Source organism: Mytilus galloprovincialis, chromosome 13 (assembly GCF_965363235.1).
Source record: "Mytilus galloprovincialis chromosome 13, xbMytGall1.hap1.1, whole genome shotgun sequence".
NCBI lineage: Eukaryota > Metazoa > Mollusca > Bivalvia > Mytilida > Mytilidae > Mytilus > Mytilus galloprovincialis.
The window spans coordinates 29,998,966-30,143,144 of NC_134850.1; the positions used below are offsets into that span (position 1 = coordinate 29,998,966).

At 31.8% G+C, this 144,179-nt stretch overlaps 6 protein-coding genes across 8 annotated transcripts in view; 3 read left to right on the forward strand and 3 right to left on the reverse strand.

Moving 5' to 3' along the window:
- Positions 1 to 8,085: 8,085 nt before the first annotated feature.
- On the forward strand, positions 8,086 to 20,370 carry LOC143056399 (carbohydrate sulfotransferase 1-like). Of its 2 annotated transcripts, none has more exons than XM_076229488.1 (5): positions 8,086 to 8,113; positions 8,492 to 8,673; positions 13,858 to 13,998; positions 15,123 to 15,297; positions 18,315 to 20,370. In XM_076229488.1, exons 2-5 carry the CDS (start codon positions 8,523 to 8,525, stop codon positions 19,177 to 19,179), a joined length of 1,332 nt encoding a protein of 443 aa, XP_076085603.1. In that variant the 5' UTR covers positions 8,086 to 8,113; positions 8,492 to 8,522; the 3' UTR covers positions 19,180 to 20,370. The 2 variants fall into 2 exon arrangements, with proteins under 2 accessions (XP_076085603.1, XP_076085602.1); XM_076229487.1 differs by lacking the exon at positions 8,086 to 8,113 and adding an exon at positions 8,122 to 8,404.
- Positions 20,371 to 24,952: 4,582 nt separating this feature from the next.
- LOC143057824 (uncharacterized) lies at positions 24,953 to 35,113 on the reverse strand. Its single transcript, XM_076231243.1, has 6 exons — positions 34,864 to 35,113; positions 29,970 to 30,035; positions 29,149 to 29,234; positions 27,902 to 28,019; positions 27,378 to 27,436; positions 24,953 to 26,638 (listed from the first exon to the last, which is right to left on the reverse strand). The coding sequence occupies exons 1-6, from the start codon at positions 35,074 to 35,076 to the stop codon at positions 26,533 to 26,535; spliced, it is 648 nt and encodes a 215-aa protein (XP_076087358.1). The 5' UTR covers positions 35,077 to 35,113; the 3' UTR covers positions 24,953 to 26,532.
- A 3,486-nt stretch (positions 35,114 to 38,599) lies between these two features.
- LOC143057302 (pleckstrin homology domain-containing family M member 2-like) lies at positions 38,600 to 61,798 on the forward strand. The gene is made up of 16 exons (XM_076230599.1): positions 38,600 to 38,735; positions 40,112 to 40,221; positions 40,581 to 40,690; positions 41,454 to 41,578; positions 43,698 to 43,760; positions 45,034 to 45,165; positions 45,986 to 47,091; positions 48,086 to 48,155; positions 49,166 to 49,321; positions 49,894 to 49,982; positions 51,300 to 51,426; positions 52,069 to 52,277; positions 54,083 to 54,317; positions 55,404 to 55,577; positions 60,075 to 60,194; positions 61,357 to 61,798. Exons 1-16 carry the CDS (start codon positions 38,664 to 38,666, stop codon positions 61,456 to 61,458), a joined length of 3,000 nt encoding a protein of 999 aa, XP_076086714.1. The 5' UTR covers positions 38,600 to 38,663; the 3' UTR covers positions 61,459 to 61,798.
- An 8,029-nt stretch (positions 61,799 to 69,827) lies between these two features.
- On the reverse strand, positions 69,828 to 79,229 carry LOC143057190 (proteasome subunit beta type-6-like). Its single transcript, XM_076230447.1, has 6 exons — positions 79,102 to 79,229; positions 77,822 to 77,889; positions 75,718 to 75,849; positions 75,054 to 75,183; positions 73,934 to 74,078; positions 69,828 to 70,033 (listed from the first exon to the last, which is right to left on the reverse strand). The coding sequence occupies exons 1-6, from the start codon at positions 79,186 to 79,188 to the stop codon at positions 69,903 to 69,905; spliced, it is 693 nt and encodes a 230-aa protein (XP_076086562.1). The 5' UTR covers positions 79,189 to 79,229; the 3' UTR covers positions 69,828 to 69,902.
- A 9,492-nt stretch (positions 79,230 to 88,721) lies between these two features.
- LOC143057192 (uncharacterized) lies at positions 88,722 to 120,535 on the reverse strand. 2 transcript variants are annotated; one of them, XM_076230448.1, is made up of 19 exons: positions 120,415 to 120,535; positions 115,916 to 115,991; positions 115,312 to 115,368; positions 114,160 to 114,286; positions 111,399 to 111,488; positions 110,462 to 110,649; positions 109,548 to 109,596; positions 107,741 to 107,861; positions 106,661 to 106,755; positions 104,993 to 105,170; positions 103,897 to 104,023; positions 101,532 to 102,193; positions 99,304 to 99,451; positions 98,644 to 98,739; positions 97,261 to 97,347; positions 91,978 to 92,117; positions 91,460 to 91,519; positions 89,560 to 89,722; positions 88,722 to 89,132 (listed from the first exon to the last, which is right to left on the reverse strand). In XM_076230448.1, exons 2-19 carry the CDS (start codon positions 115,956 to 115,958, stop codon positions 88,843 to 88,845), a joined length of 2,721 nt encoding a protein of 906 aa, XP_076086563.1. In that variant the 5' UTR covers positions 115,959 to 115,991; positions 120,415 to 120,535; the 3' UTR covers positions 88,722 to 88,842. The 2 variants fall into 2 exon arrangements, with proteins under 2 accessions (XP_076086563.1, XP_076086564.1); XM_076230449.1 differs by having other exon boundaries at positions 120,388 to 120,530.
- Positions 120,536 to 135,352: 14,817 nt separating this feature from the next.
- The window catches only part of LOC143057075 (forkhead box protein J3-like), a 17,792-nt gene continuing 8,965 nt past the window's right edge, over positions 135,353 to 144,179 (forward strand). The window contains exons 1-4 of the mRNA XM_076230308.1: positions 135,353 to 135,741; positions 140,112 to 140,186; positions 142,071 to 142,157; positions 143,198 to 143,305. Coding sequence (XP_076086423.1) covers positions 135,376 to 135,741; positions 140,112 to 140,186; positions 142,071 to 142,157; positions 143,198 to 143,305 — 636 coding nt within the window. The 5' untranslated portion in view covers positions 135,353 to 135,375. The remainder of the gene's footprint in view (positions 135,742 to 140,111; positions 140,187 to 142,070; positions 142,158 to 143,197; positions 143,306 to 144,179) is intronic.

The following is a 144,179-nucleotide window of genomic DNA, read 5'->3' on the forward strand; positions in this document are numbered from 1 at the left end:
TCTCTTTAAAAATGCAGATATCTGTATTCTCTAAGATGACCTTTGTTTGTCTGTTTGTCTTTTTCATTTGTAGACATGGCGTTGTCAGTTTATTTTCGATTCATGAGTTTGACTATGCCTCTGGTATCTTTCGTCCCTCTTTTATAGAAGACAGGAATTTTGAACGTCACCTCTTTTTGCAGGTTTAGTTTACTGTGTTCCTAAAGACGACTTTTATATAAGACATATGCATTTTGAACGTCATCGTTCTAAAAAGGTGCAGTTTTCTGTATTCCCTTAGAAGACATGTTCTTCTCATTAAAACAATATAATTTCGTCGTTACCTACCGTAGGCAGGAAAACTTGCATGACATACGATGTTAAACAAAACTTACTTATATATTTTTATGAGCTGATTCTCTCAGATATGAAAATTTGTTTTGGTTTTGTAGTATGAATGTGTGCATTTAGAAAAGAATTGTATAAACTAAGTTTAGTATGGGGATATAAAATTCAGTTTGTGAAAGTATACCTACAACTTTGCCGCCCACTGCCCAGAACATCTGGTAAAAATTGTTCTTTTTAATGTTGACAATTTGCGCAGGTGTATTGATTAGGGAGTCTATGGTTTTCTGTGAATTTTATAACTGACACAATTGAGAAGTTTTCTATTCTGTCCAACTGTCATCCGATAAAAATAATAAATAGTTTCTTGCCACTTTTGTCTGACCTACCCTTTGTTAATGTCTGTGTCATTTTGGTCTGTTGTGGATAGTTGTCTCATTGGCAATCATACCACATCTTCTTTTTTATACCTTTAGCTTTTCTACATTTCAATTCATTAAATATATAGTTATCAAGCATGAGCAAAAACTATACCATTTAATAAGCTATAATCATGATAATAGGACCCGGCATAAAAATTTGAAAAACGATTCAGAAAAGAAAAACAACGGCCTGAATTACACTACAAATATGACCGAAAAACAAATATGAGTGACAACAAAAAAACGACAATCACTTGCTTACAGATTCCCGGCTCGGTATAAAATAAAGAATGTGGAGGTGTTTAACCAGTTTGTAAATGCTTTTAATTCTTAACAAAACCTCAAACCGTTAGTTCTTGCGGCTTGTATTGAATTCGATAGTGGTGCTCAATTCTTTTAAATATCTATGTATCTATGTTTTAATAAAAGAGGTGTATGATTTTATGAGTGCAACCGTACTCATAACCAACCAAAAATAAATAAATGACACATAAAGTTTATATATGGTCAGAAAGAGTAGGAATATTTACATATTATGCCTATATTGACCTATAAATAGTCCCTTTTCCCTGGCCTCAGTACACCCTTCATGACGAAGTATTTGTACATCAAGCACAGCCTTAGAGACGCCCAATTTTGGCAAGGTTTTACTGCCGGTCGGAACAAGATTAAGATGACCACCGTCAACCTTTTAATTGAGAACCTTGAGAACTAGTAAATCGGCTTGATATAGACAACATACAACGAATAGATACTGTTGATTCATTATTTTTCGTTGAAAAACCAATGTTCGTGGATTTAGTGGGTACAGGTGAACTACGAATTTAAATGTTCTATGAATTACAAATTTTCCGTAGACTTGTATGCAGACGTTTATGACAGTTGTTATCCATTCGTTTGATGTGTTTGCAATTTTGATTTTGCCATTTGATTGGGGGACTTTCCTTTTTGAATTTTCCTTGGAGTTCAGTATTTTTGTGATATTACTTTTTATAGCAAAACCACGACACTAAATATCCACGAAAGTGTTAATTTTCCTTAATCCACGAAAATTGGTACCCACGAAAATAAATGAATCCACAATAATCTTTATTGGTTCGATAGTTTATCAAATTATATGTGTACAAGCTCCAGTGAGAAATCCCTATGAAAAGTAAGATAATAAAAATACCGAACTCCAAGAAAAATTTAGATCGGAAAGTCTGTTAATTAATAAATGGCAAATTCAAAAGCTGAAACACAACACACTATGAAATATCTAGTGAGAGGACATCTTCAATACGACGGAACGTGAGGTTAAAAGGAAAAGCTCGCTTATTTTCATTGTTATTGTAAAACGTCTAACTCTAATGAATGAAAAAAAGTCGACAAGAAGAGTAACACATTTGGTTCTCATAGAAATGACAATTGTTTGTTGAAATTTAAGTCTTCGAAACGGAATAATATATATGTCAATAAAACAAATTAAGAATCTTTTAAACAGATTGAAGTTTTTTTGTTTCTGAAGAAAGATACTAGTACCTACGTTCGACATTCGTTTTAATGGAACAAAGTTTGACTAATTCTTTCAATATGTCTTCAAGTTAGAATGGGGTAAACGAACTCATTACAATAAAAGGTAGAAAAATCAAAATGCAATAGTTAAGAATCAGTGAAATAGAGTTATCTCTCATTGTGCTATTTTGACAATCTTACCTATTATGTCTGTTTTGTTCACGCATTGTTGTAAATATACTGGAATGTGTTGCGGCTGTCATACAAGTGAGAGGTTAAGCGCTATACAACCAGGTTCAATCCACCATTTTCAACATTTGAAAATGCCTGTAACAAGTCAGGAATATGACAGCTGTTATCAATTCGTTTGATAAATTAATAAATTATTGGAAAATTTACGTATGATTCCATCATAACAAATGATTGATCTTTTGCCGGTGGAATGAACAGTAAATATGTAAGCCTCATGTCGACGTCTGATCTCTTATCAATCACCGTTCCTAAAATCAACGTACAATGTCAATTTACAATCTTAAATCAGTGCCTACCATTCTTACTCTCTATTTGACGTCCAATGTGGCGTTGTCCATCCGATAATGTGAGTACTAGTGTAAATTTTAGTGTTGGTGCTTCCACGACACAACACTAATGAGATTACTGGTTTCAGCTCTTGCGTCATAGCCAAGCCAAGGGTCACAAGAAGATTGGATTATACAGGTAGGTTAATTTAAATCAACGCCTTTACTGTGTTGGATTTGCCCAGAGTCAAAAGATTGCAGCGTCAAAGATAAACATTCGGTTGCCGCTAAGTTAATAGAAATATATCTTATAATAATGTAGGTTATATTAAGAATGTTATTCGGAGAAATTACACTGCACCTGGAAAAATGAGGGTATTTTTGGTCATAAAGGTACTAACGTTTCACTTTAATCACGCGGGTATTTTGTGCTGCAGCCATGTTTCAGAGTTAAAATTTATTTCTTTTTAATAGTACGCAATTTCGCATGTTGATCTGGATAATCCGGTTGCAGTTTTAAATTATAAAGAAATAAAATGTATGATAATAATAAATATTTTAGACATTAGATACATTATGTTTTGTACATTTTACCAATAAAGTTTTGATTTTCTGTCGATTCATAAGTAAGCAAAATACTTCATAGTTTCATAATTGTGCAGCGTGTCCACATTTGTATCAAATTTGATTTGTCAAAGAGGATGAGTGCTCTTAAATATCGTACCATTCTGGTATGTATGTCATGTGCAAACAAAAAACATACATTATACTTGGCATGTAATTTAAAGGGACACAACTCTACTCTTACGGGTGCCACATGTGGAGCAGGATCTGCTTACCCTTCCGGAGCACCTGAGATTACCCCTAGTTTTTGGTGGGGTTCGTGTTGCTTATTCTTTAGTTTTTTATGTTGTGTCATGTGTACTATTGTTTGTCTGTTTGTATTTTTCATTTTTAGTCTTGTCGTTGTCAGTTTATTTTCGATTTATGAGTTTGACTGTCCCTCTGGTATCTTTCGTCCCTCTTTTATGATTGTTTTATGTGAAGTTTAAAGTTTAAGTATGTTATTTTTTAATAATGTGAATTTGATACTAAAATTTGGACATGGTCCTATTCGTGATTAAATTTTACAAACAGTTTTTAATTTTCGTTCGTTTTTACCACTGACTTTGTTTTATATCACACCAATGTAGGTTATTAAATTTTTGATTTTCAACTCAGACAATATTCGGCGACCAATTGAAACATTCTTTGGTAAAATGATTGGCAATACATCGATGGCTGGTGGTCCAGATTTTTCACGTGATATCATCTATGCTTCAGTTTTTTGTGTTTTTGGTTGGGTTTGTGTTGCTTAGTCTTTAGTTTCTTATGTTGTGTCTTATGTACTATGATTTGTCTGTTTGTCTTTTTATTTTTTTAGCCATGGCATTGTCAGTTTTTTTGTCGATCTATGAGTTTGACTGTCCCTATGGTATCTTTCGCCCCTCTCTTATAAAGATGAAAATTATTAACTTGTTTTCACACATTGTATGCAGATATGAAACAAAATGTATACAAATAAAATAAAGAGATGTGGTATTATTGCCAATGAGACAGCTATCCCCAAAAGAACACAGGACGTAGATATTAGAAACCATTAGTCACCGTACGCCGTTCAATCATGAGCAATATCCATGCCACAAAGGAATTTCTTAAAGGGCCCCACATGACACAATTTCAAAATATTTCAAACTAGGAAACCAACGGCCTGATTTATATACAGAAACGAAAACCAAATATGATATACTAAAACAAACGACAATAACTGGATTACAGGATCCCTGGTTTGGAACAGGCACAAAGAAAAGGTTGCGGTCTATTATCTGGAACAATAATGTAACATTATTTATAAATATCGTAAATTAACCTGTTTTATTTGTTTGTTAACATTTCCATTATCCAATCGAATGTGTACCTTCAGAACAATTGATAAAAAAATCAGATGTACTCCATTACATGTTTTTTGTGTAAAGGTTTTCATCTTCCCGGAAAGATTTAGTTGTTTTAATTTACCAAGGTACTGGATACGACATTCTAAGGAAGCAAAAACTGTATAAACTGTAAATACTTGAAGAGCTTCATACGCAGAAGAGACATAAAAAGTAAAGCAGATCACACTTAATGTCAATACTACATGAGGGAGTTTGAATCCTAGTTTCATATTGGCTTATTTTAACAAAGGAGAATATTTGAAAGGCATATTATAAATCTGATAACAACTGACACCGACGAATAATCAGTAGAATGATTTATGATTGCGATGACGTAAACATTGTGCGGTGCGTTACATTTGCGCGACAGAACCCATAAAACGTGTGCGAAATTAACTTGTTCACTAAGTTTGCATAGATTAACATAATTTCCTATCAAAAGAATAAGGAGGAATTTGTTGGAGATGAATTTCAAAAAAATTTGCAACTGATCGTAAATGTAAAGTTTGAGGCAAAACAATTAGCCCAATCGTGAAAGTGATAAACGCAAATGACAAATGCAGCAAATTCAAAATTTTTCGAGCAAAAGTAATACTTCTCATTATTCAATTTCGAGTGAACGTAGGTCACACGTACTATAAATTTGAACATTCCGACATTTCTTTTAAATAAATTTTGAGAAGTAGATTAGAAAACGGTATCTATTATTAAGAAAAGAAACATCTTGCATAAAATTGATTTTTCCCCTTAGGATTATGAAATTGTTTATTAAAACGTATTTATTTTTAATATGAAAATAGCAAATTATTTAAAATAAACGACATCTGTCTGTCTTCAAAAGAGGAGTTTTTATAAGTTATCCCATAACCTAATTAAATATAAATTTGTTTCCTTGTTTGTGCATACTGTAAACAATATTATAAATCATGTCACTTACGAATCACGAACTATTGAGCAGTTGATGATATAGAAGTCTATCAGAAAACGTGCAGTGTTATCGAACCTGTGCTTGTTAGCGACAGTAGCGCTTTATGAATTGTCATGCGTTCGAAGTGATTTCCCTCAGTTTTAGTTTGTAATCCGGATTTGTTGTATTTTTTCTCAATCGATTAATGAATTTCGAACAGCGGTATACTACTGTTCTCTTTATTTATTAAGTTTCATCCTAGAAATTGATAGTTTTTTTTATTAAAAGACAGAAATGAGTACCGAAATACACAGTTATAGTATGATTCGGAAAGAAGTGATCATTTGCACATGAAAAGATAACTGAAAAAAAGTATACCAATTTGTAAACGAATATGAAAATAACACATATAAATAAAGGGCGTCCGAGGCATGTTCCTAATTGACTCTATAAAGAATGACCGGGTCCAAATTTGTATGAGGGAGTCAAGAATAACTGAAAAATATATACGTAGTTAACAATTTGTTAACGAATATGAAATAAACTCATCATAGATACCAGGATTGAAATTAACTCATCAGTGACGCTAAAATAAAAAAATGTAAAAAAAAGCCAAATAAAGTCCGAAGTTGAAGAGCATTGAGGAACAAAAAAAATCCTAAAAGTTTTGCCAAATACAGCTCAGGTAATCTATTCCTGAGGTAAAAAAAGAAATCCTTAATATTCCATAAATGCAAAGTTTTGAATACAGTTTTGAAAATGACACTTATAAATAAAGGGCGTCTGAGGCATTTTCCTGCTTAACTTCATCAGGAAAGCTCAAATCCAAACCTTTTACAAACCTAGAATGTTTGAAACTGTATCCGTGAGAAGCATTATTTATAATAGAGATCTATAAAGAGTAGCCGAGTGCACATTTGAATGTCGAGAGAGTCAAGAATATTTGAACAATGTAGTAAAACGATTAATGACAACGATGACGTTATCATAACGTAATCATTGGGAGAACGACCCCATGTACTTTTTTTTAATGAAAAATCTAACACTTAGTAAAAAAAAAAGTTTAAGAAGTAGAAGAGAAAATGGTGTCTATCATTAAGACAAGAAACATCTTACTTAAAATCGACTTTTTGGTGAATCTTTCGTAAAACGATTAATGACTCCGATGACGTAACCATGACGTAATCATTGGGGAAACGGCCCCGTGTACTTTTATAATGATGAAAATTCCAACATTTCAAAAAAAGTTTTTAAAAATAGAAAAGAAAATGGCCTCTATTATTAAGACAAGAAACAACTTGCTTAAATTCGCCTTTTCTATAAATCTTTATTAAAACGTTTTACGATGACGTTATCATTGGGAAAATGGCCCCATGCACTTTTATAATGAAAAATCTCACATTTCTTCCAAAAAAAAAATTAAGAATAAGAAGAGAAAATGGCGTCTATTATTAAAGAAAAGAAACATCTTGGGTAAAATCGACTTTTTCATTCGCATAATGAAATAATATACTTATTATATGAACATGTATTTACTATCATGGCACATTCATAAAAATATGAAAATCGCAAATTATTTCAAAGGTACGACATCTTGCTTTTTCATTAATAATGCTTTTTTAACGAGCCAATTTCCTTATGAAACCTGCGATTTGAAAATATTGAAATTTGAAATAAATGGTTTTATGACGATTGGTAAATTACTCAAATATGCTAGTTTTCTCGAGCGAACGATATAAATGATATTATGAGGTAAAATAACTATTTTCGTTGTTCATTTCGTAAGCAATGTCCAATAAAAAAAACTCGGTACACACTTAATATACATCTTTTTGTATTGTTCGAACAATAGTATCTCACATATCAGGTGGAGAACAAGGAGGATCTTATATTATATAATTTCTTAAGAAGTCTAAGTACGTATTATTATCAAAGACAAAATGTTTTTCGACATAAAAAAAATCCTGGTCTAGACAATAATGCTTAATTTATGTCTATAAGTTTGTTATTTTTTAATTTCACTTGTTTACTCGTGATAAATAGAAATATTACCCAAAAAAATAGAAAAGTTAGAATTTTTTTAAGAAAAAGTTTCAATATTAAAAACGATAAAAAAAAATTAAATGGAGTCTCAATTTAAGTTCATAAGTAATATAGTCTATATAATCGTGTTTTTGCTTAAAATGTACTTCGTGTATAGTAACAAAATGAATACTCTTATGCCGAAACAGAAAAAAATATAACTTCCATCTGTCATTTGCATTTAAGGTTCATGTTTTTTAGAAATAAAAAGTTATGTTGGTAGAACTCGACGAGCTGATATTGATAATTTTAGAACAGATTGATAAGCTTTTACAAAACCAGAAAAACAAGCCACGCCTCTTTCATTTTGATTTTTCTGATCTTATCTTTAATCATCAAATGTTAAAGTTATCTGTTATGTATAAGTTAAAGATAGCAACGTGTCACAGAAGTGTACGTAAACATACTTTCGATCATTAGTACATTTTAAAATTTCAATGAAAATGTGATTCTGACACTGATTGATTTTGTTTAGAAATATACAAGAATATAACTTGGAATACAACAGTCTTATTAGTTTTTATGTAACAAGTAATTTCTATTACATCATATAATAGAGACAACAGCAGTTCTCGATGTCCAAATCTCGAGAAATGATTGAGAGTTTACATATCGAGACATACAAACAAAAACAGAGGAAATTGCATTAACATCAAAAGCACCGAGACAATGCAAATCAACACGGTAAGTACCTATTAGTATGTACATCAGTATGAACTTTCTTACGTTCAAAAAAATAAATGAAAATTTTAAAAATATTATTTTTTCCAGGTGAATTGATATTGAATTATTTACTACTGTAATGGAAAATGAAACAGAAATGAATGTTCAAAATCAAGTTACGACGGGACGACATTGTACTTCATATAACATGATGAGGAATCTCATTACTAGATTGTTTAGGTTAAAAGTGGTGCCAATAATGTTTTTTGTTGGTATTATAGTTTTCGGAGGTAAGTGTAGATTTTTTCAATAGATCCAATTTTTATAATGACTTCGTTAAATAAAGGCAACAGTAGTATACCGCTGTTCAAAACTCATAAATCCATGGACAAAAAACAAAATCGGGGTAACAAACTAAAACCGAGGGAAACGCATTAAATATAAGAGGAGAACGACGACACAACACTAAAATGTAACACAGAAACTGACCAAGCATCAGACAAAATCCCACGAGAATAACAAATATAACATCAAAACCAAATACATGAATTTGGGATAGACAAGTACCGTGACACGTCTTATCGCAATGGGAAATTACACTCAAAAATAAGAGAAAACAAACGACGCAACGTTAAAATGTAACACACACAGAAACGAACAATAATATAACAATGGCCAAATTCCTGACTCGTTAACCCAGGAGGAATAGCAACATTTTCAATGATTGAAATAACAGTCTACCCGGTCATTGTTAACATCGTGTGAGTAACTATTGCAGTCAATGTGAGCCTTTTATCAGTTATGGTAAATAATTACTTAAGACGTGTACATCAATAATTATATTTCCTAGTTTCCGATTATGCATAGTTGTATACAATATTTTCGTTTGTCATATTGATGCTTTATTTGTTTAACCATTTAAACTTTTAATTTTCTTAGTGTTCACTATTTCTTTTCTATGCATTTTCCATGGTAACCTCTCATACCAAAACTGTTACAATTCAGTTTATATGTTCACTATTAACTTATGCTACGATGAAATACTTACAACGGTGTTACGGAGATATGGGCTATATGTTTATGAGACAGCAACTTAACGAAAAATATCTATATGTGTACGATTATTCGAACTCTTGCCCTTGTTAATATTGTTTACTTATATTTTGGTATTGGTCAAAGTCATAAGCTTTTCGGAGTGTTTATGACATTTTACGCTAACTCTGTTGGAGGTGTACTGACTAAGAACATGATTATCTATTAGTTGTAATTGATTTTGCACTATCTCTCCGTACTCTTCATGTGTCCTTAATTCTTACATTAAGTTGTTGTAAAATTTTCCCGTTTATCAAATATATTGAATGGATTTTCTATGAGGTCTTTCTATGTGAAGGGTAATAATCTCGATTTCATCAAGTATGCATGATGCCTAAAGAACATATAGCTTGTTTTCTAGTAGTCAATATCATCCAATATTTGAACACCATTTTTTATTAGAATAATTTCAACACGTACAGAGTATGAAAAATAAAGATATCTTTTCCCCATTGCTAACATTCTTTTATTTCCTCACGTGGCGATTTTTTTAAATACTACAAGGTCTCCTTCTCGTGTATTCTATGCATTCTATAGATTTCAATTTTGTCTTATCGATTAGATGTCAAAAACTTAATATAAAAATTGTAAGTTTTTTCTTCGCTGATTGTAAAGTATCAACAGATGTAGAGGCCTTGATTGTATTCATAATAATTGTGAATGAAAAGTTTGGATGGCGATAACGAGCCATCCACTTAACTTACACAAACAACTATGGACATATGTTCTTAAGTCAGGAATCGGATGTTCAGCAGTTGTTTTTTTTTTTTTATCTATTGTATATTATAGCTTGCTGCTCGTTGTGAGCCATTGCTCCGTATTAATTAATTAAACGTTGAAGACCGTACTTTGGCTTTTGGCTTTATAACTATTTTGATCTGAGCGTCACTGATGAGTCTTATGTATCAAAAGTACCAAGATTATAATTCAATACACCAGGCGCGTAAGACTACATAAGACTCATCAGTGACGCTCAGATAAAAAAAATATAAAACCAAACAAGTACAAAGTTGAATGTCTTTGATAACGTTTGGTTTTGTTAGTCTTTGTGGACCTCCCTTTTCAATTTACCTTGGAGTTAGGGTTTATTTGTTATACGTTTTTCTTATGATATTAAAGGAATGACTAATATTTTTTCTGTCTATGAAGAAATAACATAAAAAATGTGGTGCACACTGAATAACGCGCGTAGCGGGTTATTTAACAGTGTGCACCACATTTTTTATGTTATTTCGAATAGACAGAAAAAATATTACAGTCATTTCTTATAATTTAATTCTAAATTCCATTTTAAACCGTAGAAAACCACGAAAAAACGTTGATGACGTCACGGTCACATGACTAAATTATGTCTATGGTCTGATAACAAAATAACGTCAGCCAATCAGAAGACGCGTTACATCCAAAATTAAATTATATCCTTATATATCAAAGTTTTAGGTCTGAAATGACTTGCAAAATATCTGCACATCAACCAAAATTCAAATGAAATGAATGTACGACCTTCGAAAATGAGAAAAAGTTATACCATATATTCGACTATAAAAGGTACCGACATAAAAAATATGAAACAATATTTTTGAAAAAAAATAGCGGCGTATTTATAACACAACATTTTACGAAAAACAAATATAAAAAATATGAAACAACAACTCAACTTCTTGATTCATGACTTAAAACAGGTGTATAAAGAATGTGGTGTAACAGTTTGTCTTACATAGGAGAGCCCAACATAATATAAGAAATAATTATAAAAGTCAGACAAAAAGGGCTTACCTCATCCGATTGATCCAAGACAGAAAACATGCCAACTTTTACAATTTAGGTCTACAATTTTTATCAAAAATGTTGTCATAGGTTGAATTTAATATAACAGATTAGAGTTATAAAAACTAATAAACTTTCATTTAGTTTGAATGTATCGTTAAATTGTCCTTAAAACTATTTGTTATATATATCTCCAAATCTTATGTGTTACTGATCTCTTTTGTATTATTAATTACCATAGTAAAACAATGAACATTAAGGATTTTTTTTTTAATTTCTTGTATGAAATAATCATTCATTCATATTTTGAATATACATGTATACCATTATCATTGTGTCTCATTCTCGTGTATATCATCCAGTATATGATGAAAATAGTGAATGATAATGTAAGTAAATAGTTATCAAAAGTATCAGGATTATAATTTAGTACGCCAAATTGCATGAAATAAATTAAAAAACAGAAAGCACCATTTGAAGTCTTATACACTACCTTACAAAACAATATATTTCATAAGTACTGATATTTTAACTAAATCTGATTTATTAAAGGGGAGGTAAAAGATACCAATGGAAAATTCAAACTTATAAATTGGAAATAAACTGACAACACCATTGCTAAAAATGATCAAAAGATCAACAGACAAACAGAAAAAAAAATTGTACAAAACACGATAGAAAACTAGACTGAAAGGAACTCCGCCAAAACTGGGTTGATATCATACGCTTCAGAAGGGCTAGTTGATCCTTCTCCACATTTGGCCCTCGTCGTGTTGCTTTTGCAAGTACAAACCCAGTGACAACTCTAATTCGGAAGACGTAAAATTATAGTGATCACTATCAAATCCCACTGTAGTTAAGCGGTGCTGTTTGTTTTTTCTAGTCTGTTTCTTTCTTTGGGGGAAGGTGTGACACTGTAAACTAAATGCGATTTGTTTTATTACTGAATACTGTGTATTTATTACTTTGATACTCTGATAAATGGATACGTTATTATCCCGATCCATGATATGATCCTGATCTGCTTACCCTTCTGGAGCCCCTGCGACCATCCCCAGTTTTTGTTTGGGTTCGTGTTGCTTAGTCTTTAGTTTTCTATGTTGTGTCTTGATTACTATTATCTGTCTGTTTGTCTTTTTCTTTTTTTAGACATGACGTCATTTTATTTTCGATCTATGAGTTTGACCGTCCCTTTGGTATATTTCGCCCCTACTTTACGAATATCACATACATGTTACTCTATATACCTTAATATAATAACACAGCGACACATACTTCCTTAAAGCATATTATTATTCTCTGTATATTGAATTGAATCCTTGATGCACTTGTTTAAAAAAATGAAATTTAAAATAGATATAAAAAGTGAAGACGATTATTTATTCCTAGCATGAAGGCTTTGCAAAAGTCATAGGTGATTGTTTTTGTATTTACAAATAAGATTACATATTCTGTATTTGATATCCTGGTCCAGAATAGAGACTTATGCAGCATATTTATATTAAATTAATGTATATAAAAACATGGCCAGGAATATGTTAATTTGTTTTTTTTAAACATCATTTTTAGAACAACAACATTTTGTGGAATTAAGTGTTTTTATATATAATGTTTATCTATTCTTTTGATTTTATATTAACTACGACATGATTTTGAATATCTTATAATGGTAACATTTTGGAAATACATAACAAAGTATAACAGGATATCACCAACAATACTAAAAGGCGTCTGTATAGGGTTAACAGAAAACAGAAAAATGCAAAAAAAAGTATAGAATCAAGATTAATAAAAATAAAGAATAGACAAAAAAGGACAAAGTAGACTTAGAGATCAATAGACAACTTTCGAGTTCGATTCATTTCCGTCAAAAACTTTAGTTTTAGTGAACATCATTCGTGCATTTAGAGGCATCGTCATTTCCGTTCCAATGTTGAGCTAGTGGTTGGAAAACCATGATGCTATAGTGCACGAATCATTCGGCAAATTCAATTCTCATAATTGATAGTCACCATTTCTTATAATAAAGTGCCTACAAGGCAAACATTGTTTCTAGTTTATCCTGCACAGTGAGGACCACCAAGACGCTTGATGAACGTTAATAGTGCAGGGATACAGGCGATCCCAAATATCTGGATAAATGGCGTCACAAAGGCGCGCATAATCGACGAGGTTTTTTTCCAGTAAAGGACAAACTCGACTGTGGTCTATAGGATTATATATTACAAATTTGAGAGAAAAATGGTCTATAAAATTAAAGAATAAAAGAAACGATGGACCACCATACTTCATACTGGGATCCAGTATTCAACTTGTAATCAAATTTATCTTAAATCTTATATAAAAAAAAGAAGATGTGGTATGATTGCCAATGAGACAACTCTCCACAAGAGACTAAAATGACACAGAAATTAACAATTATAGGTCACCATACGGCCTTCCACAATGAGCAAAGCCCATACCGAATAGTCAGCTATAAAAGGCCCCGAAATGACAATGTAAAACAATTCAAACGAGATAACTAACGGCCTTATTTATTTAACAAATTGTATCATTCATTAAACGTATATTGCATTAGTATAGACGATTGATGTTGTTTTCTTTATTGTTTGCAGGAACCTTACTTCATGAATATAAAAAGACATTTCAAGTAGTTCATGATTATTTAAATTCAAAAATGGTTTGTGGAATTGTGACCAAAGTGAACAATAATACAAATATGCCTTTCATGACTCATCAACACCTTCAAAATAAAGGTTTGTTTGTTGTCTTTACTGGTTTTTTTTTTCTTTCTTTTTGTTTGTTTGTCTTAATTGTATTTATTTTATTTATTTTATTTTATTTTTAATTTTTTTGGGGGGTGGGGGTGAATTTAAGGTGTTTTAAGATATACAAGTGTTGTTTAATAATTAGGTGTTTTTTTAATTTAATTACTGTTCTAGACATATAGACTGATAGACAGAAGCCGGATATAAGTATATATCAACACACACACGCATACACATAAACATACACAGATTTGAGGTCAACAACTGTGCCGGACAGACATATATACAAGTACAATCATCCAATACACCAAATTAAGTTGAACTATTAAATATTATCTTCAACAAGGACCAACCGCGACAAATTTACATTCATCAATGAACTGAAACAATAAGGTCATGGTCAGAGTAACCCTGTGATGTGGACTTGTTAACCTTACGATCATAGACGTAATAATCATATACATATATCAGACATAGGTGACCTTTCTCTTACAGTATTGAGAAACGGACATAACATAACTTTAAAATTGACAAATGACCAATTAAAATGAAGTAAAAATTTTATTATCTATGTTCACATTGTCATCATTTCATACACCAAATAATATATTGAACTCCTGCACCATACAACCCGAGAAACCGACATAGCCACCCAAAATAATCATCGTTGACCAATACACCATACAGAAAAGTGAAGGTTAGATGAACCCTGTTAGGCGGTCAAATGCACTTTAACAAACATATTCATCACCAAATAAATATAATGTACACATTGTTTATGAGAAACGGACTTAACCACGTTTATGCACGAACACTTGATGTTTATAACTTCTCCTTCAAATGAGGTCATGTGAACCATGTGTCGCGTACATGCAGACCATGCAACGATTATATATTAAATAATATTAATCTTTTACTAGAAAGTCGGTTGATGAAAATATATTTTTTAAGCATTCGCGGAAACTGCAAAACATAATGCATCTATAAAGGTTAGACGTAGTCTACAGACATTTTACCTTTGCTATATAAAACTTTTTTCTGTCTGCATGGTCTGTGTCTGTTTCATTTTTGATTTTTTGTTGATTTTTATTGCTAATTTGTTTTTTGTATAGATGGAGTAAAGAACAAAATCATAATTGCATCGTATATGCGCAGTGGATCAACTTTTACATCAGAATTAATTCAACAAGGAAAGAATGTTTTCTTCGTTTTTGAACCTTTTCATGGTATATACCATCAGCAGTATAGAAGAAAAGATAGTGTATGTACGAGAGATGGAGGATGCAGGTGAATATCATTGAATATGTCTTCTTGTAATAATCCGGAACTTTTTTTTTAGAAATGGAAGAATCCGTTCATCTTATCCAATGTATCGTAAAATGTCATCTTCTTTTAGCATACTTGACATATTCTTTAAATCAACATGTAGATGTTGGTTCACGTACCTAGAGTAAAGCATTGTTGTGGTTTAACGTACCATAAATAAACTCATCTTAAATACAAGGATTAAATTTTGTATTTACGCCAGACGCGCTTTTCTTCTACAACAGACTCATCAGGGACGTTCAAATAAAAAAAAGTTAAAATAGCCAAATAAAGTACGAAGTTGAAGTGCATTAAGGACCAAAATTCTTAAAAGTTTAGCCAAATACAGCTTAGGTATTCTTTTCCTGAGGTAGAAAAGCCTTAGTATTTCAAAAATTCAAAAGTTTTGAAAACAGTTAATAAATAAGTCCATATCAATGATAATTCATGTCAGCGCAAAAGTGCTGACTACTGGGTTGGTGATACCCTCGGGGAAATCAAAACTCCAACAGAAGTGGTATCGACCCCGTAGTTGTATATAAACTCATCAGAAGCAACGAGAAACGAATAGTTCCCAATTTCTGTTACAACATATAGTTTTTGTTCGTGTACTCTAGACGATCTTGTTACAACTTATACAAATACGTAGCTTCCTTTTCTCTTTGAACACATTTTGCGATACTATAACCAGTCACTTCTGACGTCACTACTGGAATTTGCTGCATCATCAACCCCTAATTTTCCGACCAGACTTAATTTACTTACTTAAACGGTATTAGTTTTATTATTCCATATGTGCATTTGGACATGAAATCATCCAGAATGGTTACCGAGGAAAAATATTTTGCACAAAGTAAAATAACAAAACAAAAAACAAATTTTAAGGAAAATTCAAAATAGAAAGTTTCTGCAAACAATTTTGGTTTGACAATTTATCGAATTCCTGATCTGAAAAGACGATCTATACCAATTTTTAGTATTATTTTCCAGTATTTCAAAAATATAGCAGATAGAGAGAAATTTTAAATGGAAAATAATACTCTCAATATAAGATATACAGATAAGTTGGTATTGTTGCAATCGTTGGTAAACTTTTATATTAGTGAATGCATTAAACGACGATTCTTTTTCACTTTTTGTCTTTTGTTTGGGGCAAAATTATAGAAGATAAAGAGAAACAGAACAGAAATAAAATCAGCAATACAAGTTCAACAAAAAAGCGAGTTAAGTCATGACATATGTTCTAGTATTAAATGTTGGAGAGTGTCCGTAATGTGAGATGCTCATTGACCTAGGTGAGCGACACATGCTGAGGTTGGGTTTCTGGATATACCAACCAAATGATTCAACACGAAAACTGTTCTTCTTGTTGTTTATCGTGTTTATGACCCATACAAAAATATAAATCAAAGTACAAAAGACATATTCAAGACGGACAATCAAATTCACGGGCATTGGTAATAAACATGATTTATATTGAGCTCTTCCACCATTGGAAAAATAAAGCATTATAAAAATCTTCATGCTGAGCGCCCCAATCGAAAAGTATTTGTATGTCACGTATTCTGAAACATTCGTAGAAGACGATACAATTGAAATTGCTTGGAGTAAAAAACGTGACAGGAGTAATAAAGGGAATAAAATTTTGCCGTGATACAACTTAATCATAAACTGAGACTTTTAAATTTGAATTTAAAAAAAAAACCGACTCGTTCGATTGAAACGGATGTATAAACATATGTTGTATATCTGTAATATACCTTCCATTGTATTCAAAATAAGATATTTATTATTATTTTTTTCAATTACTTTTAATGTATATGTCCAGCTTAAGGTTTTATCCTTTCCTCTTTTTACTGGTTATTGGCTTAGTGTAAAATATTACTTTGCTTGAATGCTATTTTATTTAAGTTTTTAATTTGTAAGAGCAAAAAGAAATGGTGCAACAAAAATAAATAGCCTAAAAACACCTACACAATATTCATGCAAATTTATAAACAATGTGCAAAATAAAATTACGGACCATACATGTGAAATGTATCTAAAACACGCGTTAAACATGGAAATAAAAGAAAAAAAAGAAACCAAAGGCACAAAAAATCAAACACGAAGAGAGCTAGCAAAAAAAGTTACAATATTTCAAGTGGATTAGGGTCTGTATTTGATACTATGTGTTAGTACTTGCCAAAAATGACAATGCAACACACACAGAAACGAACTATAAGATAACAACTGCCATTTGTCAGACTTGGTACACGACATTTTAAGATAAAATGGTGGGTTAAACCTGGTTTTGTGGCTAGCCAAATCTCGCGCTTTTATGGCAATGTTAAATAGAACACTAAAACGATAAAACTACATGACATGACTCCAGTACAAAAAAATGCAATAACATTATAGACAGTGAAAAACATAAATAAACATTACAATAGGACATTTCGACATACTAATAGTTATGAAAGGAAGCAGGCTTATAATTTTATACACTATACGTGCGTTTCGTCTACATAAGACTCACCAGAGACGCTCAGATCAAAATAGTAAAGAAAGCCAAACAAGTACAAAGTTGAAAAGAACTGATGACCCAAATTTACAAAAAGGTTGTGCCAAATACGGCTAAGGTTAAAAAAAATCTATGTTCTAGCATGTTTTTTATGTCTTATTGTTTTTATGCCCCACCTACGATAGTAGAGGGGCATTATGTTTTCTGGTCTGTGCCTCCGTCCGTCTGTGCCTCCGTTCGTCCGTTCGTCCGTTCGCTTCAGGTTAAAGTTTTTGGTCAAGGTAGTTTTTGAAGAAGTTGACGTCTAATCAACTTGAAACTTAGTATACATGTTCCCTATGATATGATCTTTCTAATTTTAATTCCAAATTAAAGTTTTGACCCCAATTTCACGGTCCACTGAAAATAGAAAATGATAGTGCGAGTGGGGCATCCGTGTACTTGGGACACATTCTTGTTCTTTAGGGTCATAATTCTGGTATTTTCATCATTTCAGATACACATTAGATAAACTTGAAAGCCGAAATACAACTTTTGAAATATTCAAAAATATTTTTAGCTGCAAAATGTCACTTCTTCCAGCAGATGTTCTTGCCTCGTTTTGGAAATTTGAAAGCCTCACTGGAAGGTCAAGGTTAAACAAATGTTACAAACCCAAAAGCTCAAATAATTCAAGAGATTTGGTAAAGAAACGAAAATGTATTCGTTATTTGGAAGATATCTGCAATAGATCAAACACCATTCTGATCAAAACCATTCGGATGTCGTTGAATATTTTAATTGATATTTTAAGTGGAATTCCTCATCTCAAAATTGTACATCTAGTACGAGATCCAAGGGCGATTTTAAATTCGCGAGATGTTTACTTTTTTGAGAAAAATGCCCCTGTCGATATTACAAGTATTAAAACCTCAGCATACGCATTGTGTGACAGAATGTATAAAGATGTCATTACTAATAATGACAATAATCAAACAAAACAAGGTGCGTTTGTTTTGAAATATGAATGTCTTGCCACGGATCCAATGACAGTGACAAAAATGCTATACAATTACTTGAATCTAGTTTATACAGATAGTGTTACAACTTGGCTGCAAAGACATACACAAGGAAATAAAACCGAGGAAGGGATAGTTGGTGCGCAAAAGGGAAATTCTTTAAGCATATCAACAAAGTGGATAACTAGATTTTCACAAAATGTGTCTAAACTAATTGACAAGGAATGTAAAATTTTATACAAAAGTCTTGGATTTTCTGACTTGCAATCAATGTTGCAGCAATTTCGGAAAAACAAATACAAATTGTATGAAGACATGTGTCATGAATATCGTATACAACTGAATCAAATTCGGTTAATATAATTCATATATAGATATAGGAAGATGTGGTGTGAGTGCCAATGAGACAACTCTACATTCAAATAACAATTTATAAAAATAAACCGTTATAGGTCAATGTACGGCCTTCAACGCAGAGCATTGGCTCACACCGAACAAAAAGCTATAAAGGGCCCCAAAATTACTAGTGTAAAACCATTCAAACGGGAAAACCAACGGTCTAATCTATATAAAAAACGAGACTGACGAGAAACACGTATAAATTAAATAAACAAACGATAACTACTGTACATCAGATTATATTTATAGTGTTGTAACTGAAAATTAAATTATTCATTTATTTTGAATGAGAAAAAGTATAAAATATTTATATTCATATTGAATAAACATAAAATTGTATTTTAACATGTTATATATGTTCTACTTAATGTACAATGTTGACAAATATCATAATTTAATAAATATATTTATAAGTCTTAAAATTGTGAATCGATATTTGAATAAAAGATAAAAAAAAGATATACGATAGAAGAAGATAAAATGAAATGTTTCGGCACAACAAATGGAATTCACAAGTGTTAGTCCTTTTCGAAATTTGATAAAACAATTCTACGTATAAATAAAGGCAACAGAGGTTTACTGCTGTTCAATAGTCATAAATCGATAAGGCGAAAACAAATCCGGATCGCCAACTATCGGAGAAAACTACGGAACAACAGAAATACTGTACTGCAAGCATAATATACGCCATCTTATATAGAAACGGACTATTTGATAATAAATGCCATATTCCGGACTTGGTACAGGACATTTTAAAAAAAAACATTATAAATTGAACCTGGTTGTATGGCTAGCCAAACATCCCGCTTATATGGCAGTGTTAACAATATTGTCCGAATGAGAACATTACGTGATAGTAACACAGTACAAATAAACGGAAGAACACTTAGGACAGAGAAATACACAAATAAATAATATAAAACAACATGTAAACAAAAGGTTGGTTGACAATGGACACTTCCCATGCATTTACGACAGTCAGTACACCAGTCACACGGATGTATCAGCGCCACAAAAAGTGACATATTTTTTGTGACGTTTATATTATCACATGTAATTTTTCTATAGTTAGAAATATTGGTTTTATTATAGACAAGTACAAGAATAATAGAAGTGACTGGGCTCGTTATTGTGTTATTTTATTAATTTTGTAAACAGGACAAGAATATTAAAATTGAAATGTGTTCATAATGGCATTATTATTTATATTTCACTCGAACTAATTCGTGGTCAGCATCTGTAGCAAGTTGCCACATCTCGGCCGAGAGTAGCGGATTCACTACGGGATTGCCGATTGTATCCGTAGAAATTCTTTCTAAGCACAACAGTCCATCCCCCCTAATGGTAAAATACTTGCTCTTTTGCAATTTTAAAATGCTGTTATAAGTATTTATTTATTTAACGGACTAGGAAATTCAGCTTGTATTCATACAGATGGAAAATTGCGAACAAATGAACCTTAGTTTACTTTTTCGCAACAGCTGATACTGACAATGACGACTGTCCCAATCACTGCATGTACACTGCAGGGCTTACCACAAACAAATGCAATGCTATATCAACTTCTTGTGAAGGAATGAGGTTCATATAATGATCGATAAATTTGGTAGACGAAACGCACGTTTCAACTACAGGTTTTCAACTACAGGTTTTCAACTTCTTACTTGTATTGCAAGTTGTCAACTACTTACACTTATTGCAAGATTCAAACTACTATAACACGTATTTCAGGTTTTCAACTACTTACACTTATTGCAAGATTCCAACTACTACAACACGTATTCCAGGTTATTAACTGATTACACGTATTGTAGGATCTCAACACAGAGGTCTTCACATCTATACATCTTTATTTTCCGTATATATATATAATTCCACTTGCCATAAATATACTGAAAATGTTACTGTGCTTATCTGAAGTATTTTTTTTTATCTTTATAAAAACAAGTGGACTCAAATAAATTGTTTGGATTTTGTCATTTCTTGACCTTTTATACCTATTCAGTACGCTTCATATACAGGACATATGCGTTTTAACAATACTTCCTCCTATTTTATCAGGGGTTTTCCGTGCTGAAATCAACACTACATTAGTTATATAGTCACCATTACGAATAAGTTAACCGATATGATGTGTCTGTGTCAAACTCATTCCTACTGACATGTTTTCCCAATATTGCTGCTGTGTAAATTTACCGATTGTTTGTTATTCCCGATCTTGACATCTCGACAGAGTGTGGATTCGAATGGTAATGAAGTATGTATAATAAATATTTTACCTTGTCGACACACCCGGTAACGCCCTTTGCGAGGTTTATTAGATTCCTTCATATTTTACATTTTATCTAGAATTTAAACATCGGTTAATTATTGGATTCTTAATTTTCTCAATGACAAATGTTTATTGTTCTGACATATCTTCTCGCTGTTATTTTTTGTCCATAAATATACTGAAAATGTTACTGTGCTTATATGAAGGATTTTTTTTTTTTTTTTTTTTTTATCTTTTTAAAAACAAATGGACTCAAATAAATTGTTTGGATTTTGTCATTTCTTGGCCTTTTATACCTATTCAGTACGCTTCATATACAGGACATATGCGTTTTAACAATACTTCTCCTATTTTATCAGGGGTTTTCCGTGCTGAAATCGACACTACATTAGTTATATAGTCACCATCACGAATAAGTTAACCGATATGATGTGTCTGTGTCAAACTCATTCCTACTGACATTTCCTACTGACATGTTTTCCCAATATTCTCAAAAGTCTGCTGCTGTGTAAATTTACCGATTGTTTGTTATTCCCGATCTTGACATTTTGACAGAGTGTGGCTTCGAATGGTAATGAAGAATGTATAATAAACCTTTTACCTTGTCCACGCACCTGGTAACGACCTTTGCGAGGTTTATAAGATTCCTTCATATTTTACATTTATCTAGAATTTAAACATCGGTTAATTATTGGTTTCTTAATTTTCTCAATGAAAAATGTTTATTGTTCTGACATGTCTTCTCGCTGTTATTTTTTTTTTATATAGTGATTAAAACAATGTTTACTGATGTCCACAACTTTTTGACGTTTGTACCTTTTGATTCTGATTATTTTTCTATGGGACTTGTCATACAATTGATAAGTTTAGTTAGCTATAAAACAAGGTTTAATCCACCGTTTTTTTTATATATGGAAATGCATATACCAAGTCAAGAATACGACAGTAACTGTTATTTTCTGTTCGTTTGATGGGTTTGGGCTTTTCATATTGCAATTTGTTAAGGGACGTTCTGTTTTGAATGTTTCTCGGAGTATTTTACTATTTACTCAAGTCTAAAGATAGATTAAACAAATTCCCACTACCCCCTACAGAATCCTCTAGTTTAATCCATGAAGTACCAGTGAAAACAAATTCCCACTACCCCCTACAGAATCCTCTAGTTTAATCCATGTAGTACCAGTGAAAACAAAGTCCCACTACCCCTACAGAATCCTCTAGTTTAATCCATGTAGTACCAGTGAAAACAAATTCCCACTACCCCTACAGAATCCTCTAGTTTAATCCATGTAGTACTAGTGAAAACAAATTCCCACTACCCCCTACAGAATCCTCTAGTTTAATCCATGTAGTACCAGTGAAAACAAAGTCCCTCTACCCCTACAGAATCCTCTAGTTTAATCCATGTAGTACCAGTGAAAACAAAGTCCCACTACCCCTACAGAATCCTCTAGTTTAAATATGTAGTACCAGTGAAAACCAATTCCCACTACCCCCTACAGAATCCTTTAGTTTAATCCATGTAGTACCAGTGAAAACAAATTCCCACTACCCCCTACAGAATCCTCTAGTTTAATCCATGTAGTACCAGTGAAAACAAATTCCCACTACCCCCTACAGAATCCTCTAGTTTAATCCATGTAGTACCAGTGAAAACATGGTCCCACTACCCCCTACAGAATCCTTTAGTTTAATCCATGAAGTACCAGTGAAAACAAAGTCCCACTACCCCCTACAGAATCCTAGTTTAATCCACGTAGCACCAGTGAAAACAAATTCCCACTAACCCCTACAGAATCCTCTAGTTTAATCCATGTAGTACCAGTGAAAACAAATTCCCACTACCCCTACAGAATCCTCTAGTTTAATCCATGTAGTACCAGTGAAAACAAAGTCCCACTACCCCTACAGAATCCTCTAGTTTAATCCATGTAGTACCAGTGAAAACAAATTCCCACTACCCCTACAGAATTCTCTAGTTTAATCCATGAAGTACCAGTGAAAACAAATTCCCACTACCCCTACAGAATCCTCTAGTTTAATCCATGTAGTACCAGTGAAAACAAAGTCCCACTACAGAATCCTTTAGTTTAATCCATGTAGTACCAGTGAAAACAAATTCCCACTCCCCCCTACAGAATCCTCTAGTTTAATCCATGTAGTACCAGTGAAAACAAATTCCCACTAACCCCTACAGAATCCTCTAGTTTAATCCATGTAGTACCAGTGAAAACAAAGTCCCACTACCCCTACAGAATCCACTAGTTTAATCCATGTAGTACCAGTAAAAACAAAGTCCCACTACCCCTACAGAATCCTCTAGTTTAATCCATGTAGTACCAGTGAAAACAAAGTCCCACTACCCCCTACAGAATCCTCTAGTTTAATCCATGTAGTACCAGTGAAAACAAATTCCCACTAACCCCCACAGAATCCTCTGGTTTAATCCATGTAGTACCAGTGAAAACAAAGTCCCACTACCCCCTACAGAATCCTCTAGTTTAATCCATGTAGTACCAGTGAAAACAAATTCCCACTTACCCCTACAGAATCCTCTAGTTTAATCCATGTAGTACCAGTGAAAACAAATTCCCACTAACCCCTACAGAATCCTCTAGTTTAATCCATGTAGTACCAGTGAAAACAAATTCCCACTACCCCTACAGAATCCTCTAGTTTAATCCATGTAGTACCAGTAAAAATAAAGTCCCACTACCCCTACAGAATCCTCCAGTTTAATCCATGTAGAACCAGTGACAACAAATTCCCACTACCCCCTACAGAATCCTCTAGTTAAATCCATGTAGTACCAGTGAAAAACAAATTCCCACTACCCCCTATTTTTCTGTTCATATTTTTATTACATTTAGTTTTAACTAGCCATTTATGAAAATCTTATAAAATCCTTGTTATTTTTTTAGTGTTTGAAAGAAAACTGTGCCAATGTTAAATGTATGAACATCTATGAATGTCAATACTATAAAAGTGATGAATCACACAAAATGAGAGAACATAAATTAAAAAAAACAGTGCCACAAAAGTATAAAGGAAATTAAGACAACTTTTGGTGTATGACCTTCACCTTAAATGTTCGTCAAGTTTGTGAGACTTTGTGATGTCATTTACCAGGGAATCGCCTGTATCCCTGCTCTATTAAAGTTCATCAAGTGCCTATGTGATTGTTATTATGCAGGATAAACTAGAAATAACATTTGTTCAGTAAACACTTACTCACAATTCCCTAATGAAAGCAGTGCTGAATCTCAATTATATGATTTAATTTGTGGAATAATTCGTGCATTATAGCATTATTTTTTTTCCAAACAATCGCTCAACAAAGGAAAGGAAAAGAAGACGCCCCAAACACATGAATCTTGTTCACTAAAACCAAATTGAGACGAAAATACAACGACCTTAAAGGTTGTCTTGTTTTCATACACATTTGCAGTTCATGTACAACAAATCTCATAGTTGACCACTTTTATTAACAGTAAAATATATCACAATATTGAATATGTCACATGTAAATAACAATAAAATGTAGACAGCTAGTGTAAACTAATGGGACTGTGTATTACACTGATGCATCAAAAGATGTTCTGAGGTTAGTGGAAACCATCAAAGTTCTGATGGAAGATATTTTTTGGACAATCAAAATTGGAAAATAAAGTGTCTACTTTAGTTTTTCTTATTGAGGCCACCATTTAAATTCTTTTTTGATGATGTATACCCATTCCTTGTATATCTAGGTAGGAAGGTAGGTAGAGTTTATATTCTTTTTAGACCAACAATATAATTATTATTTTTCACAAGAAAACAACGTTTTATCAGGAAAAAATCTTTAAAAAAAAACCATTTGAAATGATTAATGCTATAAAATTTTATGGTAGACTCTTCTTAGGTGGGTAGGTAGACAACATCAAATAATTAAAATTCAATTTTTGGCCTGATCCTCATAAAAAAAAAAGGCTTCAATAACAGAAATCCATGTAACATTATAACAAAATACTTATGAAAATACTTTATATACATAAAAATAACTTTATATGCATGACAAATTATTTTCCCCGAATAACTATTTAAGGTGGTTTCCAACACTTTCTCTAAAATTAATTTGGCTCATTTAATTTTCATAAAATTTTGACAAAGTATTTACTTTGACCCTTTAACAAAAATATAAAAATTTTGAAAATTTTGAACCAACCATTTTATCAGAAAAATTACACTGGTTATATAGCAGTTTGACAAACACCAATTTTGATCACTGAGAAGTTTAATATTCCCTTTACAACACAACGTAACTAAAACTTTTATAAGACTTTACAGAGTTATCTCCCTGTAGTGTTAGCTACCACCTTAATGTACTTACAATTGTAAAATGATATTGAACATGTGAAAATGAATGATCTCGGGGGATAAAAACACTTAAAACTCTTAAATTAATGAAATGATTAAAGCTGGTAAAACTTTAAAATGAATGAATAATTCTCCACTCCTTCATCAAATCTGCACTTCCATGTCTGATAGCTCATCTTGCACCTAATATATATATAATAAATCTATATTCTTTTAAACTTAAAAAATATACATAAATGCCTTTAAAGACCAAAAAAAAAATAATATTCTATTCTCATTGTCTATTTTTTCTCTTTTACAGCACATTTATTACTTAACAAATCAGAATTCCACTGATTCAGAATAGTTTTCAACAATTTATGAGGAAGAAAAATCCATTTTCAAATTAGTGTATCCAATATCATCACAAGTTATGTCCCTTGGATTCTGAATATAATCTTGCATCCCACATAAAAAGAACATTTCAACATTCTTTTTCTCCATTAATACATAATTTCACCTAACAACAAATTTCAAACTCCCCCACTAAGAAATCTTCTAAAAATTTGTTTATGAATTTTTGAAAAGGGTACTGGTATGCAAGACATAATAAATCCATTTTCAAATGATTATAACCAATATTATCACAAGTTATGTCCCTTTGTTCCTGATTATGAAATCTTTCCTATAACTAAAACTACACATTTCTGCTATACCGGCAGTGTTTTAGAAGCTGTCTTTGATGCTACTGAATAAAATATTTTTGAGAAAAATTTCAATCCTGTCTGTCCACCAGGTATGTAGCTTACAATGTACCTGGAAAAAATCAGTAAACAAAATAAATGCAATGGCAGATATCCAAAACAAAGGGTTTAGATTTTGTACAAATGTAAACAAAAGGGAGCTTACATGTTACGTCAATATACATACACAATTCACTTAAGTTTCATGAAAACTGCTCAAAGCACTTTTGAGTTATTGTATGAAAACTGGAAAATCCCCCTTTCCAATGAATAAAACCCTATAAACTAGTGTTGTTTTTGTCTTCTTAATTGCAAAGACAATATTTGAACTTCTCTGGCCTATTGCAGTAAAATAATGTGTTTTTATGCCCCACCTACAATAGTAGAGGGGCATTATGTTTTCTGGTCTGTGCCTCCGTTCGTGCGTCCGTTCAGATTTAAGTTTTTGGTCAAGGTGGTTTTTGATGAAGTTGAAGTCACATTAACTTGAAACTTAGCACACATGTTCCCTATGATATGATCTTTCTAATTTTAATTTCAAATTAAAGTTTTGACCCCAATTTCACGGTCCACTAAACATGGAAAATTATAGTGTGAGTGGGGCATCCTTGTACTATGGACACATTCTGTTTTTTATGTCTTCCTTATTGCTTAATTCCTAATTCTCCTTGCCTAATGCTTGTAAAAACTATGCGAGCGAGAGAAAAAAGACTCTTCAAATATTTTTAAACATTTTGTATTGAAAAAAACATAAGGATACAAGTATAAAAATAAAAATAAAGAAATTTTGCGTTGAAATAATATTTACTTACCAAACTAATGCTAAAATCTGTATAACAGCAAATATTACTGTAAACACTGTACTTCTTAACTACAATCACAAATTATAAACCAAGTTAACATAAGTGTAGAACAATGTAGAATTCACAATGCTATTTATATTTTTAAAGATGGTTCATATCCAACATTCTCTTTCTCTTAAAACCACACAATCTGATCTAGATACTGATCAATTGCTTCTCTAATTTTTGTACTATTTTCACATTTCCTTAGTGGTGTGAGATAAATATTTTCATCATTAGTGAAAAATCTATTCGCAGCAAATGATTGGTCAAAATCTAATCATGAGGTTAGATTTTCTTCCATTTTTTTCAAATTTCTTATTGTGACGTCCTGAAAAAGGCAAACACTATTTATCAATTTTGATCATTGAGAAGCTTAATATTTCCTTAACATTAAAATGTGATTATCAATTTCTGCAGATTTTTACAGAGTTATCTCCCTGTAGTGTTTTGTACCACCTTAACCTGCAACAAATTCTTTAATCTACACTTACCCAAAGTGAAAAATATAATGTTGCTAACATGGATCCAAAATATGCTGTTGTAAATGGTAGTCTCTCAACAGAGAATAAATGTTTAAAGTGATTCATTGGTCCCCATAACAATGAGAAACTGAAAAATAGCATATATAATATAGATTTGTTTACAAATTGTACAATAACATATATTAATATAATTAATCTCTAAAAAAATATGGACTGTGACTTTTTTTAATTGTGTCTTACCATGCTTACTGTGCGTTTTGTTGTGTGTTTGTTTTTTTCTACATTGGGTAGAGGAATAGGGGAGGGTGGAGATCTCAAAAAACATGTCAAACCCTGCCAAATTGTTATGCCTGTCCCAAGTCAGGAGCCTCTGGTCTTTGTTAGTTTTGTATGATATTAAATTTTAGTTTCTTGTGTATATTTTGGAGTTCAGTATATATGACGTCCATTCTCACTGAACTAGTATACATTTTTGTTAAGGGGCCAGCTGAAGTAAGCCTCTGGGTGAGGGAGGTTCTCACTGTATTGAAGACCCATTGGTGGCCTGTGGATGTTATTTGGTCTTTGGTCAGGTTGTTGTCTCTTTGACACATTTCCCATTTCCATTCTCAATTTTAATTTTTATACAATGCATATAAAAAAAGGCTTAAGTATTAAAATGTAAGGTTCTTAATGTCAGAAATACATAATAGGAAAATAATTGCAGTCATAATTTTCTGATTTATGGCAGATTTCTCCCATGAGTGTTGCTGAACACACTTTTGGAATTCTTAAATATAGGCTTAATATCTCAAAATGGTTGATGATGATCAGAGAAGCTAAGCACATATATACTTATTCATATAAATAGTCATGTGATCTGTATATATTCTGATTGTGTTCCAAACCCTATCGTGCAGTTTTTACTGAGTTTTGATTCACATTGAAGATGATGCATGCACGTATGGCAGAATATGTTTACCCTGTCAACACAACCAGTCTAGCCCCTTTTGTATCTTTTAAATATATTTATGAAAATTGAAAATCAGTGTACTACTATTGCCTACATGTATATTTTAAAACTATTTTGTATAAGACATGTAAGATTAAAAACACTTGTGACATGTATAACAAACGAATTAGGTCCACTTGCACTTATGATTCCTCATAGACATTTTTAGAAGTTTTAACACAAGTTTTATGATAATTTGATATGTAAACTTCTAAGTAAGGTATACACAGAACTTTCAAAGTACACATATACATGTAATATATACCTGGATATAATAAATAAACTGCCTAATGTGTATAGAACTGCAAACTTCCTGGCTTTCAGTATCAGTAAAGGAATGTACAAACTTGCCTGGAAAAAGATAAAAGTCATGCATGGCTGCTCTTGTAGGTTTATAATCATACATTTAAATTCTGATACTGTGTATTCATTTATTTTTGAGGATACAAATGTTCATGGATCAAAGAACAAGTGTATTTAGTATGTTAAGTGGATAATAGCTTAATGTAGTCTATAGCAAATGTGTACTTCATTAAGCATTTGTCAAATGTTTGTGGCCAACATGATATATATATCCTAGAAATCCATTAAAATTGGTACCCTAAAAAAATAATGAAAACACCAGATATTACACAACATGAGTTATCTGTCCTTGTTTCAGTCTAAAAAAAAATCTGTTAATATAAATGCCTAGAAACAAGAAAGTTTTTTTTTCAAATTTGTAATGGATGACATCATCTATGAGGCCTTGTGGAGAACAATAGGTAGAACTACACTACTGATTGTGTTGTGCTTTAAAATTCTTTCAGGAAAATATATAAAAGTAAAAGTTTAATAATTTCATCCTTTGATGTTTTAAACTTAAAGACAGGATTAAAATACATCGTACCTTAAATATATCTTGTTTGTTGTATTTTTTTATTCTGAGAAGCATTAATATTTATGCAAGTTATGTACTTTGATATGCAGCTGATATTGATTTGCATTGGACTTAATTATTGCAATACATACTAACACATCCTGTAGCCCAAGCCAATCTTGAATACATACATCTAAAAAGGCTTTGCTTCACTGCATAAAACTTACCAATGAAAAACAGAATGTTCCCATCAATAAACATAGTATAAATCCCAGGATTCTTTGTTTCTTTGTCTGAAATGAAAAAATAATCATACACTTGTTACAGAAAATATATTCTAATATCACTAGGCCAATAGTAATACATGTGTTTCTGCAAATGTGCTGAACAAAAATATGGTAGGCAGGTAAGCAATATCAATTTATTTTACAAAATATGTTTAGCTGGTTACCACAAGAGAATCAGTCTGCCTTTAACAGTGCAGCTTTGCTTGTTCCAAAATGGCATAAAAAGTGTTAGGGAAGACACTTTATAAATGAGGGTAGGTACATGTATGTACGTAGGGTTACATTTTTAGTAGAAGCACATTAATGTTGTATTTTGCTTTTCATAAGTAATATAAGTAGCAGAAGAGAAGTCAACTGAAATAGTAACTATTGTTTTAGGCTGGGTGAAGGTTGGCGCCTATTAACATGATTAGAATATTAAAACCTGCTGTATTTGTTTGCACCTGTCCTAAGTCAGTAACCTGATGATCAGTTGATGTGGTTTATAAGTGTTTCTATAGTTTTATATGCCATTCCTTTTAGATACATGTATGTTTGTTTTAGGATCTCATAACATGGGCTTTCATATTTTATTGTTAAAGTTAATATATGTGTATGAATATGTTGTAAAGCGCCTAGGGTAATTTTTTATATTATTTAATGCGCTGTTATAAATATCCTAGTCATGCTAGTGTTATTGGTTCTCGATAGTGTTAAAAAATTTTGCTCCGTAGGGCCAGTTCTTTATATAAATGTGGTCAAAGCTGATTTGGTTAATCTAGTAGATAGTTTTATTCATTTTCTATTATCCTCCTGATTTTCTCTTGCGTAAATAAAGAAAAATCAAAACATCTGTTGTTGTGCTCAATTTTGACATTGTGTGCAATACGTCATCAGTTCTCGATGGTTGTGAAAAGTATAGTATGGTAAGCATGTTTCATATTAATAGAAAATTTAAAATTACGCAAATTGAAGAAAAGTTTCAATTAACCATGTTAACTATCATTTGTCTCTAGAAAACATATTTTTTTATGAATTTTAGCCTTAGCGATCAATTTATGCATCTTAAACTGATATCCGAGGAATTATCAATCAAGGGCAAAACTATGCATTGAATATTAATTTTAGATGATTTTAAATTGAACCAATTCTTATATATATGTTATAAGATGTTGTCACAGCTGTTATTAATATTTTACTGTCACAGTAACAATTTTTAAGTGCATTACTTTTCCCGTAATTGAATTGAATTAAATTTTATAGTTGACAAGATATGGCCCAAGCTGCATTAATATTCCATAGATTTTTTTCCATAGCAACGTCACAACACATCTTACAATTTTGTATTACATATGTGGACTTAATTAACCTTCTTTTCGAGCTAAGTTTTGTTTACATATGAAAACGTGCTATTTATGAACGGAGGAGATGAAGTAGGGTTGTTTTGGGAATAAGAAAAAGTAGGTTAAAATCAGAAAATATTATTTTTACTGTGGTAAAATGTCTGAAAACTTGAAATGTTGAAATTAATACTTGCTTGAAGCGTGTTTTTATTCTGTCCTTGAAAAACTTACAAATAGAAAACATGCGGGATTTCGCTAACTACTTTTATTTTAACCACAGGCATTGATATCGAGAACTGATTACTATCGTGAACAGATGACTACACGATACTGTATAATAATAATAATTGTAATTCTTGTTTCACGTTTTTTATTTTCTTGTAGATTAGACATACAGCATGATAACCCATGAGACGAAGATACTAAACAGGCATTGCTCATTGTTGAAGGCTGTACTGCGCCTTATAGCTGTCAATTTGTGTCATTTGGTTGGACTCTCTTTTGAGAGTTGTCTCATTGGCAATCATACCACATCTACTTGTTTTACATCAATAAAGACTATAGGCCCTTAGGGAATTAGAGGTATCCAGTCCTTCCGTCCTCAGGTCAATCCGACCCAAAGTTGATCCGGCCCAAAGTCGATCCATCCCAAGTCTATCTGGCCCCATGTCGATCTGACCCCATTATAAAATAAGGAATAAACTATCATACTATAAAGACTTTTAATCAGTATAAATGGAATTTATAAAAAGTATTGATGATGGATGACAACAGGAAGGTGAAGTATGAATATATTGGAGTACCAGTAAGATGTCGATACGAAAATAATTGTGATGATCTGTGATTGTGTCTGTTTGTATAGCAGCTTCAGCATAATTAATATTAAGTTATTTTCCAATATGATAACTTTGAATGTCATGGCGATTATTTTAAATTTAAATCACACTTAGAAGAGATAAACTATATATTTACAGTCCAATGAAACCTATAAAATTTAAGTCATCATATTGACTTGTTTATTCAACTCATAGGTGTATAATTGGTTTGTTCATTCAACAATTGTCTAATGATTGTGGACTTAGGTAATGCCACTCATAGGCTTGTGGATCGTCTTGTATTTCTTATTACACAGGACTAAAGACTTGTTAAGATCACAGTCAATTGAACAAAAATGCTAATTTAACTGCTGACTAATGTTGGTGTCTGTTGATCAACTTGAAATATGGTCCGGATCGTCATTTGGACGGATCGACGAGGGGCAGAATCGACATGAAAGCGGGATTAGAGTATGAAGATGTTTAAGCATAATGATGCAGGGATCTCCATGGATGAAATTTGAACCATGGAGGAACTTTCACCAAATGTTACAAACCGTGTCTACGCTGTACAGTGTAGCACGATCGGAAGTATTTTATCCCTCCATACAAGGAATGGTGAACATGCTAATTCATTGCTTATTTAAATTATATTTATTTGAATTTTCATTATAGAATTAGAAGTATCAATATGTTCATTTATTGCCGTTTTTAACCATTCAAATGCCAAGTCTTCATGGTTCCCCCTTAGTCCAGAATGACCAAAAGCTGTCATGAAGGTCCCCATGTAGATTTCTTGTATTTTTGGTAATTGTTATGGGGGTTAAAAATCATATGATGTGGAGCTTATTTTTCATGGACACTGTCAAATTCAAAATCCATTACCGGTATGGCTGATTTGCAGCAACAACAAAACGATTCGTACGGGTTATGTAAAAGGTTAAAGAGATTTGTAAAGCAAATGAAAAGGTTTTTAATGACTTTATCTGACAAATTGATGCTGTGCAACATGCATCTTTCGAGTCTGAATAGAAACCGGAAACGCGGATGTATCAATTTGATTGTAATATACGAAATGAATTCGGAATTACGATACGATATTTCTTTACAGGAAATATTTATAAGTTTTTACTTTTAAACTTTTAAAGTAATTTTAAATTATCGTTACAGCAGTACTCGAGTTATTTGCAATGAAATAATATTTACTGTTTTGCATCTTATTTTGTACTTCTTAAAAAAGGGGAATGCTGATTGCGTAAGTCAAAATAAAGCATGTGTTCGACTTGTTAAACTGTTTTCTTTGTAACTGGATTATTAATTTATTTATTTAATCTAAATTATCATAATCATTTGCTGAAACTTAGTTGATTAATTCGACAAATGGATCGTCTATCCTCAGATAGTATTCTCCTGTCAGGTTTGTTGATCTACATGTACAAGTGATTAGCGATCCTAATCCATATATATCCCTCAGGCGTTAGAACTGTGTTGGATTATAACATAAAAAGCCTAAGGGGTATGCAATTACATGCATTTGATTATAATTGATTAAAAAAATGGCGTCGAGCTACAAAAAAAGATGAAGTTTTGAACGATGGCGGAAGACAATTTAACGATGGCGTAAGACAATTTAACGATGGGCGAGTCATTTGACGATGGCGCAAGACATTTAAACGATGGAGGGGCGCCATCGTTAAACTTCTTCTTCTTCTTCTGATATACAGTTACAGCTTCATTATTATTGAAGATTACGAACTGTTGCATGCGCGGAGTATATGATTAAAAAATATGAACAAAAATTTATCTTTAACTTAGTAGAATACTTGGTGATATTTACATGAAAGAAAACAACAAGTGATTAAAAAATATGTACATTGTTATTTATAGAATTAAATTATGTTGTGGAGAACAGTTGGTGTCAACTGATCTCTGTAAATTTCAATGGTTTGACTTGCTACCACAACTTGTGGCAACATGTTCCATTGAATGATTGTTTGCGGAAAGAATGACCATTTGTAGCTGTCTTTAGAGGTGGATATTTGCCGAAATGTTTGAGTATGTAATTTTCTTGTTCTAGTATCTGATGGTATGAGGACTAGTGATGGGATTGCAATGAGTCCATGGATGACCTTGTAGAACATGATAAGTCTGGTTTTGAGGCGGCGCTCACTGAGTGAGGGCCATTGTAGTTCGTTTAACATGGATGTAACGCTACTGGTGTTGTGGTAATTGTTACATACATATCGGGCCGCACGCCTCTGTACCATTTCTAGCTTATTTTTATAATCTGCTGTGTGTGGATCCCATAGACTACAGGCATATTCGAGTTTTGGTCTCACTATTGATTGGTAAGCACGGGATTTGATACTGGAGTTAGAAATTTTTAAGTTTCGCCTAAGAAAGCCAAGAGATTTATTTGCATTTGATACAATGTTGTTGTAGTGAATGTTCCATTTTAAGTTAGACTGTAGGGTTACGCTAAGATATTTTGCAGATGTTACTAGTTCTAAAGTATGGTTATGAAGGATGTAATCGTGTTTAAACAGGCCATGGAGATCCCTGATGATGTCAGATCTATGTAAATGTGTAACTGGTTGTTGGACCATTGATTGTTAAAACATTGTAGTTTTTTGAAACACTCCCTGTGACATTCTCTTTTCAGAATATTCATTAATTAAAATGACTAGTACAACTTACAAGACTTGGTAAATACGGATCTTTTTGTGCTTGAGAAAACCACCCATTTGCCACGTCATTAGTATCATTTGGTGAGATTTTTTCTGACTTATTAAACAAGTTTAGTCTTCCTAGACTAAATCCTGTGCTGTTTGAGTCATCTGATACTGAGATATTTGTATCTTTGTTACTTCTCGAGAGGTAATTTTGCAGATCCTTTCCTAAGCCTGTCATTTTTTTTTTCTAATTGATAAGTCCAGAGAGACTCTGGGTAGATAGCTTCGAAAGGAAAAAAGATTACACTAAAATATGTCTAGAAAAACCCCGGAACAGCACCGGTTTGTGATATTCAGAGTGTCATATTAAAAAAAATATATAGAATGATATAAACTTTTATATCCTCACATGCCTTATCAGCATTTTTTTATATAGACATTTAAATTTGACCTGTGACATATTTTTCTCATCTCTCAAAATAAGCAGATATTGGTTTTTTTTTCCTCAAAATCTATCATATAACTAATATCTATTTTTTTAAACTGTGTTTTGTTTTTGTTTTTGTTTTGTTTTGTTTTGTTTTGTTTTGTTTTGGTTTGTTTTTTTTTGGGGGGGGGGGGTGTGTTGTGTTGTGTTGTGTTGTGTGACTATTATTCAGACGTTTTATATATATATATATATATATATATATATATATATATATATATATATATATATATATATATATATATATATATATATATATATATATATAAACAAAGTCACAGACTAAAATAATAGTGCCCGGATACTTGTCTCCATTTTGTTTGTTTTATTTTTCAGGGAACCATGAGACTACAATACAGATTGTGTAATAGTTGTATTAGTAAATATGGTGTAGTTAAGTAATCTTTTGTTTCTCATAATTTTTAATTGTTTCCATAATGTTTTGTCTTTCTGTTGCCGTTTAAAGCTTATTATATGGAATGGCTTTTGCTCATTGTTGAGCAAAAGCCATTCCATATAATAAGCTTATTATTTAAATCATGGCCGCCTCTGATTTTGCTGTCTTGTTAACATCTACATTTGAAATTCGGTTGAAATAAAAGAAATAACATAAATAGTTCTCTATACACATTATGGATATCAATATTGTCGAATGAAATAAATTGACATTTGATGGAGGGAGCGTAGCTATATATGCTCTAATTTCTTATTCACCTGAACAAAGCTCATTTGATTCAAGAAAAAAAATTAATAACAATGTTTAAATAAGGCAGTGGCTATTTTGTTGGCACAAGTTACGCGGAAGCCTATTAGGCCAGTTAAAATCGATTGTGTTTACAGATATGCAATTCAAACCTGATGTTCAGTGGTTGTCGTTTGTTAATGTGCATGTTCATATTAAGTGTTTCTCGTTTCTCGATTTTCATATAAATTAGACCTTGGGTTTACCTGTTTGAATGATTTTTTACACTAGGTAATTGTTTGGGACCCTTTGTAGCTTGCTGTTCGGTGTGAGCCAATGTTCTGTGTTGAAAGCCGTATTTTGACCAATAAAGGTTTACTTTTACAAATTGTGACTTGGATGGAGACGGATGTCTCATTGGCACTCATGCACATCTTCTTATATCTATATAGTTTTGAAAACGGGGAATATTGTGGATCTCATGTGGCCGGCACCCATCTAATTCTCTCCCAGAATGTGGGGATACGACTCTTGGTATTCACTGTACTCGAACTTATCTAATATCCTCTGTACTTGTTCCAATCTAATTAAAATATTGATCTCTGATTACGTTATACTACAAATGAGTCTAACGTAATCAGAGATCAATATTTTAATTAGACTTTGTGGTTGTCGTTTGTTTGCTGTGTTACTTTGTTTATTATTTTGTACATAATTTAGGTTGTTAGTTTTCTCGTTTGAATTTGTTTTACACTAGTTTTCATTTCGGGGCCTTTTATATCCAACTACGCTGTATTGGATACGCTCATTGTTGAAGGCTGTACGATTGTGTTTATCTATTTGAATATTGGAGTTGAAGCGGTGGCAAATCCTCGGGTTTTACCATATATAAGTACACAAACTTAAAACTCAATTTAATTTTTGTTAAATCATTAAAATTAAATTTGAGATTGTTTTTTCAAATCTCCTTATCATATTAGACATGTGTTATAAAAATCTTTGTGATATCTTTTACCGTTTGGTTTAAAATTGGAATTAAAAATTGTATTTTCCCATAGAGTTTGAGGTAAAATCCCGAGAATTTCACCTCCTACAAATTAAAAGTGCCAGGATGTTCGAAAATATGTATAGTTATTAATTTCTGAGTCATTTTGGTCTCTTTCGGAGAGTTGTCTCGTTTTCAATCATACAATATCTCCTTTTTTATAAATAATATACGGAAACTAAAACTTGAAATAAACAAAACCTCCATAGGCATAATAAAATAAAACACAGTGGCGGATCCAGAACTTTTCCCAGGGGGGGGCGCACTGACTGATCTAAGGGGGGCCCGCTCCAGTCTAGCTTCAATGATTTCCTATATAATCAACCAGCCCCCCCCCCCCCCCCCTGGATCCGCCTATGAAACAAAACAAAAAACGAAGTTGATCAAACAACGAAAATAGGTTTCTATTATACAGTAAATCATACAGCTATTCAAGTAGTGTACTTAAACATCTCATGAATACAATAAAAAGAAAGCTTGTGACAGAGAAAATTTATGCCGTTTACAAAACTCGAAATCGACTTATTTCATCTCAGACAAGCAATACCGATTAGTACCTTCAATATAACATAAGTTTGTACATCAATTTCGTTTCCTAAAATACTCTTCAATTTTTTTCTTCTCTATTTTAGATAGCCAGTATATGGAATACTTAACCAAACATGGTAGTCTGTTCTGTAGCACAGACGTGCATGCTTTCACATATAAAGCACAATCCATTATGTAATTTATGCTTTCATGGGTGAAAAGATCTGCTTGGTGTATTTAGTATGCATACAAAATCGCGAGAAAAGAGAATGCAGAGACATATGTCTCTGGAAAATGATATAGATAGATATATAAAAAAAAAACTAATAGAAGTTCAAAAGGCATAAAACACACAGGCACTTGTATCAGACTTTAAAGGGACATAACTGATGAAAGGTAATCAAAGTGCTTATAAGCATCGAAGGGTAAATGCATAAAGATTGTTTTTTATGGAACAGTGTAGTTGATTTAATTACAATTATGGACAAAGGAAGATAACTCCAATTTAAAAAAAATACGTTCAACAATTCCATCATTACAGATCATTAGATTCCTGCATTTTTTTCATTTATAAAGGGACATAGCTCTGACACCGTAAAATAAAGCGAGGTAACCAAAACAACATTTGGTTGAGTAAGAGAACGGAAACTACAAGTTCTGCATTTTTTTTTCTTCAATTTAACGTCAAAGCATGAAAATACATTGCACCTTCCGAGTTGTTTATGACGGGCCCGGAACTTTAAATGTTCTTTTAGTAATATCAATTTATAATAATATAGCCGAAACCCAGCTGTCAAAGATACTTTTAGGTAAATAATTTTGCATAGATAACCCAAAAAAAATTGTTTGAACGAAACATTAATCAATTGAAAAATAATGCCTCAAATTACTATTATCTCACATAGTAAACATATTTGTCGCATTATTTAAAAAAAATTTTAAAATAATAAACTGGATTTTGGGTGAATAGTTATACCATTATTGACTGGTTTATTTACATTTTATTCCTACTATTTTTGCCTTCACCAATGTTATCGTAACAGATAGTCAGCTGAGAAACTCAAACATGAAAGGGAAATTACGATGTCAATAACAGTCAATCGTTCTAGCTTTAAAGACAGAATTGTTGAAAATGTAGCGAAGGCTATAAAAGCGGTTAGAGAAATACACTTTAAATAGATATATCATATTTGTATCATTTGCTCCAAGAAGGCCAAAATTATAGACAACTTTCATATTTTCTGTATTTCCCTATGCATATATGGCCCTTACAAATTTTATCTTGGTTGCATTTTCTTGATGACAATGTTTATGTTATTACATCACAGAACAAGTTGGTTGATCAATTATGTTATCTTGCCATTTTGACCTTGCAGGGTTCTCATTAAGCAGGTTGGGAACAAACCCTCTATATGGTGATTATACCTGTATAGAAGGATAATCCTTCTATAGAGGGGTATTTTTGTTTAGACTGGAATTAAATCAAAATAGGGCAGAATGGCATTTTCTACTTATTATGGCAGTAACCTGCAACAGTTGATGCACCAATTTGTGTACTTAATTTAATATACACATGCCCAGTTTGCTGCTTATCTGACTAAATATACAATCTATTGTTCACCATGATTGAAAGCTGTGATGATCAGGTAAATTCTACTCACTTATGCCTCACTGAACAGAATTTCTATTGTTAGATTTAACATGCAATTTAAAGGTCAACTATTCCTTTTGTTGTTGATCAGGTGTTCAAATAGGTATACAATAGATTGCAAGTTTTGTCACTTTAGCAGAAAACTGGTCATCCCAATTTTTAGTAAAGTGCATATCTTGATGCATATAATGCTAGAGATTATAGCCAATATAACTAGAAAATGCCATTCTGCCCTAATTTGCTTTAAATCTAGTGTAAACAAAAATACCCCTCTACAGAGGGATAATTTTATCCCTCTAAAGAAGGATTATCCCTCTATACAGGTATAATCACCATCCAGGGGGTTTGTTCCCAACCTGTTAAGCTGTACATGTTTCCTAGGCACAACATTTTCAGTCTGGATGTGCTATTTGGTATAAATCCATGTGACAGCATGATATGCCTGAGACCTGTCATCATCCAAATTAGCTCTCGTCTACATCACAAAAAAGGAACTCTGCTTACTTGATTTGGGGGGGGTGGGGGGGGGGGGTGTACCTGTAAAGTGTGAACTGAAATAGAAACAGACTTTTGTTTCATTCTGTTTCTATTTCATTTCCCACTTTACAGGTATGCTTTCTTGGTAAAGATAAATCCCAAGAGTGAAAAAATAAAAATATGAAATAAATGTGACTTTTGCTAGTGGTACGAAACCAGACAATATGGAAATCTGTTTCAACAAGATTTGCCAATCGAACATCTGTCTTTCTGTCAAATTTTAACTTGTTAAGTTATATCATTATAAAAAGTGAAAGGTATAATAAAGCCTCATTTATGGCCTCTTGAATTTGAAAACTTTTATTTGTCATAATTTCTTTAATCACATATGTAAATTTTTCAGATTCAAGAGATTCAGATTTACCATACATCAGATGAACCAGTGGTACTAACAAGCGATGACAGACCAGCAAGAAAACTGCTAGAACATCTTGATCATGTTTTCTTACATGGGTAATATAATTTTGATTTAATGTACATGTTCATCCATTTTTCATCTGAAGCAACACAAACATGACAAATGGTATTTTTAATATTAAAGGGATGATTGGAAAAATAATTTCATAATGTCAAATGAAGGTTTTGTCATAAGTTGCTAATCTACTCTACATGGCCATATGCCATACTTCAGCAGGGTAGTTCCAGTAACACCTGCCTAGTGTACCAATTTTAAAACACTAAACTCTTTAAGACAAATTCAAGATATAGTTATATTATTAGAAACACTGACAAAAATTCTTGGACAAGAACGTAAATTGATGAGATTAACCTAGTTTTGTGAGTTTTAAACCATTTTCTTTTTCTTTTTTTAGGTTAAGACACATCACAAATGGATATTTGAAAATTGTATCAGAATTTAGTACTAAAAGTACAGTGAAAGATATTAAAAGATTGACCAATGTATCCACGGATTTAGGAAGAGGTAGATATAATATAAACAGTATTTAGTTACCATAGTTATTGAAATTTTATTGGAAATGTTTCCAACTACATGTATTGCAGTTCATTCAAAATTCTGACCAACATGACCAAATAGCACTTTACTTCTTCAAATCAAATCTTTCAACTGGTCAGAAATGTTAGTTTAGTTTAAACATATTTATTTATAGTGGATTGGGAAACAAGTTTTGCAACTTATATTAATCACTTTGCGGGTGCGAGTGCTGCCTTGTAGCGACATTAGCCTACTCTTTTTCGAAATCTACGAGGGTGTCTTTAACGTGCAAGAGATATGGCTCTCTCTCAACACGGGTCAACCATTTATTGTTCCCTTCCAACGGACTATCATCGTTTCCTCAAGACCATACTCGCAGATGGTGTCAAGGGAGAGCTGAAAATTGAGTTCCTGAAATTTTCATCCCAAACGGGAATTGAAATGTTAACCAACTTGCTGAAGAAAAGTCACAGTCACATCATTAATGTGTGAAGTGATAATTTATCAGGGAAAGAATCCCACTGAATTTGAGTTTTACATTTCAGAGGTCAAGGTTGCTTTTTCCTGAAACAGTTTTCCTAAAGTTGGTTTTGGCTGTATCTCACTATAAATTAATCATAAACTGAAAGGACATGTTTACTTGTCCCTCCAATAATAAAGGTATTTTGAATTCTTAAAATAAAAATATTTTATCTTCATAATCTTTCAATAAATTTGCAGTTTGGCAATGCAGCTTTGTCTTATATTGCAGGTAGAGCATGGCTGTCCATAGCATTGAATGAAGGTCTCATGGAAAGCTATTTCAGATGCTTTGAAGGGAATATAAAACTGGTAAAGAGATCCTATGTAAGAGATGCCTTAGTTTTAGATCAACAGGTAAGGCAAATTGTATGGGGGCATTATAATATATAATCATGGAGAAATATACAATTTAAAAGAATTTGAAGGAAATAACAATATTTTCCAAATATAAATGCATTTAAAAAGTAAAATAACAAAAGAAACAAACTTTGAGGAAAATTCCAAATCGAAAATCTGTAAGCAAATGGCAAACATCAAAAGCAAACATCAAACAAATGGATAATATATAATTATGGGTCGTAGAAAAGGTGAATATCCAAAATTGTCAATACAAGAAGGTTATTTTACTTTGGGCTGAGCCCTCATTGAATTAACCTACTTGTGTTGATAATTTTGGATATTCCCCTTTTCTACGAGCCATAATAACAACTGTTAAACCCTATTCTGGCTGGTAAGATAACATTTTAGTTACCTACATCTGTTTTATGATTCCCCACCAAATCTTCTTTGAATATCATTTATTGCTTTTTTACGAAATTTTCCTTTGTTCTTACTGACTTATAATTTCCAATCTCAGCACAGTAGAGTGATATGAAAAGTTATCGCTAGAAACTAAGGGCACAAGTGCCGTAACATCGTCATAGGTAAAATAGAGATAAACAGATTATCATTGGTCATCTCAACTTGATAGCTTTTCTCACTTAAGCCATTCTCAAGCGAGAAAATAAATCTGGTTGAGATGATTAAAGATAGCTATAAATATTATGCCTGCATTTATTTATGTACTCATAAGAGAACAGATTCTACCTTTTTACCCTACAGATAAGATTACCTTTATAACTTCAACTATCTTCAGTTAAAAACATTTTTCATAAGAATTTTTTGTTAGAATCGATAATGTGTAATTATAGATGATTATTGATCATCTCAACCAAATTGATTTTCTTGCTTGAGCCAGTACTGTGAACGTGAGAAAAGCAATCTAGTTGAGATAACCAGTGATAATCTGTTTATTGCTATTTTACCTATGATGACGTTGTTAGTTTCATTGACAACAGGCATGTGCACCCTTAGTTTCTAGCGATGATAGTTCATTTCACTCTGCTGTGCTGAGAAAGGAAATTATCAGTCAGTAAGATCAAAGCAATAATTATTTTCTGTGTTACTGATGACAGCTGTTCATAAAATGATGAAAAAAAAACTTTTTCATTTGAAATTTAAAGAAAAAGTTCATTCTTAGCAAATATTACTGATACTTACCTTTTAAAAAAGTGACAGTCATCTTCTCATCAACTCATCATGCTCATTGTATAAAATGTTTCAGGCCAAAACATTGAAGAAAAACAATCAAATAATGAAATTATAAAGTTTTTCATCACATCTTATTTTGGTTTACCAGTTAGTTTTCTGCTTTCCTTAGCGTGAAGTTGTATTTAAAGAGGAACTAGCTACGAGATATATAAAAAATCTTAAGTATGATTTTTTTTTTTGTTCAATCATTAATGAAAGTGAAATAATAACTTGCTTTTATCAGCTAAAATGGTTCAATTTTGTCAAATAAAGCCAATAAACATTGATAAGGAATTATTCACTTGGAAGTGAAAAACTCGACCTCATTAAATCCGTATTCATGTGAACTCCAATTTAAACCCATATAAAGAGATAGAATATGCATGCATTGCCTGTGTATGGTTATTTAAAGGAAAAGAATGTCAACATTGAAAGTGAAACATAGGTAATAATTTGATTGACTAATTCGATCCACAAAAAATCTTTCTTATAAAGGTAAAAACGACGATAAACATAAATTTATAATTTATAAAACAAAATTTAACAGACCTATAAAAATGTAATTGCACGAGCTGCTTAATCTATTTATATCTCTGTTTATGTTTACATAGCTTATATATGGTCATAGAAGGTCAACACGAAAGTTAATTAGATGGCGTCTTGGCTAAAATTCTTAAAACGAAGCTACATCTTGTTGAGACCATGTCCTGTAAATTGTTTATTTTATACTTTTGATAGTTTGGAAAAATATTTTACATTGTTATGAACAATACATTAGAATTTGAGACAAATTGTGAGCATGAATTTGGCAGCTAGTGTCCCTTTAACAGGAATAATGCTAATTTGGTAGCTAGTGCCCCTTTAACAGGAATAATGCTAACTATTTAAATTTTTTATATTTCAGAGACTAAATGTACTGATAACACTTATATCTGGTATTGAATTGGTTGTCTTCCAGTTAGATTATGTAAGTTAATAACTGATTTTTGATATAAATTCTATGTTTAGTTGTTTAAGGAATGACTAATATTTTTTCTGTCTATGAAGAAATAGCATAAAAAATCTAGTACACATTGTACCCATGTTATTTCATAGTATGCATCATATTCTTTATGTAATTTCAAATAGACAGAAAGAACATTACTGTTATTCCTTATAATTTAATTCTAAGCTCCATTTTAAGCGATCATAAAAATCTGTTGATGACATCACAGTCACACCACAAAACTATGTCTATTAGCTGATAGACAAAACACTGTCAGCCAATCAGAAGACCTGTAACATCCAAAATGAAATGATTTTAAAAAATTCCATTTTTTTGAGTCTTTTTCACTTTAGGGGTAATTGTACATTCATTTATGTTTAGGGTTAGTTAAGGGTTAGTGTTAGGAGAAACGGGGTAAAATTTCATCTTGTATACACTTTTTTTGTAGAAACACTAACTCTTGACTAAATAATAGTTTTTTTGTGTATGGAATCTTTGATAGTAATTAGATTATATTCTATAAGATTTATCTGGGTCAAATCAATAAAAAATTTAATAAAGATTGAAAGTGCAACTATGAAAAATATATTTACAATCCAACTTACCCTTTCACATCATTATTCCAAACTTTCAAAACCACATCTAAATTAATAATCCAAATTCCCGCAACACTTAAAAAAATATAGCATCCAAACACGAGGATTAGAAAAGTTGTGCGAGGTCACTGACCGCAACTCGTTTCTGATTAGGTAATAAAAGAATCCCCAAATTCATTCCAAATGAATGATCAGTTTCCGTAATAAAATATTGTGTAGATATTTTTTATTAATTATATATTTTTTGTGAAGTAACAAAGACTATGTGTAACAACTATAATAATAGTTTGTAGTTTAATGTATTCAGATAATTAAACAAATGTATTTTTTTTAGGTAATTTTACTGAATATTCTCCCTGTGTATTCAGTGGTAATTAAACAGGGAAACTTGTTGAAATGCTGTACACAAAGTTTAATTGTTAAACAGCAATATGTGCAATAAAGAATCAATTAGAGTGTTAAAAAAAATAATTCTATAAGATGATAAAATTTGAAATCATATTCAAGTACAATCAGAAATAAATAAAACCACAAAAAAAGAGGAGAAAATGAACTAAAAACACAAAATATTTATACCACATTTTCTTTTTTATATAAAAACACAAAATATTTAGAAAGTCTTATTGCCTTATTGTACATGGTATATAATTATTCTTTAGGATGTGCCATATCTTGACCTCGGAACAGCTCCACCTCAGAGCAGAAGTAGGGCAGAGTCAGAGGAGTCAGAAAGTGACAGGCTATCACTTTGCAGTATGGACAGTGTTGCTTCAAATGTCAGTAAAAATATGGTAGGTATTTTATATAAAAGATGTAATCAACTATAGGCAATAGTTCTGCATTCAACAATGAGCAAAACCCTTATCATTTAGTCAGCTATTAAAAGCTTTGACATCAAAATGTAAAATAATTCAAACGAAAAAATGACCTATATATATATAGAGATAATTTATGAAAAAAAAATGAAAAAAAAAGTAGGATAACACTCTGACTTACAAATTCCTGACATGATTCAGATTCATGTAGAATGTGGCAGGGGTTAACATATTTGTAAAAGCTCAAGAAGTTATAGTTCGTCTACGATATCCGGCTGTGTATAGTACACAGTTATGTATATTACACACACCCTTTTCATCCCCCCCACAAATCTTGAAAAAAATAGTTATAAAAGAATTGAAAAAGTTTAGTTCACTATAAAAATTCTTTGGTAAGGACCTATTATTCCATGTATTCAATCTCCATTTAAGTCTTTTATGAGATGAAAAAAGCATATAGAAAATTGTTCAATAAAATTATTTTTTGTAATATTTTTTGTTAAATCAAATATTTGATGTATAGAATCATAGAAAGATAAAGACACTAATTTGATGAATCAAATGACCTTTGATGTATTTTATTGGTAAGGTTGTCAATGTTAAATTTTATGATTAGGTCTGCATTTCAGTTAGTTTTTAGTACCAACTTAGAAGAACTTTATTTGAATCTAAAATAACTGTAATATGGAAGTTTGCAGGCTAGAGGGGAGGGATACATTTATTTTTTTTCAAATTTACCAGCAAGTCACTGTTATTTTGTTACAAATGTATGACTCTAATAAATTTTATTTATTAGATTATATCTCGAAACAGTCCTGTTATGGTTGATGATGATAATAGAAGTCATAGCACACAGATGAATGGTTATCTAGGACAGATTGATGAAAATATTGAGACCAAGTTTGATAGATTGGACAGTGTAATAACAGAAGATATTGAACCTGAAGACACCAGTATAGAGGTCATACATGTAAAACGAGGTAGTGGTAAGGCAAAAAAACCAAAAGGTAAAAAGAACAAGAAGGAACCAGTAATAGGTACAGTAGGCGCAGATGAACAAAGTCCTAAAAATTCAAATGTTAAAAGACCTAATGAGTTAACGTTAGATTTGACAGCAGGGGAGGTTCAGGAACAGTACGAACACATAGAAAATTTAGAGAAGGATGTAAAACCCTTCTACAAGTTAGCCCATAGTGTGAAAGAAGATGAATTAGTAACACCTGATGAAACAATACATTTAAAGTCAGATAGTTTAGTTAATGAAAATCCTCCATCTTGTTTGCCAGATGAAGAAAAGACAGATTTCTATGATAAATCATTAGATGTTTCAGAAAAATCTGTGAGTGACGATGGTGACAATTTTATTGAAGACGATTATGTTCAGGAATGTACAAATCCAATTAAACCTTGTGATAATGATCAATTTGCAGAAAAAGTGATTAAAAAATTCCAAAATAAACATAATGTTACTCTTTCAAGAAATGGAGATTTCTATAACAGTGGTAGTACATTTGTAAATGAAGCAGACAGCGTTAAGAATGATGTCGATGAACTTGATAATAATACTCATAAAAGTGCAATATTTGAACATCCTGGAAATGGGGATGTTCACACTACATTGAAAGAACATTTAGTCCCACAAAATCAAGATATTAAACCAATCGATAACCATGAAAATGATAATTCAGTTCACAAAAATGAAGGGCAGCCAACCAAAGAGAAAAAAGACCTTTCAACCAATGAGAAGTCTTCTACTACCCAGATGCAGGACTGGGTTGATAATATGATTAATAACCAATCAGGTATTCAGTTAAGTCATCACATGTATGAAGAAGAACCGGAAGATACAAATCTAAATGAAAGCATGAACAAGAGTGAAAGTTTAAGTGAAGGAGAACTTAAGTAAGTTACTGTAAACCAATTTATTTTTCGCAGAATCTTTATTTTGTGTTAAGCCTTTTCTATCCCAATTCGCACCAATTTACTTGTTGAAGTTAAACAAGGAAAGATCAAGGTTTTAAACTTTGTGAGGATTTACATTGTATATTTTTGTTATTATTTGTCTCCCGAAAGTCGCGAAATAAAACGCTCATGTAAAATAGTTGGTTTGTAGTATTTGTTGAAAGTATCAATCATGCAGAATTGGATATCATATGAGAAAAAAAGTATGATATAATTGCCATGTGAACAAAATATGTTTCTGAACTGCTTTCATCAGGCCGGCGAGGTATGCTCTTCAAGATGAAAAAGTGTAAGAAATTATAAATATGAAACCTTTTTGGATATATTCCTGAAAGACCCATGCAAATAATGTTAATGTTAAATTTAGCTCTGGATTGTGGTGTACAGCCATATCAGAATAGATGTATAAATCTGGGAAGTTAACAAGACAAAAAGTTAATTATAAAACAAAAAAATAATGCATTTATCTCTTATATTTTCTGCAATATTCTTGATTGAATACTTTCATAATAGGAGCAGTGGCAGATCCAGAACTTTTCCTAAGGGGGGGCCCGCTCCAGTCATGCTTCAATGATTCCCTATTTAATCAACCAAATTTTTCCCATGAAAGGGGGGCCCAGGCCCTCCAGAGCCACCCATGATCCGCCTATAAGGAGAACATCTGTATAGAAAGCACATGAAATAGAAAAAATTGTTCTTAAATTTGTCTTTATATCAACATATCTCAAATTGAGGTGTTGTTTAGGGTATTTATACATCATTCAAGGTGGTCTTCCATGTGAAAATGTACCGAAAAAATTGTAATCACATCGTGTTTAAGCATAGATGAATACTTTGTACAATGAATATTTTTACTCAGCCTTTTATTGATTTTCAGTTTAAGATTGAATAAAATTTAAATACATGTAAATAACTGAAAATTATTGTATTTCAGATTGGATAATAATACCCTATTATATTTGATGTTAGATGTATTTGATAATTCTGAAGAACAGTTTGTCAAGGTTTGTTATATTATATCATTATTTTAAAATCTAATTTATAGACAAAAAATGATTTAATTCTGTTTTTGCAGATAAGAACGGGTATGAATGTATTTAGAATTTAAAAAAATCACCAAACCATAAGTTGAAGAAAGATGATAAATATATTTTATTTGGTTCTGAATATGTGAAGGAATTTCTAGACTTTTTTCTTCTTGAAAGTTGATACCTTATTTAAGAAAGGGCAGCAGGTTAACAAACATAATGTCAAAAGAGTATTGTTGCACTGGAAACAAAAGGCAATTCTTAAGGATGTTTGCTGCTCAGTTTCAAAATAAATAACTTTCCATAAAACTAGTATATATGGATTGGGGATTAATTGAGGAATCAAAAAAGCAAAAAAAATATAGGGGTCAATGTGCTTGTTTTCGAGATATTAGCCATTGGAATATTGGCGGGAAAATGTTCTCTCTTGATTTTTCATTGCTTTATCCTTGACCATTTAACGTTCTCAAAAACTCTTAAAAAATAAATAAAATTTTATAAGACTTTTACAAATGGCTTATAATTATACATGTAAAAGATTTATAAAAAGAAAAATGGGGGTTCATGGGCAAATTTTTTTAAGGCATTCAAATGGATAAAACCAGAGGATTTCGAAAATCTGACAAAAATTCCAAAACATGACAAGCAAACATCCTTAAGGTGGTACCAAACACTTAAATAAAATTAACATCATTTGATCTTCATAAAATTTTGACAAAATGTTTTCTTTGACCATTACATTTTACAGAAATATAAAAATTACTAAAAACTTGAACCACACACTCTATCAGAAAAATTTAATTGGATATATAGCAGTTTGACAAACACTTAAATTGATCATTAATTTTATTAGGAACATTATATTTTCTTAACAATAGAATGTGATTAAATGTTTAGCTGATATTTATAGAGTTATCTCCCTGTTAACTTACCTTAACTAGAGTTTCATGTTTCGGATACAAATTTATATCTTATTTTCTTTATAGATATTTGCCACAACACAGGGTCACACAGACGGAGAATGTATTCCAGTATTTTTAACACTAACAGACAGATCCATTTACTTTCTCAGTCAAAAACAGAGTGATCATAGATTTTATAAAGACATTTCTATACCTTTTTCTTCAGTAGATTTTATCAATGTAAGTAATGAGTCACAAATGATTCAGAAATATGAAACTATGCTGTATATTCCAAATAATCAAATAACTTTGAATTGAAATTGAATATTGGAATTTTATGTAACGTTTATGTTCAGCATATAACAATTGATCGGCCATGTGCACATTTATATTTTGTAATAACCTATTTATAAAATATAGAATTGAAATGGGGAATATGTCATTAAGAGACAACAACCCGACCAGAGAGCAGAAAATGCTGAAGGCCACCAAATAGCTGCAATTGTTATAAAACAAAATTGAAGCAAAAACTGAAATGCTGCAGAAGCCTTGATATGAAAAAGAAGATATGGTATGATTGCCAATGAAACAACTCTGCACAAATGTCACAGAAATAAACACTTATAGGTCACTATATGGCCTTCACCAATGAGCAAAGCAACAAAGGCTATACTGCATAGTCAGCATTTTAGAAATACAGAACTGGTTCTATTGGTGGTCTGTTTGTTGCAGTGTGTTCCCATAAATTCATGCAAACAGCGTGGGCATAATGTTTGTCTAGTTAAAACTATGATACATTTAATCTCCCACAGATTGGTATTAATGGACAAAGTTTTCATGTGGTGTGTACAACCAGAAGGAACCAGTATTGGATTACAACAGGGAACCAGGTATTAACAAAGTAAGTTCGCAAATTAATAGTGTTCATAGTCAGATTTAGAGTAAGGGGGCATGGTGCATAGGCCCTGTATTTTGTGGAAAAAAATTGGTTGGTTATCTAGAGAATCACAGAAGCATGATTGGAGCTGGCCCACTCTAATGAAGTCAGGGGACCCCTTATGAACATTTCTAGATCTGCCACTAGTGTTGTATAAAAACTGTATAATATTAAATACATCATCAGACATTTTTTTGCATAAAAAAACTTCTTTTTATCAATACTCTCCTTTATTTTTTCCTTTTTTAAAACTTATATGCTTATTAATTAAAAACCAAACTTGCTTTTTTTCATGCCTATGGAGTTTAGTTTCAAAGTGTTATTGTGATATCCCAATAGTATGGCTATTGTTTCTACAGTAAACCAAATGAGTAAATCTCAAGTATTGATCTTATTCTCTAATTGATGCTTTGCTGATTACCTTTTGAAATTGTATTGAATAGCAACCATCAGCCAAGAATAATAGTGTTTGACTAGTTACTGTGGATTCTTAACTATTCATGGTAATAAAAATTATATGAATTACCATTTTACATTCAAGTTTGAAATCCATCTTGTAGCAAACAAATGGCATAACTCATGATCACTTACATGAAATTTGTAGTTTCAGAGGAGTTTTGGCTCATGAAAAATGGTCAGTTATTTAAGTAATAGATAATACATAATGTAATTATCTTCTTTCTTGCTGTCTCATTAGCAAAAACATTTATCCGCATCTCTATTTATCAATATGTACATGTACGTATAGATGTATATAGTGTTTTAGTTAATAATCCTCCCACTAAGTTATTATAAAAACAAACATTTAGAGGACAAATTCTCTCATCAAGGCCAAAGGTCAAAGCCACAATATTGAAACGGATACAACCAATATTTAAAAGAGTTGAGCATTTTATTTTTATTTTTTTAATTAGGTAAACATGTTCAGTTTGAACAAGCAAGAAAACATCTGAATTTCAATGAAAATCGAGAATAAACAAATTTGTATGGTGAAATGGTGCATTTATTTCATTGAATTCCAACTAGGTATACCTCTCTGAGGTATCACAAATATTCTTATGGTATAACTTTCGATCAATGTTGTAGTGATGTGAATGTCTATATGACACAGTTCGTAGATTTATTTTCAAAGTTATATTACTTTTCGAATATCAGATGTTGTCAACAAACTTTTTCCAAAGTAATGCTCATCACATCTTTAATACTAAAAAATATTTCTGTCAATTATCTGGGACCTTATTTTTTACTATGATTTATTTAAACATAATTTGTTTTTTGTAGAGCTATAATAGACTGCATAACAACAATCTGTAACCAGAGTAGACTTACTGCAATAACAGTTGACGACCATGCTACTGCACAGAAAATAGCTCTAAAGAAATATATTAACAAAGAGTGTCCAAATGAGGTATGCCAAAAAGTAAAATCACAAAAATACCAAAATCCAAGGAAAATTCAAAACGGAAAGTCCTTAATCATGGTAATCAAATACCAAAATCAAAAGTTCAAACACATCAAACAAATGGATAACAGCTGTGATATTCCCGACTTGGTACAGCCATTTTCTTATGTAGAAAATGTGGGTTAAACCTGGTTTTATAGCTAGCTAAACCTCTTACTTCTATGACAGTTGCATAGATTTCCTTTATATTGACAAAAACATGTGAACAAAATAAACAGACACAATAGGTAAAAGTGTCAAATTTAAAAAAAAAAGTTGATTGAGTTATCTCCCATGGTATCTCTAGTTAAAGTTATTTTACACAGGTAAGGTTCTCAGCATGCAGGATACAACTTATAGCTAACCAGATGATTTTTCTTATTGTTGAAGTCTGTACTGTTTCATATAAATGCTAACATCCACTTCATTTGACCTTGGGTGATTAATTGTTTCATTGGCAAATCATATCAGTCTTCTTATTTTATGCCCCACCTATGGGCATTATTTTTTTCTGTCTGTGTGTCCGTTCATTTGTTTGTTGAATAAGCTTTTGTAACCTGTCTGTTTTTTCTATGAATAAAAATTAATGGTGATGTTTTGCCCCAACAGGACACAACTATCTGTTGCTATTCACTGGTCCACTGGGACACTCCTTCAACAAAGGGAAATAACTCAGAGAAGCTACACAGAGAGGGACATTTATTGTACAAATTACATGAACCACCAGGAGGTTTAATGGCCATGGGTAGTCAATATCTACAAAATCCAGTCTCACTTATCTATGGGCAGTCATGGAAACCAGCTTATGTTGAACTCAAGTAAGTTGCTGAGCATCAAGACAGTGTCTCGATTTATTTTATGCTTTAAAATACTGAAAATTGAGAAATTATTGCGTGCATTTATTATTGAGATTTTGTAATTTTTGACTTACATACGATTTTAATATTTGCGATATTGAGAAAAAAAGTTTTAATTATTGTGATTATAATCCTGTCGCATTTTTCACAATAATAAAAACATTTCAATAATTTCTTAATTTACAGTATTTGTATCTTCATGTAATTTTCATTAACTGAAAAAAATCTACTCTATGGTAGATGATTTGGGCTGAATTTTCAAACTTCACAAAGTGGAAGGTAAAAAGTAAATAAATTTTTTTTGTATTTTATTCTGGCAAATACGTATACATATACAGAAATGCAAAATGGATTTATTAAATATTTTATAGTGACATCTTCAAATTTGAAGAAACTGCCTTAGTCGTTATGGTACCTGATTGCATTGATTCTATACTAAGTCAACCAAAACCTTGAAACTATTTGCTTCTTTAGGTTTAGCCCATGTCATTTGGAAGTGACTGCCCAGAGTCAAATTAAAGCTAATTTCCTAATGTTTGTATAGTATAACTTTGGTTGGCTTGCTTGCTATGTTTGAATAAACGTTTTTTTCAATATAAAAAAGAAGATGTGGTATGATTGCCAATGAGACAACTATCCACAAAAGACCAAAATGACACAGACATTAACAACTAAAGGTCACCATATGAGCAAAGCCCATACCGCATAGTCAGCTATAAAAGGCACCAATAAGACAATGTAAAACAATTCAAACGAGAAAACTAACGACCTTATTTTTGTAAAAAAATGAGAAAAACAAATATGTAACATATAAACAAACGACAACCACTGAATTACAGGCTCCTGACTTGGGACAGGCACATACATAAATAATGTGGCGGGGTTAAACATGTTAGCGGGATCCCAACCCTCGTCTTAATCTGGGACAGTGGTATAACAGTACAACATAAGAACGAACTATAAAAATCAGTTGAAAAAGGCTTAACTCATCAGATGGACAAAAATACAAGTGGACGTGGCCCGGTACTTATACATCCCGACACAAAAAGACACAATGAACAGATCTGAGAGTACTCGCAGTTATCTGACAGCTAGTTCAAAGCCACTAAAAACTAATAAAAAAAATCATGCAACTTAGACTAAACTATCAATCCATACACATCCAACATCCAATGGATTTAGTGTAAAGATGTCAAGTTTTGTAATTAGGATTGACACTCTTCAAACAATATATATAGGCAATATTTGTACAATATACAAATAAAGCAAGCAAGCTAATCAAAGTATTGCTCTACATGCAGTAGGAAATTGGCTCTAATGTGTCATAGAAATTAACATGTTTCTGTAGACCATTTTTATGAACTATGCTTTAAAATAATGCTCATATATTTAAGTATCTTTAGTAACAAAAAATGATACAGTACATATATTTTGTCATTGGGGCAATTGTTAAAAAATATAAGTCACTGTAGCTTTATTCAAATTTAATAAAAACCATTTAAAAAATTTGCTAATAAATGTACTGTGGAGTCATTTATTTTCATGGGTACCAATTTTCGTGAATTAAGGAAAACTTATAACATGTTTTTGGATATAAAATTTAGCATTTTTGCCAAAGTCTACAAACAAGCCTTTAGAAAATGTGTCATTCATTGAATATTTGATTTCGTGGTTTGTATGTACTCTTGAAATCCACGAAAATTTGTATCCAATGAATAATAATAAATCCATAGTAGTCCATTACATTGTTTTTTATTTCTTTTTAGGGATGGATTACTGTGTATTTATAATGACAAGAATGACAGTAAACCAGTACTGTTTGTACAGATTGGTGGAGAGGAGTGTAGTGGCTGTCGGAGAGCTAAAGATACTGACAGGGATCATTGTATACAGATCATCAAATCTGATGATTCATCAATACAGCTAGCTCTAGCGTCAGGTCTAGAAGCCAGTGATTGGTTACAGAGTTTGTGTCAGGCAGTTGCTGAGGGCATTGATTCAGTTAGTTTTATATATAATCTAGTTATATTGTAGAGTTTTCAACTGGTCTTGAACATAGTAATTGATGAGAAAATTTCAAACATTTTAAAGTGCAAGTCTTTGTAAGAATCAGGTTAGAAAAAATTTAGAAACATGGTAGAAAAAAAAGCACAAAACACAACCAACCCATCTTGATAGTAATCTCATCCTTGACTAGAAAAGGAATGTCCTTTGTTTCAGCGTGTATCTTAATTTGAGAAATGTTTAGGAAAATTTTTGTTATAATGATAGCAAATTATGGAGTTATCCCCCTCCTTTGTTAATTTCTAGATAGTGCATTTTAACCAAATTATATCTTGAAATACCATATCAGGGAAAGGATGTTATATTCATTCATCATCATCATCATCATCATCATCATACATCCTGAACTTAAATTAATGTAAAGTTGAGCAAGTTTTTGTTTGTCATGTTTTCACCACTGCCTGATTCTTAGGCAGATTGGCACCTAAAAGAAAGGACACCCTTTACAATTTCAATATCAACCATTACGCAATCTGGGCTGATATGCAAAGAACTACTTAAGTTAAGATACCTATTCAAAGTAATAATTTATCATAGGAGATGTTGATTTTAGAATTGGAGTAAAAGACCATGAACAAAACACGACCTATTCAGGAACTTGTATTTGGTTTCAGACAAGATTTAACTGTCTGATTGTGTTATTGTGTGGATCAGCCAAATGAGTTTTGAATACTGTAGTTTTAATAGAGACATTTTAAATCTGTCATGAGTTTTGGTGTTTAACAACACTTTTGGCATGCTTGGAATTATCATGTCCCCCAGTTTTTATTGGTAAAAGAAGAAAAATGGCAAAATATTTAAAGAATACAAACCTACATTATACTTTCTAACTTAAATTTTACTGTAAATTCAAATATTATTATGTGCATTTATTATTGCAAAATGTGAGTTCAATTATTGTTGATGTATATTATTGCGATACTCACCCAAGCACATTATTCACTTTATAAAATCCTTGCAATCATTTTTGGATCAACAGCTGTACTTACTTTCAAGCAACCATTACTATTATATACATTACAGAAAGTCACAGAAAAGATGGGATGTATGGCATGCTGTTTGGTTATGTCACAGCAAAAGTTACTGATGTGTCATGAAGATCTACAATCCAGTTTTTATAGAACCCTAGGAAGTGCTAATGTTATAGACGTTACATCAGTACTAGAGGACCCTAATGTGAAAACTTATTGTGTTCTTGTAGGTATTTAAGTTAATTGATTGGTAGAATACTGTAATGTAAACCAGATTATTTTTGCAGATACTTTATTTTTAGCTCACCTGGCCCACAGGGCCAAGTGAGCTTTTCTCATCACTTTGCGTCCGTCGTCGTTGTCCGTCGTTGTTAACTTTTTCAAACATCTTCTCCTCTGAAACTACTGGGCAAAACTAAACCAAACTTGGCCACAATGATCATTGGGATATCTAGTTTAAAAAATGTGTCCGGTGACCAGTGATTTTGCTAGCCCTCGTCACTTTCGTATTTTACGAAAGGATTTTCTCATTGACCAAAGTATTTCAAATCAATTTCGTCACTTAAATTTTGAAAGTGTAAGAAAAATTTCGCAATAAAAACTATAAATCTACCCGTCTTCGTGTACTTGACAAGTTTATGACCTCCAGGTAATTAACATTTTCAACAGGTGTTACAAGTTGTGATTACAACTAGTGTTGTAAACGGTTAACCGGTTAACCGTTCGAACGACCGAATACCGAATACCAAAACTGCTAACCGGTTAACAGGACTTTTTTTCAATTTTGATAGATTTGATATAAGTTTGTATTGAAATCATTAAATAGTTGTGTTTTCTTTAAAAATTGTCGTCGTGGTAATTAATTTGACTGATCAATTGTCCAGTATATTGATTGGTATTCTTAATTCAAAAATATAAAATTATTTATAACTTTTCTCTCAGCTCGGGGCAAGATTTTAAGGAAACATAATTAGTTTCATGTTTTTTTAACAGTAATTTTCAATCAGTAATACGATTAATTTTACCATTTACTTCATTATTTCATTTTTGATCTTATATTGTGTAGACCTACATCTCAGCGGAATTTGCAATCTGCGTCGTGCAAATTTTTGTCATACTTTAAACTAAATGCTAACGCAAAAACTGTGAAAAAAGCAAAATAATGTGAATGTAATCAATGTATACTTGATGGTACGAATATCAGGATTAATCAGTTTTAATTGAAACACCCCACATTATTTTTGGATACAACAAGACAAAATGGAAGATTCATCGGTTTCAGACATATTCAATTTTATGAGATCAAGACTTTTTTTTAATTTTTCAATTTGAAATTAGTACAATCGCCATAGTTGATACCGTGTATTTGATTATTAAAAGTCAAACTTCGACAGGAATCTTCACAGACAAGCCTTATAAAACCAAAGGTCAAACTTCAATTCATCGTATTATAAAAACGTAAATGTATGACTTGGATGGAATGTAGTCACATTGACACTCATATCACATATTCTCATATCTTTGTGTAGGATACTATAGATTAGGCCTTTAAACATTAACTTAAACTACCGGTTAACCGGTTAATCGGTCGAACGATTTTACGAGTAACCGGTTAGGCAAAAGTGTACGATTTGACAACGCTAATTACAACTAATCTGCTTATCGCCATCGGATAGGTCACTATTCCGTTAATTATTAATAAACCCCATAATTGAATGACCATCATAATTATTTCCCCAGGAAAAATTTCAACAACCAGGAGTATAGTTTCGTCATTTAATCAAAATTGTAACACCCCTGACAGTTTGCATTTGAATTTCAATATTTTTCAAACGATTACAATCTGAAGTTCGTTTGTCGTAGATTCGTCATTCGAAGGCATTTTCGTCATATTTGTTTTAAATTTTCATCAAAAGTTTTCAACAATTTCCATTTAAAATAAAGAACTTTAATGTGTTTATTCAAAACTGTCACGAGTTTAACAGGTACTTCCTGTATTGTGTTCTACGCATGCGTGAAAGTATTCCTTTGACTATTTATAGACATTAAAAACGTAAAATACCAAATCATTCACATGTTCAGAATCAATTAAACGAGAGAGACACAAATATATATATCTTACTAAAGGAATTTAAATAGAAAAAAATGATAATTTCCTGATGAATCGTTTTGTATTTATTATCCACGTGTCACTTCCCGTTTTCGTTTCATTTTAAAACCGAAATTAGTAAACGTGATCTATTGTTGATTTTTTTACAACCTCTTTTCAGTCATTATAATAGTTCCAAAAAGGATTTTATACATTTCCAACTTGAAAGAAATGATTTCCAAATATCGATTTAGACCTTTTATAAGGATAATGATTATGCAGTGAAATAATCATTGCAAGTTAATTTCTGCTGTGATTCCTTGTTTAAAAAAAAATAGAATCCATACTTTTGTTGATCAGGAATGACCCCTGGAACAAACTGAAGAGAAATTGTGAAATAAATTTCTGGATTCCATGTCAGAATCTTTCATAATAATGGCTAATACAGTCAAATCATACAATAACTGCCAATCATGCTGGCACCTCAAATCTGACAAAGTCAAAAGATGAAGCTAGTATTATACATCATTGGTCCCTTGCTTTTACACAAATAAGGTTGATTTTTATTTTTCAAAGGTGACTAAAGCCCTCAAAATCCTAGCTTAAACCATGCCGGTGACACGGCCAACCAACCAAGATTGCTGCCATGGCTAAAAATAGAATATAGGGGTAAAATGCAGTTTTTGGCTTACATCTCAAAAACCAAAGTATTTAGAGCAAATCTCACAGGGGTAAAATTGTTAATCAGGTCAAGATCTATCTGCCCTGAAATTTTCAGATGAATCGGACAACCAGTTGTTAGGTTGCTGCCCCTGAAATTGGTAATTTTAACAAAATTTTGCTGTTTTTGGTAATTATCTTGAATATTATTATAGATAGTGATAAACTGTAAACAGCAATAATGTTCAGCAAAGTAAGATTTACAAATACGTCAACATGACCAAAATGGTCAGTTGATCCCTTAAGGAGTTATTGCCCTTTATAGTAAATTTTTAACCATTTTTCGTAAATCTGAGTAATCTTTTACAAGTCCTTTTTAGTCCACTTGGCAGCAATTTTATTTCCCCATTTTTCGAATTTAACTTGATGTATTTAGATAAGGGGAAATAACAAATTTTACACATTAGTTATGATATGTATACACATATATGTCTACTTTCAAAGTTGCAGAAATTAGTTGATTTTAACATACACTATTTAGAACATTTCCTTCACTTGCTCTAGGGTATAACCTTTGGACTTTCTAAGAATTATAGATGTGTAGACAGTTATCCAAATAAAACAGAAAAATAAGAGATAAAAACGATAGCAGGGTGTATTGATGCTCATCTTGCAGTGACGTTGTTTTTGGAGTCAAATTACAAAAATCTATTTATAACGATAGAAATTTAAAACTGTGTTGAACATTAGATGGCTTAAAAAGTAATTGATAATAGAATACTAAAAAATCAAGAGAAATATCTTTATATGGTTTATATAACTCAACTTTTAAAATTCAAAACCTAAAACTTGAAAATTGTTCTAGTATTGGCATCTGAAAATTAAAAAAAACACTAGATATTAGATATGAAACGTCCCTGTTTCTATGGGACAATCTTTAGTAGATTTCGTGTTTGATTTCATAAATAATTAGGGTCCCGCCAAAGGCGGTCCCCTATAGTGATCAGTCTGTCCGTCCGTCCGTCCGTCTGTCCGTCCATCTGTCCGTCCGTCCGTCTGTCCGTCCGTCCGTAACACTTTGTGTCCGCTCCATATCTAGAGAACCATTATGATTTCATACTTTATACTTTACATGTTTATTAACCACCACCAGAGGGCGTGTCATGATGTATGTACAACTTCCTAGGTCAAAGGTCAAGGTAAAAAAACTTTGGTTTCAGTTGACAACCCTGTGTCCTGTGGTGAAGATCGTGTCCGCTCTATATCTTGAGAACCGTTATGATTTCAAAGTTTATACTTGACATGTATATGAACCAACACCAGAGGGTGTGTCATAATTTATGAACGACTGCCTAGGGCATAGTTCAAGGTCAAAAACTTTGGTTTCAGTTGACAACCCCATGTCCTATGGTAAAGATTGTGTCCGCTCTATATCTTGAGAACCGTTATCATTTCAAAGTTTATACTTGACATGTATATAAACCAACACCAAAGGGTGTGTCATAATTTATGTGCAACTTCCTAGGTCAAAGGTCAAGGTCAAAAACTTTGGTTTCAGTTGACAACCCCATGTCCTATGGTAAAAATCGTGTCCGCTCTATATCTTGAGAACCTTTATCATTTCAAAGTTTATACTTGACATGTTTATAAACCAACACCAAAGGGTGTGTCATAATTTATTTACAACTTCATAGGTCAAAGGTCAAGGTCAAAAACTTTGATTTCAGTTGACAAACCCATGTCCTATGGTTAAGATACAATTTTTTAATGCACATTATTCACAGCGGGGCCCACAGAGATGGCTCCCATCTCAATGATATCTAGTTTATTCTGATGCACCCAAGTTCTTTTTCACAGGATCAGAATTGAATCTTTCTTTTGAATTTTAAAAATGATGAAGAGGATTTAGATAATAGAAAAATTTATTAAATTTGTAAAACAACAATCATATAAGAACTCTAAAAATAATTCCAGATCTTTGAATCCCATGACACCAGCGTTAGCAATGAACAGTGGGTACTTCATTTTAACTCAGAACAGGAGAAGTTACGATTCGTCAAGTCGCTGTCAGATTGTTGGAAAACACATTTTGAGGTAATTTTATAATGATATATTATACACAATATACAATTGTATCTAAATAATAAGAAAAAAAAGCATATTAATTTGCACAATTGATGAAAAATTCGTAACATTTTGTTTTAAAAGATACATTGTACAAGTGTATTACTTATTTTTATTTCATTTGGTAAATTGTTCTATATTTGAGAACCTGAATATGTAAATGTTTTCTTTAAAAAAATTGATTTTGGTTTTGGAAGATTTAATAGTTTTTCATAAGCTGAAAGTAAGTTATAATTTTGATTACCAGTAAAATAAAAAAATTTTCTTGTAGATAATTAGGAACCATATCATTTAATGATTTAAATACAAGTATTGCCTTTTGGTATTGAATGCGTTTTTCCACATTTAACCAGTGTAAACTATTAAACAAAAAACTGGATGATGTCATTGTGTCAGCTTCTACAACCCTAGCAGATTTTTTTAATAACTTATTAAGTTTATTTATTCCACTTTCATAACAACTTCCCCACATATTGCAACAATAATCAAATAATGGCAGAATATAAGCATTAATATAGATAATATGTATATGCATAGGTAAATATTTTCTTATCTTTTGTAATAAATTGGTTCTATTTGATATTGTACATGCCATTTTATCTATTTGCTCATTCCAATTTAGGTTTTTGTCAATATATAAACCAAGAAGTTTTTCACAATTTAGAAGTTGTGCTCCTGTGAAATGTAAACAATATGGAAATTTAACATTGTAAGCACTGTCAGACCTTTAGTTCTCATTGGAATCAAATGAAATTTATGTCCAAGGTTATCATCTGCATTAATATGTTTAACACTAAAGATGTACGGATTAAATATGTTTGAACTTTTAAAATTTAAAGAATATGCAAATTTGTAATTTTTTTTGGAGTTATGGCCCCTGGATAGAAAGTAATGCGGAAAATTCCATTATATGAGAAAGGGGGACATTGGAAACTTTGTAGCAATCTTCAATCAATGATTAAAGGATTTATGGCATTGAGAAAATTTTGTGTAAATGGTCTCTAATGAATATGATTAGGATGGAAATTGATAATTAATGATATTTAAAATACAATTGTCAGAATTATAAATTATTAAATGGCACCAGAGTACTAATAATTAATATTTATTCTTTTGTTTTTTTTCTTTTTAGGTTGAAATTCCTGTTTTTCCTGTGGATGATTTTGCTCTTATGAAAATATGTCAAGAAATGGCACTATTACTGAAAAACAAATTGACTATAAAGAAGTCTTAATGCTTTAGTAAATTAATTAAGTTGTTGACTGTGATATTAATCTTTTATGTTTTTAAAGATACCAAACTCTGACAAAGCAATATGTTAATAGGATACAATATATGTTTATGTATATCGTGCTTAGCTTTCAGTATTTGAATATGTAGTCCCTGAATTATCGTACTGAAAAATACAGAAATTGTTTGGTGCATTCATTATTGCGATTTTTTTTTAGAATAACAAAAATGCGAGTTATTACAATTTTCGGCAAAGCTTAGCTACATACAGAACATGTATCATATACCAGGATGTGAAAAATCTTGTTTTTGTGAAACTTGTGTTGTCACATTTGTCTCCCATTAATAAAAACCTCACAATAATTTCAGATTTACAGTATTTAAATATACACTTTGTTATGAAAGTTGAACGCGAAAGCTCGGTCAGAATGAAAGGTCAATCTGAATCGATTATTGGTGTTTTTATGCTCAAAACAGCTGAATTTCTAGTCAAACCTTCAAGTCATTGACTAAAATGTCACAAAAGTAAAAAAGAACTTTTTCAACAGTAAATGTTAAATTTTTGCAACATTATAAGGACTTTAATGTTTGCTTTTATTTCATGGAAATCATGCTATAAATTTAGACAGAATTTTACAGTACATGTACATTTGTACTACTTTTATTTTAAAAGCCACAAGTTCAAAATGGTTTCATTATGGTGCAGACTACTGCAGATTTAAATTAACCATCTGTTTTTAGGGTTACATTCTGTGGATTCATTTATTTTTGGGGTTATCAATTTTCGTTGGATTGAGGAAATCTTGCATTTTCGTGAATATTTGAATTCGTTTTTTTGCCAATCTTTGCATACAAAGCCATAGAAAATTTGTAATTCGTTGAACATTTGAATTCGTGTTTCACCTATACCCACAAAATACACGAAAATTGGTTTCCAACTAATAATAATGAATCCACGGTTTTTGGTACCTGTAGAGTACCTGGACATTTTACAGATACATTATTTTAAAAATGAGTGATTTTAATGATTTTATTTAGATTTGTAATTAAGTGCTGATTGAGTTCATTTTGTTTTAATCCATGGCATTTATTTTGAAAAATACTCATTACAGAAATATACATACTTTTCTGTTTTCAATTCAGATTCAGGTTCAATATTTTCAGAGGCGGATTCAAAGGGAGCAGGGGGCCCAGTCCCCCCTTTTTGGGGGGAAAAATTTGGTTGATTATATAGAAAATCACTGAAGCATGACTGGAGCGGCCCCTTTTAGGCAGTCAGTTTCTGGATCCGCCACTGGTTTTATTAAATTCTCTCCACTTGTATAACATAAAAAATGAATATCTATAATACTAAAATTACGAGGTCCAATTTGTCAGCTGTCATCATGTAAAAACGACGAATCAAAGAATTCAACTTTATATATAACTAATATAGTACAAAGGTGTAGATTAAAAATTACACCACTCCAGGCCCTTTTGTTTTCCACGTAATTAATATTGCCAATAATTAAGAAGTTCCGGGTCGAGTCCGATACCGATACCAATAGTATATTCACCTGTTACCTATTACCTTATCTACATGTACGTTCCGCATCTGACAGGCGCACCACCAAATGGTGTATTCAGGATTAATATGCTATATACACGGGTCATAATCACAGGATTGACACTACAAAATTGTAGTATTTTAATCAGTAAGACTTTCTAAGATAACAATACGAATACTAAACATCTGGACTAAAAATAAGGCGTATAGGTACAGTTTTTAATTTGTTAACGGGCATGACGTAAAACAGCGAATCAAAGGTTTAGATTAAAAATTACACCACTCCAGGCCCTTTTGTTTTCCACGTAATTAATATTGCCAATATTTAAGAAGTTCCGGGTCGAGTCCGATACCGATACCAATAGTATATTCACCTGTTACCTATTACCTTATCTGTACGTTCCGCATCTGACAGGCGCACCACCAAACGGTGTATTCAGGATTAATGTGCTATATACACGGGTCATAATCACAGGATTGAAACTACTAAATTGTAGTATTTTAATCAGTAAGACTTTCTAAGATAACAATACGAATACTAAACATCTGGACTAAAAATAAGGCGTATAGGTACAGTTTTCAATTTGTTAGCGGGCATGACGTAAAACAGCGAATCAAAGAATTCAACTTTATTTATAACTAATATAGGACAATGTTGTTGATTAAAAAATACTCCATTCCAGGACCTTTTGTTTTTCAAATAATTAATATTACAGTAATTACCAATAATTGATAAGTTCCAGTTCGACGGGTTCAAACAGAAAGATTTGAAAACAATATACACGGGTCATAATCACAGGATTGACACTACTAAATTGTAGTATTTTAATCAGTAAGACTTTCTAAGATAACAATACGAATACTAAACATCTGGACTAAAAATAAGGCATATAGGTACAGTTTTCAATTTGTTAGCGGACATGACGTAAAACAGCGAATCAAAGAATTCAACTTTATTTATAACTAATATAGGACAATGTTGTTGATTAAAAAAATACTCCATTCCAGGACCTTTTGTTTTCCAAATAATTAATATTACAGTAATTACCAATAATTGATAAGTTCCAGTTTGACGGGTTCAAACAGAAAGATTTGAAAACAGAGAAAATGTTATAATTGGCATGACTTTATCAGATGACAATACTAATATTAAAATAAGGCTTGCGCAAAGTTATATACTTTAATTCAGTCACGGACCCGCGATATCATGGGTGTGTTCTAGTATATATAAAAAGCTTATACTATGTACATGTAGGTATATGCAAATAGCATTTTTATCTTAGTACATAACAATATTTAGCACCATATCTCCAAAATTAACCACTGTTATTAAGACATAACCCATTGAATCATTCATGCAAAAACTTTTATTTCACTTTTTAAGATGAAAACAAAGACAAATTTTCATTGATCTTATTGGTGACCTATATGACACGATGACCATTCAAAAAAACTTCTTGGAGTGTTTATACAATACTTTTACATTTCTCATGATAAGGTCTTGTATAGATTGTAATGTGATAAGGCTTTTGTTTATTGTTGAAGGCTGTATGGTGATTTAAAATTGCTAAATTTAGGGTCATTTGTTGTCTGGTGGGGGGAAAAACACCTCTCATTGGCTATTATATGACATTTTCTTGTATTTATGTTTATACAGAGTCATTATTCCTATAAGGTGTAAGAATCTTTTGACTGGTAGCTTTAGAAGAAGAATATTTAAAAAGATCAATATTAAAATATAAATTCTCCATCCCACATGTTATTTTCTTTTTTAAAAGAAGGTATTCTTTATAGACTTTCATCCATTACACAAATAAGGAATTATTTTTGTTGATTTGGTTAGAAATGCAAAGTATAAACATAAGCTCTTTAAAGATTTTTTTACAGAAAAAAAGTGGTCATATTCAATGACCTAGCAGATTTAGAGAATAATGTAAGAATTTGGTTCAATGAGTATCAGTTGCATTCTGGGTATACCAGGGGATGCTTCATTTATAAGAATAATTTAACTGCTGATACACACATGACAAAACTTACATTCTAAATGGATAAAAGTAGAACTGAATACAAAAGATTTTTTGTATTCAAGGTTGAGTCTTTTGTTATTTTTCTACAAAAAATTAAAATAAGTTTTTTGGAAGTGTGTGTATGGTTGAGTTGGTCATTCTATGCAGAGCTCTCGAACAATTCCTTGTCAACAAAACATTTGAATTGTACTTACATGTATAAATTTTTTACAGCCATTTTACAAAATATCCTGGAAGTTCTATATTGCAGTATGTACTTATTATGAATGCTTACATGTACTAACATTGCATAATGTAAATCAATTGAGCTGCATTTTGGTAGAAAGCTTTATATTACGTTGAAATTACTGTGCATTGGTTTTTTTTGTGTGTGTGTGTATTATTTTTTGTGGATGAGGAAAAAAAGTATTTTAATGAATTGAAAAATAATGAATCCACAATAACAATTTTCTGAATATATTGGTTTTTGATTTGATTATAACAATTGGATTTTTTAAGCATAGCTGTGAATAACAGAATTTTTAATTTTTCTACAGCTAGATGTGACAACATGGATATTACATATCAAAGAAATACACATGATACAAAGTAAGAACACACACCTTTATTGTCATAACAACATACCCACCTGTGTGGCCATACAATTTGATTGGTTTACATTATTCATACTTGTTATTTTTGTTTTTTTATTTATTTATGTGTTCCAAAATATTTATTTTTAAATATTTAAAAAGATTAATATTTAATAAAAGTTCATGATTATGATTGAATCAATTTTAAGTGTTGAGTGTTTTTTTCAAATGTACTTCTTAAAAAACAATGCTTATGATCAAAACAAAATAACTTACAACAGGTCAGATCAGCTTGAACTTTATTCCGAACAATACTTTTGTAGCTTGAATAGCTCACTTGGGTCATTTGAATATTTGTGAGCTATGATTTTAATGACTCATCTGACTGTTTTGCACAACATTTTTATTGAAGGCAGATCAAAACAAAACAAAAATAGATGAAAGACTCAAATGGCTGAATGTGTGTAAACTATGCAAAACATTCAATGAACCATAACAAGGTGGAAGGCTAAAACCTCCATGAAAATAAAAACGCCAGTCCTTGAAAAACAGGATACCAAATACCATTGAATCATTAAAATTCACCTTTTCAACTAATCTAACCATAAACATTAACCTATTGGCTATGCAAAACATTCAAAGTCTATGAAACCTGACTGCGGGACAGGGTCAAATAATCTCCATGGAAATAAGATGCTGCCAATGCTTATACAAATGCATACCAAATACCATTGACATACCACTAGTAGTGGTTCCCTATCCCACAAACTAATCTTATAACAATCTAATAAATGTAAACTAAGCAAGAGTTTTAAAGTCAATAGACCATGAGTGAGGCGGTGGGGCTTAAAGTAATAATCTGTATGGAAATGAGATGTGCCATTGCTAATACAACACAATGCAGAATATCACAAAACCGACCGTATTCTTGCTTTTTTTTTATCTCTGAAATGAGACAAAAACTCACAACTACAACAATGTTGTTACATGTATTATGTGTGTAGATATTGTTCCCAACTGATTTTAAAATAATTTTAATTTAATTCTTTGTAACAAATTGACTAATTTACATATCCTTTTATTATCATAAAATGGTTTTCAGATACTGTAATAGACTTACTCATTATAAAAAATGGGTGAATTTATTTTCAAATGGATTTTCCCACATAGTTAAGTTCATTTAAAATGACCCATAGCTTAATATAGTTCATAATGGAATATTCCAAAACAGTTCAGTTCATGTTGAAAACAGGTAAAAAAGGTGTCACAAGTTAGATCAGTCCATTTTAAATTATCTGAACCTTAATGTAGTTCATAATGGAATATTCCAAAACAGTTCAGTCCATGTTGAAAACAGTTAAACAGGAGTTATGAGTACTTTTTACAAAAGCAGTCTATATTTTTAAAACCATTTTCTATCAGAAACACTGTTCAAAAGTGTTCAGTGTTCACTTTTGAATTATTTATTATTTAACTGTTTATGAACACATTTTAAGTGATTACATTTTAGCCTAATTATAGGTTAGACAAACAATCATTTATACAGTTAGTGAGCACTGTTCTGACTAATATTTATGATAAAAAATGTGTCATTATCATTACACCCCAGCTCCTTTGTTCTAACAGGGGTGATCTGAGCCGGATCACCCTAGTTTGAGTTTCTTTGTTATGCATGCTTTCCTTTGTTCTGTAACATTTTGGCGGGAATGTCAAATCCACTATTATAAAACTTATAATTAATTATACGGAAAAGACTATCTATCAAAATCCACGTAGAAAAAATCCAGTGTATATGCTGGGATTCGAACTCAAGACCTTTAGCATATCAAGCCACGACACATACCACTATTTTTTTTTAAGTGGGGCGAGTTGTCAAACTTTATTCAGTGGGGTTTAAACCTTTTTCGTTAATAACATGAATAAGTGAGTTTTCAGACTGATTGTTCAATTTGATTTTACACTTTTTCAAAAGTGGGGCGAGTAGGTAAACAAGAGAGGGGCGATTTTTTTTATAAAGTGGTGATATAGTGTGGACCGATTGGCCAGGGGGCGAGTTGGCATTATTTGATATCTACTCATCGTGTTTTAGGGTCATTAAGGGTATACATTATATAGTAATATATAAAGTATATTATAATGGTTGTGTGGCATTCTAAAGTAGATTTTATGAACTGTAAATGGTTTTCCGTCTAATCTAAAACAGCTGGGATGTAAAATAGTTATCCCATTCCGACTTGGTGTGTCAGTGTTAGATCACCCTCTGGCCTCCGGCCATCGGGGTGATCTTACACTGACACACCGCGTCCTTGTGGGATAACTATTAAAGAAACTCAAATGAAGTTGACTGTGATATCCAGCTAAAATCTTTCATATTTGACTCCAAAATTTGAAAAAAAACACACATTAAAAGTAGTTAATCTCATTACTGAATAAAATTGATGTCAAGTTTAAGGTATCGGAAATCTTCCCTATACAGTTACTCAGCTAACAATAATGTAAATTCATAAAATTTCACTTGCATATTTTATTGCGATTTTGTCCTTTTAGACTAAAATAGGATTTTATTTTTTGTGATATTGAGAAAAATCCTATTTTATTCATATAAAAATTTCAAAATGCTAGTTTAAACTATTCAGATTATAACCCTCTTGCACTTTTCGCAATAATAAAAACATCACACTAGTTTCTGTAATTACAATAATACTCTGTAATGTCCAGGCTGCTTTGTATCGACCTGATGAGTTGGTTCATGTCTGCCATATTTGTTTTGTTACAAGTTAGGCTGTTAGTATTCTCAATTGAATTGTTTCACATTTTTTATGCCAGGGCCTTTTATAGCAGGCTATATCATATGGGTTTGTTTCATTGTTGAAGGCCATATATCCTCTTCATTTGAACTCTGGTGGATACTTGTCTCATTATTAATCATTTCTTATCTTATCGTTTTTATATTGAACAATTATTACATACACCAAATATAGCTGGCCCATTGTTTATAGTATCTGTGAAACAGACAAAACCACAAAACATTAACAGTGACCTATGAACCATGAACATGAGATCAAGGTCAGATGAAACCTGCCAGTCAGACATGTAAATCATTCCATACATCAAATATAGTTGACTATTGTCTAAAGTATCTTAAATATGGATTTAACCTTGAAAGAACAATCCATGAAATGAAATCGATAACAGATGCATGTACCCTGTCTGATGAACAGGCAGACCTTGCAAGGATCCTATATACCAAAAAAGTGTTCCAACTGCTCATAAAAAGTGAGTATTCTATATGACAAATAAATGGGGAATGTGACCGTGGGACGCAGATGATGCCTATCCATTCATTTGATGTGTTTGAACTTTTGATTTTGCCATTTGATTGGGGATTTTCCTTTTTGAATTTTCCTTGGAGTTCAGTATTTTTGTGATTTTACTTTTTGCATATCATATAAAGTTCTAAAAGGACATAACTGAAGTATCGAAAAGTGACGCTACCCAAATTTGTACTTGACTTGAGTTTTGTCGTAAAATGTATTGTGTATAAGTTTCATAAAATTTGGTTGAGGCGAACTTAAGTTACGAGATTGGAAATGAAAAATTCAGCAACTTTTCCATTTGTAAAGGAGCATAACTCTAGAATGGTTAAAGTAACACCACCAAAATTAAAATATTATCTGTATTTTTTAGAAATAAGCATTGTGTATAAGTTTCATAACATTTACATTTTGTAGTTGAGGCAAACTAAAGTAATAGAACGGAAACAAAAAATTTAGCAATTTTTCCATTTGTAAAGGGGCATAACTCTAGAATGGTTAAAATGTCGCCACCAAATTCAAACTTTATCTGTGTTTTGTGGTAATAAGTATTGTGTATATTTGGTGAAGACAAAATAAAGTTAGATAAATTGAAACCAACTTTAGGACATACATAAGTACATACAGACAGACAAGAGTAAAACTTAATACTCCCTCTAAAAGTCTAGCAGTTGCTGAACTATGAAAATGAGGGGGAAAAAATGAACATATGATTAACAGAAACTTTATAACATGTGGCATCTGCATACAAGGTGTGAAGCATCCAAGATTTCTTCCTTCAGAAATATATAGCGGTTTACAAAATGTATACACTCACAGCTGCTGTCTAATAATTATTCCCATGTCTTGCATTCAGCCACTTTCATAAGTAGCAGGTGGAAACAATGATGAGGTAGCATCAAAAACAAATAATATTACAAAGAAATGATGAAATTTAATATTAAATCATGAAACACAGCTAACATGACAATGTCATTATAATCCTAACATTAGTAGGCATCAAAGACTTTAGGAATGTCCTTTCCTGTGAGTACAAATCTTTCCACGCCTTCCTTGGTAATACATGCCATACGTATAACACCACCACTGGAACCATCTCTACTCATGGCCAATGCAACACCTAAAATATAAATTCATCAATTTATAAAGGAAAATACTGATATTTGTTGGTGATTTAACACCTCTTTGAGGTTTGTTATGATGATAAAATGAACACTTTCTTTTAAATAGTAAAAAAAAATCAACTGATTTTGATGAATCACGTTTAATATTCCCCCAAAATAATGAAAATGATAATTAATTGAGACCTCTAACATATCACAATAAGGATATTTTGAAGAATCACAGTAAAATTATAATTAATTTGACACTAATTCTAGCCGAAAAGGACCGCTTGATCCTTGACAGTAGAAGGCATTCCTAATCTCCACTTTTCAGCACTTTAAGTTTTTGGATGTAAAATCAAAGCCAGTTTTCAGAAAGAGCACACAACCTTCAGAAGGAATGCATAGAAAGATCTTCAAATTTAGGTATAGTTTGTTAATAACAGTTGCAAGTTTAACTTTTCAAATATAATTTGAGAAATTGACAAAAATCATCCTGTGATAGTATATATGAAGCTTCTACATTTAATTTATGAAAATCAATTTTTATCATGATGCTTCCATATTTAAGCAAAATTGTTGCCATGTTATTCTTTTTTAGCAATCACATTGTCAGTTTATTTTTGACTTCTGAGTTTGAATATCCCTCTGGTATCATTCGGTTCTTTTTTTACCCATATATTGGTACAATATGGGTTATTTCCAGGGAAAGAGAAAACCAAACAGAAATTATTCTGTGCAAGGAAGAATGAATTTTTGGTCAAGGTTGAAGGCCTAATTGTGACTTTGAGATGAAGACCAGCAAAAAAAGCAAAGTTACATTGATTAAGTTTCGTAAATTGTGTACAGGTACCAGTACTTTGTGGTTTAAAAGGGCACTAGCTACGAGATATATAAACAAGAGGCTCTCAAGAGCCTGAATCGCTCACCTTAATTCTTTTGGTTAAATCTCTCATCAATGATTATTTTGGCTTTTCAATTTATTTAAATGTTTTTTGGATCGTCCTATTTTCTTCAAAAGCCAAAAAAAAAAAAATATGCAAGTGTTCGGTAAACAGGAAGTTGTCGAGTGATGAATCTGAAAACGCATCACACGGTATAGCTGACTTATATAAATCCTGAAACCAAATTTCAGAAATCCTTGTATTGTAGTTCCTGAGGAAAATGTGACGAAAATTTTCAACTTGGCTATCATGTGTAAAATCAGACAAGTGTTCGGTAAACAGGAAGTTGTCAAGTGATGAATCTGAAAACGCATCACACGGTATGGCTGACATATATAAATGTTGATACCAAATTACAGAAAGGGTGGATGTGTAGTTGCTGAGAAAAATGTGACGAAAGTTTCATGGGACGGACTGACTGACGGACTGATGGACGGACTGACGGACGGACTGACAGACAGAGGTAAAACAGTATACCCCCCCTTTTTTAAAGCGGGGGTATAATAATCATTTTCTCCTATGTTCTATTTTAGCCATAGGAGCTATGTTTCTTGACATACAAGGAAATAAAATATAAAATTTATACTAGATACTCTGAAACTCATTTAGCCTAAGTTTGGCTGAAATTGATACAGCAGTTTCAAAGGAGAAGATTTTTTAAAGTAAGTCAACATGATGAACAAATTGTGAAAAAAGTCTTTAAAGGGCAATAACTCCTTAAGGGGTCAATTGACAATTTTGGTCAAATTGACTTAATTGAAGATCTTACTTTGCTGAACATTATTGCTGTTTACAGTTTATTTCTATCTATAATTATATTCAAGATAATAAACAAAAACAGCAAAATTTCCTTAAAATTATCAATTCAGGGGCAGCAACCCAACAACAGGTTGTCTGATTCATCTGGAAATTTCAGGGCAGATAGATCTTGACCTGATAAACAATATTACCCAACGTCAGATTTGCTCTAAATGCTTTGGTTTTTGAGTTATAAGCCAAAAACTGCATTTGACCCCTATGTTCTATTTTTAGCAATGGCGACCATGTTTGTTGATAGATCACAACTTCTGATACAATTTACAAACTAGATACCCTAAGGAACATTCAGTTAAAGTTTGGAAGTATTTGGCCCAGTAGTTTCAGAGGAGAAGATTTTTGTAAAAGATTACTAAGATTTACGAAAAATGGTTAAAAATTGACTATAAAGGGCAATAACTCCTAAAGGGGTCAACTGACCATTTCCGTCATGTTGACTTATTTGTAAATCTTACTTTGCTGAACATTATTCCTGTTTACAGTTTATCTCTATCTATAATAATATTCAAGATAATAACCAAAAACAGCAAAATTTCCTTAAAATTACCAATTCAGGGGCAGCAACCCAACAACAGGTTGTCTGATTCATCTGAAAATTTCAGGGCAGATAGATCTTGACCTGATAAACAATATTACCCCTGTCAGATTTGCTCTAAATGCTTTGGTTTTTGAGTTATAAGCCAAAAACTGCATTTGACCCCTATGTTCTATTTTTAGCAATGGCGACCATGTTTGTTGATAGATCATAACTTCGGATACAATTTACAAACTAGATACCCTAAGGAACATTCAATTTAAGTTTGGAAGTATTTGGCCCAGTAGTTTCAGAGGAGAAGATTTTTGTAAAAGATTACTAAGATTTACGAAAAATGGTTAAAAATTGACTATAAAGGGCAATAACTCCTAAAGGGGTCAACTGACCATTTCCGTCATGTTGACTTATTTGTAAATCTTACTTTGCTGAACATTATTCCTGTTTACAGTTTATCTCTATCTATAATAATATTCAAGATAATAACCAAAAACAGCAAAATTTCCTTAAAATTACCAATTCAGGGGCAGCAACCCAACAACGGGTTGTCTGATTCATCTGAAAATTTCAGGGCAGATAGATCTTGACCTGATAAACAATATTACCCCATGTCAGATTTGCTCTAAATGCTTTGGTTTTTGAGTTATAAGCCAAAAACTGCATTTGACCCCTATGTTCTATTTTTAGCAATGGTGACCATGTTTGTTGATAGATCAAAACTTCGGATACAATTTATAAATAAGATACCCTAAGGAACATTCAGTTAAAGTTTGAAAGTATTTGGCCCAGTAGTTTCAGAGGAGAAGATTCTTGAAATAGTTTACGACGACAGACGACGACAGACGACGGACGACAGACGACGGACGACGACGGACGCCAAGTGATGGCATAAGCTCACTTGTCCCTTCGGGACAGGTGAGCTAAAAATCTAAAGTTTGATTTTTTTCTGTTCAATCAATAATGAAAGTGAAATAGTGAAATAACAATTCTCTTTTTGCAGCCAAAAAGGTTCCATTTTGTCAAATTACGCTAAGAAACATTGATAATTAGTTATTCACTTGCAAGTGAATGAGTCGACCTCTTTAAATCCGTATTCATGTGAGCTTCAATTTAACCCCTAGCTAGAAATTGACAACGCATGCATTGTACGTGTACTGGTTATTTAAAGAAAAAGAATATCAACAATGAAAGTGAAACTACGGTAAATCATTTTATTACTAATTCGATGCACATAAAATCATTCTTATATGGTTAAAAACAATGAGAAACATCTATTTTAAATCTATAAAATAAAATCAAACAGACGTATAAAAATCCAATTGCACGTGCTGGTTTAATCTATTCATATCTTTATTTATGTTTACATCACTTATATGGTCATATGAGGTCAAATCGATAGTTAATTAGATGGCGTCTGGACTAAAATACACATGAAACGAACCTATATATTATCTATCCCATGCTCTGTAAACTATTTATTTTAGACTTTTGATAGTTTGGATAAATGTTTTACATTGTTATAAATCAAATATGAGAATTTGAGTTAAATCAGTGACCATGAATTTGACAGCTAGTGCCCCTTTAATGCATCAAGTCACCACATTCCTTCTATTATATAATATTACCTCTAGAGATGAATTGTAAGCATTCATCTTTTGACATGTGTTCTTTGTAATGTGTGTCAACATATCCATACACATATGTACTACCAGATCCTCCTGTAGCAAATGGCATACGTGTCAACATACCTCCGAGAGGCACAGTGTATACCTGGGAAAAAATACGTATGTTTATAGATTATTGTTGATAAGCTGGGAGGGCGAAAGTGAGAAAAGCAATCAAGTTGAGATGACCTATATATATCTGTTTATCGTTTTTACCTGTAAAGACTTTGTTAAATTCATTGACAACGGTGCGTGCTCACTTAGATTCTAGCAATAATTTTTCATATTACTTTAGATCTACTGTTCTAAGAAAGGAAATTACCCAAGGAAAATTTCGTAAAATAAAATACATTATGTCACAAAATCCTCATAACAATAGAAAAATCTTGATCTTGAAAATACAGTTTGTAATTGTATAAGGTAATAATAAACCTGTTTCAGTCAGAATTTCTAGGATATGTGCATAGGAGGTTTAGAAAGCTATAAAACCAAGTTTATCCATGATAACCCACCATTTTTCTTTGGAAAATACTTTTTATCAAATCAGGAATATGACAGATTTTTTTCCATTCATTCTGTAAGTTAATATTGTCAAACACTTCATTTTGTAAGGTTTTTTTAATTTATCTTGGAGGTTTATTTTTTGTAAACACTACTTTTCCCACTTCTGGCTTGTGCAAATATTTAGGGATTATATTAGCTTTATTCATTTATAAAACCCAATCCCTAAATTGTGTTGTATTATGGGAACAGCATGATCACTAATGATCTGAATGGTCCAGGTGCATTTTAATGAGACCTCCATACTGCAATTTAGCATACAGTTTGTACAAGGACAGAAGATAGAAGATTTTTTCTAATAGAATTATTTCAACATCTGACTTTATTGCAACTACCTGCTTTATATTTCTTCCATTGGTGTTTTTTTTAAAAGAAGCATGGTTAGTGGAAGCAATCAGAGTACCCATAAAGACTAAGAGTAAATGCTACGCGCATTCGTGAATTAATGTGTTGTTCGGTCAATCATTGAATATTTTTCTTTATTTGAATTCTTCGATTAGTTAGTCTATAAATATCTGACCTGTCCTCCATTGACTTTATCCCAGCCAGCTACCAGTATACCTGCTGACACACTATCTCTGTTCTGATAACATAACTCTCTAAATACATTGGCTGCTACTTTCACCTCAGGTTCTTCTCCAAAATCCATTCTAAAAATCAAATTGTTGCATAACATTATAAAATAAGATAATGTAAATATTGTGGCAAATATGCTACATACTCAAGAAAATTTATTTTGAAAAAATGAAAATAATCTAACAACTTTTAAAAATTATGGTAAGAAAATAAAACTTTACTGAAAAATGTACTTTACACATACATGTATATACAGAGATTACTCATTTTAAATGTCGCAAAACTAGGAAAGAACTATGTAAATTTTCTTTAAATTATTTACATACAATACCAGCCATGACCTTTTTTCAAAAGTGTAATTTTTCATTTATCATGTTTATTAGCCAGAACTCCTATGAATATGAAGGAGTTGATCATGTTGATCATATCTGCTATGCTGACCTTCAGGTCAGATGAGCTTGACGCCAAATTTTAGAATGCTCCGATATTCAAATCCTGAGGAAAATGTAATGGAACTTTAATCAGTCAGAGACAATCAAAAGGAGTACAGAAGTACAGAAAAGATGACACGACCAATACCTTTCTATTAAAATAACTGAAACACTTACTTGTAGAAGTTAAGATGATAGTTAACTATATCTGCTATTGCCTGTGTATCAGCGGCAGATCCAGATCGACAACAATATATTTTATCTGTAACTTTTGTCAGTTTGTCTGTTACACGGTTAGCAATGTAAGACCTGGAAAAAAAATACTTGTAAATCAATCCAGATAAACAGAAAGTTTTGATTAAAATAGTTTTATCAATTTTTTTTTTTTTTTATTAGCAGATAAGTTAATAATTACTGGTATAGGTTTTGTAGGTTTCGTAACGAGTGAGAATGGGATATTGCAGCAGTATTAGTAATAACACAAGTTTATTCAATTTCAGTATATTAATAAACAAGCCTTTGACAAGTTTATTACCACTACTGGTATTTAAATTAAATAACAAGAGTTGATACCAAGCGATATCTAAATCTCACAAGTTGTTAAACCTATTTCTCTTAAAGACTTGTGGGATTTACTTCTTTTAAAAAGAGAAATACGTTTAACAACTTGTGAGATTTACTTCTTAAAGAGAAATACGTTTAACAACTTGTGAGATTTACTTCTTAAAGAGAAATAAGTTTAACAACTTGTGAGATTTACTTCTTAAAGAGAAATAAGTTTAACAACTTGTGAGATTTACTTTTTAAAGAGAAATAAGTTTAACAACTTGTGAGATCTACTTCTTAAAGAGAAATAGGTTTAACAACTTGTGAGATTTACTTCTTAAAGAGAAATAAGTTTAACAACTTGTGAGATTTACTTTTTAAAGAGAAATAAGTTTAACAACTTGTGAGATTTACTTCTTAAAGAGAAATAGGTTTAACACCTGGTGAGATCTACTTCTTAAAGAGAAATAAGTTTAACACCTGGTGAGATTTACTTCTTAAAGAGAAATAAGATTAACAACTTGTGAGATTTACTTCTTAAAGAGAAATAGGTTTAACAACTTGTGAGATTTACTTCTTAAAGAGAAATAGGTTTAACATCTGGTGGGATCTACTTCTTAGGTTTAACATCTGGTGAGATCTACTTCTTAAAGAGAAATAAGTTTAACAACTTGTGAGATTTACTTTTTAAAGAGAAATAAGTTTAACAACCTGTGAGATTTACTTCTTATAAAGACAAATAGGTTTAACAACTAGTGAGATTTACTTCTTAAAGAGAAATAGGTTTAACAACTTGTGAGATTTACTTCTTAAAGAGAAATAAGTTTAACAACTGGTGAGATTTACTTCTTAAAGAGAAATAAGTTTAACAACTTGTGAGATTTACTTCTTAAAGAGAAATAAGATTAACATCTTGTGAGATTTACTTCTTAAAGAGAAATAGGTTTAACAACTTGTGAGATTTACTTCTTAAAGGAAATAGGTTTAACAACTTGTGAGATTTACTTCTTTAAGAGAAAGAGGTTTAACAACTTGTGAGATTTACTTCTTAAAGAGAAATAGGTTTAAGGATGTACTTAGGTGAGGTTTGGAATTTGTGTCAAACGTTCGGACTCCTTGGTGTTTTTTCCATACAATACAATGTAAAATATTTTGCCCCATAACACCCATTTACTTTTTCATATAAGACTTAATAGCTCATGAAAGGTTATTTACCAAAATTTTAGAAGATTCTGGATTTTCTTTCCTTTGTTTTGAGACCCAAATAATACCAATGCAAATATAAGGTAAAAGTCTGAGTCAGCCTTTTCCCACCATATTTTAAATCTCAAATATCTCAAAAAGGAGGTCCTATAAGCTCAAACTTAATAACTTACTGAAAGTTGACTATAAAATATATTTAGAATGCTTATGATTATCAAACCTACTTCAAATACACTGATGCATTAAACATGTTAAATGCATATATCATGTATTAACAAAGTATTCATAATTGGCAGTTTGTATAATAAGTAAAATCACAAAAATACTGAACTTCAAGGAAGCGGAAAGTCCAAAATCAAAAATTGTCATATTCCTGAATTGGTACAGGCATTTTCTTATGTAGAAATTTGTGGATTGAACCTGGTTTTATAGCTAGCTAAACCTCTCGCTTGTATGACAGTTTCACCAAATTCTATTATATTCCACACCTTCAGTAAAATATATATATAAATGTATTTTTGTCTACACTTACCCAGTGGTGGTTCTTGAATCTGCACCAATTACTACACCTCCATCAAATTCAACAGCCATAATTGTTGTCTGGAATTATAACATGCATTTTTATAATTATATCGTCAAAATTAGAGACTTAAGATCCTTAAGAAACTATTGGACATGACACTATTGAAACAAACCCCCAAAGATGACTTGTAACACAGATGTCTCAGGTTGGAGTCCCAGTGGACAAATTGTGGAGACTTAAGATGATTTTGTAAGAATCATGCTCTCTAGTAACATTGGTGCCTATATATCTAACACTGAAAACCCACAGTTGGAAGAATTACCAAGCCGGCCCAGGGAATTATATATATAAAAAAGAAGATATCATTATAGAGTATAATGACTTGAAGTGGTAGAAGTGTGTCAGGATTGTTTCCCTGAGTAAATGTGGTAGATACTAAGTCAGCCATAAATTCTTCTTTTGCTCAGTAGGTTTTCTGCGCTGCCTGGTAACACGGCATAGATGTCTGAGGTTCGAGTCCTACATGTCCTAGTGGAGACAAAGATGATTTTGTAAAAAGAAACAAATATCTACTCAAAAAGTCAAATTTTGAAAGTTCACACAACCAAAATGAGAATGTTTCCTCATATTCTAACATAGATCTCAATGTCAAACTTTACGAGTTTTATGACGTAGACGAAACGCCCATCTGGCGTACTAAATTATAATCCTGATCAATACCTTTGATAACTATTTATCAATGATAAAGCCTTATAACTCCTTATGTTATTATATGAATGTGTCAGTTCTCATTTCATAGAGTTTCGGGAGTTCATATGAAATCGTTGTACTAGATCTTCTTTGTTTCTGCAGTGGGTTGCTGTCTTTACATACTGAGGTTTCAGAATCAAATACTGCTGATGGCTGTTACTTTAGTTTAATAATAAAGTAATGCCAAATTGAGATTGAGGAAAGCTGTTTTTCTGATTTTATTGTGTTGGTAGGCAGCAAAAAAATAAGTTATAAAATATAAATCCTAAAAATTAAAATTTAGATAATTTATTTCACATCAATGAATAATCGGATGTACTTTAGACAATACAAGGAGATACATGCTGCTTCGTGAAGTGAAGGACTACAAGAAAAATGTTATATGGGGAGAATACAAAGCATTAGTAAACTAAGAGTACAAGAAACGATTTTTTGAGAAACTCATCGACGGAACTGAGGCTTGTAACTTTTCGTATCATTGTGGACATACTTTATAAGCTTCATATAAACAAGTTAACAAGGTAACAAGTATCATTTACCCCTGTTTCATGTTCTGCATTCAGCCAGTCTGGAATAGAAGGCGAATACATTCCTGCCGGTGAAAAGTTGCTAGTCATCGTTGCCATTTTCACAAATTTTAAAGGGAAATAACTCTGGTTAAAAGAAACAGTTTAAGACCGTTTATAATAATATTGTGAAACCTAGTACAACAATGTACCATTAAATTGTAAAAACTTGAAAATACTTTGTTTTGCAGGATATTTTTTGTAAATGGTAGTGCAAATTAAGTGGGTGCGGACGAATTTTGGAAAAAAAAAATGAAATTGTCTCAATTTTGTTTTCGTGATAAAAAAAGAAAATTTTAAATGGTTGTCTCCCTTGACACAATATGTCAAAAATACTTAAAAAAGAACTTGCACTATATTAAAGTTCTATTGTAAGATATTTTTCTTTTTAACTTTTACACATCGAATAATTATCTGCACCAAAGATAATAATCTACCCAATAAATATTGTTAACATTGTGATTATAAGTGACTCTTGTTAAACTGCAAGTATAAGCAGGATTGTTTTTCCCCTATTATAGTAATTTATATATGGCATTTTTCAAAATTATGCTGAATTTACTGGGGTATCTTTGTTTCAAATTTTTATCCTGTTCAATACAATATACGTACAGTTAAAATACTACATAACATTTCATTCATATAAGATAATAACTATCACCAGAAGTATAAATTAAAATGTTCATCCCTTTTTTTTCTGTTCACAAATTTTCAAAATATTTTATATAAATCTTAAGAAAGTCAAATTTAGTTAAGTATTAGTTTTGTGTGGACTGCAAGTTATTATTATTTAAAAGAAAATATATTTTAAATCTTATAATTAAGACTTGATGTGTGATTCTGGTGAAGGAATATATTGACATACTTGTATTGTGTACATACTATATTTCTATTGGTGATTGGATTTATATTGGATTTATTACATTGTACTGAAGGTGTACATATATTGGCAGAATATATGAAGATACAGAATACAGAATAGAAACACTAAATAAAAAAATATGCATACAGTTGTTTTGAAACACCTAAGACTTAAAAAATATTGACTGCAATGAAATGTAGGGTACAAGACTTCCTAATTCAAGGGATATATATATTTCGGCCCTTTTTTTTTTAATATGAAACAGGATGTGATGTACTATGATTTGGTGGTATGACACCTGTAGCTACATCAATTATTGCCAACCCCAAATAAAACTTTAAATCACCCAAGTTAGAAAAGTTAATTGAAAGAAAGATAGGTAACAACTAATTTGAATGTGATTGTTTATATCCAATAGAACTCTTTAATGAACTAATTAATAACTCTACGTGTTTTGACGCTGTTGGTTCAAAAATTCTTGAAATATTAGTGCTCCATTGATTTAGGAATCTAATGTGCATATCTTTTTTATTAATCTAAGCCTTTGCAGTTATTTTTCCATCAACCTTTATATTTATATGCAAGCTAGAGTACCCTTATCAATGAAAGTGGCAATGTTACGAGATGAACAACTGTAGACCAGCATCTTTACTTTCAATTTTATCAAGAATTGATAGAATTTGATTTGATTTGTAGGTAAGTCTTGGTTTAAAAATAGCCTGACTTGTCAGTCATCTCTAGACCGTGATAACATGCTATGCATGCTTAATTGTATTCACAATGAGCTGATAGATATCAACAAGAGAACTCAGAGGCGGATTTAAGGGGGGGCCCTGCTTTTTGCGAAAAAATTTGGTTTGCTTATATAGGGAATCATTAAAGCGTGACTGGAGCGGGCCCCCTCTTAGGTCAGTCAGTGGGCCCCTACTTATGAAAATTTCTGGATCCGCCACTGGAACTTACTTCAAAGGTGGCCACAGTAGAGGTCATGATGATTGAACACACAAGTTTTAACAACAGAGGAACACCAGTGAAGTCTAAAGGAACTCTTTCTTTCCAAGAACAATCATGAAATGGAACATAGTACATGCCAAGGACTTAGGTTGTTGAAAATTATAAGTTGAAGATTTTCACTCAAGGCAACAGACAACACATTAATACCAGACTCAAAGATTGTACATAATTTTAATCGTATCAATCTGATTTGATCGAATACTGTATATAGCGTTAGTGGAATAGATTTGTAATGTCACCATGTGTAGTCCTGCAGAGTTGAAACGTTTCATTTAGGAACCCAAATCTTATATGAATAGTTTAAGAACTGTTGATTAACCTAGATCAAGGAAATTACACAATATAGAGAATTTTTTTTTTTATATTGTTTAATCACTCAATAGTATTATCAAAATTACAGATGTACAAGTCTGATATACTTTCTTTTAAATCATATCTATCCAACAGGTCTCAATTTGCTCTTGCATAAGTAATTTATAAAGTTCAATTTGAATTACTTGATCTGCCTCTTGAAGATAAAAAACCCAGGAAACAAATGTTGTTTCATTATGTCATCTGTTAATTTGGCCAAAAGCATTGCTCATTTAGCTTATATAACAAGAAAAAGATTTAACATAATACTATGCGCCTAGGTTGGTTCCCTCCGTAAAATATTCAGTATGCTGATTGTCTTCCTTTTATCAAGATTTTACATGATACTATGCGCCTAGGTTGGTTCCCTCTTTAAAATATTCAGTATGCTGATTGCCTTCCTATTATCAAGATTTTTAATAACGGCCGGGTACCAGTCTACTATGTGCCTTTCTACTTATTATCACATTTGAGTTCATTGAACCATGAAATCAGGGTTAAACCCTAATTTGGGATATGATTTAGAAAGTTAACACCATAATAAACATGTGCGCTAATTTTCATGTTAATGTAACCACAACTTATATAAGTAAACCAAAACTCTGAACTTAGAACAATAAGATTTTAGACAATCAGGTCCGAGTACACAGTTATTTCGTAGTGCATTTCTTTTAGACAATAAATGAAAATTAAAAAAATTCCACCTGCGCTTTCTCAATAATATTTTTACAGTGTGTTGTACTACTTTTGGGACAAATTATATCAAAATTATAGAAAACTTCATCAGCTCTAACTCAAAATATGGACAATTTTATGTTAAGGGGGTCTTGAAATCTTTTGACAGCTTCCGAAGAGCTAATTTTTGACCTTTTTCAGCTGGACCTAATCACTACTTTACATTAATATTTATGACCCAAATTTTTTTACAGTCATTTCACCCCCCAACTTGCTATATGAGGCATAAAACATGGAGAAATAAATTTGGAAGGGGTATAACAAAAATTGGCAAGTAACACACTGTCCACACTAAGGACTATATTCGTGGACAACGAAAATCAAAGGACGATAACTGTGTACTCGGACCTAGTAGGATAGAAAAAGTTGACCAATCTTAATAAAACTTGGTATGACTAAAGCTTAATATATTATAAGACTGCTTACAAAGTTTCATAGCAATAGGATATATATTATAGACAATATGATTAATTCTATATTCAACTTTGCGTGTTAAATTTAGACGTTAAAATTGAGAAATTTCAACTATCAACATTTGGGGCTTTTAAAATTTAAATATTGCAAAAAAATACTTTTAAAATGCCTTAATATATAATATATCATGTATTTAAAGCAATAGAGTACTCATTTGATATATCAGACTTAGCATAATTATTCAAAAGTCAAATTTATATGAGCCTGTGCCTAAAAATGGAGGTTTTCCACTGAAGGGGGGCCTTACATGAAGATGTAATATTTTCCAGCAATTTTAAATTTGTGAAGCTTTTTGATTATAAATAATCCTTACATATGTATTTAATGTACTTTAAATGGAAAGAAAACTTACAAATAACATATCATATTAGTTTAAAAGGGTCTTAGGCCAAGTAAGACTAAAAATAATTTAGGGTCAATTTAGGCCGTAGCACATATTTACATTTAAAAATGCATATTGAAGCTATCGGAAATAAAAATTTGTGTCTTTTCTATCATTTCTATACTCAGGTGACATGATACAATAAATCTGAGCACAAAAAGGCTCTTACATTCAACCTTTTTAGCAGACAGTATGGTCTGATACAAAGATTTTTCACTTTTTAGTGAAAAACTTGCATGCAATTTAAGTCTCAACAGGCTTATATTTGAACCACATGCTATCCTACAGAAGTAAAGAAAGATATTATGTGAAATGAAACAGGTACAAAAGACATTGTTAAGTGCTTTTTATACAAATTTAGTGAGGTCTTTATTATGGACTTCAACTTTTATGTGCCATGCTCCTCACATTTAACTTGATCCAAACAGGGCGTTAGACGAGGGTCATTTATACAACGCATTTTGCTCATATTGTCTGAGATAATCTTCTTTTCTGTAGATTCAGAGTTCACAAATGAGTAATAAAACTGGATTAAAGCATAGAAACACAAAAATTGACACATGAAAACATGTCAGATAGAAAGTCAGAATGCCACTTATGCATCAAAATTGAAAAAGCTATGAAATGCTTATTTTGACCATATAATGCCAAAATTGGTCATTTTTGCAGAATTTCTATCAAATAAAAGTTTAAATCCTTTAGTTTTATGCTATTTGACAAATTGACACCATCAAATCATTCAGGGAAGTTGCCAAAGTACAGATTCTATATTTCCTGATTTCACCTCTTAGGTCCGAGTACACAGTTATTTCGTAGTGCATTTCTTTTAGACAATAAATGAAAATTAAAAAAATTCCACCTGCGCTTTCTCAATAATATTTTTACAGTGTGTTGTACTACTTTTGGGACAAATTATATCAAAATTATAGAAAACTTCATCAGCTCTAACTCAAAATATGGACAATTTTATGTTAAGGGGGTCTTGAAATCTTTTGACAGCTTCCGAAGAGCTAATTTTTTACCTTTTTCAGCTGGACCTAATCACTACTTTACATAAATATTTATGACCCAAATTTTTTTACAGTGTCATTTCACCCCCAACTTGCTATATGAGGCATAAAACATGGAGAAATAAATTTGGAAGGGGTATAACAAAAATTGGCAAGTAACACACTGTCCACACTAAGGACTATATTCGTGGACAACGAAAATCAAAGGACGATAACTGTGTACTCGGACCATCACATTTCCATGTTCATTATTAACTGTTAACCTTGGCTCTACACCAGATAGCATATATTTTAAAAGTTTACATCATAAATGAACATATATACCAATTGTCATACTGATTTCAACTTTACATCACACTTCAACTTAAACCAAAACTTTTAACTTGATAAGGAAACAACAAATTGACACAGGTTGAATAAAGGGCATGATACGCCCGTTACTCTTTTAACTTGTCTTTTATGCTTTAAATGAATTTATATGATCAACTAGAAATATATATACAAATCAAAAGGGATGTTACATTAATATATTCACCAAAGTTTCATAAAATCCCCCTTTTTTAAGTATAAAAATTCATTACTTAAGAAGCTTTCGGGTCGATCCGGCCCCACGTCGATCCGGCCCAAGTCGATCCGTCCCACGTCGATCCGGCCCATATGTAAAGTCAATCCGGCCCCAATAAAAAAAATATATTTCTAAGGAATAAAAATAAATATATATTAATTGTAATTCATAAATGTTTATTATTTTTATTATAATGTTAAAGGTGTACGGTAAGAAAAGTAAAAAAGGCCTTTGAAAAATATTTTCTTTAGATGAGTATAAAACAACTAGGTTGATTATGTCTTTATTACAAGTTTTCAAGATTATTGGATATAATTATATTAAAACAGTGAATTCAGGCATCAACATTAATCAGCAGTAATTAGCATTTTCTTTCAATTGACTGTGATCCTAACAAGTCTTTCATCTTGTGTAACATATAATAACAAATAGTTACATACATGAACGGTACAAGCCGATCCCCAAGCTGATACATATAAACTTTGTTTTTCTTTTTAAGTTCTTAAAATTTCTAAAATTGAGAAATGTTGTTTGATTTGCCGAATCCTTTCTATAAAAGAGCGCTGATATTATATTTTAGAGAGTGAAAACGTGCATTCAATGTCATTGTTTTGTTGTTTTCTTGCAATAAAGAATAATGGATACTCATTGACTTTTTTTTTTTATCTACACACTATTCAAAATATTGTCAAAATAAGAAAAATATATTTTCTATATCCGATGTTACAAAAAAAAGTGTTATAGAATAGAATATTTTTATATGTTATAGAAGCCTATATATTTATTAAGCTATTCTGTGTGTGAACTGAATAAAATAAAAATCGCCATGAAATTCAAAGTAAAAGTTATCATGGAAAATAACTTCATAATTTAAAAATGTAGAAACTGCGATACAAACAGACACAATAACACTAATTTTCGTATGAATTTAAAATAGTTCGTTAACTGGTACTCCAATACTTCACTGACCTGTTGTCATGCATCATCGATCGGACACTTTTTTCAAATTCCATTTATACTGTTAAAGTTTGTGACAAATTCCTCCAAAATCTAGTTAATTCATATTTTATTATGGGCCGGATCGACTTGGGGCCGGATCGACTTGGGCCGGATCGACTTTGGGCCGGATTGACTTGGGGCCGGAACGACCGGATACCCTTAAGAAAATGTAAATTCTAAAATTTATAAAAATGGAAAGGGAGCTTATGTCAATAGATATAACAATTTATCAAAGTTGCATAAAATTTTGTAAAAGTGTTAGTTATTGTCCCAAAATTGGAAAATCACCCCTTTTTTAAGCATAAAAATTCATAACACGGAAATGTAAAATCTGAAATTTATAAAAATTGAAAGGGAGCTTACATCAATAGTTATAAACAATTCACCAAAGTTTCATGGACATTGGTGAAAGCCTTTTTGAGTTATTGTCCGAAGTGTTGAAAATCCCCCTTTTTTTATGAATAAAGCCCCACAAATCCAAAATATAAAATCTGAAATTTATAAAAATTGAAAGGGAGCTTACATCAATAGATATAAACAATTCACCAAAGTTTCATGGACATTGGTGAAAGCCTTTTTGAGTTATTGTCTGAAGTGTTGAAAATCCCCCTTTTTTTTATGAATAAAGCCCCATAAATCCAAAACTTAAAATCTGAAATTTATAAAAATTGAAAGGGAGCTTACATCAATAGATATAAACAATTCACCAAAGTTTCATGGACATTGGTGAAAGCCTTTTTGAGTTATTGTCCGAAGTGTTGAAAATCCCCCTTTTTTTTATGAATAAAGCCCCATAAATCCAAAACTTAAAATCTGAAATTTATAAAAATTGAAAGGGAGCTTACATCAATAGATATAAACAATTCACTTAAGTTTCATGGAAATTGGTGAAAGTGTTTTTGAGTTATTGTCCGAAGTGTGGACGACGGACGGACAGACGGATGGACGGACGGACAACGGTATACCATAATACGTCCCGTCTAAGAGACGACAGGCGTATAAAAATGATATGTAGGCAGGGCATAACAAGATTTTAAACAAGTAATATAGTTTTGAATTTGGCTGATTTTACTATTTGGTGGATATTTCTCATCAAAATTAAGCTTGAAGAAAGGAATTCAGTTATTCTGCATTGTAATATGCTGTGTGTCTGACCTATAACTTTGTACTAAAAAAAATGTTATTGATGAAAAATAACATTTATATTGCAACAGTGTTTCAGCAAAAAAATCCAAAATATAATAAAGGAGATGTGGGGTAAATTAAAAGACACCTAGATGTCAACATACGGTCTGTCTTTAACAATAAACAAGTGTTCACATCTCTCTAAATATACAATATAAGGTCAATGTCAGAAAAATATAAACTTTTCTATATGAGGCTGAGAAACTGAGGAAGGGAGAGGTTGTACCAAGCAATTCACCAGTTTTGTGCCAAAAATCACAAAAAAATAAACTGACTATATAAACAGTTTGCCATCACCGCCCAAATACAGCTAGATTGAATTAGTTAATCCACTAGGACAGAATAATTCTTGTACATTCCTCATCAAACTGAGTAAAGGTTATTAATCTATAGCAAAAACAATTCACGCAAACCAAGTGCTATAAGTACTGTAAATTCAGAAATTATAGCAATTGTTTTTATTATTGTGAAAAATGCAAAAGGGTTATTATCGCCATAATTTAAACTCATATTTAGAAATTTGCTACATGAATTAAACAGGATATTTCTCAATATTGCAAAAAATAAAATCACATTTTAAACTAAAAATGACAAAATCGCAATAATACATGTAAATGCACACAATAATTTCTGTATTTACAGTACTGTAATGAACTTGCAGTCAGATAAATGATACTTTTGAGAGGAAGAAAAACATTTATAGCACTTTCCCTTTTCTTTAAATCTTATCAGTTCTTTGTAGGATTTTTTTTTCTTGTGTTAAGACAACATATCCTTTTTTCATTTCACTGACAGAGGTTATTTTTTCTGCTGAGGGGAGATAACAAACACTGTTTTTGTTTTTGTAAGTATTTGTTGTCTTCCTCTTTTGAGTTATGACATAGTTATTTATTCTAGAGATAACTTGTCTTACTTCTTCACTTTACAGGTCTGTATGATGTCAGATAGAAACTGCTATTTGACTTATTCCTACATTATTTTCTGCCAATCTACCCAACAAATTCTTCATGACGTCAGTGGTTGAAGAAATATTGCACAGAGATTTTTATACACGCTATGACAATATTTATTAGGTTTGTTTGACTGTTATAATTTGTAATTTGTTTATGTTTTGCTGTAACATTGTTTTGACATTTTAACCTTTTATGTCTGTTTGTTTTGTTCACACATCATTGTCAATATAATGGAATTGCATGCGACTGTCATACAAGTGAGAGGTTTAGCTAGCTATAAAACCAGGTTTAATCCACCATTTTATACATAAGAAAATGCTTGTACAAAGTCAGGAATATGACAGTTGTTGATGTGTTTGAGCTTATGATATTTCCATTTGATAAGGGACTTTCCTTTTTGAATTTTCCTTGGAGTTTAGTAATTTTGTGATTTCGCTTTTTTTTATTACCAAGCAATGTGTGATTCAATGACAAAATCTAGCAAATTATTCTGTTCAAAGGTGATAGGTACTGTCTATAAATTTGCAGTGAGTTGTGAGTTTTTGCTCCTTACTGATGGCCCAACTGTGACTTTACGAAGAAGAACAGCAATTAAAGTGCTGTAATTTTACTTTTGAATTATCATGTAAGTGTAAGAATTTTGTGTTTTGAACTTTTTCAGTTATCACACCATATCCCTTCTTTTACATTATATAAACATAATTATCTTTTTACAGATAGGATTTTTTGCTTGTCAGAGAACTGTCTACGTATGGGCTTTGCTCATTGTTGAAGGACATATGGTGATCTATAGTTGTTAATTTCTGTGTCATTTGGTCTCTTGTGAAGAGTTGTCTCATAACAATAAACAAATTTTATAACAATATAATAAATAAACATTTATATTCATAATCTATAAGAATTAAGATTTACATGTGTACTTGATAACAATTAACAATTAACCTTTATTTTTATAATTTATAACAATTAACATTTATAGTTTATAACAATTAACATTTATAATTTATAACAATTAATATTTACATTTATAATTAATAACAATTAACATTTATATTTATATCTTATTATAACAATAACAATATAATGATTTCGAAATTGTTTTAAATAAAAACAGAATAAGAGATTAAAGGCATACTTTTTCAGAGAGTGAACTTTAGAACAGTTGAGTTGTAAATGGCAGTTCATCAAAAACTAAAAGAGAAGTTGCTTTCTTGTGTTTTCTCTTCTGGTTTACCTCCACCGCCACCAAATAATGACATAATTGAAGCACCTCCAGATTTATCTGCCCCTCCAAAACTAAATGCAGGACTTCCTCCTGACTGGTCCCCTCCTCCTCCTCCTCCAAAGCTAAAAGAGAAACTGGTTTCCTGTGTATCGTCTTCTGAATTACTGGTACCAAACAACGACATGATAGAACTTCCTCCAGATTTATCTGCCCCTCCAAAACTAAATCCTGAATCTGCTGTGCTCAAATCTGTCAAATAAAAGATATATTAAGCAAATTGTTTATAAAAAATCTGAATCAGTTCACATCTAAATAAATTTGGACTTTAAAACTTATGATGGGAAAACAAGATTCAACAAAAACTGACGGACTTTGTTGTCTCAATTCTTTTAACTGTTGTTGCTCATTTACTCCCATTTATTACTGACAGTCTTATTTTGATATCTACACCAGGTTTTATTTTAATATTAAGTGCCTGTGTTAAGGGCCACAACTCCTGAACAGCAAAAGATAATATCGTCGAGATTAAGATTGAACTTGACTTCCAGTTGGACAGTTCAATCCTTCCACCAAACCCTGTACAATCCCAAATCAACTTGATTTGCATTGGAAATCCCCAATATAAATTGAACATTGAAGCAATGAAAATAACTGGAAAGTTCCCCCAAATATTTACCGGGTGATTTGCTACCAAAGAAATTGGATTTGTCACTGGCACCATCACCAGCGCTAGGAAACATGTTGCTTCCACCACCAGATTGAAACATGGACATTTCTGTAGCAAACCCACTAAAGTTTATGTTATTGTCAGCAGCACTGCTAGTCTTGGTAGTATTCTTCTGTAAAATAAGATAGAAAAAATATATCTAAGCAACTGGCAAATCATTTCTGCAAAACATTACAAATGTTATTCAACAAAATATTCTATCGTTCAATGATTACTATAACTGTGGTTTATCTTAAATTCATACCCCTATTTTTTGACATTTTTACCTATTGTGTCTGTTTGTTTTGTTCACACATCGGTGACGATATAATGGAATATGATGCGACTGTCATATAAGCGAGAGGTTTAGCTAGCTATAAAACCAGGTTCAATCCACCATTTTCTACATTTGAAAATGCCTGTACCAAGTCAGGAATATGACAGTTCTTGTCCATTTGTTTTTAATGCGTTTTGTTATTTGATTTTGGACTTTCCGAATTGATTTTCCTCTGAGTTCAGTTTTTGTGATTTTACTTTTTTTTTTCATAAAGTATGTACTATATTGTCCTAAAGCAATACTGTATGGTTTAGATTTGTTATAAGTTATACAAAAAACCATATCAAAGATATTTTCCAGTGATAGTTGATCCATATGAATGATACTCTATGCTTGAACATGTCATAATTCAATTGAATGTTTAAACATTTTGTTCGCTTTCGTTCACAATGAAATGTTCACTGACATAACATGCTATTATTTTAGAAATATATATTTCAAAGTTGACAACCCCTTTAAAGTGTTAAGATTTCCGTAATTTGTGTATTTTGCCAGTATATTTGTAATAAGTATTTTCTTCTTAAATGTTTTAATAACCATATGAACAACTTCGCACACAGTGATATAATTGATTGCTTAACATTCTAGTGGCAAATATTTCATTCATGTTCAGAAGGAGAACAGAAATGAAATATAACAGTTAGATGATGTGATACAGTATAGCAGGTTATTTTCGCGTGGTGTAAATTTCTGCTTATTTTTTTGCGAATAGAATAAAATCACCAAAATAAATTCCACCAATTTAAAAGTATACATGCAAAGGTAAGGATAAAAGTTTTGAATCCGCCAAAATAATAACCGCTAAAATATTTCGTATACCTTATTCAATGAAAATCCAGAAATTTTACAAACGCGAAAATAACCCGCTATACAGTATAAGCAGTTTCGGGATGAAGGTAGGGGTTATTAAGAATGTTAATGGAAAATAAGGGTATATTAGATTTGGGATAGATATTAATCATTGCAACAGGCCACCTACAGACATTTGAAATTATTTTTACAACAGTTCTTAACGTGCATGGCACATGACACTCTTTGAACACCAGACATTAGATTTAACATCCCCATTCTAATCGAACATGATGGGGTACTTGTACTTCCAGCACAGGCAAATGGAAGCTTCACTTTCGCAATTAAAGGTTTTACTGACAGTCAGAAGAACACTTGTAGCAGGCATTTTTCTATTCCTCAGTCACCCTAGGGAGTGGCACACAGTATCAAATACATGATTTCCTTTATTCATCGAAATCCACGATTCTAAGTTGATGAGGTACCAACGAACACCCACCATTATGCTAAAATAATTTAAAGGTACTGTAAAGTCAGAAATTATTGCAAGGTTTTCTTTATTGCAAAAAATGCAACAGGGTTATAATGGCAATACTTTAAACTCACATTTTAAAATATTCTATATTAATTAAACAGGATTTTCTCATAATCATAAAAATTAAAATTGCATTAAGTCTAAAATGACAAAATTGCAATAATAAATGCACACAATAATTTCTGAATTTACAGTACTTCCTAACTTACAGTGTCAAATATGCTCTGAACACCCATAAATATCCCTGGTTCTGTTTCTTTGCTTGGATCCTGAAATGTTTGTTTAATTCGATTATTATGCAAATTCTGTTTAGTAATCAAGGAATAAATTTTGCAATATATCAAATGATTTTTTCCTTTTTCTTTATCATCAAACCATAAAAAGGAGCAATTTAAATTAAAAACAAATACACAAAGGGAAGAAAACAATCTTGATTAAAAAAAGTAAGGCAAAAAAAAGTCTCACTTCAACATCTTGTCATAAATATTTATTTATGTTCCAATATCTTTAGTACCCAAAAGGATATGTTCCTGAAAGCTTTCTTTTTTTAGTGTGTAAAAAAACTTCAAAATTCTTTACCTTCCATATTTATTTACTTCTTGAACAATCTTAAAGCATAGTATTCATACTTTTTTCTGCTAAAGTGACTACCTAAGCACACTTCATTCCTTTAAATCATGTGATTTGTTTGGTTCTGCTTAATACTAACGGAATATATAATATTTACCACTTTATCAGCTGAATACATTGGTCTAGCTGCTCTCATTGGCTGTCCTGGTGATTGATTTAACTTAAGAAGCTTCTGTCTGTGTTTCTCCATATCAAATGGGCTAAAGTCACCAGATCCTGTTTCTATGGAGATGTGTTCTCAAAAAATAAGATAACAAAAATACTGAACTAGGAGGAAAATTCAAAACTAGAGGCTTTAAAGAGCCTGTGTCGCTCACCTTGGTCTATGTGCATATTAAACAAAGGACACAGATGGATTCATGACAAAAATTGTGTTTTGGTGATGGTGATGTGTTTGTAGATCTTACTTTACTGAACATTTTTGCTGCTCACAATTATCTCTATCTATAACAGTCAGAGCTAAGATAATAAACACGTAATTTTTCGTTTTTGACTTGCATAAGTCAAAAATTGTATTTATTATAAAAATGTACTTTCATTTTCAGACTTATTTGAGTCAAAAAATGACAGGTTGTTTTATGTTTATGAAAAGACTTAATTTTAATTGGTGGCCAAAGTGTACGACCTATGACAGCATAAACCTGTCTGAGAAAGTTCACAAGGACTTGAGCTATCTATATTTAATTATCTTATTGAACATTTATACTTTTAAACATAAATTATTTTCCTCATTTTATGTGATTACAGATGGTTGCATTATAAGGTCAATAAACATTAATTCCGTTTTTTTCACAAGGACTTGAGCTATCTATATTTAATTATCTTATTGAACATTTTTACTTTTAAAGATAAATGATTTTCCTCATTTTGTGTGATTACAGATGGTTGCATTATAAGGTCAATAAACATTACTTCCGCTTTTTTACGTTCTCGTGCATATTTTTTCTTAAAAGACAAAGCATTGTCTTTCAATGTTGTTATAATTTCATGTAGATGCTTGACCTTTTTATAAATATGCTTGGGTCGTGAAGTTGATCAATTTTGGTAACTTATCGACTCGTAGGAGTCAATATTTGCAAGTTTTTAATTCAGGTCAAATATTTTTTTGCTAACGCTATTTAACTTATTGAAGTCATAATTTGTCTTAAATGAAAGGGAGACAAATCTTGAAACCTTCAAGTTTAGACCTCTGTGAGTCAAAAGCAGATTTAGACTTATTTATGTCTGAGCTCTGACTGTATAATTAACTTTGCCCAGTAGTTATACAGTGGAAAATATTTTGTATAAATTTTAAAAAATATGAAAATTGTTAAAAATTGACTATAAAAGGCAACTAGATATCATTGAGATGGGAGCCATCTCTGTGGGCCCCGCTGTGAATAATGTGCATTAAAAAATTGTATCTTGACCATAAGACATGGGTTTGTCAACTGAAATCAAAGTTTTTGACCTTGACCTTTGACCTAGGAAGTTGTAAATAAATTATGACACACCCTTTGGTGTTGGTTTATAAACATGTCAAGTATAAACTTTGAAATGATAACGGTTCTCAAGATATAGAGCGGACACGATCTTTACCATAGGACATGGGGTTGTCAACTGAAACCAAAGTTTTTGACCTTGAACTTTGCCCTAGGCAGTCGTTCATAAATTATGACACACCCTCTGGTGTTGGTTCATATACATGTCAAGTATAAACTTTGAAATCATGATCTTCACCACAGGACACAGGGTTGTCAACTGAAACCAAAGTTTTTTTACCTTGACCTTTGACCTAGGAAGTTGTACATACATCATGACACGCCCTCTGGTGGTGGTTAATAAACATGTAAAGTATAAAGTATGAAATCATAATGGTTCTCTAGATATGGAGCGGACACAAAGTGTTACGGACGGACGGACAGACGGACGGACGGACGGACAGACTGATCACTATAGGGCGACCCGCCTTTGGCGGGGCCCTAATAACTCCATAAGGGGTCAATTGACCATTATGTACGTGTTGACCTATTTTTAGGTCTTACTTTGCAGAACATTATTGCTGTTTACAGTTTATCTCCATCTATAATAATATTAAATAACCAAAAAAAATTTAATATGACAGCCTATTATCATCAACCAGTATAATCGCAATATATCTACCTTTAGCGCAAACGCAGTAATACACAAAAATGGCTGTTCCGCCCTACGACCAACTTATTTGTACTGCCAAATATTCTCAATTTTCCACATCAAAACCCCCCAGTTTACGTAGGCCAAGATTCAGATACAATATATTTATCTCTATTCTACAGCCAAAATAAACAAATCAGTCCATTTCAATTTATTTTTCATGGTAAAATTTCATAAATCGAAAACTCTGCGAAATGATGTTATTGTCTTGGCATGGCAACGAAACAAGGTGATGTCACAAGTATGTTTCCGTAAACAAAAAATCAAATGTAAATACCGAGAATTTTAAAGCTTCTTGTATGCCTCAGAAGGAATAAAATTACATTGGAAGAAAATGTAGAAGTGAAAAATGCAATTAAAAACTAGAGGCTCTCAAGAGCCTGTGTCGCTCACCTTGGTCTATGTGCATATTAAACAATGGACACAGATAAATTCATAACAAAATTGTGATTTGATGATGGTGATGTGTTTGTACATCTTACTTTACTGAAAATTCTTGTTGCTACAATTATCTCTATCTACAATGAACTTGGCCCAGTAATTACAGTGGAAAATATTTTCGAAAAATCTACAAAAGTTTATGAAAAATGTTAAAAATTGACTATAAAGGGCAGTAACTCCTAAAGAGGTCAACTGACCATATCGGTCGTGTTTACTTATTTGTAAATCTTACTTTGCTGAACATTATTGCTGTTTACTGTTTATCTCTATCTATAATATTATTCAAGATAATAACCAAAAACAGCAAAATTTCCTTAATATTACCAATTCAGGGGCAGCAACCCAACAACAACAGTTGTTCGATTCATCTGAAATTTTCAGGGCAGATAGATCTTGACCTGATCAACAATTTAATTCCATGTCAGATTTGCTCTTAATGCTTTGGTTTTTGAGTTATAAGCCAAAAACTGCATTTTACCCCTATGTTCTATTTTTAGCCATGGCGGCCATCTTTGGTTGGTTGACCGGGTGACCGGACACATTTTTTAAACTTACTACCCCAATTCCAATGATGATTGAGACCAAGTTTGGTTCAATTTGGCCCAGTAGTTTCAGAGGAGAAGATTTTTGTAAAAGATTACTAAGATTTTATACGAAAAATGGTTAAAAATTGACTATAAAGGGCAATAACTCCTAAAGGGGTCAACTGACCATTTTGGTCATGTTGACTTATTTGTAAATCTTACTTTGCTGAACATTATTGCTCTTTACTGTTTATCTCTATCTATAATATTATTCAAGATAATAACCAAAAACAGCAAAATTTCCTTAATATTACCATTTCAGGGGCAGCAACCCAACAACGGGTTGTTCAATTCATCTGAAATTTTCAGGGCAGATAGATCTTGACCTGATAAACAATTTAACCCTGTCAGATTTGCTCTAAATGCTTTGGTTTTTGAGTTATAAGCCAAAAACTGCATTTTACCCCATGTTCTATTTTTAGCCATGGCGGCCGTGTTGGTTGGTTGACCGGGTCACCGGACACAATTTTGAAACTAGATACCCCAATGATGATTGTGGCCAAGTTTGATTGAATTTGACCCAGTAGTTTCAGAGGAGAAGATTTTTGTAAAAGTTAACGACGACGGACGACGCCGGACGCCGCTGGATGCAAAGTGATTAGAAAACCTCACTTGGCCCTTTAGGCCAGGTGAGCTAAAAATTAATCATTGAATTATATGATACTACTAGTATTATCAAAATTGGGTAAAATGGAACAGCCAAAACAGTATCGTATGTATAGGGCTTTCACGGTTAACAAAATTACTGAATTTGACCTATTAGAATAGAAATAATTCATGGCAGCCGTAGACTTGTTTTCATTTAACCATAGGTTAGGCATTTATATTCAAACGCTTAGGGTAAAATAATCGAATAAAAATACCCAACCCATGGTTAAATGAAAACAAATCTATGGCTGCAATGAATTATTTCTTAAATAACCAAAAGCTGCAAAATTATCTTAAAATTACAAATTCAGGGGCAGCAACCTAACATAAACAACAAGTAGCCTGAATGGTCTGAAAATTTCAGGGCAGATAGATCTTTACCTAATGGACAATTTTTTCCTGTCAGATTTGCTCTCAATGCTTTGGTTTCAGAGATATGAGCCTAAAACTGCATTTTACCCTATGTACTATTTTTAGCCATGGCAGTCATCCAATTTCGCGGGCAGGGTCATTAGACACATTTTTTAAACTAAATATTCTAACGATGATTGTGGACAAGTTTGGTTAAATTTGTTTCAGTAGTTTCAGAGGAAAGGATTTTTGTAAAAGATAACAAAAATTTACGAAAAATTGTTAAAAATTTACTTTAAAGGACAATAACTCCTTAAGGGGTCAACTGATCATTTTGGTCATGATGACTTATTTGTAGATCTTACTGTGTTGAACATTATTGCTGTATACAGTTTATCTCTATCTATAATAATATTTAAGATAATGAACAAAACGCAGAAAATTTAGTAAAATTACCAATTCAGGGGCAGCAAACTAATAACAGGTTGTCTGATTAATCTGAAAATTTCAGAGCAGATAGATCTTGACCTGATAAACAATTTTACCCTGTCAGATTTGCTCTAAATGCTTTGGTTTCAGAGATATAAGCCAAAATCTACATTTTACCCCTATGTTCTATTTTTAGCCATGGCGGCCATCTTGGTTGGTTTGCCTGGTCACCTAACACTTTTTTAAAACTAGATACCCCAATGATGATTCTGGCCTAGTTAAGTTAAATTTGGCCCAGTAGTTTCAGAGGAGAAGATTTTTGTAAAAGTTAACGATGACACCGGAAGCCAAGTGATGAGAAAAGCTCACTTGGCCCTCTGGGTCAGGTGAGCTAAAAAGAAAGTCTGCTATCAAATGGCAAAATCAAAAGCTCAAATACATCAAACAAATGGATAACAACAGTTATATTCCTGAATTGGTACAGGCATTTTCTTATGTAGGAAATAGTAGATTAAACCTGGTTTAATAGCTAAGCTAAACCTCTCACTTGTATGACAGTCACATAAAATTCCATTATATTGGCAACAATCTGTGAAGTTCTGGAAAGATATTTCACAATGAAATGTAGGGAAATAAATTACATTCAAGTTACACATTTAAAAGATTTGCAGATGTAATTTTGCTTAAAAGTTAGTAAAAATTATATGTTATACTATATACAAACGTGAGATTTTAGGCAGAACATGAAGTTATACCTGGTGTTTTTGGGGTCTTTGGTGACTGCTGTAGACTGATGTAAGGATTTCCATTTATATCCAACTGTTCATTCTGTTTACTATGTCCTATTGAAACAAAAAACATTTTTGATAAATAAAGCATCATATTTACAATAAATGCACATGAAAAATAAAAATAAATAAATCAAGAGGCTGTCAGAGCGACAACAAATAGGATTTTTTAACATTTATTGGTCCAATAGTCCTGGCATTTTTCAATATCACAAGGGCCATATCTTCTGAAAGGTAAAAGTGAAAATCATCAATATTTAACTTGAACTCCATTTTGTCATCAGTAACAACATATTAAAATTTGAAAAACTGGTTGAACAGTTCATGAGCAAGTGCATAGACACTGTTAGGAAGCCATTCGCCAGAATGCCTGCACACAGTACATCCCCAAATCAATAACCATTTTTTTTTGGAAATCTGGTTAAAAAATTATTATTTTGAACAAAAGCATCATTGCCAATTCTGTTCCTGCAGATGCATCCCTATGAAAAAGGTTAATCATAATTGATGTACCTAACAGAAAATGTTCTGACTGAGAAATCAGGTATGAAACTATTTAAACAAAACATTTATGACTATTCCATTAAAATGTATGTGGGAGGATAGGAAGGGACTTTCAAAATATCCCTTCAAGCAAGAACAATCTTTTAGACAATTTTGCATTTTGATCCACATTCATTAATTAAACTTCCCTTCCTACCTTCCTACATACATTTCAATGAAATAGTCCTTTTCAGATTAGGATTGAAATAAGTTCAAAGCATAAGGGTTTATTTTTCTGGTTTTGTCTAAAAAGGGATAGCCTGTATTCATGCTTGAAAGGAAGATTAAACATTTACCAAATATCCTTGTTGTGTAAGCTCTTGTAAATACATCATCTACATGACATTTGTTACAACCTTTAAAGAGAGGAAGCTTAAAGTACCTTTGAAGAATTCTTTCATGAAAATATTATATTTGATTGATTTGACTTCTACGTAGATTCTCAAAGTTAGAATGTTTCCATTTTAATCTAGTGTCAATAAAAATTTAGAACCAAATATAGTAACTGAAAAACATATTCCATTTTTTTTTTATCAACATGTCCCTGACCTCTACCGGTAATAAAAACTGATTGCATTCAAAGGGCTGAATCAGAAAATACTATGTTCCCCCCAGGAAAGGCAATTTTTAAAATTTTATGTGGGTTTTTCTTTTTGAAAAAACAAAATGCAAAGAGTACTTTCTAACTTGTTTTTATTTCTATGGGTAGTAGGGGTTAAAAAAAAGTGCCATCCTTGAGGGGGGGCAAAGTATTTTCTGTAACAGCCCTAACAATATTGAATAGTTTTGTTTATTTTGATAATTTACCAGCAGTTATTGAAGATTGAGGTTGTGGTTTCCTAGGAGATTGGTCTTGAACCTTAGACCCTGGTTTGTTTGATGGTGCCATTATCCTGAATTGATCTGAAAGTAAAGATCACATTTATTTAGAGAAGTGTAAAGCTTGTACCAATTAAACGAGAATTACAATACACAATTGTTGCAAATAATTTCAATTTCTATTGATTAACTCTTGTTAATGTTGTTACCATGGTTTGGTTGATTGATTGATAGATTGATTGGTGTTTGCTTAATGCCACTTCTAAGTAAAAAAAGTTTTCGTAGCCAGATCAGTGGATTGGTTGAAAGGGATGCCGTAATCATATTCAAATAATGATACAGGATGTTTAATACCTTGACATATTATATAGAAGCCGTTCTTTTGTTGCCCTATACATCTCTTTTAGTTATTTATATTTTTGGGGGATGCTGTCTCATTGCAAAATCCCCCAAAACTCCTTTCATCATATTTACTCATTTCTGTATGAGAATCTTTTTTTATAACCATTGTTCAAGGATTCTTAGCTTAATTTCTGAATGAAATGCCTTTTAATGAATTAAGCTAAGCCTCAGGGCTATAATTGCACCTGGGGGTACAATAAACTTGCTATTCCACTCATACCAAGTCAATAAGTATAAAATGAGTACCTGTCAGTGGAAGGTTTGCAACATTTGTAGTACTAGGTCTCAGTGTTACAGGTGATTGTCTGTTCGGCATCTGTAGTTGTGGCGTCCTTGGTGCTTCAAAAGTCTGTGAAGTTTGTGTTTGTGGAGCTATTTGTCTATGTTTTGGTACCTGCCAATAGAATAATTTCAGCAGATATGTATCAAGATGAATAAATCAATGTAAAAAAATTATAAAAGCTGTTGGATTAATTATATATATATATATCAAACATACATTTTTTTCAACAAATATAGTTCAAATAGATATAGATAAAACTCTCCATCCAAGTCACAATTTATAAAAGTAAACAATTAAACTATTTTGTACAAATTATTTGTCAGTTTTTAAACATATTTTTTGTTTTTCTGATAAAATGTTATGTACATAATAAGAAACATGAGGACAACTTAATAATCTATAAACACCAAATGATGATGTGATTTTGTAACATAGACATAGTTTCTGACATCTGTATATTTATATAGCCAAAAGGACTATTCTATTTACAGTGACTTGACTGTTAGTGTTGCTATTCACCAATTGCAACTCATTCAAAATTTTGACCCAATTGCAATTTGTTTTATTAAATCAAATTGTTCAACTGGTCAAAAATTTGAACAAACTGTTCAGCCAAAATGTGAAAGTGCAAAGTGATAAAATAAATCATACTTACAATCCTATAAGTCTGTAACTCCACTGTATTGATGTATTTCCTAAATCAGTCTATCAATCTGTATAGTTATATTATTGCCATTACCATACTAAAGGTGAACTGTTTTATTTTGAATTGCTATAAAAATGTCAAAACTAAGCTTTTATAGAGTTTTTCTTTCGAAAAGTATTCTATATTTATAAGAATCACACACTATGTGAATAAAAACCTTTCATATTCAGTAAAATATTTGAAATTGCAATATGTTTGTAGGAAGGGGAGATAATCGCTTTTTGGTTTCAAAAAGTCTTTATTCAAAAGAATAGTATTTTAGGTTATCTCCCCAAGGAAGCATATTGTTATTTCATACATATTTTACTGAATATGAAATGTTTTTATTCACATAATGTGTGATACTTATAAATATAGAATACTTTTCGAAAGAAAAACTCTATAAAAGCTTAGTTTTGACATTTTTATAGCAATTCAAAATAAAACAGTTCACCTTTAGTATGGTAATGGCTGCAATATAACTATACAGATTGATAGACTGATTTAGGAATTACATCAATACAGTGGAGTAACAGACTTATAGGATTGTAAGTATGATTTATTTTATCACTTTGCACTTTCACATTTTGGCTGAACAGTTTGTTCAAATTTTTGACCAGTTGAACAATTTGATTTAATAAAACAAATTGCAATTGGGTCAAAATTTTGAATGAGTTGCAATTGGTGAATAGCAACACTAACAGTCAAGTCACTGTAAATGAATGACAGGGGTAGAAAATTAATGAGTATTATTGGACAGGGATCCTGGATCATTCATGGTTGTATGCAAGATACTCATAGTATTATGTTGGGGAGGGGGAATATGCCATATTATCATCCCGCGGGTAAATTATCACGTTGTGATTGGTTTAGTGCCGTCACATGGTGACCTCCTATGAGACTGTAGGGGGATAGTAAATTTCATAGGGGGTTCATGACGCGTTAATGGTGACGTCATCTATTAATGTTGTTGTGTTTCATTATTTATTTTTCAACAAACGCAGCAGAATAAAGTCTAGCGTGCGATAAATTCGTTATACCGTTAACTACTGATCCCCTACGGATCCATAGAGGTGTCAGTAGCGAACCATATAACTTATAATATAAAGATATATCAGCTTGCGTTCAAATACAATTACTATAAATGGAAAAAAGTATTGGAAGTTATTCGAATGTAAAAAATTTAAGAAGCAAGATCATTTTTGCGAAATCAATGTTGTTGCAATTCTTGATTAATGATAAAAAAGAAAAAATATCTGATTTTCAGTACCAAACATACTATCAAATTATCACATTTTAATGCTATTTTATGAATTTTTCCTTTTATCTTACTAACTAATAATTTCCTATCTTAGCACAGTAGAAACTAAGGGTGTACATGCCATTGTCAAAGGTTAAATTAGGATAAACAGATAAGTAGATTATCGCCTTACAAGCACAAGCAAGAAAATAAATCTGGTTGATAATCTATAAATATCTGATCTTTTCCATATCAATCAAACTTACTTGAGAGGCTTGCTGTACAGGTCTTGTATTCTGTTGATGTACATATTTTGGTGTTTCTGGTCTTTGGACTATCTGGGGAACAGTTGGTCTTGTAGTAAACTGTGATTTAATCTGTGACATTGAGTTTCTGTATATCTGTTCATTTAAATTTTGTGCAGCAGGGTTTCTGTATATCTGCTGATTTAAGTTTTGTGGAGTGGAATTTCTATACATCTGCTGGTTCAAATTTTGTGGAGCCGAATTTCTGTTCATTGGGCTAAAAGAATATTGGGGCACGGAAGGCCTTGTGGCTTGAGATGTTGTACTTTGTGGCACAAATGGTCTAGGTGTTTGTTTCTGCATTGTTTGAGCCAAAGACGACATTTCAGACTTGTTCAAAAGCTGAGAAGGACCTTGAGGCACATATGGTCTTCCAACCTGTTGAAATTGTGGCATTTGTTGTCCAGTTGGTTGAGAAAACTGCTGTTGAGATTGTGATATTTGTTGGACAGATGGTCTAGTAAATTGCTGTTGAGATTGGGACGATTGTTGTTCAGAGGATCTAGTAAACTGCTGTTGGGATTGTGACATTTGTTGTCCAGACGTTGGAGTAAACTGCTGTTGTGGTGGCAATACTTGATATGTTTGAGGTCTAACTTGTGGCTGTGAAACATTTTGTTGATCTGTAAAATAAAATAAAAAGATATCAAATCAAAGATTTCAAAATATATATAACGAGTGGCCAAACAACTCATTATCCACATACGGTAGTGTCTTCTATTGATATTAAGAGACTAGTTTAATAGTTTTCCATATTCTTTCTATGTCATTGCCTACTAATTTAAATTAAGTAAGTAATGAATGCAAGAAACTTAATGGTTTGCAGGGGCGGATCCAGCCATTTTAGAAATGGGGGGTCCCAACCCAGGACAAAGGGGGGGGGGTTCCAACTATATGTCCCCATTGAAATGCATTGATCAGCCAAAAAAAAGGGGGGTTCCAACCCCCGGAAACCCCCAACCCCACCCACTGGGTCTGTCAATGGTTTAATGCATGGTCACTGATTGATTATCTAATTTACTGACTGTAAGTTGCTCAACGTCCAATGGCACCAAGGTTGTTGGCAATTTCTGAACACAACCTGTTGATGTATAACGTCAGAGAAGTAAAATTTAAAGATTTTATTTGACTTGGAAATCATGATACTTCATAGAACCAATGTAATAATATGAAATATCTCTCAATTAAACCTTAGCATCAAAAGACAATCTATTTTAAGAGAGCTAAAGAATAATATAGGTCCGGAATATTTTGATGTTTAGTAAAATGTTTTTTTCTAAGATAATTTTTTCAAGAAATATTGTGAAAAATGTGTCAAAAAGAACACAGTCTTTATTTATTCTTTTAAAAGATAGATTTCAATGGTTTCAGATCAAGTATCACTTGCCATTGATAAGATAAGCTCTTGAATATCACCAATAAAAATATCATCTTTCATAGAATAAAATAAATTTCAAACAACTTCATTGTCAAAGTTTCATCAGAAAATGAGTTATCTCCCATATGCACTATTTTCAAATTATCTGTTTTTATCAAATCTAGAAATCACAGCATCTATAAACTAACTTGAACTATCATTGATAATAAAAGCTGTCAATCACTCAGTATTTTTAGGGACATTTTTGTAATAAAATTGAGAATGGAAATGGGGACTGTGTTAAAGAGACAACAACCCAAATACAGAGCAGAAAACAGAAAACAGACAGAGGCCACAATAGGATATTCAATGTAGTAAGCAAATCCCACACCACGAGGTGTGTTTAGCTGGCCCCTTAACAAAAATGTGTACTTGTTCAGTGATGATGTTGATATATTTAAACAATAGTTATTTTAATAGAAAATGTATCCTTATTCTGAAAAAAACAAAATCATGTAAATTCTATCAAAGAAGAGTAAAATGTGATTCTGACAGGAAAATTCAAAGATTTCCAGATTTTGTTTGCACAGACTTTTTTTTATTCATGTTTGTTTTTATCTACAGGGATGACACTATGGAAATTAGGCACTCATCCATAAAGCAATGTTCTAATTTCGGTTTTCATTCTGAACAAGTTTTTTGGCATCCTACCATTTTTAATAGGAACCAATGCTTCCTCATAGCCTCATAGGCATGATAGCCTCTTGGCATGATAGCCTCATGCATTTATTTTGAACCATCTTTCCAATTGGATTGGTGTGATGACAAGTCAGGGGTCTATACTTTACTACTTTTCAGTATGCACATAGCTAGGCTCTTGGTTTAGGCATGGAGCAAAAAATTAAAATTTTTAGCTGATTAGGTTCCCCAAGGCATTTATTTGGAACAGCCATTAGTATTAAAACATACTTTGTCTTTGTAAATCTAAATTCTTCATTTTGGCATTCTGAACAGCGAACTCCAGATGTATTTGGCTAGGACATGTGACATCCGTTTCCATAGGTGATGATTGTTGACCACTTTCTGTCGAGGAAACCTGTAAAATGGAAAAATTACATCATTTTGTATTGTGAGAAAAAAAAATTACCTTTTTAAAAATTTGAGGAATTCAAAGAACTTTTATTGATTATAACCTATTTAAATTGGGAACACCCAAAACCAAAATTTGAAAGCCAAGGATGAATAAATATTTGAGGAGCTGTAATACTAAAAGGACTTTGAAAATTTGGCACACAACTTTTGCTTGTTGAACTATACTAAAAATCAAAAACATAATGCACTTGTCTCTTTTACTGTCTGAAATAATACTGATTTGGGTTTTTTTTTAAAAATAGGTGATGTTTGACCAGAGAGCACATAATATCAGCGAAAAACGTTCTTATTATTTTTAAAACTATATGCTGTTGGTACATGAATTTTTGTTTTTATGATGTTGAATAATCATGGGATCACTGATTTTGTTTTTATGGTATTTGTCAAACCGTTATCTCGTTGGTAGTGCAAAACTTCAAAAATTATGTTTTACTGCCTATAACATGAGGATGTTGCGCTTAATTCAACGATTTGTGGTATTTTTCAACTAGAAAAATACTTAAAAATGAAGCAGGTGACCCCAAAATTATTTTACACGTAAAACCCCAATGGGCATTTTAAAATGTTGGCAGGTGTTGTCAACATTTATTTGTTCTACCTAACAGAAGTTCCAATGGAAACTTTGTTATAAACAATGTCATAATATCTGTTCCTGTTGAAACAAATATTCTATACCATTTATTCCGTTAGGAACATTTACTGTAATATCTATTCCAGTGGAAGTAATATTCCAGAATGAATTTATATTATGAAGGAACTTCTATTCCGTGACAGTGTGAAACATTCAATGTTTTTCTAACTTCCTTAAGAGTTTATGTATGTTCACTTCCACATAGTTGTGTTGTTTTTCTTCAGCCAAAAATTGCAAAAAACAAATAGCTCCATTAATTTATTGAACTGTTAAACCACTTACTGTAGCTCTTGATTGTTGTGGTGCAGTCACTTTATTGAGTCTAGCAAACTGTTCTGTAAAAGATGTAGAAGTCTTCCATGGCTGATCAATGGCTTGTTCCAATGGATGTGATAAAACATTAGACTGTTTCTCAACAATAAAGTTACCATTTATATCAGGTTCATCATCTCTCATCATACTAAAGTTAGAAATTAATCTAATATTTTCATTTTGAATGTAGCAACAAATATAAGCACCTTTAATAACTCAGATCAACTCACTCAATATAAATAATTCCCCAAATGATGATTATGCATCAAATGTGGGGATAATTTTAAGCGTCCCCATTTTTAATCAGTGTCATTTCAAAACCAACAGTTTTCAAGTCAGCAGACATTTAAAATAGAAAAAAAGAAACAGTCCTTCATGAAAAAATATTTTATTATTCAAGAATTTCCCTAATATGTTATAATGAATTCCAACAAGAGGCTGTCAGAGCGACAGCAAACCAGATTTATTGATATACATTCGTGTCCTGGCATTTTTCAATATCACAAGAACCATAACTGATGAATGGTGAAAGTGAAAATCATCAATATCACACTTGACCTCCATTTTGTCATCAGTACACATATTAAAATTTGAAATGAATGGTTCATGAGTAACTGCAACAACATGACTGGTAACAATTTTTCAATCTTTCAAGAACCGTAACTCCTGAACAGAAAAAGTGAAAATCGCCATTATTGAACTTCACCTCAATTTTGTCATCAGTAACAATACATTTGAATTTTAAAAAGCTTTGGTTGAATGGTTCATGAGTTAATGCACGAACAACATTTGGCTGCCGCCTGACCACCTGCCTAACCGCTGTACATCCCCAAATCAATAACTGACATTTTTGTCACAAAAACTCGGTTAAAAATTGAAGTTGTTGATTGAACTAAAACTGTTAGTAGACTGTTTTAAGTATTTTAACCATAAAAAAAAATTGGGATTAGGATCAAATAAGTATTCCAGATGCTTAAATGTTGAAATCAAAATAGCTCAAGTGAAGAACTTCATGGAAAAAACCTAACTTAGAACTTATAGATTTCTTACTAATAAATTTTATTTCAACAACTGTCATTTTTTTTTTAAACGTCTCATACTACAGCAATATCAGTAAATTCGACTAATAACAACATTAGTTTGGTCATGAATGGTTTATGTTGTAAACAATATTCGATTTAATATGGTATCAAATCAAAATGAACCATGGGTAAAGCAGGAGTATGCAGCATGTGGTTGCCTTACTGCGACTTTTTTTCTTTTTAAATATTTGATGTTACTTTTTTTCTACTGTAAAATTTAACTTTACTTCATTAGAATATAAATACATTGTATTTTCAGGGCCTCGTGTGGGTGCGCTCGACTCTAATATTAATTGACTAGGATTTTCAGTTTGCCTATTGAAGGTCGGTGGTTTTCTCCTGGCACTCGGGCTTCCTCCACCAATGAAAACTGACCGCCAAGAAACAGCCTAAATGCAGTGCTTAAAAGTGGCGTTAAATCAACACAAAATCAAATCAAATCATTGTATTTTCAATATATAAGTATGCATAAATGCATAGTGTATAGGGTAGCAGATACCATTTTTACATCATTGAATATTTCATTATTTGTGATCTTTAAATTATTATTTTAAACCTGATAAGTGTTGAAGAATCAGAAGTATCTTGGCTTGTATCTTTTTCCTCTAAGTCCATACTTTCATTTAATTTTTCTTGTTCAAGTCTTGAAGCCTATAAAAAAAATGAGTAATAAAATGTATAAGTTGTACTTAACATAACAAAGATTATATGAAAGTAATTTATGTCTGCCTTCGAAATTCTGCTTATTGCAAAGTAAAAGAGAGGAAAAAACATTATTTTTTTCTTTTATCAGTAAACACTCCTCAATCCTTTTACTTCTACCAGGACTAAACTTTGTTTATTACAAATCACAAAAGATAAATAAACTAGACAAAATTCTTATTCAAACAAACATCTAGTTTCTAACAGATTGATCTTCTTATTTTCGCACCATAAACAACTTTTGAATTTTTAGCTATAAAATTATTTCATTTTAATCAATTCTTCTACAGTCAATGTCAATTTCAGTGGCGGATCCAGAACTTTTCCTAAGGGGGGTACCCGCTGACTGACCTTAGGGGGGGGGGGCCTCCAGTCATTCTTCAATGATTCCCTATAATCAAAATTTTCCCACGAAAGGGGGTGGGTGAGCGGTCCTCCAACCCCCCCCCCCCCCATAATATGTCAAAAAGTAGCATTTGCCCATATCTCAAACATTTATTTACTATCTTTACTAAAACATTTATTTACTATCTTTACTAAATATGAATTACAGTTAAGAACAGTTAAGCACATTTAATAACTGATTATGCATAACATAATCAAATGAATTACTGATAATTTCTGATTATTGAAACAAATAAAATAGAAGATAATGCCCTGCCTATATAATGTTTTTTTTAATTTTCTAGAAATATATCCTTTTCCGAACCCATTGTATAAAAAAATTTAATCAACATGTGGTTGCTTGATAATTAAATTATAAATCTTAAAGTCTTTACTGAAGCTCAGACTTAAAATTGATAATTTAACTACCGGTATCTCGATTGGATAAATCTGATAATCCACTTGTATCAATGTAATAATCTATATATATCTAAGTTAGCTAACATATGGATAATATTTTTTAATTTTCTTTCACTGTGAATAGAGATACCTCTTCTTGTGCAAGTTTCTTCTCTTTTGCCAGTTTAATTTCTTCATCAATGACCTTTTTCTCGTCATATGCAAGTTTTATTTTTCTAACTACTTCTGAGGTTCCTGTTTTAAGTTCTGCTCTGTTGATGATGTTAAGGACATGCAAATCAATAATTCAAATTTGTTGATAAAGTCACTTTTATCACATTCAATAACAAGGAGTGAAAGTCATTATCAAAATATTTATTAACTAGTTAACTTGTATTATAATATTTAATATTTGTAATTTTGGCTGGTACTAGGTAAATCTGTTTTAATGTCTCCATTTCATTCATAAAAGTCTCTCAAGTAAAGAAAAGACAAAACAATTACAGTATCTATAGTACTTAAATGGTATTGCAATGACAAAAAAGAATGTGTCCAAAGTACACGGATGCCCCTCTTGCACTATCATTTTCCATGTTCAATGGACCGTGAAATCAGGTAAAAATTTAATTTGGCATTAAAATTAGAAGGATTATACTATAGGAAACATGTGTACTAAGTTTCAAGTTGATTGGACTTCAGCTTCATCAAAAACTACCTTGACCAAAAACTTTAACCTGAAACTCCCACTTTCATTTTCTATGTTCAGTTGACTGTGAAATTGGGGTCAAAAGTCTAATTTGGCTTTAAAATCAGAAAGATCATATCACAAGCAACAAAAAACTACCTTGACCAAAAACTTTAACCTGGATCAGGACGAACGGACGGACGAACGGAGCCACAGACCAGAAAACATAATGCCCCTCTACTATTGTAGGTGGGGCATAAAAAATATATGGTTAATGTATGGGAATCTTAACTGTTATGATTATATTTTTTTTTTTAAATTGATCTTAAGATCAGAGGTTAAGTTCACTTGTAAAGAATTTGTTTAGATTTTTAAAATTCCATTCATTATTTAAAATGTTTACATCTTGAAAAAGAGTCAAATCTGAACTTTACCTTAAATAAGAAAACTATGGGAATTTCATGTATATATAGGTCTAAATTTTTTTTGTGAATAGTAATATAGCAGATCCCTCTATAAACCTTTTATAAATATGCATGATTATTTTATAATGGGAGATTACTCTTTATCCCTACATTTCACAAGAATTTAACCAATCAACAGAAAAAATATCTCTATGAGAAATAATGTGCATACAATTTTTTGGGCATTACTTTTCAATTATATCAAGTAATTTGCAATTAAGGAGGCTTGAGGGTATAAAAATTTCGGAAAAAAAGTAAACATTTTTTTTCATTACAAATGTTATTTATTACTTTATCAGTTGTTACTTTATCATAAAGTACAAAAATCATTCAAATAAATCAATTCGTATTGGTCCCAGATGACTTTTAAAATGTATGTATCATTGAAAAAGCTCCAAATTATCTCCCTTTGGTGCAAAATTGCCATGTTTTGGTATTAAAATTGAAATATCTTTTTTAAATCATCGATGACTTACATTTTTTATTATTATATAGCTGTACTTAAACTAAACTATTGTAAAATTTTAGCGATTTCTGTAATTTTAATAGTTCTATTTTTATTCTGATATTACCTCTTTTTCTCCTATCAGTTCAACAGAAAATAAGTACTTTTACAAAAATGTATGCTTCTTTCGAAGGCAGATTGTGAGCGTAAATGGACGTTGACCCCATTTTTTTATTTTAATTTTCTGTCAAGTATAAGATAAAGTTCATTCATAGAAAATTCAGCGAAATTCTATATTAAGAAAAAAATTTATTTAGACCCGCGAGCCCCCTTAATAATAATATTTTAACAAGAAAATGGATACATTTTGATAATCAGTTTCTTCATATCTTTGAAGTCAACATCATGGTTACCTGCAATGATAAAATAATTTATTTTGAAAATCTGCTTTTAAATATGTAGCTTGTATTAGAAAAAAATTCTATAGTATTACAGCAAGTAAGCATATATCATATTTAGATCTTTTTTCTACTTAAAGAAAAATTCTGATGGACAACAAAATCTGAAAGGACTAAATTTTTGGACCAAAATTTAATTCTGACGGACAACAAAATCTGAAAGGACTAAATTTTTGGACCAAAATTAAATTCTGATGGACAACAAAATCTGAAAGGACTAAATTTTTGGACCAAAAGTCTGGACATTGCTTCAGAATAATATGTTTTTCAGGTTGATGAATCAACAATTAAGATAATGAAACAAAACTATTTTTGTTCATCTTTTATCATAAACCACAGACAGTTATATCACATATATGACAAAAAGAGAGATTTTGATGACAGTTGACAAAATTGTCTGGATTTCAACCACATTTTAAGGCTGGGAAATATGGTACACAGGGTTTGACAAAATAAATGTTCAAGTCAGATAGGTGATTTGTTATAACATATTCAGGCGTAGTAAGTAAATCTAAATTTACCATCCAAAAACATTTTAACAATTTTTAGATAGTTCTTTAGGTAGCAACAGTAAAAATTTATCAGTCACTGTATTTCACACAAAAATGGATTCATTATTATTCGTTCGATACCAACTTTCATGGATTTCGTGGGTACAGGTGAACCACAAAACTAAATATTGAAAAACAAATTTTCTATAACTTTGACAAAACCATGAAACGAAATATCCCGAACATGTAAGTTTTCCTTAATCCACGAAAAACTGGTACCAGCGAAAATAGATGTATCCACAGTATATTGTATAATAAACACAACTTGCTATTAAAATCTTGAATCTGTTTCTGTAAATTCCTGACTCTCTCTTCAGTTTCATTTAGTTCATTTTGAAGTATTCTGACTTTCTGTTTCTTTGCCTCTAATTCTTGAGCTAATGGGAAAGTTTTGTACTTTGCTTCATAGTCTTTCCAGACGTCTCTATAGTGCTGTAGCATTGTCTCTCTCTCTTTTCTATAATAAACTTTCTCATTTATAAAAATTTCTTTAACACATTTTTCTTTAAAAAAAGTTTATTAAATATAAATGTTTTATCAATTAAATAAAATATGGAAAATTAAATTCTCCTTTGTAGCAAACAATTAAATGGTGAATTATTTTACATTTTTTTATTATAAAACACAATTGATGCATATAAAACATTTGATTTTTATGCCAGGTTCCCCAAGATTTCAAAAAAAGATTCTTGTTTGATTCAAGCATTTTCTCAATGATTTTGAAGAGATTTTCATGTGATTCCTTTTTTTCAAAACAATCAGCATTTACATGTGTGTTAAAGACATTACACAGACTAAATAAGTTCCTTAGCAAAACACCTATAGGTGAATGAGATAAAAATAATAAGTCAAGAGGGCTGTCATTTTGTAACACGTACTTGTAGACTGATTGCTTTTAATTCAACTAAGGTTTACTTTCACATTGTGTTGAAAAATTACAAAATTCATACTTTTTCTGAGACAGTATTTTGAATATTTTTCTATATTTAATTAAAAGTTCTGCCAGTCTTAGAATTCTCTTCTTTTTTTTTTCGGAATCATGCATGATCTACCATCAAAATTATTTTAACAAGAATAATTAGACAAATCATTTAGAGGAAATGGAGGAATAAAGACTTATATAGTTAAATCCTTATATTTAAAAATGAAAAAAAACAATTCATTAAAACCTTTTTGAAAACTAATTGGATATGTAACCAAAACTACCTGGTTTGGTTGCCATTTTCTATCAAACTTTTCAAGGTTTTCTCCAAAGCTACCTCATGATCTTTCAAAACTGGAATTGTTTTCTTCAAACTGAAAAAAAAAGAGATTACTCTAATCAGATAAAATATATTGGATTATATTTGGATGAAAATTGAAATTACACATTGCATAATCATATTGCTTACTTAATATAAAAAAGAAGATGTGGTATGATTGCCAATGAGACAACTATTCACAAAAGACCAAAATGACACAGACATTAACAATTATAGGTCACCGTACGGCCTTCAACAATGAGCAAAGCCCATACCGCATAGTGAGCTATAAAAGGCCCTGATAAGACAATGTAAAACAATTAAAAACGAGAAGTATATTTTGTTTACTTGCTATTGCTTGATGCAGGAGAATAAGGATGAATGCAAATTTATGCACATAATGAATTAAACTGTCATTTCATTACAGATGATGAGAAAATATGAGTACATCTTATTTCTAATGGTCATACTCAGACAGTCTAAACAAACAGTAAACATATAGTCAGTATATCCTGAACCTACCAGTATTGTAAATTTTTAAAAAGTCAGTAAAATGTTGATTCTGAACTAAACAAGAATGTGTCCACTCGCACTATCTTTTTCTATGTTCAGTGCACTGTGAATTTGGGTCAGAACTGTAATTTGGCATTAGAAAGATCATATCATAGGGAACATGTGTAAGTTTCAAGTTGATTGGACTTCAACTTCATCAAAAACTGCCTTTACCAAAAACTTTTAACTGAAGTGGGGCAGATGTATTTTCTTTGTTCAGTGGACTGTGAAATTGGGGTCAAAACTTTAAATTGGCATTAAAATTAAAAGTATCCTTTCATAGGGAACATCTGTACTAAGTTCTTGTTGATTGGACTTCAACTTCATCAAAAACTGCCTTTACCAAAAACTTTTAACTGAAGTGGGGCAGATGTATTTTCTTTGTTAGTGGACTGTGAAATTGGGGTCAAAACTTTAAATTGGCATTAAAATTAAAAGTATCATATCATAGGGAACATCTGTACTAAGTTCTTGTTGATTGGACTTAAATTTCATCAAAACTACTTTGACCAAGTTCAAAAGTTTTTAAAATTTTAAAAAGCCCATTTATTATCTTTAGATGCAAAAAAATAATCTACATGTTATCGCTATATGATGGTTTTGAACTCTCAGATCAAATTTAATTTCCTTCATATATTTTCCTGAAGAATAATCCATATACAAATGAGTGTTCTTGTGTTAAGTCTTCGAAAGCATTCCTTCTTCTTTGACAATAAATATAAGTAAATTTAGACATTATTCGCTGCACTTAGTTTTCCAGTTGTTGATCATGGTGATTCTAGAAAATGTTACATGTAAATTGTGTTCTTTTAAATTTGTAATGCTAGTTCTAAAAGAGGGACGAAAGATACCAAAGGGACAGTCAAACTCATAAATCTAAAACAAACTGACAACGCCATGGCTAAAAATGAAAAAGACAAACAGAAAAACAATAGTACACATGACACAACATAGAAAACTAAAGAATAAACACGAACCCCACCAAAAACTAGGGGTGATCTCAGGTGCTCCGGAAGGGTAAGCAGATCCTGCTCCACATGTGGCACCCGTCGTGTTGCTTATGTGATTACAAATCCGGTAAATAGTCTAATTCGGTAGGTCACATTCATGAAAGGGAAGGGGATTGTAGTTACGACGTAAGGAACATATCCGATATCATTTGTGAAACGGTTATTCCATAACGGTCAACCAACTCGTGATGGCGTCCGTAAAATTTACGAAGGGATGATTTCAACTTCACCATTTGGAACTCTTGGTTTAATAGCTTCCTTGTGAGCAGTAACCCTCTATCAAGAAAATCATGATACGAAATGCAAGCATGAGAATATCGTATCAATTGGGAGATATATACCCCGTATGCAGGTGCTGCTGGAATGTTGCTACTTAGAAATGGAAAGTTCACAATTGGAAAGCTGAAATCATCTCTTTTGTCGTAAAGTTTTGTTTTCAACCGACCCTCATTGTCAATTTCTAGATGTAAGTCAAGATATGAAGCCGACTTAACTGTATCTGTAGTATCCTTTATCTCCAATTCGATGGGATAGATGCGTTCCACATAGTCACCAAATTTTGAATTGTTTAGTGAAAGAACGTCATCTATATAGCGGAAAGTAGAGTTAAAGGATATTGCTAACTTCTTATCTTTCTTCCTAAGAAGTTCCTGCATGAAGTCAACCTCATAATAATAAAGAAACAAGTCGGCAAGTAGAGGGGCACAGTTTGTTCCCATTGGGATGCCGACAGTCTGTTGAAAAACACGTCCTCCGAACATTACAAATATGTTGTCAATCAAGAAATCAAGCATCTTGATAATATCGGTTTCAGAGAATTTTTTGTTTGAATCAGAGTGATTCTTTACAAAGTATGATTTATCCCTCCCTAAGACAAGATACTTGTATCTACGTTGGCCACTTACAGATTATAAGATACATATTAATGAAAGTTTCTAAATTTAGAGTTACTTTTGTACAAGAATTGATTGTGGTGTTTTGATGGGAGGCATGAAAATTAATTCATTGTGAGTGGTAGCCTTTTCCTTAGAATTTTGTAAGAATTATAAATGAAAAATTTATATTATAGGTAGTTGGTATCTTGATTATTGCCCCTGATGTGTTTAATTCTGGAACAACTGTTAAAATGTAGATATTAAAGAATAATATAGTAATAATATGAACTTTTCAACATTATCTCTATTGTGCATGAATTGCTTATGAGCTCTCTTTGTATCTTCATCTAGCTGGGCTATCTCATATTGTAAAGTATCTGCCTGGCCTCTTCTCACATGGATATCTGATTCAATAGCTGTAAAAAAATATCACAAATTCTCAAAATGTAATGAATCTTTTACAAATTTTTTTTACATTTTTCTCTAAACAATGCATGTAATACTGGAAATTGATTATCATTCAGTAGTTGTTGTTTGTTGATGTGGTTCACAAGTGTTTCTCGTTTTTTTATATAGATTAGACCAGTGGTTTTCCCGTTTGAAAGGTTTTACACCAGTAATTTTTAAGGGTCCTTTATAGCTTTCTGTTTGGTGTGAACCAATGCTCTGTGTTGAAGACCGTATTTCAACTTATAATGGTTTACTTTTACAACTTCTGACTTGAATGGAACTCATACCACATCTTCTTATATCTATATGTGATTTGAGGATGGTTGCATAACTGGAACCCTTATGCTTTTAAACAAGAAAAATCATTTCTTTAAAGTCACCAAAACAATGCAGTCAAATTTGTATACATTTTAAAGACAACTCATAATAATGCATTTTGTAATTGCTTAGAATTACAAACTGCCTTGTCGGAATAATTTTAAATAGGATATTTTTGATTGAGTCTGTAACATTTTGTTTCAGAATCCAGACATAAAGATCCTACATTCTTATAATCATCCTCACTTAGATAAAGTCTGTGGTTAAAGTTATGTAAACTTTGTCAAACTTTCATAGAATTTTCTGAAACTTGGACAAAAGCTTTAAAAAGTATGATCAATAGACAGCATCCAGAGCAACATTTGAAAATATTCTTGTTTCCATTTTTTAGTTTTTTACTTATAAATGGACATAATTTTTGCAGTATAAAACATTTAATGCATTTCAAATTTGTACTTTATTTAGCCTTTAAAACTTGTTTCATTTGAGCATCAATGATGAGTCTTTTAATGATATATAGTGGAACTCTTATGGCATATAAAATTTGAATCCTGGTATCTATGATGAGTTTGTTAGGATACAGTCTCAGCTGACTAAGTAACTGTATGATACTTTACATAGTATTTTCTGGATCAACTCTAATGACAAAAGCAGTAAACTATGTCACTTTTACCTTCAATGTGCTGACTTTCTTTCTCTATCAATTTAATATACTGTTGGTTTTCATATTCTAAAAGTAAAAAGAATACAATAACATGCATTTTTCATAATTTTATTTTATCAAAATATAACATCAAGTAGTCATTGTCTGTAAAAGAGACAAATACATCTTAAATAAAAGCATAATTATTTCATTTTGTTATATAAAATTCTTGTGCTGTATTGTTATTTTAGGTCTTAAAAACATAACATGTCCCATTAAAACATAGTTCAAATACTGGACACATCATAGTATTTAATGTAATAATTTTTCTTTACCTTACTCATCATGCTCATGACCAGTGGTCGTCTGACTTTGTGGAAGTTAAAACTAATTGAAACCCTGTAAAAAGTTAATTGATGATTGATCTATTTTATTTGCAAGTTTATTAGGTTAGAATTTCATTAGACATTTAACTTAAATTTGGCAGTGTTGTAGTTTAAAATCATTCATGTCATCAGTCTGTCTGATTCATTGACCATTTCAACCTTAATATTTTTTGTTTTCAAGTTTTCCTACAAAGGTCATGAATATTCCTTTCCCTTTTTTAAACTTTTCCAATCTATACAACACTCACCAAAGCTTTGAATGAGATTGTCTAGCTCTGCTGCATTACTCATTTTCAATGACAGTCTGAGTCTTTGGGTTTGGTTCTGGAAAGAGACAAAAATGAAGATTTAACAAAATGTATAATATTTGTTTTCATTAACCATGATCCTTAACAAAATAGGAATATGTGTTACTATTTTTGCATTCTACGATCGAGAAGAAGATGATAGAAGATATCTTAAATTGTGTGCATCTGTACACTTAAAATTTTATCCTGATAATTAATAGTTATCCCACGATGACGCGGTGTGTCAGTGTAAGATCACCCCGATGGCCGGAGGCCAGAGGGTGATCTAACACTGACACACCAAGTCCGAGTGGGATAACTATTTTACATCCCAGCTGTTTTAGATTAGACGAAACACCATTTACAATTCATAAAATCTAGTTTAGAACGCCACACAACCATTATAATATACTTTATACATTACTATATGATTTATACCCTTTTTGACCCCCGAACACGATGAGTAGATATCAAACAATGTAAACTCGCCCCACTGGCCAATCGGCCCAACCTATATCGCCACTTTATGAAAAAATCGCCCCACTCTTGTTTACCGACTCGCCCCACTTTTGAAAACGTGTAAAATCAAACTGAACAATCACTGACAACTCACTTATTAATGAAAAGGGTATAAACCCCACTGAATAAAGGTCTGCCAACTCACCCACTTATAAAAATATCTTGCTTCCTTTAAGTATGTTAAATTACTGATAATTCGTATCCAGTCGTCCTGGTGTAGTGGTTGTGTCGTGGCTTGATATGCTAAAGGTCTTGAGTTCGAATCCCAGCATGTACACTGGATTTTTTCTACGTGAATTTTGATAGATAGTCTTTTCCGTATAATTGTATATTTATTTATAAGATTTATAGTGGATTTGACATTCCCGCCAAAATGTTACAGAACAAAGGAAAGCATGCATAACAAAGAAACTCAAACTGGTGTGATCTGGTAGGGGTGATCATCCCAGTTAGAACAAAGGAGCTGGGATGTAAAGCTTGGTACTTGCATAAGAAAAAGCTATACATATTCTGAGAAAAATGTGACAAAATTGTACCAGATGAACTTCTCCATTTCTCTCTTTTTGAATACTTGCAACTGATGCTTTGCCATGGCAGTTTTATTGGGATGCCATTCCATGCATGCATGTCACATCCTGTAAAAGGCCAAGTGAGGTTTTTTTCATCAGTTGTCATCCATTATCTTCCTCCATAGTCGTTTACTTTTACATATAGCTTTAGCTCAGTCAGTTATATTGCTGCCTAATGTAATTAAAATCCAATGACAGAGGTCCTGTATTTGACTCCTTAAGGAAACAAACTGATTTCCTAATAAGAATAATGCTCTCCAGCAGCTGTCTCTGATTACAAAACTCAGAAGAAAGAAAAAAATGTAATCAAAACATGCAATCATGCCTTTGACCTTATTCTCTATTTGGCAGAACAACCTAGCTCCTTTTTAATCAAAATTGGTATGCACAAAAGTAAAATGCAAAGGAAGTTCAACACTAGTATGTTCATTTAAACCTTCCTTATAAATTGGAAATGATTAAATGTGTGACAGGATTGCATCATGTGGTAGATACTTAGTCAACCGCAAGCAGTTGAGCTATTATGTGGACAAAGTCCCCTATTACAGTAGAAAAATCAATTAAAAATGAATAAAAAAAAAAAAAAGATATGGAAAGTTTCGGGAAATTTTCATTGTACTAATGAAGTTCTCAAAATCGTTAAAAAAAAATTGTCGCTTTTTTCAATTCCTGCATTTGCGCAGAACGCAGAAATCTACTTCCTTCTTCCAGTCTTGTTGTCATGAGACTTTGAATAGTCTAGTAAAATATAGGTGCTCAAGAAACACAATAGTCAAAACCAATATTTCATTTTTAATAATTATTCTTTGTCTTTGATATGAATTAACGATACCTGATGCATAGCATTTCTTTGTTTACATGGAACATGACGTCATAACTTAAATAACGTCACAAGTAAAATCCCTAACAACAGAACCAAAATCGGAAACATCACGGTATTTCCGTTTCTTTTTTTAACAAATATTTTTAAGTTACAAAAAAATTAATTCATACAGACTTCGTCCTCATTCACAGGTAATGCCTGCCTCATATAAGAAGTACTTCTTTAGCTCATATTAGTTAGTTAGGTTTACGTGCTGCCTTGTAACACAGAGGTCCCTGGTTCGAGTCCCACTGGAGACAATGAAATACATGCTCTCCAGCTACATATACATGTAAACGTATTTACACTTTTGGTATTAAGTTATTCTGGTTTAGTGGTTATGCCTAATGGCTCAGTGGCGGATCCAGCCATTTTAAAAAGGGGGGGTTCCCAACCCAGAGTAAAGGGTGTTCCAACTATATGCTCCCATTCAAATGCATTGATCAGCCAAAAAAAAGGGGGGGTTTCCAACCCCTGGACCCCCCCCCCTGGATCCGCCACTGTGGCTTATGGCATTTACTTATGCATGATTCTTTAAATCTATACCTGTGTTTTTGGTTTTAAATGAGCACGAAGTTCCCAATAACAGTAAAAAAATCAATTAAAAAAAAACAAAAAAAAAAACAGGAATATTTTCATTGTACTAATGAACTCAAAATTGTTCAATTTTTTTTTTTTGTCATGTTTTTGAATTTCCGGATATGCTCAGAAATCTACAATGTTATTCCTTTTTCCGGTCTCGTTTGTATGAAACTTAGAGAAAAATATATATTTATCAGTCTAGTATAAAATAGGAAGGGACGCATTACCAATTTCATTTTTAATAATTCCTTGATACATGAAAAAACGTTACCTGATCAGAGCTCCATTTAAGCTGCGTATTTGCGTGATCACGCAATACAAATAATAAAAAACCCAATGCAATTGCCCATTGCAGGGTTCAATAACCCAATTAATTCAAAGGAAAACCCAATTATATTCCAAAACCATGAGTTCTCAACCCTTTTATTGGCTACCATTTGCGTTATTTACCCTTATCTGTTTACAGTCGTCGCGTAAACTATTTTTATAATATTTATAATTGGAAATTTCCTTTCGTTCTTAAAATAGATCCCTGCATCAAGTAGCTGAAATGAGTCCCTGTTAGAGTTTTCTGTTGCTCAATAGGTACACTTGTTTTTGAAAACATTTCGATCTTCTCAGCGTTTATCAAATTAGCGTGTGTCATGAAGTCATATTTTTTTCGCATTGCTCGGGATTTTATCATAACATACATTGAATTAAAACAAAAGTGAATGTCCGGTAAAAATATTGAATAGAAGCATGTTTTCTGCTTCTTTTGAAAAGCTTAGGGAAAGTTATGATGATAACAAGACTCAGCCAGTGTTTTTAGGAAGCGTCCATCGAACACACGGGCGTGTGTGCGTACCTTAAGGAGAACATTGCTAATAAAAGCAGGGTTTCCTCTAAAACGAAATCAGTTGGAAAGATGAAAGGCCAAATCAATTATGACATGATAAAGCATCAGAAACAAAAAGTTCTAATAAAAGACAACTAAACCCAGATTTATGAAAATTGGAATAAAACAAAAACATTCAAGTATAATTAGAGTTTATATACTATTTTTTTTTCCCATTTTACGGTTAATTAATGAATACACACACAGGCACTGGTCTCAGAATTTATTATATAAAGGTATAAGACGAATGCCTGTGAATACACATATCCGTTTTTTTTTTAGTTTATATGAGAAAATACAAAACCGGCAGAAGGTTTGAAACGGAACACAAATTAAACCTACAATTGCTTCTCAGTCAATAAACCAAATAAAACAGCTAGCAAATAACCCTAACCCTAACCCTTAACCAAATAAAACAGCTAAACAAAGAAAGAAACATATTTAAGATGGAAAAAAATCTGGGGTTGATATTGCCTAAATATTCAATATTGTGTTGATGAAAAAACCCAATACATTAAGGGGCTTGGTGGTGAAAAACCCAATTTGATATTAACATGAGGGGTGAATTGGAATTGATAATGCAATTAAAAAACTTTATCACCCAATTATAAAGAAAATGGCGGGTAAAAAACCCAATTTGTGAATTCTTATCTGGAGCTCTGCCTGATGATAGCGTTTCTTTGTTTACATTGCATAAAACGTCATAACTTAAATAACGTCACAACTAAAATCCCTAACAACAGAACCAAAATTGGAAACGTAACAGTATTTCCGTTTCTTTTTTTTTAACAAATATTCACAGGAGTTTGAAATCCTATCAATTAGGGGGGGGATAAAAGAGAGAAGCTCTACTGTGATAGTCGACTTTGGTATATTTTTACCCCCTTATTGATAGGATTTCAAACTCCTGTGAAATATTATTTTAATTATTTTAAGTTACAAAAAAATAATTCATACAGACTTCGTCCCCATTTTCAGGAAATGCCTGCCTCATATTATTTGTCAAATGAAAATGTTTTCTTACAAGTTACAGCCTTAAACTGAAATTTACAAGTTATTCAAGTCTACTCCTTCATCATATGTGTTTTCAGAATATATTATTCGTCAACAACTTTTCATTTATAAACAAATTAAATTTCCCGGGTCGTCTGCTTCAAATCGTTATCATTGAGAAGTTTAATTGGAAAGATTTTACTATTCTATTTACAAACACTCGAATGATAAAGATATTATAGTATGTAAGATAGAGAAATGTACCCGTCGAGATATGGATTAAAATCCGTAACTTAACAAAATCACAGTATGCATAAGTTGATGCTAGGGATCGTCTTGACCTTGTTGCTGGGTATGAACAATTCGTTCAATGTTGGAAGACCCTCCAGCGACGGTCAAGATGCAAAACAGGAAAAAAGTAAAATCACAAAAATACTGAACTCAGAGGAAAATCAATTCGGAAAGTCCATAATCACATGGCAAAATCAAATAACAAAACGCATCAAAAACGAATGGACAAGAACTGTCATATATTCCTGACTTGGTACAGGCATTTTCAAATGTAGAAAAAGCCCTGTTCATTGATAATTTGTAGTTTTTCTATGTATTTATTGTGTGCGATTTTGTCCCGGTCTTGCAGGTCATTTACAATGTTTACTCCATTTCCCTTTAATTTTTTTTATATAAAGGGCCTGAACAGGGCTTATCAGTGCAAATTAAGCCCATTAATGTAAAAGGTTATTCCTCATTTATGAGGAAATAAAGATATGAATGAATATGGCAACAGTATTATACTTTATTGTTCTCTTTACTGAATGATCTATTCCGGGAGATTGTTTTTTTTTCTCTCACTCACCGTCAGCTGCATTTAGCTTATTTACAGAAAAGACCTTGCCTGATTGCAGGCGCGGATCCAGAGGGGGGTTCTGGGGGTTGGAACCCCCCTTTTTTTTGGACGATCAATGCATTTGAATGGGGACATATAGTTAGAACCCCCCTTTGTCCTGGGTTAGGAACCCCCCTTTTTAAAATGGCTGGATCCGCCCCTGGATTGTGTGAAGGTTGGTCTGGTTCTTTTATAGGTAGTTCGCAACCCTGCGTGCCAACTGTCACTATTTGCGTGGGGTTCCACGGCCCCAGCTTGTCTGGCAAAACAGCCGTTGGACGTCAGAGTAATCTCGGACTACCCCCTTGGATGCTCCCAATTTGAAATTTTGAAAGAGCAATAGTCCACAATTTAAAACAAAAAAATCAATCTTACATGGACTTGCATGGGTAAACTGGGTTGTTAAAGTATGAAGAGGCAAATAAACAACCGTTAAAATAAATTTGAAGCCCCCTTTAAAGGTTTTCTAGGATTTTGAGAGAGCTATCCTGCACGTAAAATCCCTTTGCGCATTTTGAAATTTTGTACTGGTATGAGGTCACCCATTATTTTCAGTATCGTGGCTTCTCTTAGTTCATTTTGTATTTGCATGTTAACTTTTGGATATTTGTCAGAGATGTTAGTCTTTTCCGCGGTTTTTTTTTAAACGGTTTTTTTTTTTTTTTAATGAAAAATCGTCTTAAAGAACTATGATGATCCACTGTGCTTTAAAACAAAGTACTACTGCCAATTACTGAAATGCCAGCTCTAGATCTCAATTAAGTTGAATGAAAGATTATGTCTCCATCATAACCATGTATTGTATTGTTAGCATTTTGGATTAAATGATTGCTTCGATTATGGTTGTAAATCTTTATTTGAAAAGCTTCCATAAAGTATTTACGTCTGATCATTTATATATGTTATATTAAAGTATGTCAGCCTGATTTTTTTCTAACTCTGATTTTTAATGTTATCCAAGTTAGTTTTATTTTGTAGTTCAACACTTTTAAGCCATATGTCAGCCTTGGTAATAACAATATCATGGTCACTAAGACTTAAAGGTTCGAAGGTACCAGGATTAAAATTTAATACGCCAGACGGGCGTTTCGTCTACACAAGACTCATCAGTGACGGTCAGATCAAAATAGTTATAAAGTACAAAGTTGGAGAGCATTGAGGACCCAAAATTCCAAAACGTTATGCCAAACACGGCTAAGGTAATCTATTCCTGGGATGAGAAACCCTTGGGTTTTTTTTCTCGAAAAATCCAAAGTTTTGTAAACAGGAAATTTATAAAAATGACCATATAATTGATATTCATGTCAACACTGAAGTGTTGAATACTGGGCTGGTGATACCCTTGAGAAGACTTCTATGTTCTTTAAGTTGTTATATAAACATATATGCTTAAGGTGTGCATTTTATTAGGATTTTTTTTACTAGGATTTTGATTTACTTAACAATTGCACAAATGATAGGTTTTTGAGTTGTTGTCATTTCTATGTTATATTTAACATTGCCATTAAAGTGCGAGGTTTGGCATGCCACAAAACCAGGTTCAACCCACCATTTTTCCTAAAAATGTCCTGTACCAAGTCAGGAATATGGCCATTGTTATATTATAGTTCGTTTCTGTGTGTGTTACAATTTAACGTTGCGTCGTTTGTTTTCTCTTATTTTTTTTGTGTAAATTGACATTGTGATAAGACGTGTCACGGTACTTGTCTATCCCAAATTCATGTATTTGGTTTTGATGTTATATTTGTTATTCTCGTGGGATTTTGTCTGATGCTTGGTCCGTTTCTGTGTGTGTTAGTTACATTGTAGTGTTGTGTCGTTGTTCTCCTCTTATATTTATGCGTTTCCCTCAGTTTTAGTTTGTTACCCCGATTTTGTTTTTTGTCCATGGATTTATGAGTCTGAACAGCGGTATACTACTGTTGCCTTTATTTTTTTGAACTCTGTCATTTTATGTAATATCAAGTATGGTTTGTAAGACTTACTCCTTGTACAAATGTTAAGCTTGAATTGGTATTTGATTTGAGTGTTTGTACAAAAACATTGCTTTTTCTTGAGATGTTATTTTTTATTAGATTTCCACAATTGACAGAAAGTTAATTGGTTTTTTTTTGAGAAAGTATGAATTCGGGTGGGTACAAGGGTTTTTCCGACTTACCCTTCATACAACTACCTAATACTTTAATAGTATACAGGGTATGATACATCAATACTATGTATTTTAACAGTATATTCATTTGCATTCAACATTGTACCAATGATAGAATATTTAACCTTAATTGGCGGATGTATCAAATGTGTCTTTTAGACACAAGTCTTTCAAATTGTTCTTCGATATTACTTACAACGTTACTAAGCTCCTGTCTTCATGCACTATATGCATGAATGCAGGGGTGGCATTATCTGTGTCGTAGTTCGTTTGGTTAACTTGATACATGTACATAATTATTAAAAAGATATGGCATAATACAGTTTAAATTATGTGCCTGTATTTGCACCTCAAAAACTACTCAAAAAGACTACCGACTACCTTGTGCAGTTGAAAAATTTTCTTTAAGGCTTGACATCATGGTCCACTAGATATATATAATTTTTTACTTATATATATTAAATTAAGTGCATTTTTCTGTTTCATAAAGATAAAATATGATTTGAATTTTGATGTGCAATTATTTTCGTTTCTGTTGTTGGTGTAGAAAAATAAAAACACATGAATTACATTTGATACTCACTGTCAACTCAGTTACACCATTTATAAACTCACAAATTGTCCTTTTATTAATTATCCATGTCAATCAAGGAAAATCAATACAATTGTTACCTGAGAGGGAGCATCTAAAAGATTTAACCCTCTAAGTGTATTGTTAAAGTTACAGAAAAAGATGCCCATCAAATTAATCAAAAAGGATTTCATCTTTCTGAGGCAAAACACAAATGCATTTAACTTGGCTGCCAGGCTTTAAATCTTTTCCAACGGGACATGTTTATGTTGATTTGTACTCAGAGTAGTGTTTGAGGTGTAAATACAGGCATTTTTAATCATTTGTTATGATGAACCTTAATTTAAATTATACTGGCTACACGTGAGCGGATTGGTAATAATTTGGTATATTCTTACACACACATAAAACCATTGAAGTTATCACCCCTTAATATGTTTGTTTCTAATATTTCAAAATATTTTATATTATAATGTTTTCAAATCAATTAAGCTGTAAAAATTAAATAGAATGATCAAAAAGCAATATAAAATAAAAGCAAACTAATGAAAATTTCTTTAAAAAAAATATTTAAATGTAAGAAATACATTTTTAAAATACCACTGCGTACATTATTTCCATAGAGATAAAATGTTTCAATCCAATATGTCTTTATTTGTACCCTAACCTAATGAAGGTAACTGAAGGTCGGGGTATCACCTTTCCAAGATACTGATAGGCAGTATGGATCTCCCCGATGGACTGTGTTCACGCACAGCACTGACGGTGTAGAATTTAAACTGCTTTATTCTATCACTATATCAAAAGTGAATTTTCTAGTGGGCTATAAGTAGCTCACAAGAATTTATTTTGGAAAGGAAGACTGAATTTTTTCTTCTCTTTCTTTTTCTTCTCTCTTTCTCCTTCTTCAACTTAACTTGCTCTTTCACTTTCTCTTTCCTTAAATTTCTTCTTTTCTATCTATCTTTCTCCCGTCAATTCTCTCATTCACTGACTCTCTCACTTCCTTTTTCTCCCTCGCTATCCTAGAGTGAGAGTGGGAGAGAGCGGAAGCGAGAGAGTGGCAGCGAGAGAGCGGAAGCGAGAGAGTTGGAGCGAGAGAGAGAGAGCGGAAGCGAGAGAGTGGGAGAGAGCAGAAGCGAGAGCGAGAGAGCGGCAGCGATAGTGAGAGAGTGAGAGACAGTGTAAGCGAGAGAGAACGGAAGCAAGAGTGAGAGAGCGGAAGCGACAGAGCGGGAGAGAACGGAAGTGAGAGAGTGAGTGTGAGGGATAGAGATCGAGAGAGTGAGGGAGAAAGTGAATGTGAGAGTGAGGGAGAAAGAGAATGTGACACTGTAAGTGAGAGTTAGAGAGACAGTGAGTGAGTGAGAGGAAAGAGAGTGAAAATGAGGGACAGATCGACAATTGGAGGGAAGGAGCGAAAGTTGGAGAGAACGAGAGTGAGGTAGAGCAAAGAAAGAGACAATTGGTTGCAGGGTAAGAGTGGGAGAAATAATGGGCGAGAGTTCGAGAGTGATGAATGTGAGAGAGGGAGAGGGAGACTATTGCGAGTGCGCTACACTGTGAGAGTGGGAATTTTTTGGAATTTGGGTTCCTCAATGCTCTTCCAACTCTATACCTGTTTGGCTTTCTAACTAATTTGTTTCGAGCGTCACTGATTTGATGTAATCGAAACGAGCGTCTGACGTATCAAATTATACATTTGGTAACTATTTACCTATTATGTCTGTTTGTTTTACTCACACAATGTTGTCAATATAAGTGAATTTATGCGACTGACATACAAGGGATAAGTTAAGCTAGCTATAAAACCAGGTTCAATCAACCATTTTCTAGGAAATGCCCCTAGCAAGTTAGAAATATGGCAGTTGTTTTGCATTCGTTTGATGTGTTTCAGCTTTTGATGTTGCCATTTGACATGTTTGATAAAGAACTTTCTCTTTTGAATTACCTTTAGAGTTGGGTATTTTTGGTATTTAACTCTTATGTTGCTGAACATTGAAATTTTAGTCATATAAGACATACAGGATATATGGTTTGTCCGGCTAACTGCTCTATACATTTCAAGCTAAAATTGATATATTCTGTAGTGTGTAATATAAACATATACTAAAGGTGTGCATACGCAATGGGTTGTACGGTGATCAATAAATGTTGTCATGTAATTTGTATTTCTGTCTTAGTTGCAGTTGAAAGATCTTTAAAATTTCACTAGCAGAGCCACAAAGTTGAGATATAATCTCAGCTGGAAAAAAGTAAAATAACAAAACAACCAAACTCCAATAAAAATTCAAAACGGACGGTACCTTAACAAATAGCAAACAGTTATCAAAGGTACCAGGATTATAATTTAATACGCCTGACGCGCGTTTCATCTACATAAGACTCATCAGTGACGCTCAGATAAAAAAAAAAGGTTATATAAAGTCAACCAAATACAAAGTTGAAGAGCATTAAGGACCCAAAATTCCAAAAAGTTGTGCCAAATACAGCTATGGTAATATATTCCTGGGATAAGAAAATCCTTAGTTTAAAAAAAAAATAAAAAAATTTGTAACTGGAAATTTATAAAAATGTCCACATAATTGATATTCATGAGCAAAATCAGAAACAACTGTAATATTCCTGACTTGGTACAGGCGTTCACACACCGAACATTATCAATGGGGAGGAGAAGATAGTTTGATGCATAGAAAAATGTCTGATTTTTTCAAGATTCTAATTCCTTTGAAATTAATAAACAGATAAACACGTTATTGTTTACCCGTTATCATAATTTAAGGAATGTGTGGTTCATGATAATAACGCTTATTTTATTTTTGCATGATCAACAAAGTCACTTGAAGAAAATAATGGGATATCGGGGTATCCACAACATTAATCAATTCTATTTTTGACAATATAACAATAACAGCAACCATTAACCTATATATTTGTATCGTCACCAATTCAAATAATTGGAAGATAACTCTTGTTTACATTTTGTAACTAGGAACAGGAACTGAATGCTCTAGATATTTTCCATTCATGAATTAGGAAATTATACTATAGTACTATATACATAGTATCATTTAAATCGAACACATGTGTACTGCGCTGAAAGACAGTGTAAATATTATTACATAGACAATTTGAAATAATTATTGGCAATTTATAGATGTAATGAATATAATAGTTACATCTATTTTACTCACTTATATTAAATAAAATTGAGTAGGGAAACAGGAAATGTGTCAAAGAGACAACAACTAGAACAAAGAAAAGAATACAGCATAAGTCCACCAATGTGTCTTCAACACAGCGAATAAAATATCGAACTCTGAGGTCGGCTTCAGCGGGCATCTAAACTGTGGAATTGCTAGTGTAAATGGACAACACACTAAACTCTAAAAATACAAATAAATCAAAATTAAAAAAAATATATATATACAAGACTAACAAGGCCAGCAGCTCCTGACTTTAGGACTGCGGAAAAATGCGTCGGGATTAACCTTTTTTTGTGAGAAATCAAACCTCCCCTTTACATCTAGCAAATGTAGAACAAACGAACGCACAATTATACGCACATTAAAACTCAGTTTTAAAGAAGTCCCGAGATACCGTGGTTCTCCTATATTTGATGTGTTTCACTCAGTTTTAGTTTGTAACCCGGATTTGTTCTTTTCAATTGATTTATGAGTTTGGAGCAGCGGTATACTACTGTTGCCTTTATTTATTAAGCGTTAGCGAGATTGATTTTCTTCCTATCCCACTTATCATTTATATTTGTGTCATCAGTCGTAATGTTTTCAATTTAAATCTTTGCAAGTGAACGCAAAAAAGCAACATACATAATTTTCTATTTGGGTATTGAATATTCTATATTTATATATGTCATACATGTTATATCAGGGAGTGTAAAAGAGTAAACATTAAACATGCTGGTAACTAGGAAATCAGTGCTATTTTTAACCTCCTATTAATAAATTTAAATCCCCCATTTCAATTCATAAAGTACATAATGTTAAAAAAAAACTAGTACAATTTAAAGTTTGTTCATGTTTAACATATTTACAAGTTAATAGCAAATGTTATCGTGCTGCATAAATCATGTAATAATGTGTTACCTAGACAAAATAACAATATCCTCATTAAGTTATAAACATGGTAATTTGATACTAAAATTCAAATCAAAGTGATAAAATATCTTTTGAATATTAATGACAGCACAATTCTTTTAAAATTTCGTAGCTTTCCGGGTATTTTACGTCATTTGGGAAAGTTAATTTTGATTTAAGGTTATATTTTATTTGATTCAAAGTAATTAATTGAGAAATGTTGACAGATACACGGGCTGTATTAGTTATATTCTATGCAGTACGCATTTTTTGGTTTATTTCTCATTATCGCTATTTTGTATATTTTTCCTTTGATCTTTTTTGTGATAATTTTTATATCATGCTACTCGCTTGAAATGGAAAATTATCGCTAGAAACTAAGCATGTACGTGGCGTTGCTAACGAAATCGACATGGAATTATCATGAAATTGACAACGTCGTCATAGGTAAAATAGCGATAAAAAGATTATCATTGTTAATCTCAACTCGATTGCCTATAATCTATAATTATTGTTGGTTTTACTTGTTTTGGGGAGAGATGAGTTGTTTTAAAAAGCATTTTACAATATTCTTTTGGATTGAAAAAGTAACAAACAATCAACGTGAATGTTTTCAAAGCTAGCTTGGTATTTTTTTCAAATATAGATAGGATATAAGATATAAAGAAGAAATGAAACACACTCCACTTGATTTGACAACGGTGGGGAGAATTTAGGTACAGGGAAAATCACAAATTTACTGAACAGCTAGGAAAATTCAAAACGGAAAGTCCGTAATCAATAACAAAGAATAACATGCTTTATTTGGAACCATCAGACACATATTTACCTGTGCAACAAGAGGCAAAATACATAGTCATTATTATGTTTACTTCAAAACAATATATATATATGTTGACATAAAATCATATAGGTTACAATATTTCAACTAAGTTCTTAATAAACAATGTAATCAAATGGCAAAATCAATAGCTCAAACACATCAAATGAATGGATAACAACTGTCATATTCCTGACTTGGTATATGTATTTTCTTATGATGTAGAAAATGGCATCTAGAACCTGGTTTTATAACTAACTAAACCTCTCACTTGTATAACAGTCGCATTAAACTCCATTATATTGACAATAATGTGTTAAAAAAAAACAGCCATAATAAGTACAAATGTAAAAAAAAATAGGGGTACAGCAGTCAACATTGTGTAATAATCTGAATCACAGAGGTTTACCGATGTTCAGATATCATAAATCGTCTGAAGTTTATTTGGTGATTTGAGATGCAATGCACTAACTGACGGAGGTCCAAATGTGAATGTTTTGGTGACAGGACATGATCTTTGTTACAACTTTAGGACAGATGTTCTCCATCGGATCACACGTGGTTATACAGGAGTAGCACCACAATGTATTTAAAATTCGTCTAAAAAAAAGTAAAATCACAAAAGTACTGAACTTAGAGGAAAATCTAATCGGAAAGTCCATTATCACATGGCAAAATCAAATAACAAAACACATCAAAAACGAATGGACAAGAACTGTCATATTCCTGACTTGGTACAGGCATTTTCAAATGTAGAAAACGGTGGATTAAACCTGGTTTTATAGCGCTAACCCTCTCACTTTGGTGACAGTCTCTTCAAATTCCGTTATATTTACAATGGTGTGTGAACTAAACAGACTTAATAAATAAAATAGTCAAAATATGGGTACAGCAGTCATCATCGTGTAGCAATTTTAAAAGGAACAATTTAACAGAACACAAAAACATCTATCTACAAACACATTCATTGATTCGTGAGCCTGACGTCAGAAAATTTTATACGTCACATATATTTGTCGTTCAATCTATATACAAACAATTTTAAAATTTCACATTGGCAATGTTAGCATACAGGGTTAACAAATCAAAAGTATACAAGAGTCAATTTCAGAAATAACTCTGATTTGTTTTCTCTCATTCGATTTATGACTTTTGAACACCGGTATATATACTACTGTTGCCTTAACTTTTCCCATCATACACCATTGTAAATAATTCAACATGGCAAAATTCAATAATCTAGTGTGGGATGAAAACTTAAAGAATGGAAATGGCGAAATCCATTATGAATTTTAATTAAAAGAACTGACAGCTGCAAGGGCATGGTTAAAATGTTCGCCAAACACCTTTATATTCTGTTTACCAGAACCTTGATCAGTTCTTACCAAAACTTACATAATTATTTATATGCAAATAAAGTTACTTACCAAATCTCTGCAAAATGTAGTCGTTACTTAGACTTTGTACACCAGTACACAATATAAACAATGCCAAAAAAAGTTGTAAATACATATACATTTTCTATTGAATCCTTTCAGTAAAGGGAGTTTATCACAATATCAAAGAAATAATGTCAAAGACATAAAGATAACTTATCTGTGAACGTGCAGACAAATAACAATCAGTAAGGAATAGAGATTCGATGATGTCATATTCTTCTATTTTGGCATTACTAGTAAAGACTTAAAAAGGGGCGAAAGATACCAGATGGACAGTCATACTCGTAGATCGAATTTAAACGGACAACGCTATGGCTAAAAAAAGAAAAAAACAAATAGTAGACAAATAATAGAACACGTACAATACACAACATAAAAAAACTATAGCATTCGGCGGTTTTACTGGTTTAAGAAAAAATGATTTGCTATGCATGTACGCTTCATTTTATAGATTTTCACACTGATAAATTGGTCCTAAAAAAGATTTGAATTAAAAAGATTTTAAAACGGATGTAAAGAATTCTGAACACTTCAGTCATGAATTAATTAACTAGTATGTTCTCATCATTTATAAAAGGAAACAAACTAAAAGCAATTGCAAACAAATAACTCAGTCCTTGTAATAGCACCATCTAAAAACTCTTCAAAAAAGAGAATGCTATAAGAGATGTGACAATATCATTCAACTTTACATAACTACAACTATACAGATATTCAACGTTATTTAAAGTTATGATGCAAAAATACAGACCGTCATGGAGGTCTACAATAACCAGTCAAGTATTCTGTCAAACAAGTAAAACATTTACCTAGCTATAAAACCAGGTTTGATCCACCATTTTCTACCTTAGAAAATGCCTGTACTTAGTCATAAATATGACAGTTATTAACCATTCGTTTGATGTGTTTCAGCTTTTCAGTACTAGGGACTTTCCGTTTATAATTTTCTTCGGAGTTCGGTATTTTTGTTATTTTAGTCACAAGTACTGGCCAATGTTCGCTTTGAAAAAACCTAAACAGCAAGCTCTATGACTATGATTCAATCGCTTTCGGTCTATTATTTCTTGTTATTCATAATGCAAATTGCAGACCCGTACATATTAACATACAGTATTTGGATATTATCCCATTTAAATGAATGACAAGATTGGATGATAGTATTCACAAAATAAATTCAGATTTAAATACTGCATGGGTGAGGAAAAGCTTTAATCAGCAGTTCGTTGGGTTGTTAATGTGTAACCTCGGCAAATTGGCAAAAAAATATAAAAATAAAAACATCTTTTCAAATATTAGTACTTTATAAATCTTATAATGCTGATTAAGCTTGCTGTGAATATTGTTCAAAATATTGTTTAAATAATAAGTGTTTCTGTATCCAAATGTATATAGATACGTCAAAACATTATATGAAAACAAGAACAAGTAAATCATTTAGATTGAAATATAGCATGTTGTATTTTGCACTTATATTAAATTGAGCTTTTCATAGTTTACACGTGAATGATAATGAATCTAAAACAATAAAAATTATTTATATAATATGATACATAACCATATCGCTCCTTCCGGTTCATTTTACTGCCTCAAATTAATTTGATGTGTTCGAACTCTTACTTTCACACAATGTTGACTGCTGTACTCTTGTAATGTCTGTTTGTTTTGTTCACACATCGTTGTCAATATAATGGAATTTAATGCGACTGTCATACAAGTGCGAGGTTTAGCTAGCTTTAAAACCAGGCTTAATTCATCATCTTCTTCAAAAGATAATGCCTGTACCAAGTCAGGAATGAATCAGGAATATGACAGTTTTCATCCATTCGTTCGATGTGTCTGATTGTTTTATTTTGCCATTTGATTAGGAAATTTCCTTTTAGAATTTTCCTCGGAGTTCAGTATTTTTGTGATTTTACTTTTTCATATTATAGTCTTTTCTATCAAATTCGTTCGCCCTTGTATAGAAAATGTAAGAAATAAAAATAAGTTATGACATGCAATTTCATTATTTGAACCCAAGGCCTAAAGTGATATTATATTAAGCTGAAGTTTGAAATTGACATCAATGGGTATCTTAAAGATCATATTATACAAAAGCATGTAAGGGTGCATAACCTTACAATAAAATGAACAGTTGTATCATGAAAAGCTTGACTACACTTTTAAGTATCAATTGTATGGCCATTTTGGATAAATTAGCTGTTTGCAAAAGTAAGAATTATTCGAAATACTAAGGATTTTCTTATCCAAGGCATAGATTACCTTAGCCGTATTTGGCAAAAATTTTTGGAATTTTGGGTCCTCAATGCTCTTCAACTTTAAACTTGTTTGGCTTTTTAACAGAACCTGTTTGTCCAAAAAGAGACCTAACAATAATTATAGCTAATTCAATCTATAATGTCAATTGCCTGTCGAAGTTGAAACCTTAGTTTCATTACGAGTTATGAACTAATTAATTATTTTAATAATGCAACGTCTATATCTTCTTCTAATTTGTAGGTTTTTTTTATATGCACACTTTTGTGACGTTTTGTTGAGTTTATTCAAATTTTATAGAACACTGAAACTGTGTATTTAGGATTCAATCTCTTTCTGATAATGTCAGACCCGTACCTATAAAAATTGCATCGTTTGAATATAAACAATTTTGAATGTCAAGGTTGAATAATAGTATTTACAAAATAAATGCCTTTAAATATAACACTTGTTTGGGGAAAAACCCAAATCGGCAGTTCTTCGAATTGTTAGTTTGTACCCTTGGCAAATTGGCAAAAATAATAAAATAATAAAAACACCTTTTTAACTATAGTAGTGCTTTATTATTTTGGTAATATTGAACAAGTTTCCCTAAGGGGATTTTTTAAAACATTTTTACAATGTTTTTGTATCTATGATGGTGATGTCAAATAAATAGATGGAAATGAAAACAGGTCAGTATACTTAACTTGAAATATAGCATATTATATATATTGATACATATACTTTGGTTTGCTTCTGATATTTTACAAATTAAAAAAACTCCATTTTTCCTACAAAAATTTTATATAAACAAATACATGGATATACATTTCATAGACCGAAATGCAAGACGAACGACAAATTAATTCGGTCTGGTATTGTGTAAATCTCATTTTATACATATTCTATTGATTTTTGATTTCGTTCGCGCTAGTGTCACTAATATGGCAAATTTTGGAAATTAAATTAAAAATGACATGCAATTCCATTGTAGTCTTTTCTGACTAGAGACATACGATACGGGTGTTATTTTACATAATGGTTGACTTTACTTTTATTTACATACATATATGTATGATATATTGAAATAACATTATATCACCTAAAAGTAAAGCAGCTTTGAGTTCACGATATTACTATAACTTCAGTATTTATGTCGTTAAGGCCTGTCTTTAAACTTTGTTGAAAAATACAATTCAATCCCTGGGTCGCTATTATTGCTCGTTGAGACCCCCCCTATGGTATCACCAGCACAGTATTCAACACTTTGCACTTTTGTGCTGACTCGAAATATCATAGGTATTTAATTTTCTGTTTATGTCTGTTAGGATTGAAATTTTCGAAACACTAAGTTTTTTCTACCCCAGGTGTAGACTGTCGTAGCCGAATTTGCCATGTAACTTTTCGTAATATTCGGCAATTATAATTAAAAAAATGATTGAGTGTTATTTGCTTTACGTCCAGTGGCAAATATTTAATGCATGCTTATAAATTACGATTAAAACAATTATGAAACAATCTTAATTATGGACCAATGATGATATTTTAAACATAAAAAAGTCTGAACTTAATTAAGTTATTAATTGGTAAGAAAACAGACGGGTGATGCCAGCGTACATTTAAAATGATAAATGAAAAATACTGAATACTGTATGATCTCGTATTTTAGAGAAAATAAATTGCTGGCTATGCGGTTTGTAATGTTTGGGCTCTGCTAATTGTTGAAGGCCGTTCGGCAACTTAATAATATTCGGTTGTTAATTTCTGTGTCGTTTGACCTCTTCACAGCCTGTCGTATAATCCATTGGCAATCATACCACTACTTTCACTATTCAGTTTCTCATATACTACATTACATTTTTATATACATTTATGTGTTACATGCCTATGACGCACCAATTTTAACAGTAGCTTAATTATAATTTTATTGAAAACGGAGTTTTGGTTGGATTTATCGTCCTCCTCCCGGCGACATCATTCATTTTTCTTTTATATCATATCGCTTTCTTTGGACTCCTGCATTTCTTTCTGCTTATTTTTTTGTCACGATCGAAGGTCTCTCTCCAGCTTTATACCCTACTAGGTACGTCTTGTGGACAGGACAACTCGTTTTAGCCCGGGTTAGCGTATCAATAAATCATGTCTATCTGACTGGCTGTACTAAAGCGGCGGTCGTAAAAAAAAGAGTAAAAAGTGTGAGACATGTGGTTATAGTCTGTAACTCAATAAGTTATAGTTTTTCTAACTCAGAAATGTTAAATCCGAGGGTTATATTTGTGGATATTGCAGACTGACTAGAATTTGTATTAGTAAATATATTCTATTTGTATGGGAATTTAAATATAGAGGTTAAATTTCATTGAGCTAAGCACAATTTTTTCATTCATATTCATGAATAAACGTGTAATTCTTTCGTTCAAAATCTTTATTTTTAATGGGGTTTTCCACTCCCACACGATTGTGAAATTTTACATTTCGGGCACCTGCCAAATTTCCCGGGAAAGTTGTTCTCTTGTGTTTTCCTTAGTATAGATAAAAGTCTAGAGGGCTTACGCAGCAATGTTTACGCTGCTATGCGACGTCGTTGGGGGCCAAAAGCATTTCCGACGGTGATTCGTCTATTTATTCCGCCCCTTAAAAAAAGTTATTTGTTAATTCTGATTATTTAAGAAGCATGCTTTAAATTTAAATCATATTTCGAATAATTGTTTCAACACTGCAACCATTTAAATGTGATATTGGTTAATTCAGTTTAAAAAGGAATTGTTTACAATCGAATATATTGATACGCTTGTCGAATGATGTGATACGGTTAATTAATGAAATCTAAGATGGCGGACCTAGAAAGCTCTCTCACAGCAATGGACTGGCTACCCCGTTTAACCGTCGGCGGGGCTATGGCTGGTGTCGTGGGTAAAGACGGTGTGTCAAATGGACCTTTAACTAAAACACAAGGTGGTAATATTGCCTTACGGAAGGCTCCAAATTCACCTTTAGACACAACTGCAACACTCGATCAGAACGAAGCAACAAGTCACAGAGATGGAAAGCCACCCTATAGTTATGCTAATTTAATAACATTTGCCATAAACAGTTCTCATAAAAAGAAAATGACACTAAGTGAAATTTACCAATGGATATGTGACCATTTTCCATACTATAAAGATGCAGGAAATGGTTGGAAGGTATGGCTCTAGTTTAACAAATATTCACATGCTGATTATGAAAATGTGAAATGTCAAAAAATAGAACTGTTAAAGCAAATTATAATGCTTTTGTGTTTATAAAATATTGATTTGTTTAGAAACTTCGACAATCCTTAATGTTATGTATGTTAAGTATATATCACAAATTATTTTGGGTTTGCCCAACCATACTCGTATCTGGTTACAAGTTACACATGTCTGCTATTTAATGTTGATTTGTAATATTCACTTTTGAATTTGGAGACACAAGATTATCTTAAGACTTGAAAAGTTACAGTGGCTGGCCCGCATGTATAATGACTCAACAAATCAACATGCAACCATACCTCGACCTATACATGCTATAATGGTTTAATTTTATAAATTGTGACTTGGATGTAGAGTTGTCTCATTGGCACTCATACCACATCTTCCTATATCTATGAATCTGTCAATACATCTTATCGCTGTTTGTGTGCCATTACTGGACATCACAAAGGTCCCGTCAAATTTTGACGTCATAGAACAAAATATCTGACGCCTCAATGGAAAGGTGATTGTTGTAAGGCGTCAATAGTTTAAGCGGGACAGATTCTCAGATCAACCTGGAATAGCGATAAGTTGTATGCAGAAAAGACGTTCAGCATATATCTGTGACACTGCAACCATGTACAATGTATGCCAAAAAATCAATTTTGCTTTGAGGTGTCAGGCATTTTTTATTGTGAGGTCACATTTTACTGTCTTTTCTGTCTAAATTGCATTTCTGTTGAAATAGCAGCTGCAAGGTCAATGAAGGTTAATATTTAACAGTATTTAAAATAGTTAAACCATACAAACTGTACATGTATGTATACTTACACTGCAGATAAAAACCGGCTTGTACAAGTAAAATGTTGCAATCAGTTCTTGACACAACATTGTCGGGATGTATAAGTACAAGGCCACGTCCACTTGTATTTTTGTCCTTCTGATGAGTTAAGCCTTTTTCAACTGATTTTTATAGTTCGTTCTTATGTTGTACTGTTATACCACTGTCCCAGGTTAGGGGGAGGGTTGGGATCCCGCTAACATGTTTAACCCCGCCACATTATTTATGTATGTGCCTATCCAAAGTCAGAAGCCTGTGTTTCAGTGGTTGTCGTTTGTTTATGTGTTACTTATTTGTTTTTCATTCATTTTTTTGTACATAAATAAGGCCGTTAGTTTTCTCGTTTGAATTGTTTTACATTGTCTTATCCGGGCTTTTTATAGCTGACTATGCGGTATGGGCTTTGCTCATTGTTGAAGGCCGTATAGTGACCTATAGTTGTTAATTTCTGTATCATTTTGGTCTTTTGTGGATAGTTGTCTCATTGGCAATCATACCGCATCTTCTTTTTATATTGTCTTCTGAAACTTTATCTCTTGAACTTGTTGAATGTGTAGATTGAGTTGTACGGGGATCTCCATGGCCTGTTTAATGATGGCGCCCTGCCATTATTCAAATGTCTAGCCCCATCGTCAAATGACCTGCGCCATCGTTAAATTCGCTTCCTCCATCTTTCAAATTGTTATGGTTTTTATAGCCTGACGCCATTTTTTTAGCAATAATCATCATATGCATGTAATTGCATAATCCTTAGGCTGTTTTAAATTATAATCCAATCAGTATAGTGCTAACACCTGAGGGATATCCGGATTAAGATTGCTAATCACTTGTTCCTGAGCTTGTACAGGTAGATCAACAAACCAGACAGGAGAATACTATCTAAAGATTTACGATTCATTTATCGAATTTTTCAAATAAGTTTCAACAAATGCTTATGATAATTTAGACTAAATAAATAAATTAATAATCCAGTTACAAAGAAAACAGTTTACTTTAACAAGTCGAAAACACATGCTTTTCTTTTGACTTACATATGCAATCAACACCCCCCTTTTTTAGAAGTACACAATAAGACTTAAAACATTAATATTATTTAATCGCAAATAACTCTAGTACTGCTGCAACGGTAACATTGAATTACTTTAAAAGTTAAAAAGTAAAAAAATCTCTTCAAACTTTTAAATTACCTGTACAAATCGTTTTGATGTTGCTGCAAATCAGCAATGCAAACAGTAAAGGATTCATGACTTCTGAATTTGACAGTGCCCGTGAAAAAAAAGCTCCTCATGATTTTTAACCCCATAACAATTACCAAAAATAGCAAGAACACTACATGGGGAATTTCATGACAGGTTTTGATCATTCTCAAAAGGCTTGGCATTTGAATGGTAATTACAAACAGCAATTAATGAAAATATTGATACTTCTATAATGAAAATTCAAATAAATATGATTTAAATAAGCTAATGAATTAGCATGTTCACCATTGATTCCTTACATGGAGGGATGACATACTTTCGATCACGCGACACTGTACGGCGTAGACACGGTTTGTGATGATGAAAGTTCCTCCATCGTTCAATTTTCATCCATGGAGATCCCTGGTTGTAACTGCAAGTGATATACTTTTACATATAATAAGGTGTCTGTAAAGAAAGTTTGTTGGCTTATATTTAGCTGTCTTCTTTCAAATAGAACCAAGTATCTTTGGTTGTGTCTGTCATCTACATGTACTTCAGTTTAGCATACTTGTTCCTAGCTTGACAGTTTTGAAAGGTTGATCATTGTATTGTTTGTGTCATAAAGAGTCATTGGTAAAATGTAGTTGCTTTCTAACTACATTATTAGGTACTTATTGACAGGAAGGATTTTGAAAACTGTTTAAACTGTCAACATTCCTTGAAATGCTGATGGGTGCAATTTTATAAATAAATTTTAAACATATATATTAGTAAGTGAGGTACCTGTATGTAGTATAAATAGTCTGAGTCACTCTTGATGTTTATCCTTGGAACTGTACATTATTTATATCTACTTTTTACCCTCATACCAATTAGGGCAAAGTTCAATGCAGTACAATGTAATTATAAGGTGTAACTTGTTTTTGGTCTGTTCATATGGCAGGTACATTTGTACATGTATGTTGTATTTGTCTTAACCTCATCAGGTTATATTTTGAATTATTCAAATTTAATGTAGTTGATTAGGAACTTTTGGTCACACCAACTCTTAACCAACTAACATTTTTGTTTAAATATATATGTATTGTTTAAAATTTAATATTTGCCATGTTAATGTTTGATGCAGCATTGATTTTGCATTTATAACACTTAACATGGAAATGTGATACTGTTAGCATGGTGTAGCATGAACACATGTCTTGATTTATACATATTCAGCAAAAAATATTGCATGGTCATGAATCAACATTGAGTTTCTAAATAAATCCCTGGCTATCTCACTCACAGTAACTGTCTTAATTACCACCAATATTGCAAACTGTAAAAAAAAATCACTTTGTAAAAGAGTTGTAAATTAGTGGAGAAAAGTTTCTAAATCACTGGCTATCTGGGGATCCTTGTTCGATTACAGCCATTGCAAATAGTAATTAAAAAAATCACTTTGTTAGGAGTTGTAAATCACTGAAGAAAAGAGCCATACTTGCTATTCAGTATATGTCAACATTGATTTATTGATCTGTGATTTTCAAAAGAAATTAAATAATTATTTATATCCCATGGGAAATAATCGGCTACAATTTCTATTAATTATTCAACATAGTACATGTAGCAATAAATGATGGATGTAATTACATATGTTGTATATGTATCTTTAAATCTGAAGGAATTGATTCTTACTTGTATCTATACATGTCATTTTTGTCAAGAGTTTAATTAAATTTATTTTTAAGCCATAATAACAAATTTTTATCAGTCCTTTTTTTAATTAACCTATGGAATTGTATAAAATAAGAGATTAGATTAGATTAAAAAAACAGTTGTGAAAGGATAATGCCATTAATGGTTCCACCAATAAAAAATTTGAAAAATGACTTTTGATAGCTACATGTATAACGATTCATCACATGCAGTTATACATGACCTTCTTATACATGCAATTTTATATGAATGTTTTGTTTTGTACATTAATACATACAATGTATAAGCAAGGGAAGGCAATGCTTAAGGGCAATTAAAAACCACAAGTTTATGAAGAAAAACATAAGACAGTGAATACCATGCAAATGGTCAAAAGAAAGGATAAACAAGAAAAACAGCCATAACAACAGTCCAAAAACTTCCAAATAGAAAACTAAATATTGACCAACATGTAGTATATTATAAAGCTATGGTTGAAATGAAAGATACAAAATGTACCTCTAGATAATTTTTCCAAAGGACATTAATCAAACAAAAATCAATCAAAACATGTACATGTAGATGTATGTGCAGGAGTTACAACATTACATTATCATGATTATTTCTTATTTTATTTTCAGAATTCCATAAGACATAATTTGTCTCTGAATAAGTGCTTTTTAAAAGTGCCAAGATCAAAGGAAGATCCAGGAAAGGTAAGCTAGTTAAAGCTAAATATAATACTTGTTTGGCAGTTAAAAAAATAACAAAAAGTATCCTTTTTTCCCCCATAAAAGAAAACATTATATTAAAACAATTCAATGATTAATTCGGTTGCTCAAAATATATTACACATTTAAAAGGTTTTAATGTACTAAGTCAAAACAGTAAAGATCAGTAGATTTGTCACGGAAGATTTTGATTATTCATGTGATTGTACAAACCAAGAGAATCCGGGATATTTAAACAGGACAGCGTATTATTCTATATTAAAATTTGTATTTTAAACAAAACCAGAAAATCCATAATCGATTACTACAAAACTGATGATTAAGGTGGTACCCAACACTTTTACTAAAATTAATTTGGCTCGTTTAATTTTCATAAAATTATGTGAAAGTATTTACTTTGACCCTTTAACAAAAATATAAAAATTTCAAAAATTTTGAACCAACTGTTTTGTCAGAAAAATTACACTGGTTATAAAGCAGTTTGACAAACACCAATTTTGATCATTGAGAAGCTTAATATTCCTTTTACTACACAATATAATTAAAACGTTCAGCTGACTTTAGAGAGTTATCTCCCTGTAGTGTTAGGAACCACCTTACAATTCTTTTGAAAAGCATCATGCAGGACTACATTGTGGTTAAAACTTTTCCTCCGTGGAGATCAAGGGTCCGGAAACGGTCATATATGCCAGACATAACCGATTCAGAAACTCAAAAGTCCTAAATCATTTATTGGGATTTAGGTCCAATTTTATTTTTCAACAGAAATAATTTCGGTCATTTTGTTGAGATCGAGTTTCAAAATCGCCATTTTGAACATATTTTTGTTTTGTTATCGATTTTATGTAATCAAAATGCCACTCCAGTACAGTGTTATAATCCTGAGGGCCCTCCTAATAACTATATTAATGCCTCGGGGAGCTATTGACTAATGATTGCTAATCTCTTTCGTTACCTGTGTTTTTAATTCACACCTGGCTATTAATCACAAGCTCCGAACTAATATTATAAAGAAATTAAAATTCCATACCAACCATCTTCATTATTTAATTACTTTTCATTTAAGACAATTGTCAATTATGATTTAAAATTAAGTTAAAACTTGATTTAATTTACATAGAAAAAAAAAGATGTTTCACTACTACATGTACTAACACACATGCTTTGTTTACTATATATACGCATGCCTATTAATAGTGCAACTATTTTCATTAATATTCTTACACTATTAAAGGTAAAATATCAAAAAGCTGATGTTTTCCTGTGAATTTGATTAACAAAACTAATCCCGGAAATGAGTCCGGAATTGTTTGTTTTAGTATTGTCGCATTACATCCGTTTTGAATTTTGACTTCAGAATCGAAAGAAACGTAAGCGACGACTGAGAAAGTTACCATTTTGAGTCATTAAAATCATTTTATTTTTAAACTGTTGCCTTCCCTTAATTGGTCTTATCGATTTTAAAAAATGGTAGGATAAATCATGAAGTAAATGCGATGCAACAGTGAAACAAGTTCGTTGATGCTACGAGTATGAGCATACTCATGCAGTAATGAAATTTTGACAATCATTTCTTTGAAAAGGGGCACCAATTTTTAAGTTATATGAAAATGACCGAAATTAGGTGAAAAAATTTCTGGATCCTTGGTGGAGATCCTTGTTAATGAATATACAGTATAAAAATAAGGAGTTGTGGTATGATTGCCAATGAGACAACTATTCACCGAAGTTCAAATGATGTGGATGTAAGCAATTACAGGCAACTGTACATGTGTAAAGTGGTAAGCTATAAAAGGCCCTGATTATGCTGATATGAAAAATATGAAACTAAAATGTTTATTTTACTAACTAAGAAACATTTAATTGTAGGGATCATACTGGGCAATAGACAGTAATCCACCAGACGATCCGCTGCCTGCCAGGCATAAAAAGAGAAAATTCATAATCACAGATAGGGTGAGTTAGTTAAATATGAGTTCAGGAAATTTGCATGCATTCATTATTGTGATTTTTAAACAAAGAATGCAGATGCTAGATTAGTTATTGCAATTTCAGGAAATGCTACGTACAAATTATGTTATTCAAATTTGAAATGTGAGTTTGGATTTTTGCAAATCCGATTCCTTTGCAATTTAAGCAAAAATAAAACAGTGCAAAAAATTTGTAGATTAAAAAAAGTGCTTTATAATATTGGATTTAAATCATTGCATGAAATGGTGCTTCTTACTAAATATATTGTCAAACATGATTTAAAACAAGAATGTGTCCAAAGTACACGGATGCCCCACTCGCATTATTTATTTTCCATGTTCAATGGACCGTGATATTGGATAAAAAATATAATTAGGCATTAAAATTAGAAAGATAATATCATAGGGAACATGTGTACTAAGTTTCAAGTTGATTGGACTTCAACTTCATCAAAAACTACCTTGACCAAAAACTTTAACCTGAAGCGGGACAGACGGATGAACAGACGGACGGACGAACGGACCGACGGACGAACGGACACACAGACCAGAAAACATAATGCCCCTATACTATCGTAGGTGGGGCATAAAAATGCAGAAGTTATACTGTTAAAAAATACAACAATTGTTGTACATGAAATGAAGTAACTACATTCATTTTCCCTCAGTTAGTTTACACCAGTAATAATTTTGAAGTTGAAGTTGATTGGATTTCAAAGTTGTAACTTAAGATGTTGTGTATTTTAACTTAAGATATTCATGGAATTATATTCAAGATCTTTGGACATTGCAAGTTGGTTTATTTTATGAAATGAAGCCATGATCAATTTCTTTTCCATGGTCAGTTATAAACTGAAATGGTTTAGTGTAAAAAATGTGATGGTTTATTAAAGTATTTGTAACCAGACACAAAATACATTTCTTTTAGTGAATTAGTTTGAATGTACAGTATTTATGTGTTAATGCTTAATGCTACTTGTTTAGTGAATTGCTTGTTTAAATATAATGTGTTTTTTTTATTTTCAGTGTTCACCATACAGTCCAGAATCTGGTAGCCAGTCCCTAGGATCACCACCAAGCTTGTCACAAGTTAATGTCCAGGTGACATCCTTACCGGCCCCACAACCTAACCTGGTGGGTGATAATTTATTATCATAAAAAACACATTTTTATGCCCCACCTACGATAGTAGAGGGGCATTATGTTTTCTGGTCTGTGGCTCTGTTCGTCTGTGCGTCCGTCTGTGCGTCCTCCATTCAGGTTAAAGTTTTTGGTCAAGGTAGTTTTTGATGAAGCTGAAGTCCAATCAACTTGAAACTTAGTAGAGTTGTTGCTTATGATATGATCTTTCTAATTATTAAGCCAAATTAGACTTTTGACCCCAATTTCACGGTCCACTAAACATAGAAAATGAAAGTGGGAGTTTCAGGTTAAAGTTTTTGGTCACGGTAGTTTTTGATAAAATTGAAGTCCAATCAACTTGAAACTTAGTACATATGTTCCCTATAGTATAATCTTTCTAATTTTAATACCAAATTAGATTATTACCCAATTTCACGGTCCATGGAACATGGAAAAGGATAGTGTGAGTGGGGCATCCGTGTACTTTGGATACATTCTTGTTTTCTAGAGGCTATAGAGGTGTAAAGTGGGGGAGATAAAGATTTAAGTCACAAGCTGAATAAATGTTTGAATAACTTTTATGTTAAGTTTGTGAGTCGGTTGACTAGTTCACACATTTATATTTAGATATAAGAAGATGTGGTATGAGTACCAATGAGACAACTCTGCATCCAAGTCACAATTTATAAAAGTTAACCATTATAGGTCAATGTAAAGACTAAAGTCTAAAGAAAATAGTTGTGAACAAATATAAGTCACCATTCTGACTTCAACAATGCTATAAAATGCTTTCTAAATTTAAATGCCAAATTATAGTTTTGACCACAATTTCACAGTCCACTGAACATATAGTAATCTTTAAACAACCCTGAGATGATAAAATGTG

Coding starts and splice junctions, on each gene's coding strand:
- LOC143057824 (XM_076231243.1), bottom strand. CDS start 35,076: ATGACAGGCTTAGGAAAGGATCTGCAAAATTACCTCTCGAGAAGTAAC. Junction 29,235..29,969: donor GAACATTCTGTTTTTCATTG/GTAAGTTTTATG, acceptor ATCTTTTTCCAG/GCAAGTTTGTACATTCCTTT. Junction 27,437..27,901: donor CATTATATTTTTCACTTTGG/GTAAGTGTAGAT, acceptor TTGTGATTGTAG/TTAAGAAGTACAGTGTTTAC.
- LOC143057192 (XM_076230448.1), bottom strand. CDS start 115,958: ATGAGTAATGCAGCAGAGCTAGACAATCTCATTCAAAGCTTTG. Junction 115,369..115,915: donor CAATCTCATTCAAAGCTTTG/GTGAGTGTTGTA, acceptor TTTTACTTTTAG/AATATGAAAACCAACAGTAT. Junction 99,452..101,531: donor CTGTACAGCAAGCCTCTCAA/GTAAGTTTGATT, acceptor TTCTATTGGCAG/GTACCAAAACATAGACAAAT.
- LOC143056399 (XM_076229488.1), top strand. CDS start 8,523: ATGGAAAATGAAACAGAAATGAATGTTCAAAATCAAGTTACGACGGGA. Junction 13,999..15,122: donor TCAACACCTTCAAAATAAAG/GTTTGTTTGTTG, acceptor TTTTTTGTATAG/ATGGAGTAAAGAACAAAATC. Junction 15,298..18,314: donor ACGAGAGATGGAGGATGCAG/GTGAATATCATT, acceptor TCATCATTTCAG/ATACACATTAGATAAACTTG.
- LOC143057302 (XM_076230599.1), top strand. CDS start 38,664: ATGTCAATAACAGTCAATCGTTCTAGCTTTAAAGACAGAATTGTTGAA. Junction 40,222..40,580: donor GATCATGTTTTCTTACATGG/GTAATATAATTT, acceptor TTCTTTTTTTAG/GTTAAGACACATCACAAATG. Junction 49,983..51,299: donor GGGAACCAGGTATTAACAAA/GTAAGTTCGCAA, acceptor TGTTTTTTGTAG/AGCTATAATAGACTGCATAA.
- LOC143057190 (XM_076230447.1), bottom strand. CDS start 79,188: ATGGCAACGATGACTAGCAACTTTTCACCGGCAGGAATGTATTCGCCT. Junction 75,850..77,821: donor GATTCAAGAACCACCACTGG/GTAAGTGTAGAC, acceptor TTTTTTTTCCAG/GTCTTACATTGCTAACCGTG. Junction 70,034..73,933: donor CTTACAATTCATCTCTAGAG/GTAATATTATAT, acceptor TTTATATTTTAG/GTGTTGCATTGGCCATGAGT.